Source organism: Lepus europaeus, chromosome 23 (genome assembly GCF_033115175.1).
Source record: "Lepus europaeus isolate LE1 chromosome 23, mLepTim1.pri, whole genome shotgun sequence".
Taxonomy (NCBI): domain Eukaryota; kingdom Metazoa; phylum Chordata; class Mammalia; order Lagomorpha; family Leporidae; genus Lepus; species Lepus europaeus.
In genome coordinates, this window is record NC_084849.1 from 23,664,603 (window position 1) to 23,781,653 (window position 117,051).

At 57.2% G+C, this 117,051-nt stretch overlaps 4 protein-coding genes across 10 annotated transcripts; 3 read left to right on the top strand and 1 right to left on the bottom strand.

Moving 5' to 3' along the window:
* The first annotated feature begins 4,625 nt into the window (after positions 1-4,625).
* Positions 4,626-24,040, top strand: TCN2 (transcobalamin 2). Of its 4 annotated transcripts, none has more exons than XM_062182440.1 (10): positions 4,626-4,723; positions 4,941-5,196; positions 10,251-10,443; positions 11,202-11,371; positions 11,830-11,991; positions 14,362-14,534; positions 14,666-14,852; positions 15,668-15,839; positions 17,730-17,845; positions 23,526-24,040. In XM_062182440.1, the coding sequence occupies exons 2-10, from the start codon at positions 5,133-5,135 to the stop codon at positions 23,585-23,587; spliced, it is 1,299 nt and encodes a 432-aa protein (XP_062038424.1). In that variant the 5' UTR covers positions 4,626-4,723; positions 4,941-5,132; the 3' UTR covers positions 23,588-24,040. The 4 variants fall into 4 exon arrangements, with proteins under 4 accessions (XP_062038424.1, XP_062038425.1, XP_062038426.1 ...); XM_062182441.1 differs by having other exon boundaries at positions 4,631-4,723; positions 4,969-5,196; XM_062182442.1 differs by having other exon boundaries at positions 4,642-4,723; positions 4,972-5,196.
* Positions 24,041-26,331: 2,291 nt separating this feature from the next.
* On the top strand, positions 26,332-45,388 carry SLC35E4 (solute carrier family 35 member E4). 3 transcript variants are annotated; one of them, XM_062182103.1, is made up of 3 exons: positions 26,332-27,468; positions 36,484-36,608; positions 44,532-45,388. In XM_062182103.1, exons 1-3 carry the CDS (start codon positions 26,850-26,852, stop codon positions 44,688-44,690), a joined length of 903 nt encoding a protein of 300 aa, XP_062038087.1. In that variant the 5' UTR covers positions 26,332-26,849; the 3' UTR covers positions 44,691-45,388. The 3 variants fall into 3 exon arrangements, with proteins under 3 accessions (XP_062038087.1, XP_062038088.1, XP_062038086.1); XM_062182104.1 differs by lacking the exon at positions 36,484-36,608 and having other exon boundaries at positions 44,532-44,694; XM_062182102.1 differs by lacking the exons at positions 36,484-36,608; positions 44,532-45,388 and adding an exon at positions 32,787-34,091.
* A 2,161-nt stretch (positions 45,389-47,549) lies between these two features.
* Positions 47,550-49,324, bottom strand: DUSP18 (dual specificity phosphatase 18). Its single transcript, XM_062182296.1, has 2 exons — positions 49,233-49,324; positions 47,550-48,270 (listed from the first exon to the last, which is right to left on the bottom strand). The coding sequence occupies exon 2, from the start codon at positions 48,210-48,212 to the stop codon at positions 47,646-47,648; it is 567 nt and encodes a 188-aa protein (XP_062038280.1). The 5' UTR covers positions 48,213-48,270; positions 49,233-49,324; the 3' UTR covers positions 47,550-47,645.
* Positions 49,325-49,676: 352 nt separating this feature from the next.
* LOC133752012 (uncharacterized protein C5orf52-like) lies at positions 49,677-95,663 on the top strand. 2 transcript variants are annotated; one of them, XR_009864882.1, is made up of 4 exons: positions 49,677-50,002; positions 50,682-50,790; positions 57,798-58,243; positions 95,400-95,663. XR_009864882.1 is itself a non-coding variant. In XM_062182297.1 (3 exons), exons 1-3 carry the CDS (start codon positions 49,743-49,745, stop codon positions 57,984-57,986), a joined length of 558 nt encoding a protein of 185 aa, XP_062038281.1. In that variant the 5' UTR covers positions 49,677-49,742; the 3' UTR covers positions 57,987-58,637. The 2 variants fall into 2 exon arrangements, 1 of the variants encoding a protein (XP_062038281.1); XM_062182297.1 differs by lacking the exon at positions 95,400-95,663 and having other exon boundaries at positions 57,798-58,637.
* Positions 95,664-117,051: the final 21,388 nt, after the last annotated feature.

Below are 117,051 nucleotides of genomic sequence, written 5' to 3' on the forward strand. Positions count from 1 at the left end.
CCCCGATGGGGACTAAAACCGGGTGTGCCGGCGCCGCAGGCAGAGGATTAGCCTAGTGAGCCACAGTGCTGGCCTGTAGATACCATTCTAAGAACATAATATTCCCTTCCTCCCTCCCTCCCTCCTTTATAGCAAGTTTTGAAATCAGGTATTGTAAGTTTTCTAATTTTGTTCTTCAGTATTATTTTTAAAGATTTATTTTGGGCCGGCACCGCGGCTCACTAGGCTAATCCTCTGCCTGCGGCGCTGGCCACCAGGTTCTAGTCCTGAGTCCTGGTTGGGGCGCCAGATTCTATCCCGGTTGCCCCTCTTCCAGGCCAGCTCTCTGCTGTGGCCAGGGAGCAGTGGGGGATGGCCCAAGTCCTTGGGCCCTGCATCCCATGGGAGACCAGGAGAAGCACTTGGCTCCTGGCTTCGGATCAGTGTGGTGCGCTGGTTGCAGCACGCCGGCCACAGCAGCCATTGGGGGGTGAACCAATGGCAAAGGAAGACCTTTCTCTCTCTCTGTCCACTCTGCCTGTCCAAAAAAAAAAGGATTTATTTTGTTTGTTTTAAAGGCAGAGTGACAGAGAGAGAGAGGGAGAGACAGAGACAAAGACATTTCCATCCACTGGTTCTCTCAGAGTTCATGGGCGATAGTTTTCAAGACCTCCTGGGATCCTGAATCCGCGATGCTCAAGTTCCTCTATATAAGATGGTGTAGTCTTTGGGTGCACACGATGCACTTCCTCCCGTATACTTTAAATCCTCTCTGGATTATTTATAATATCTAATACAATGGAAATGCTAATACAGGTAAAGGCCTTACATTTGTTACAAATGCAATTTTTCCCCCAAATGTTTTCAATCCAAAATGTTGGTTAAATCCATGGATGTGGAACCCATGGATTTCGGGAGTTGTCTGTAATTTTGAACTCATAAATCCCAAAAAGGATCCTAGAAGCTGCCAGGCATCCAGGAAGAACATTTTGGAAAACCACAGCCCCAGTCGATGGGACTATTAATGATTTTCTTTTTTTAAAGTTTATTTATTTTTATTTTTCAAAAGATTTATTCATTGATTTGAAAGGCAGAGTTTTACAGAGAAAGAGAGAGGGAAAGACAGAGATCTTCCATCCACTGGTTCACTCCCTAAATGGCCACAACAGCTGGGGCTGGGCCAGGCTGAAGCCAGGAGCCAGGAGCTTCTTCTGGGTCTCCTACATGGGCCCAAGCTCATGGGCCATCCTCCACTATGTTTCCCGGGCACGTTAGCAGGGAGCCGGGTCAGAAGTGGAGCATCCAGGACCCGAACTGGCCCCCGCATGGGATGTCAGCATTCATCACGGTGCCAGCCCCTAATTTCATTTTTATGTGAAAGACAGAAATAGAGACTGTCAGAGATCTTCCCTGTGCTGGTTCACTCTTCAAACACCTGTAACAGCTAGGGCTGGGCCAGGCCGAAGCCAGCAGCACAGAGCTCAGTCCAGGTCTCCCACGTGGGTGGCAAGGATGCAGCTACTTGAGCCATCGCCTGCTGCCTCCCAGGGTGTGCATTGGTGGGAAGCTGGAACCGGAAGCAGAGCTAAGACTTGAACCCAGGCATTCTGATGGGGGATGATGCTGCCCCCCCCCTTTTAAGATTTATTTATTTATTTATTTGAAAGCCAGAGTTACGCAGAGAGAGAGAGAGGTCTTCCATCCGCTGGTTCACTCCCCGATTGGCCTCAATGGTCAGAACTGCGCCTATCCAAAGCCAGGAGCCAGGAGCTCCTCTGGGTCTCCCATGTGGGTGCAGGGGCCCAAGGACTTGGGCCATCTTCTACTGCTTCCCCAGGCCATAGCAGAGAGCTGGATCGAAAGAGGAGCAGCTGGGGCTAGAACTGGCACCCATGTGGGATGCCGGCACTGCAGGTGGAGGCTTTACCCGCTACGCCAAAGCACTGTGCTCTACACCCACGCCTGGTGAGTTTCTTTTTCTTTACTTTCCCCTCTTTTTCCTCCTCTTTCCTCCCTATCACATCTGTATTTTCTAGTTTTCTGTGCAAACAACATATGTTCCATGTATTTTAAGCTTAAGATTCATTATCAACATCATTCCTTATAAGAGGTTTCCAAAGTAAGATTTTAATAGTGTACTTTGAATTTTAATTTTCTTCCCCTCAAGATTTTAATTATAGAAATCCAAACATACAGCCAAGTTGAAAGAATTTAGAGTGAACACTGTGTACCTAGCTTCTGTTAAACATGCATTTTTTTTTTAAAAAAAAGATTCATTTATTTTATTTGAAAGGCCTAGGGGCTGGCGCTGTGGCACAGCAGGCTAACACCATGGCCTGAAGCGCCAGCATCCCATATGGGTGCCAGTTCGTGTCCTGGCTGCTCCACTTCTGATCCAGCTCTCTGCTGTGGCCTGGGAAAGCAGTAGAAGATGGCCCAAGTCCTTGGGTCTCTACACCCACGTGGGAGACCCAGAGGAAGCTCCTGGCTCCTGGCTTCAGATAGGCGCAATTCCAGCCGTTGTGGCCAATTGGGGAGTGAACCAGCGGATGGAAGACCCCTTTCACTCTCTGCTTCTCCTCTCTCTGTGTAACTCTGACTTTCAAGTAAAATGAATAAATCTTAAAAAAAAGAGAGAGAGAGAGAAAGAAAGGCCGAGTTACAGAGAGAGAGAGAGAGAGAGACTTAGTCCACTGGTTCACTCCCCAAATGCCCTCTACAGCCAGAATTGGGCTTAGTCCAAAGCTAGGAGCTTAGGACTCAATCTGGGTCTCCCACATGTTGAACTGTCATCTGCTTCAGGGTGTGCGTCAGCAGGAAGCCGGAGCAGCACCTGGAGCAGCCAAGGCTCAGAGCCGACACTGCAGTACGGGATGCGGTGTCCACGAGGCCCACCCCTAGTCTTCCCTTTTGGATTAGTTCTTAGGCTGTGTCCCAGCCTACTCAGCCTGAGACCACCAGCAACAAACCAAGCCATGTTTGTTGGCCCATTGCAACGAGAGGGACAGCCCGGCAGGAGAACTGTGGGGTCTGAGAAGGGAAGGTTACTGCAGGGTCTGGGGGAGGCGGGAGTCAGGTGCAGCGTCAGCCGGGCAATGCTGGTACAGTCTCATCTGAGGCAGCTTTTTGCATCATATCTGACTTTGCCTCTCCAGGCAGGAGTGGAAGTTTCATTCTGTTTTTTTTTTTTAATGATTTATTTATTTATTTGAAAGGCAGATTTAGAGGGAGAGAGAGAGAGAGAGAGAGAGAGAGAGAGAGAGAATCTTCCATCTGCTGGTTCACTCCCCAAATGGCTGCAACAGCCAGAACTGGGCCCATCTGAGGCCAGGAGCCAGAAGCTTCTTCCAGGTCTTCCCATGCAGGTGCAGGAGCCCAAGGACTTGGGCCATCTTCTACTGCTGTCTCAGGCCACAGCGGAGAGCTGGATCAGAAGTGGAGCATCTGGGACTTGAATCCGCGCCCATATGGGATGCCGGCCCTGCAGGCAGAGGCTTTACCCGCTGCACCACAGCGTCGCCCGGAAGTTTCACTCTAACTGGTAAGAAAATGCCAGCCCCAGTCACTCTGTTTCTAACAGCTGTGGGAAACTCATTCCTCCTCTGGGGGCTGAGTTCAGGCAGCGGGGTGGGTGGGGGGAGTGGGGTGCCGGTAGGTGTTTGTCTCCTTCGCAGAGATACCCTGGCATCCTTGGGGCTCAGGGGTGACCCTCCTGAAAAAAGCTGCTTGTCACTAGAGGCAGGTGTCAGGGAGACTCTCAGCCAAGGCCACCTCCTCCAGTCTGCCCTCCTGCACATGGCAGGAACCAGAATCGTGGCCATCTAGGGCTACCCAGTGCAGGCAGAGGGGTGTGTGTGTGGGGGGTGTGGGTGTGGGTGTTGGGGGAGGCGGTGCTAGGGCAGTGGCTCCATTGCACACCCCACTGTGGTGTCCTGCAGATCCACAGCCACACTTCTGCAGAAGCTGGGCCCCCAGGTGGCCACGGGAAACCTGCCTGCCCTGGACAGCCTATCTCCTGTTAGCATCCAGGTATTACGTAAACAGATGGCCATCTCTGTAGTTATCTGTGGGAAGCCTTCGCTCGTGATAAGGCAGACACAAAAATAGGTTGTGCTGGAAGAACGACCCTTGGCCCTTTGTCCTAAAACAATGCCGTAAAAAGCCAGTTTGGAAATGAGTAGAGACGGTCTAAAGCTGTGACAGCCTTGCAGGTGGCACTGGAAGGGAGCTGTCCGAATGATCCTGCCCAACCCCTTCTCTTCTCACGCAGCAGGAAACCAACTCAACTCAGAGAGGGCAAGCAGTGTGGCCCAGGTCACACAGCTCAGACACATTGATTCTCCTGGGGGGCTGGGCAGGCGAGGAGAGGGGTCCGTTATGGTTATTGTCTCTGCTCTTTGTTATTGTCTCTGTTCTTTGAGGGACTTTTTTTTTTTAGGTTGCTTTCCTCACCGTGGCACGCAGGCCAGCTTCCCGTGGTGACTCAAACAATCCAATCTCATTCTTCAACTTGTTGTTTTGTCTCCTGGAGGCTCCCTCCCTTGGCTTTTTGAGGGCTGGCTGAGAAAACTGGCCTGCCTGGTCTGGACCCAGTGGCTCCACCCCCAGCGCTGGGCTGGCCGGGGCCAGGACAGCTGACTCCGGCACTCCTGCTCATGTGATCACGGCTGTTCCCTGTGGCGCTCAAGAAGTGTCCCGGGCCAGGGTGGGCGCTTCCCAGGGCTCCTGCTGGGAGGGGAACCAGGTAGGCACCCCCGGCCTGCTGGTCTACATGTGAACAGCTCAGGGGACGCCAGGCAGGCGCAGCCGGGCAGCCTGGGGGCAGATCAGCCGTTCCCAGCTCTTTAAGCAGTGGGGCCCAGAACGTGACTGGTGTCAAGTTGATGCCTCCCTGCCTCCCCCTGTCCCCGGCTCTGCCCTGCCTTCCTGTGCTCTTAGGCCCTCTTCCTCCCCACCCACAGATGTTCCTTCCCCTGCTTGCTGACTTAGCAGTGCACTGCCGGCTGCGGGTGTGGACGGATTAATCAGTGACCGGACGCGGCCCGTGTTGGAGCAGTGACCGGCTGTGGTCGAGAGCACCTGCGAGGCCAGCCCCGGGAGGAGTGCGCCCATTTCCCGTCTAGTCCCCTGCTACTCACCCCCCTGCTCCTGCCATGGGGTGCCTGGGGGCTCTGCTCTTCCTGCTGGGGGCCCTGGGGGCTCGTGCTGAGATCTGTGGTGAGTAACCACCCCCCCCCCCCGACCCCACGCCTCTTTCTGCTGGGTTCTTAAGTGGGAGGAGTGTCCTGTGGTCATTGTGTATCTGGGGAAACTGAGGCTCGGGGCGGAAGGAGGGCACTTATCCGTCCCCCCGGACTGCCGCCGACCCGGGCCCATCAGGCAAGCCAGTATGGTGAGGTTGAGCCCACGCCTTGCTCCCCGACAGGCAGGATCTCCCCCACAGAGCCACGCGTCTGTTCTCTTGTTCCGCCCATCACTAAAGGAGCCGCCTCGTGCTTAGGCTTTAGGCCCAGAAAGAGCAAGCAGTACAGGTCCCATCCCTGCCCTCCTCAAAGCTGGGCTCCGGGAAGGGGTCAGACAGGAGAAATCAAGGGACAGCAGGGCTACGTGAGTGCCACAGGGGCCGCCAGCCAAGGGGGTACGGGGGAGAGCCACAGGGGTCATGGCGGGGGAAGGGAGGCTGGGGATGGACCTCCAAGGACCAGCAGGCACCAAGGGAGCGGAGGCCTGCAGGACGAAAAGGAGCAGGTGAGGAAGGCAGCAGGGACAAGCATCGCAGGCAGAGGGAAGGGAGTGGTCGGAGGCCTTGTCTGCTCTGGTTCTGCACCCCAGGGGACTTCTGGGGCTTCCCCGGGGCCTCTCGGGACCCGGCTGTGAGTCTCAGTGCGCAGACAAGGGCCTCACACGCACGCACTGGGGCCAGTGGGAAGCAGAGGCGCCACTGCCCCACCTGTCTTCTTCCCCCCTGTGCTCTGCGGTGGTCACTGCTGGCCCTGGAGAAACCCGAGAGGCCGGCATAGTCATGTCCCCATGGGTAAAGAAGGCAGAGGTTGAAAGGGCCCTCAGCCTGCTCAGAGGAGGAACCTTGCCAGACTTGGTTCTGGAACCCCAGGCCAGGTCCTCCCCGGGGCGCCAGGAGCCTCAGCCCCGAGCTCCACAAGAGCAATGAGACCCCGGGGCCCTGGGCCCTTGGTTCTCGTCCAGTCGGTCTCCTGCAGAGACCTGGGTTCAGCCAGCCAGAGCTTCCCTTCCTGTTGACCTGGCTGCCCGGTACTCAACTTTGGACAGTGATCCTGTAAGCCCAACCTCTCAAGATTCCTCTTCCCTGGGATGCAGAACCTTGGATGTGACTTTGTGGGGTGCAGCCCACTGCTGCCAAGTCACGTAGTCTCTCCCACCCCCACTTCCTCCCCTGCCAAATAGACTAAGGATGCTCCCACGCTGGGGCCCACAGCACCTGGTTCGCCAGCTTAAAGTTCTGCATGCCTGTGACACGGACAGGGAGAGCTGCCCCCGCGCACCTGCGAGGTGGGCTCCTGGGCTCCTGAACGTCAAGGCCAGTCCCTCCCCAGCGGGAGGGCCGGGCGCCCCTGTGAGCAGGAGGCCCCCGTGCTGAGGAGAGTTTGCCCAAGGTCTTTCTTATTACCCTGGGTGAATCTGCCCAGCTTCTTCCTTCTATAGAGATTGGATTGCGGTCATCAACCTCCCTTTACAGCCAGCTCCTCCCCTTATCACTTCTCACCCAGGCTGACTCATCACGCCGCAAGTCAGAGCCCACGGGAAGCTTCAGTAAGGAAGAGAGGGAAGGACAGGTGCGGAGGGACAGGTGGCAGGAAAGACAGAGGCTGGGACAGACCGGGGCAGACAGACCCAGAGACCTTGAGAGAGAGACAGACAGACAGACACAGGGAGAGACCTACAGAGATGGAGACAGAGGGGCCAGTGGTGTGGTGTAGCAGGTTAAGCTGCCACTCATGACACCTGTATCCCGTATCAGAATGCCTGTTCAGGTCCTGGCTACTCTGTTTTGATTCAGCTCCCGGCCAATACACCTGGGAAGGGAGTGGAAGAAGGCCTAGGTACTTGGGCTCCTGCCATCCACATGGGAGTCCTGGGTGGAGTTCCCCACCCCTGGCTTTAACCTGGGCCAGCCCTGGACGTTGTGGGCATCTGGGGAATGGACCAGTGAATGGAAGATCTCTCTCTCGCTCGCTCGCTCTCTCTCTCTTTCCCTCTGCTCTCTCCGTCTCTGTCTTTCAAGTATATGAAAATAAATAAAAATTTTCAAAAGATTCATTTTATTTATTTGAAAGGCAGAGTTACAGAGAAAGAGGGAGAGATACAGAAAGAGAGAGCGAGAGACAGAGAGAAATATCTTGGGTCTGGCACTGTGGTGTAGCGGGTAAAGCTTTCGCCTGCAGTGACGGTATCCCATATGGGCGCCGGTTTGAGTCCCGGCTGCTCCACTTCTGATCCAGCTCTCTGCTATGGCCTGGGAAAGCAGTAGAAAATGGCCCAACCGGCGCCATGGCTTAACAGGCTAATCCTCTGCCTAGCGGTGCCGGCACACAGGGTTCTAGTCCTGGTCGGGGCACCGGATTCTATCCCGGTTGCCCCTCTTCCAGGCCAGCTCTCTGCTATGGCCTGGGAAGGCAGTGGAGGATGGCCCAAGTCCTTGGGCCCTGCACCCGCATGGGAGACCAGGAGAAGCACCTGGCTCCTGACTTCGGATCAGCACGATGCGCTGGCCGCAGCGGCCATTGGAGGGTGAACCAATGGCAAAAAGGAAGACTTTCTCTCTGTCTCTCTCTCTCTCACTATCCACTCTGCCTGTCAATAAAAAAGGAAATGCAAAAAAAAAAAAAAAATGGCCCAAGTCCTTAGGCCCCTACACAAACATGGGAGACCTAGAAGAAGCTCCTGGCTCCTGGCTTCGAATCGGCACAGCTCCAGCTGTTGCAGCCATTTGAGGAGTGAACCAGAAGATGGAAGACATATCTCTCTCTCTCTCTCTCTCTCTCTGCCTCGCGTTCTTTCTCTGTGTAACCTGACTTTCAAATAAACAAATAAATCTTAAGAAAGAGAGAGGGCCGGCGCCGCGGCTCACTAGGCTAATCCTCCGCCTTGCGGCGCCGGCACACCGGGTTCTAGTCCCGGTCGGGGCACCGATCCTGTCCCGGTTGCCCCTCTTCCAGGCCAGCTCTCTGCTGTGGCCAGGGAGTGCAGTGGAGGATGGCCCAAGTCCTTGGGCCCTGCACCCCATGGGAGACCAGGATAAGCACCTGGCTCCTGCCATCGGATCAGCGCGGTGCGCCGGCCGCAGCGCGCCTACCGCGGCAGCCATTGGAGGGTGAACCAACGGCAAAGGAAGACCTTTCTCTCTGTCTCTCTCTCACTGTCCACTCTGCCTGTCAAAAAAAAAAAAAAAAAAAAGAAAGAGAGAGGCCAGTGCCGCGGCTCAATAGGCTAATCCTCCGCCTGTGGTGCCGGCACACCGGGTTCTAGTCCCGGTCGGGGCGCCGGTTCTGCCCCGGTTGCTCCTCTTCCTGTCCATCTTTCTGCTATGGCCCGGGAGTGCAGTGGAGGATGGCCCAAGTGCTTGGGCCCTGCACCTGCATGGGAGACCAGGAGAAGCACCTGGCTCCTGGCTTCAGATCAGTGCAGTGCGCTGGTCACAGTGTGCCAGCCGCAGCAGCCATTGTGGGGTAAACCAACGGGAAAAAAAAAAAGACCTTTCCCTCTATCTCTCTCTCTCTCTCACTGTCCACTCTGCCTGTCAAAAAAAAAAAAAAAAAAAAAAAGGAGAGAGAGAGAGAGAGATCTTCCATCTGCTGGTTCATTCCCTAAATGGCCACAATGACCAGTAGTAGACCAAGCTGAAGCCAGGAGCCTGGAACTCCACCTGGGATCTCCCACTTGGGTGGCAAGGGCCCAAGTACGTGGGCCACCTTCCGCTGCCTTCCCAGGTGCATTAGCAGGGATCTGGAGCAGAAGTGGAGCAGCCAGGACTGGAACGGGCACTCACATGGGATGCTGGCGTCACAGGTGGAGGCTTAACCCACTTCACCATAATGCCAGTCCCAATAAATAAGCATTAAAAAAAAAAAGAGAGACACAGAAAGGCTCCGAGCAAGAGAAAGAACAGAAAAGCAACCCTGTGTCCAGATTCTCTTAGTGAACATTTGGTGAGAAACCAGCCACGTGTTCTGGCTGGGCCCACACAGCAAGGAGTTATTTAGGGTTTTGCCTAGTGAGTGGTCACCTCATAGCAACAGTTACCTGTAACTTGTGGGGAAATAGGCATGACCCGGGTCCTGGTTCCGGGAGGCCCAGGAACCACTTTGTTTTCATCCTCTGGCTGGAGTGTCCCCCAGTATCCTAGGCTGTGGCACAGTGGAGGCCACTGTCAGGCAGTGGAGCCCACAGGGGACAAAGTGCTTTAGGGCCACCCTGTGTTGACTCTGACCAAACTCAGGTCCCCTTCACTCACGCAGAGATGAGAAGAAAAGTGTGATTTTGAGATCTGCACAGTGGAAGCTCCCCAGGCAGCTGCAGTGTGTCAGGAGGTCTGTGGGGTTTGCAAAGTACATGTAACTTTGAACTTCTGTCCCCTCTTTTGTGCAAAGTGTTGATGACAGTATCTGCATCACAAGGCTGGTGCGAGAGCAGCAGGGCCTCCAGGTCTTGCTGTCACTGCTGATGGATGGATAAGTTGCCTGGCAACAGCATCCTCTGATCTCCACCATGGACCACCTCCTCTCCCCATCTCACTACAGCTGTGTGTGTGTGTGTGTGTGTAAGAGAGAGAGAGATCTTCCATCCACTGGTTTACTTCCCCAGAGATCTGTAGTGACCAGAGCTGGGCCAGGCTAAAGCCAGGAGCCAGGAGCTTCTTCTGGGTCTCCCATGTGGGTACTGAGCCCCAAGGACTTGAGCCATCTTTCACTGCTTTTCCCAGGCCATTAGCAGGGAGCTGGATTGGTAGTGGAGCAGCCAGGACTTGAACTGGGACCCAAATAGGATGCTGGTGTTGCAGGTGGTGGCTTTACCTACTATGCCACAATGCCAGCCCCTCTAACTGTTTTTTGGGGGGATACTTGCTTCCCTTTTTTGTCCCCTGTCTTCCAGGGTGGCTGTATCTCCCCATGCAAGTGGGCTATGTGCTGGGTGGAGGTGGGAATGGATGGAGGTGGACGCAGGCCCCGGTAAAGTCAAAGCGGTTCTTTGCTGGCAGCCTGGCTCTGCCATCTTGTGCCATTTTCTTTCCTAAGGTGTGCCAAAAGTGGACAGCCAGCTGGTGGAGAAGCTGGGCCAACGCCTCTTACCTTGGATGGACTGGCTCTCCCTGGAGCATCTGAACCCCAGCATCTACGTGGGCCTGCGTCTGTCCAGTCTACAGGCTGGGACCAAGGAGGACCTCTACCTGCACAGCCTGAAGCTGAACTACCAGCAATGCCTCCTTGGGTATTTCCACACTCTCTCTTCTTGGTCCATTTCCCAAGAGGCAAGGTGCTTAGGTTCTGCTTTGGGCCTGACGCTGCTTGGTTGGCAGACCTCATGCAAGTTCTGTCTTCTCTGGGTGTCTCTCCACCTGTAGAATGAAGGAGTTGGTGGCGCTAGATCACAGATGCTAACACAGGGCCCTTGGGCTGCTATTACACCATTCTGTGCCCATGGCAGACATCACTAATCCATGACTGCACTCTCATACTGAGCACAGAAACAACACCTGATTCTTCCCATGCTTCCCTCCTGTGCCTGAGGCAGACATCACTAATGTATGACCGCACTCTTTCACACTGAGTGCAGCAGCAGCACCCGATTCTGTGCTCCTCTCCCATGCCCGAGATAGACATTACTAATCCATAACAGCATGTTTTTGATACTGAGTCCAGAAGCAGCCTTTTCCTGAGCTCACTTCCCAGGGGGACTTTAAGGAGAGGCCCATTCGGGTGAGGAGTCAGGAGCAGCCGGGGAGCACCTCCAACTGGGACTGTGTCTCAAGGAGATGCAGGCTGGGGAGAAGGAAAGGAGAGAGTGCGTGGGCGAAGCCTGGGCCAGAAGCGTGGGGCAGGCCCAGGAGCCCTGGGGGTTTATCCTTGGCCCTCATCTTCCATCTTTAACCAGTACTCGTGTTGGGGTTTTTCTGCACTTTGTGACTTTGGTGGGGGTGCCCCCGGCCAGCCTTACCACAGACGTGTTGTTCCCCGGCCTTTTCCCAGCTCAGCCTCCGGTGACGACACCAGCGAGTGCCAGGCCAAGCCTTCCATGGGTCAGTTGGCCCTCTACCTGCTCGCCCTCAGAGCCAACTGCGAGTTCGTCGGGGGCCGCAAGGGGGACAGGCTGGTCTCACAGCTCAAGTGGTTCCTGGAAGAAGAGAAGAGGGCCATTGGTAAGGGTTCGCCGGCTGCCGGGGCGGGGAGCTGGGAGTCTGGTGAGGACCAGAGCTTGGGGGAGGGCACTCTTCCCCCCCTCCGTTCCGCCCCTCCCCCTCTCCACCGAGAGGCTGTGTTTGCTCCAATGGCTGTGCCCGGGCCAGCCTTTCCTGCAGCCCACCGCGGGTGATGCTCGGCCACGGTGACGGCCCTGACCTCCCTAACTTACTCTTCCACCTCTGGCTGCGAACTCCCCTGCCCCCTGATGCGACCCAGCACGCGACAGCCCTATCAAGCCTCTTTAGCAGGCACGAGTACGGGTGGAGGCCGTGAAGGGTCCCAGGCCCAGAGGCGGCTGCTGGGAGGTGCAGGCCGTGGGGTCCCGTGTGCTGACGGGGTTGGTTGCTGGGATGGGGCAGGGAGGCTGCCCCTCAGGTGCAGCGCGATGCCCACGCCCCGCTTTTCTCCCTGCCAGGACACGATCACAAGGGCCACCCCCACACCAGCTACTACCAGTACGGCCTCAGCATCCTGGCCCTGTGTGTCCACCAGAAGCGGGTCCCTGACAACGTGGTGGGCAAGCTCCTGTACGCCGTGGAACACGACCAGCACCTCCACCGGGGCCACTTCTCTGTGGGTGAGTGAGCCAGAGCCTGCTGAGGCCCGACTGGCACGCGCTCAGCCCCCAGCCCCAGCCGAGGGTCTCCGTGTCCTGGCTGCGTGTTCCCCTTTCTTTGGGATCCCTCCTTACCACGCCGCCATGCAGTGAAGGGATGAGGGCTCCGTGGGGGGCCGTGGGGCTGGGCTGAGGTCCTGACCACGGCTCCATCACCCGCTCACTGTGGGAGTGACCTCCCAGCAGCGTCTCCATAAAGGATGACTGACAGGCAAAGGGCCCTCCCCTGCGCCCAGCACGGAGAAGGCTCTGCGCGCTGTGACCTTGTTGTCACACGAGCTGGGAGGCCTGAGACCTGCAGTCTGATCTGCTTCTGTGCTGTGTGACCAGGGCCTCCACTTCCATTTCTGTCTTTCTTTCAGATTTATTTATTTATTTATTTATTTGAAAGCCACAGTTAGAGAGAGAGAGAGAGGTCAGTCTTCCATCATCTGGTTCACTACTCAGATGACCACAACAGCCAGGGCTGGGCCAAGCCAAAGCCAGGAGCCAGGAGCTTCCTCTGGGTCTCCCATGTGGATGGCAGGGGCCCAAGCTCTTGGGCCATCTTCTGCTGCTTTCCCAGGCCATTCGCTTGGAGCTGGATTGGAAGTGGCCATGAACCAGTGCCCGCAGGCTGTGGCCTTACCCACTATGCCACAACGCTGGTCCCCTCTGTCCCCATTTCTGATCGTTGTGATTCAAGGTCTCTCCCGGGCCTGATGTTCATGCGCCATGTGTATGGGCCTCACCTAGGCTTGGGGTAGGATGGAGCACGTGAGGGGAGGGCAGGTGCCCAGAGGAAAACAGGCAACAGGGCCCCAGCCAGCAGGGAGCTTCTTCGCCCCCAGAGGCTTCTAGAAAACCCGCTGTGGGTGCACTGAAGCCACCTGGAGGGGCTGGCGTCGTGGCTCAGTGCATTAAGCCATTGCCTGCAATGCTGGCATCACGGTATCCCATGTGAGCACCAGTTCAAGTCCCAGCTGCTCCACTTCTGATCCAGCTCCCTGCTAATGCACCTGGGAAAGCAGCAGAGGATGGCCCAAGTGCTTGGGCCCCTTCACCCTCGTGGGAAACTCAGAAGAAGCTCCTGGCTCCTGTTTTGTTTTTGTTTTTGTTTTGTGTGTGTGTGTGTGTGTGTGTGGCCAGCAGATGGAAGATCTCACTATGTCCCTCTCTCTCTCACTGTCATTCTGCCTTTCAAGGAAATAAATAAATAAATAGCTCTTAAAAAGAAAAACCATCTGAAGGAGAGGGAAAGGCTTAAATATCCCCAGGGCCCCGACATCTCCCTGTGCCAATCAAATCAGATTAGCTAGGGACAAACCCAGGCATGCATCTCTTGGTTTAAAACTCCCTGGGAGAGGCCGGGGTTATATTGTAGCAGGTTAAGCTGCCACCTGTGGTGCTTACATCCCATGTGGGTGCTGGTTCAAGTCCTGGCTGTTCCACTTCCAATCCAGCTCCCTGCTCATATGCCTGGAAAAGCTGTGGAAGAGGGCCCAAATGCTTGGGCTCCTGCCACCCACATGGAAACTCCTGGCCCCTGACTTCAGCCTGGCCCTGCCCTGGCCATTGGGGCCATCTGAGGGAACAAACCAGCAGATGGAAGACCTCACTGTTTCTGTCTATCCCTCTCTCTCTGTAACTCTGACTTTCAAATTAAAAAAAAAAAAAAAATGAATGTTTAAAAAAAAATTCCCAGGGCCGGTGCTGTGGTGTAGCAAGTAAAACCGCCACCTACAGTGCCGGCATCCCATATGGGCACTGGTTCAAGTCCCGGATGCTCCATTTCTGATCCAGCTCTCTGCTATGGCCTGGGGAAGCAGTGGAGGATGGCCCAAGTGCTTGGGCCCCTGCACCTGCATAGGAGACCTAGAAGAGGCCCCTGGTTCCCTGGCTTTGGATCAGCACAGCTCCAGCTGTTATGGCCATCTGGAGAGTAAACCAGCATATGGAAGATCTCTCTCTCTCTCTCTCTCTCTCTCTGTCTCTCTAATAAATAAATAAATCTTTAAAAATATTTCCTGGGAGAATCCAGTGTGCAGCCAGGTTTGGGAACAAGCAGTAGAGGATCCAGTCCTCTCGGGCCTTCCTCCCCTAGTCCTCACCAGCCTCTAGCCCCCAGGGAGTAGAGTGACCAACCAAATCAGTCCTCTGATGACCAAGGGGTTCCCTGGACGTAGGAGTGGCCACACCAGCAAGACCCTGGACAAACCGGGCTGAGTTGGTGCCCCAAGCTGATCTGACCAGCGGTCTCCCTTCTTCAATCCTTCCGTGGCTAACCTCCAAGGCCCTGCTCGGCCTGGCCTTCTTGGCTGTCCAGCTCGTCACAGGCCCTGTCCCCTCTAGATACGGTGGCCATGGCAGGCTTGGCTTTCACCTGTCTGGAACGCCTCAACTTCAACCCGGATCAGAGACAACGGATCAGCACGGCCATCGGCACAGCACGGGAGAAGATCCTGGGGGCCCAGACCTCCGAGGGCCACTTCGGGAATGTCTACAGCACCCCTCTGGCTCTGCAGGTAGGAGGAGGCCCTTGGAGTCCTCGGGGTCAGTGGGGAGTGGACTTAGCAGGAGCTGGAAGGCCTGGCTGTAAGACCCAGTGCACGCCGGCTGACCTGCCTCCTCCCCGTCTTCCTCACTCTGTCCCCAGTTGCTGATGGCCTCCCCCAAGTCCGGGGTGCAGCTGGGCGCGGCGTGCCTCAAGGCCAGGGCTGCTCTGTTGGCCAGCCTGCAGGACGGGGCCTTCCAGAACGTGGTCACGATCTCCCAGCTGCTGCCTGTCCTGAACCATAAGACCTACGTGGACCTCATCTTCCCAGACTGCCAGGCACCAAGAGGTAGCCGCGCCTTTGTTGGAAACACAGCTGTCTCTCATCTGCCGAGCGCGCGTGGACACCTGCAGGGGCCCAGTGAGGGGAGGTGGCTTGTTCTGATTTGCTGAGTCAGCACGAGGTTGTGGGTGTGCGTGGGACACAGCAGCTGGGCTTCTAGAAGCTCACAGTGTGGGAAGGAAAAGACCACAAATGGAGAGATCTGGGTGGGCCCCTTATGTGACACCCAGGGCAGAAATGTCTCAGTGGATGGGTGGATGGATGGATGGATGGATGGAGAGAGAGAGGCACATCTTGGTTAACTCTGAGAAACTGTGATCAGGATTTGAATCAGCTGCATCTGAGAGAGGGGAGGTGAGTGGGAGGTGCCAGTAGACAGGAAGGCAGGGTGGGTGGAGAGGAACAGAAGGCAACAGAACACTGGCATGAGGGTGGCAAGAATTGGGGGGAGTGGTCTTGCCAAAGACTAGGGTTTGGGAGAATGAGTAGGCAAGGGGGTGGGAAACAGACCCTCAGCGGTGACAGGGGAGTGGGGAGCAAGTGCACATTCTAGAATGAGCCTTTGCAGTGCTGTGTGGCAGACGGGGGACACTGGTGTCAGAGAAGTCAGTGGAGAGCCTGGCATTGGGTGGCACGGGGGACACAGGGGTGAGGGACAGGGAACCGGGGTGGCCCCAGGCTTCAGCTGAGCGGATGGTGGTGGTGCTGGCTTTCACTGAGCTGAGAAGCCATGGAAGGACGGGGCCCAGAGGGGAAGAAGGGGACCCCCAGCTGGGCTGTGTGTCCTCACGCCAGCTGCCTGCCCTGTCTCCCCGCCACAGCCACGTTGGTCCCAGCTAGCGAGGTGCCCTCACTGAGCGAAGTCCCAGAGATCATCACCGTCTCGCTGAGGGTCCCCAGCGTGCTGCCGCCCTACGAGCGATCCCTCTTTGCCCTCGCCGGGTCCTCCTTGGAAGACGTCCTGAAGCTGGCCCGTGAGACTGGAGGATTCACGTGAGACTCCTCTCCCCACCTCCCAGCCTCCACGCCGCCAGACCCCGTGTGCCTAAAACAGAGGAAGGAAGCCGGCGCCGCGGCTCACTTGGCTAATCCTCCGCCTTGCGGCGCCGGCACACCGGGTTCTAGTCCCGGTCAGGGCACCGGATTCTGTCCCAGTTGCCCCTCTTCCAGGCCAGCTCTCTGCTGTGGCCCAGGAGTGCAGTGGAGGATGGCTCAAGTGCTTGTGCCCTGCACCCCATGGGAGACCAGGAGAAGCACCTGGCTCCTGCCATCGGATCAGCGTGGTGCGCTGGCTGTAGCGCGCCAGCCGCGGCGGCCATTGGAGGGTGAACCAATGGCAAAGGAAGACCTTTCTCTCTGTCTCTCTCTCTCTCTCACTGTCCACTCTGCCTGTAAAAAAAAAAAAAAAGAGGAAGGAACATGGGACAGAGACAACGGCCCAACTCCTCTCTCGCCCGTGCTGTCATGGCAACAGAGCTGTGGGCCAGTTGTCACCAAGTGAGCAGGCTCGGGAGACAGAGTCCCTGCATTGGAATCCCAGCTCTGCCGCTGGCCAGCCAGGGAGTAGAGCCACGTACGGACACGCAGCTCAGTGAGGGCATCCAACGTGCTTGTCTCTTCCTGGGGCCTGTGTGAGGGGCCCAGGGGTCCAGGCCTTGTGCAGACGGTGGCACCGGCTTTTTGTGGGTGCAGGAGCTAGCTAGCACATACAGAGTGGAGTGCTCCACCCAGGCTGGCTTTCCTAAGGATCAGAATTTTTAGCGTTGATATCTTGGTGCAGAGGAGGCTGGGCAGTGACCTTAAACTTGCTTCTCGGGCCGAGGCCTGCCCTGAGGATGAGGCCCTGTCCACACCCACCTAAGATGGATGTGATGCTCCTGGGGAATAGGGCACAGAGAAGCTGAGTGCCTGCCGTCAGGTCATGCGTGCCCCGGCCTTCGTCCCGGGAAAGCTGTGCCACGGTGGGAAAGGGACTCAGTGTCCTTCCTCAACTGCAGTTCTCAGGGACCAGCATCCTGCAGCTGGGGGGTGGGGGGGTGGGGCTCACAGCTGTCACCCTGGGGTCATCCGGGCCAGCAGGTCTTAGATATTGGGAAAGACCCCTTTAAAAGACAAAAATGCTCCCAGACTTCAGGTTAAGTTGCTCCATTTATAATATGACTTCTATGTTTATTACGTGCAAAGGCCTTTCTGTAAAGAATAGACCATCTGCCGAGGGGCAGGTGCAGCTGCCAGGTGCAGGGCGAGCCATGTGCCCTCAGCACCCCGTCAGATTTGAGGCACCCTTGGACCTGAGTCTGTGCAGGCTGCTGTGACTTCCCGGCCCCTCCCCTGGCCTGAGCACTCCCTTCACTGTTCAGCGCGTCTCGGTTCTCGGCGGGGTTGGCTGTAGGGCCGCAGCAGTCAGAGGAGGCCACGGCCGCCCCGGGGGCCCCCGGCAGAGCACACCCCAGCAGAGGCGGAGATCACCTGGCACCTGCTGGCATCCGTTGTTGCGGCCCCTGCCCTTGCGTTTTGGCGTCCTGTGTCATCCCACGACCGCTCCCTCTTGCAAACACACCACCATGCTGTCACCTACTACTGCTTATTACCTCTGAGGGCAGCACCCCAGGGACCCCCCTCCCTGGGCTCCACCACCTCAACACCCCCACATGGAGGACCAGGCCTCCAGATTCACCCCTGGGGACAAACCACATCCAAACTGAGACAGAGTCCCTGGCCGCGGTCAGCGCAGGCTGTATCAGTGGGGCTGCAGAGGAGGTGGGCGGAGCTGAGGCCCGAGGCCCCTGGGGAGGTGGCTCAGGAAGGGCAGAACTTGTCTGCGGGGTCCATGAGCTCCTCTTCCTCCCCGGAGCAGCAGTCGGCTCCCCTTTCTCTCTGCAGGTATGAGACACAGGCCTCCCTGTCAGGCCCTTACCTGACCTCCGTGATGGGAAAAGTGGCTGGGGACCGTGAGTTCTGGCAGCTCCTCCGAGCCCCCGACACCCCGCTGCTGCAAGGTGAGCCTGGGACACCCCGATCTGCCCCCTACCCCAGCCTCACCCCCGGCCAGTCTGCACCCCCCACCCCAGCTTTCCCCAGTGCAGGCCTGGGCCACCCCCAGACCTGTCCCTACCCCAGCCTCACCCCCAGCAGTCTGCACCCCTCACCCCAGCTTTCCCCAGTGCAGGCCTGGGCCATCCCTGACCTGTCCCTACCCCAGCCTCACCCCCAGCAGTCTGCACCCCCCACCCCGGCTCTCCCCAGCGCAGGCCTGGGCCACCCCTGACCTGTCCCTACCCCAGCCTCACCACCAGCCAGTCTGCACCCCTCACCCCAGCTTTCCGCTGTGCCGGCCTGGGCCATCCCTGACCTGTCCCTACCCCAGCCTCACCCCCGGCCAGTCTGCACCCCTCACCCCGGCTCTCCCCAGCGCCGGCCTGGGCCATCCCTGACCTGTCCCTACCCCAGCCTCACCCCCGGCCAGTCTGCACCCCTCACCCCGGCTCTCCCCAGCGCCGGCCTGGGCCATCCCTGACCTGTCCCTACCCCAGCCTCACCCCCGGCAGTCTGCACCCCTCACCCCGGCTCTCCCCAGCGCCGGCCTGGGCCATCCCTGACCTGTCCCTACCCCAGCCTCACCCCCGGCCAGTCTGCACCCCTCACCCCGGCTCTCCCCAGCGCAGGCCTGGGCCATCCCCAGACCTGTCCCCTACCCCAGCCTCACCCCCAGCCAGTCTGCACCCCTCACCCCAGCTTTCCCCAGTGCAGGCCTGGGCCATCCCTGGACCTGTGCCTACCCCAGCTTCACCCCCAGCCAGTCTGCACCCCCCACCCCAGCTTTCCCCAGCGCAGGCCTGGGCCACCCCCAGACCTGTCCCTACCCCAGCCTCACCCCCAGCCAGTCTGCACCCCTCACCCCAGCTTTCCCCAGTGCAGGCCTGGGCCATCCCTGGACCTGTGCCTACCCCAGCCTCACCCCCAGCAAGTCTGCACCCCCCACTCCAGCTTTCCCCAGCGCAGGCCTGGGCCACCCCTGACCTATCCCCTACCCCAGCCTCACCCCCAGCAAGTCTGCATCCCCCACTCCAGCTTTCCCCAGCGCAGGCCTGGGCCACCCCTGACCTGTCCCTACCCCAGCCTCACCCCCAGCCAGTCTGCACCCCCCACCCCAGCTTTCCCCAGCGCAGGCCTGGGCCACCCCTGACCTGTCCCTACCCCAGCCTCACCCCCAGCCAGTCTGCACCCCCCACCCCAGCTTTCCCCAGCGCAGGCCTGGGCCACCCCTGACCTGTCCCTACCCCAGCCTCACCCCCAGCCAGTCTGCACCCCCCACCCCGGCTCTCCCCAGCGCAGGCCTGGGCCACCCCCGGACCTGTCCCTACCCCAGCCTCACCCCCGGCCAGTCTGCACCCCTCACCCCAGCTCTCCCCAGCGCCGGCCTGGGCCATCCCCAGACCTGTCCCCTACCCCAGCCTCACCCCCAGCCAGTCTGCACCCCTCACCCCGGCTCTCCCCAGCGCAGGCCTGGGCCATCCCTGGACCTGTGCCTACCCCAGCTTCACCCCCAGCCAGTCTGCACCCCCCACCCCAGCTTTCCCCAGCGCAGGCCTGGGCCACCCCTGACCTGTCCCTACCCCAGCCTCACCACCAGCCAGTCTGCACCCCTCACCCCAGCTTTCCGCTGTGCCGGCCTGGGCCACGCCCGACCTATCCCCTACCTCAGCCTCACCCCCAGCAGTCTGCACCCCTCACCCCGGCTCTCCCCAGCGCAGGCCTGGGCCACCCCCAGACCTGTCCCTACCCCAGCCTCACCCCCGGCAGTCTGCACCCCTCACCCCAGCTTTCCCCTGTGCCGGCCTGGGCCACCCCTGGACCTGTCCCTACCCCAGCTTCACCCCCAGCAGTCTGCACCCCCCACCCCAGCTTTCCCCTGTGCCGGCCTGGGCCACGCCCAGACCTGTCCCTACCCCAGCCTCACCCCTAGCAGTCTGCACCCCTCACCCCAGCTTTCCCCAGCGCCGGCCTGGGCCACCCCTGGACCTGTCCCTACCCCAGCTTCACCCCCAGCAGTCTGCACCCCCCACCCCAGCTTTCCCCCAGCACCGGCCTGGGCCACCCCCGACCTATGCCCTACCTCAGCCTCACCCCCGGCAAGTTTGCACCCCTCACCCCGGCTTTCCCCTGTGCTGGCCTGGGCCACCCCTGACCTGTCCCTACCCCAGCCTCACCCCCAGCAGTCTGCACCCCTCACCCCGGCTCTCCCCAGCGCAGGCCTGGGCCATCCCTGGACCTGTCCCTACCCCAGCCTCACCCCCGGCCAGTCTGCACCCCTCACCCCAGCTTTCTTCAGCACTGGCCTGGGCCAAAGCCTCATACAAACCTTTGACGCTCAGGGGTGCATTTAATCGATTTAACAGAATGCATAGCCCTTTCCTTGGAAGCAATTGTGGGAACTCTAGGAAATCAGCTAGATTAAAAAAGGAAGGAAGAGGGCCGGCGCCATGGCTCACTAGGCTAATCCTCCGCCTTGCGGCGCCGGCACACCGGGTTCTAGTCCCGGTCGGGGCACCGGATTCTGTCCCAGTTGCCCCTCTTCCAGGCCAGCTCTCTGCTGTGGCCTGGGAGGCCAGTGGAGGATGGCCCAAGTGCTTGGGCCCTGCACCCCATGAGAGACCAGGAGAAGCACCTGGCTCCTGGCTTCGGATCAGCACGGTGCGCCGGCCACAGCGCGCCAGCCGCGGCGGCCATTGGAGGGTGAACCAACGGCAAAGGAAGACCTTTCTCTCTGTCTCTCTCTCTCACTGTCCACTCTGCCTGTCAAAAAATAAAAAAAAAGAAGGAAGTGAGAATCAGCTGTAATTCAGGACCTAGAAATAACTTCTTTTAATTTTTGGTATATTTTCTTCTGGAAATATTTTCTTCCAGAAACACTTTACAATACCTTAAAAAAAAAATTAAGGGAGCCATAGTTTCTCTATCAATAGGAAGGAAGTATCAGTCACATGCGTAATTTAAAATCTAGTTAGTGAAACCAATCTTAATAATATCTCTTTTAACTGAATGTCTGAAATATCACTCAGATTGAGTGATTGTAGAACTATTAATGACATATTTTACATGCTTTTTTTAAAAATGGAATTTTCATATTCTTTTTTTAAAAAAAGATTTATTTTATTTATTTGAAACAGAGTTACAGAGAAAGCGAGAGAGAGAGAGAGAGAGAGAGGTCTCCCATCTGCTGGTTCACTCCCCAAATGGCCACATCAGCCAGAGCTGAGCCCATCTGGAGCCAGGAGCCTCTTCCAGGTCTCCCACGTGGGTGCAGGGGCCCAGGGACCTGGGCCATCCTCCACTGCTTTCCCAGGCCATAGCAGAGAGCTGGATGGGAAGAGGAGCAACCGGGACTTGAACTGGCGCCCCTATGGGATGTGGGATGCCGGCGCTGCAGGCCAGGACTTTAACCTGCTGCACTGCAGTGCCAGCCCTGGAATTTTGATTTTCTTGATTCGTTTGATACTGAAAGACAGATAGGTAGAGAGAGAGAGAGAGAGAGGGAGAGAGAGAGTGAGAGCAAGAGCGAGAGCGAGCGAGAGCACTCCCATCTGCTGGTTCACTCCCCTTCTACCCTAATGGGGTCAGGATCGAAGCTGGGAGACAGGAGCTCAGTCTGTGCCCCCAACCTGAGGGGCAGGAAGCTAAGCCCTTGAACCCCCCACGGACTGCATCTGTGGGAAGCCGGCGTCAGGAGTCTGAGCCAGGCATTGAACCCGGGTCCTCAGTGCGGGATGTGGGCATCTTATCTGGCAACTCAACTGCTAAGTCCAGCGCCTGCCCCACGTGCTTCTTCTGTGATTGTATGAGGATTTCCAGTGCTAGCTCGCACACTTACTGTTTTGCAGCCGTTTTCAATCTTACTATGTTTGTGGCCATCTCTCCACATCGGCCGGTGTAGATCCTGTTTCTTTGTGATCACCGCGTGGACTGCTAGATACAGTAGGGTGCTCTGGGCCGCCAAGAATAGAACTCACACCGCAAAGTTCTTCCCACCATGCGACATCCGTTGGCTCCTGGGACCGGACTCACAGGTGGCGAGGGTTCCAGGACCGTTGCAGCCAGGGCTCCGGTCCTGTTTCCTTGTCACTCACGTGGCTCCGTTCTCCTTTTCTTGTGGCTTCTTCCTCTTCCCGTGTCTTCCTGGGGCTGCTTCCTTCCATGACGGGGGAACCTGGTCTCCGAATCCCTCAGCCAACTGCTGGCTTCTCACGTGCATGCTGGGACCCATGCCTGTTGCTAGGGTTCTGACGGCGTCAGTGACTGGGGGAAGAGGCGACCATGAGTGGAGCAGGCCCCAGGGCTCAATCTTGGGGCTGGGCTGCTGCATCTGGGGCGTCAGGGGTGGGGGTGGGAGGATGGATGGACCACCGTGTGTCCAGTGCTGTCAGACCTGTAGAAGTCCTTATGCTTCAAGCTGTGAGAGCTTTCTTGTGCGTCGGCCCTGACACTGGGTGGCCTCCGACAGGCCCTTCCCATTGCTGCTTGTACACCCTCTGCACACCCTGGAACTTCCACGGGGCACTTGGTGGGCATCAGGCTTCCTGCCAAGTGCTTTGCAGAAGGCGGGACTTCCTGTCTGAGGGAGCCCAGTGGGAAGCATTCTTGTTTCCTGCCTGTGTTCTGAACAAATAGAGGTGTCAGACAAAGGGGTGGCGATGGAGACCCCGAATCTGCTCTCCATCATGGATGATGACCCGGGCCAAAGGTTGTGGCTTAGGATGAGAGCCAGATGGATGGAGCCGTGAGGCACACCTGGGCAGTTCTACCCCTATTACCACATCTCCGCCCCCAGGTCCAGCAGGCACCCACTCCTGTGAGGTGCAGGGAAGTCCTGGGCCACCCTTGCCTGGCTCAGTGGTCCCAAAGCAGCCGACCGTGGGAGTCACTCCTCTGCCTTCCTGGGGGTGGACGGTGGCTGGGAGTTGAGGTCAGTCTCCCTCCTGCCTTTCTACGTTTGGGCGGCACTGGAAACCATGTTTCTCACGGTTCTGTAGGCTGGGAAGTCCAAGTTCAGAACACTAAGGTGCGCAGTCCTGGTTCACAGAGCCCCTTCTCGCTGTGTGTCCACCCGGTGAACGGCACAAGGGGACTCTCTGGGTCCTTTTTCTACAAAGGCACCGACCCCAATCCACGAGGGCTCCACCCTCCACCTCCCAAAGGCCCACCCTGAGCCTAACACCCCCCACTCCCGGGGGCTCGATTTCCACCTGAGTGGGGGAGACATTCGGACCACAGCACCTCCAGAGAAAAAGAAACTCCCCACCCCCTGGGGGCAGTATTTGACACTGGCCAAGCTGCCACTCGGGACGTCCACAGCCTGTTTCAAGTCCCAGCTTCACTCCCGATTCCAGTGTCCTTCTAACGCACCCGTGGGAGGCAGCAGGGATGGCTCACGTGTCTGGGTCCCTGCCACCCACCCTGGGAGACCTGGATTGAGCTCCCGACTCCTGGCTTCAGCCTGGCCCAGCCCCAGCTGTTGTGGGCATTTGAACCAGCAGATAGAAGATCGATCTCTCTTGCTCTCTCTTTCCCAAATAAATTAAGACAACAAACCACGCCTCCCAGGCTTCAGGGTGGGGGTGGGGAAGATGAGGTCCAGGGCTGGGATCCACCATGTTAAGCATCCTTGCTCTGTTTCCACAGGGATCGCTGACTACAGACCCAAGGACGGGGAGACCCTCGAGATGAGGCTGGTCAGCTGGTAGCCCCGAGGCCACCTCACACACCCCCCGGGCTCTCCGGGCCTCCCTCCCCATGTCCTCGGCGTGGGGCCCCGACCTCACCACCACCTCCCGTGCACTTGGAGAAATGTCACTGGATCACCCTGGCCACCACGCCAGCCAAGGCCTATGCCAAGGCTCACCCTGGAGCAGGGAGCCAAGCACGTTCCCCAGGATGCCTGTCGGCCCAGGTCTGGCCCAGCGTGGCCTTGCGCGCCTCCTGGGAAGACCATGCCAGCGTCTGAAGGGCACGAAAGCATCTCGGGCTCCTTGGCAGGAGGAGGACAAGCATGGTGACTGCTGGTGTCGTGAGTACCGCCGCTCTGAGTTGGGGAACCCCAGCTCTGCACTCCGCTGTCGGAAATGGCAGCCCCAGAGCTGGCCGTGTGGCACCCGATGCCCGCCTTGGAAGCGATTAAAGCATTGATTGTCTGTGCACCTGCCGTGGCGTCCTGCTACCTCCAGTGCAGAAACCGGGAGCAGAGAAGGGCGAGGTGCCCCGGGCGGGAGGGGAGGAAGGTGCCAGAGCTTTCTCCGGGGCATGGAGGGAGCAGGTTCTGGCTTAGGAGCCAAACAGACCTGGCCTGGGGTGCCGTGGTGCTCCTCCACCAGAACACTGGAACTTGGGGTTCCGCGATTCAGAGCCCCAATTCAACCCGAGGCCCAGGGCCCTAGGGTCGGGTCTCGCTGCTGTGAGGGTCCCCGTCAGGCTTCAGGAGCCAGGATGTGGGGACCCTGTGTCTCAGTGCGGGAGCCTGGGGCTCTGTGCTGTCCCCTCGGAAGTGGGGCTGGGCCCAAGGAGGCAGCCCCAGTGAGGTCAGGAAGGGGGCCTGGTGGATGACACCAGGGGCCTGGGGCCCCTCTGCCTGGGAAGTGGGGCAGACAGACCCGTGCGTCTTCCTGGAGTGCCAGCCCCAGATACTTAGGCCTGGGCAGCCAGGGGGAAGGGGAGGGGAAAATATTCTTTTGTACCAAGGAATACCTGGAAGTTCCTGGAAGCCAAATACAAGGGGACTTCAAACCGGTCACAGAAACATGGAATTAAAAGAGAAGTTAATTTTGGTGTAAAGAATTTGGAAATCCAGGCATGGTTTTCCTCATGAGATGCATTTTCCACAGGCATTTCCAAGACCCCTTGGTACAAAATCAACATCTGGTTTCTAAAATTTCTATCTATTCACTTATCTGCGTGGCAGGGAGCTCCAGTCTGCTGGGTTCACTCCCCAAATGCCTGCAGTGGTTCAGGGCGCGGCCAGGGCCAAAGCTGGGAGCCAGGAACTCAATTCCTCCTGACCCCCCGGGCCCCCCGCAGGGCAGGTGGGGGCCACCCCCTGGGTGGACCTGGAAAACTGACAAAATCCGCCCTCCCCTTTTCCATTGTCACCCATACGGAGAGGTTGAATTTCTCCTCTACAAGAAATGGGGGAGTGGGCTACCCTCTTGGCTGGCTCAGTTTCCCCCCTACAACCTTGCCTCTAAATACCCCCATTAAAAAAGAAAATCCCCATAGTTTAGTCCTTAGCCTGCAAATCCTTCTGTCTGCACCCCCTCCCCTGCATTTTGGGGTCGTCAACAATGCTTTGCGGCCTTCAGCAGGGTGACAGTCACCAGAGGCAAAGGTGGCAATGCAGATTCCTGGGCCCACCCCCGGTTTCCAACGTCTGACTCAGCAGGGAGGCTAGGGGGCTCTTGAGGCTATTCTACCGCATGAGCACCAGAGGGCGCCGCAGGGCCGGCTAAGCGGTCCCCCTTTGCGGCTTGGTCCTCCAGCCTGCAGACCAGGAGGGGCGAGCCAGGTCCCAGTGGGCAGAATCTTCCGCAGGGGAATCTCGATGACAGGAAAAGGGCACGTGGCCAGTTCTGGGCCTAGATCTTTATGCACCTGGACTCCAGAGCTCAGAGAGGCCAGGGAGCCTGGAATCTGGGCCGACCTGTCCTGCTCCAGGAGAGCCCGACCCCCAGCCCTGAGAGCGTGCGCTCTTCAGAGGGGAGAACCAAGGCCCAGACAAGGCACGAGGGCTCAGTGGCAGCTGCTCCGACCCCCAGCCCAGGGCTCGTGTCTTGCCAGGGCTGAGGGCAGAGGGGGGACCCCAGGAAGGCCAGCTATGAGTCAGCTCCCAGTGCCCAGAGGATGGGACAGGGGCCGCCGCAGGCTGTGGGCGATCCTGGTGATTCAGCTTTGCTCTGTGGGCTGGGGGGTGGGGTGAGGGTGGGGTCGCCTCCCAGCCCAGGGCGAAGGGAAGATTGCTGGGGCTAGGAAGGGGCGACGGTGGGGGCTTCGGGGTGCAGGGGTCCGGTTCTGCTGGATTCTGAGGTCCCAGCAGATAATGGTGGCCAGAGCCCAGGGGGATCTGAAAGAGGTCCTGGGCTGGGGGCTTGGGGACCCGTCTCCGATGCCTTGCTCCTTGAAGATAGTCATCTTCAGCACTATACGTTGTCCTTGGTCCTGGCCGCTGGGTGGGGAGGGGCCTGGTCCCCACGGACGGCGGCGGGGGGTCTCCTGATGGACAGACGCGCGGGCCGAGGGCGGAGGAGGAGCCTGCGGGAAATGCCAGGCGGCCGGGGCGGGGCCGGCCGGGGGCGGGGCCTGGGGCTCCGCCCAGTTTTCCGGGTGGGGCGCGGGAGGCGGGGGCCGCGGGGCCGCGCCCGCGCGGGGCCGGGCCGGGGTAGAGCCGGGCGGGAGCTGCAGCCGAAGCCACAGCCGCAGCCGCAGCAGCCGGGACCCGACGCCGGAGCGCAGGCTGTGCTGGAGCCGCGCCGAGCTCGCCGCCTGGTACCGGCCGGAGCGCAGGCCGGCCCATTAGCCGCACCGGCCGAACGCTGCGCGGAGCCGGGACCGGCCGGATCAGGAGGCCTCCGCACGGCCTGAGCACGCAGCAGGTCCGGAGGTCCGGATTCGCCCCTCTCCGGCCGCCTGGGAACAGAAGAGCAGACAGGAGAGCGGCTTCCATCCAAGCGCCCGGCGTGGGCCTGGGCGCACAGGGCAGTGGAGACTTCGCCCGCGAGGAGGTGCCCGGCCCTGACTAGGCCAGGCTTGGCCACCGGCGAGCCCGGCATCCCGGCAGCCACGACCGCGAACCGGCTTCTCAGGTCTCCGCTGGCCCCGGCCTGGCGCAGGGAGCTGTGCCCTCGCCTGTCCGAGTCGGGCCCGGGGGCCAGGGCAGCGGGATCTGGCCTGGCCCAAAGCTCTGGTGTCCCGGAGCTGGTCGCAGGGGAGCCGCCTCCTGCCCCAGCCCCGCTGGCGCGGATGTGCCGCTGTCCGCTGGAGCATCATGAAGGCAGGATGACCTCCGCCGGGGCTGCGGCCGCCACTGGCGCTTCTCGGGCGGCTGGACCTCCTGAGGGGTCGGCCGGAAGCCCCCAGGCCCTCGGGCGGCCTGGCGGGGCCCGGGTGGCCGTGGCGGCCCTGGTGTGGCTGCTGGCAGGAGCCACCATGTCCAGCCTCAACAAGTGGATCTTCACCGTGCACGGCTTCGGGAGGCCCCTGCTGCTGTCGGCTCTGCACATGCTGGCCGCGGCGCTGGTGTGCCACTGGCGGGCCCGGCGCCCCGTGCCCGGGAGCACCCGCCGCCGCGTATTGCTGCTCAGCCTCACCTTCGGCACCTCGATGGCCTGTGGCAACGTGGGCCTGAGCGCGGTGCCCCTGGACCTGGCGCAGCTGGCCACCACCACCACCCCGCTGTTCACCATGGCCCTGTCGGCGGCGCTGCTTGGCCGCCGCCACCACCCGCTGCAGTTTGCCGCCATGGGCCCGCTCTGCCTGGGGGCCGCGTGCAGCTTGGCCGGGGAGTTCCAGGCACCTCCCGCCGGCTGCGGCTTCCTGCTGGCTGCCACCTGCCTTCGAGGGCTCAAGTCCGTGCAGCAGAGTGAGTACCAGGGTTGAGGGTCGTTGGCTACAGGAGGTGGGAGGCCGGGGCGTGGTGGGAGGGATGTGGCTGTTACCCCGTTTTACACGCGAGGCCACTTAGGCTCAGCGTCGGCCGACAGCTTGGGAGTTCCAGGTCCCCAGAATTTCGGCCCTGGGCACCCACGCTACAGTGATCTGGTCCCATTATTGTCCAGTCTTTGTCTCGTTGGTTCCCTGGACGGCCCCAGGTCGTCCCCATTTGATGGAGACAGGGAGAGGCTTGCCCTGGGCCACGTGTCCAGTGACGAATGTCGGCACTCACTGTACGAATGATGTGGTGTCTGGTTGTGGACCTACAGTGGGACTGGAAAGTGTGGCTTGGGGTGGGGGAAGAGGGCAAGGCCTGGAGCTGGCTTTGGAAGGCACAGGGTTTGACTCAGAGCGGGAGGGGCTGGTGTTTACTCTGGCGAGACGGACGCAGCTGGGTTGTCATGGCAACAGGCACCTTCATCCCATCCCAGAGATGAAGGGACTGAGGCTCAGTGATTGGCCCAAGGTCACACGGTTCCTAAAAAGCCTGGAAGGCTGGTCTGTGTGACCTCTGACTGCCCTGCGGGGCTGGGGGGGGGGGGGGGGTTAGAGCGAGGCCCCAGGCCCAGCCCCTGTGGGATCCCTCCCTCTGCCTGAGGGTGGGTGGAGGCTGGCTTCCCCCCTGTTACTGCTGAGGGGCGTGAGTCACGGCCCCCACCCTCTGGCTGTCTCAACCCCAGGGAGACCTGGGGGAGGCCGGGGTGCCCACTCTGCGGGGTCAGGTGAGGCCTGGGCTCCGGCCATGCTTTGTCACGTTCACTGTGTGACCTTGGGCAGATCCTGGCCCTATCTGGACCCGGGGAGGGAGGTCCAAGGAGGCCTCTTGGTCTCCCCCCTCCCAGCTCTGAGATCCTAGGAGAAGGAAGGCCAGGGCGGTGAGAGGGGCCTGAGGTCGGCCCTGCCCTGGCCTCTGTGCGTTGGGACCCAGAAGCCTTGTCCCTGGCCTCCTGGGTTCTATTTATGCCCTCAGGCTATATGAGATCTGGGGAGTGAGCTCCACGGAGGGCGAGGGCAGGGCGTGAGTCAGCCCCAGGAAACTTGAGCTTATGGCTTGTGGCACCCTCATGGGCGGGGCCACAAGGCGGGGCAGGTCCCAGCTCCCGAAGCCTGCAAGAGAGTACAGTGCCTTCTTCACTTCTGCCAGCCCCCTCCCAAGATGGAACTCCCTGGCCCCCTGGGCAGGTTGGGTGCTGGCTCTGGGCTCCCACAGCACCCTCAGCTCCCTGCCGTCGTAGCTCTGAGTGCCCTGTATTTGAGCCACTTGGTTCCTGGTCTGTTTCCCACGAGACAGGCTTTGGGGCACTTCTCTGGCCCGAGCACCTTATGTGGTGCAGTGGTGGGCTGCCCAGCTCAGGAGGGAGCCTGGGAGCCTGGAGGCCCCAACTAGCAGAGATCAGGGGAGGAACAGGCTGGAGCCAGAGGTTGAGATGGGATTTGAGCAAGAGATTCTACTGTCAAAGTTCCGGAAGAGGCCCTGGGGCCAGATTCAGACTAGAGTGTAAATGGCTGCCACCGGCTCCTTTGCTAAGAGCAGACTCTGTGGGTGTTGCGGACAAGAGTTCAGGCAGAGGAGAGCCAGGGGGTGCTCCACAGGGAGAGGGGTGATGCCACCTTCCTGCCCCCAGGGTGCCAGCCCGCAGAGCCAGTTCTCAGCTGTACCCGCCGAGTCAGAGCAGCCGGCCTCCAGCCCTGTCCACACACTCAGGGGTGCAGGGAATCATGACAGCAAACACTTGGCGAGGCCTCACGAGGTGGCCACAGCATGCCCAGCTCTCCCTGCGGGCAGAGCAAGAGAGGGAATTCGGGGGACCGGAGGTCAGCGATGGTACCAGGCAGCGGGAGCAGAGTGGGCGGGATTGTGCCAGCCACCGTGGTCTACGCACTCAGGCCATCTCCCGCTGCTTTCCCAGCTACCTTAGCAGTGGGAGTGGAGCAGCTGGGACTCGAACTGGTGCTCCGATATGGGATGCCAGCTGCGGGCCCCGTGTTCAGCACCACACAAGGACAGGGTGACTTGGCCTAAGGTCTCCCAGCCGGTGAAGGACAAAGCCAGGACAGCCCCGAGCGAGGGTTTAGTGAGCGGCCGGCTGTTGTCCGCGTGTGGCTGAGGCTTGGGCTGGTGAAGAGGCTGCGCAGACGTGGTTGAAGTCGAGGGCTTGGGGGTGCTGGCAGGGGAGGAGCCAGGCCAAGCTGGCATCTGGGGGCCCTAGCGGGAGGGGACTCACCTCTGACAGGGGCTCGCTGTCCTGTCCCTGGGCTGCAGGGGACGGAGGTGGGGGTGGGGCAGAGCAGGTGCAAGGGGATGGATAGGGCGGACGTTTGAGCCTTGCTGCCCGCTGTCTCGCTGAGGGCGAAACGTGCCCAAAGAGCCGCTTACCTGGAGACCCAGACACCGTCCTGTGGAGGCACCTTGCACGCCCAGGCCACAGGCAGCTCACGGGGGGCCCCGACTGGGAGCTGGGGAGCAGGCGGTGTTGCACAGATCTGCTCAGTTCTAGAAAGGCTTGGGCGGGAGGCATTGTTGCCTAGAGAACAACGCCAAAACATTGGAAAGACAGCGAGCGAGAAAGACAATTTCCTCTTCTCCAACACAGCCTATGGGCAAGCATCCCCGGGGCTCTCGGGAAAGTCTGTGTCAGTAGAAGCATGGTGGTTTAGCGCGGGCGGGGGGGACCTCTCGCGATTACTCATCTCTCTCCACTGACGCTGACACTGGCTGCCCTCCTGCCAACACGGTCATCTCCCCCGGAGGTCTGGCTGACACGCTGCCTCCTCCGGGAGTTGGCTGGACAGAGCACCGGCACGCACAGGTGCACACAGCACCTGGGTAAAGGTGGCAGGAGCCCCGCTTTCCTCTTGGCCCTGGGTTCGTCTCCACAGGCCCCGGTATTGCTGGCAAACAGCGATTGATTCCCAAGATAAACAGTGGGCGACCGCCCGGCCCGGAGCCAATACTAATTGTGTCTGGCTCTTCCCCAGTGATCACAGAGGAGAATTTGTTTGTTTGTTGGTTTGAAAAGCAGAAATCGAGAGAGAAAAGCAGAGACAGACAGAGATCTTCCATCTGCTGGTTCACACCCCAAGTGCCCACAATAGCTAGGGCTGGGCCAGGCCAAAGCCAGGAGCCCGGAGCTCAGCAGGGCCCCCCACGTGAATGGGAGGGACCTAGGAAGGGAGCCACCACCTGCCGTGTCCAGGCTGTGCACAGGCAGGAAGCTGCATCAGAAGCAGAGGAGGTTGGTTGCTTTCAGACAGTTAAGATTAATTAATTACTTGATTGTATTAGTTTGAAAGGCAGAGAGGTAGAAGGAGCTGGGCACCTGCTGGATCACTCCCTAAATGTCCGCAACGGCCAGAAGCCAGGAGCTGGGAACTCTGGGCCTCCCCTGTGGGTGGCAGGGTCCCAGCTGCGTGAGCCATCGCCGCTGCCTCCCAGGATGCACATTGGCAGGAAGCTGGAAACGGGAACGGGGCTGGGACGTGCGCTCCATTAAGGGATGCAAGTGTCCCAATGGGGTCCTAACCGTGTGCCAAATGCCTGCCCACCTCTCTCTCTCTCTCTCTCTCTCTCTCTCTCTCTCTCTCTTTAATGTAAAGGCCACATAGTTATTAAGTGATGGAGTTGGGGCCCTTTGCTGGTCTGGCCCTACTGTGCAGGCTGGAGCTGTGTTGTGGTAGGGGTGGGGTCCTGGGGGGGGGGAATAAAGGGGCATTGGGGTAGTTGGTGCAGGATCTTCCAAGCTGGGTTAAGAACCCAAGGAGACCTCAAGAGTTTTTGGGGGAGGTGGCAATTTCCACGTTATTTGGGCAGCGTAAGCAGATCGGCTTGAAGTGAGTAACAGTGGGCTGCTTTATTTGTGTCAAGGTTGGTGGGGGGAAGAGAGAGAAAGATTGATTTTTTTAAAGATTTATTTATTTATTTGAAAGTCAGAGTTACACAGAGAGAGGAGATGCAGAGAGAGAGAGAGAGAGAGAGAGAGAGAGAGGTTCTTTCATCTGCTGGTTCACTCCCCAATTGTCTGCAACAGCCGCAGCTGGGCTGATCCGAAGCCAGGAGCCAGGAGCTTCTTCCAGGTCTCCCACGTGGGTGCAGGGGCCCAAACATTGGGGCCATCTTCTACTGCTTTCCCAGGCCATAGCAAAGAGCTGGATTGGAAGTGGAGTAGCCAGGACTCGAACTGGCACCCTTATGGGATGCTGGCACTGCAGGCTACGCCTTTACCCGCTACGCCACAGCGCCGGTCCTAAGAAATCTTGCATCCTCTGGCTCACTCTCCAAATGCCCACAGCAACCAGGACTGGGTTCAGAACTCCATCCCGGTCTCCCCACGTGGGTGGCAGGAACCTAACTCCGTGAGCCCTCACCTGCTGCCTCTCAGCTACAGGTGAGCAGGCAGCTGGGTGAGAAGCGGAGCCAGGACTTGAACCCAGGCGCTTTGTCTTGGGATGTGGGCGTGGAAACTGACGGCTTCCCTGCCGTAAGCTGTCACCTTTTCAAGGGCTTCCTGTAAGCCACGTTAAAAAATTATTTATTTATTCGAAGGGCAGAGTTACAGAGAGGCAGAGGCAGAGAGAGGTCTTCCACCTTGCAACTACCTGTTTTTAGGGTTTCCTGTTTCCCAGCCTTCCAGGTGAGGAAACCCAGGCTTAGGGAGGTGATGCGCTGGTAGTCGGGGGTGGACGAAGCGCAGGTCTGGGCAGCCTGAGCCTGGTGTGTGACCCGCTCGAGGACCACGCTGGGCTGGCGGAGTCGGGGGCTGTGAGCGCCCCGGAGCTGACGGCCTCTGTGCTGGTGCGCCCCGGGGCTGACGGCCTCTGTGCTGGTGCAGGTGCCCCGGGGCTGGCGACCTCTGTCCTGGTGCGCCCCGGGGCTGGCGGCCTCTGTGCTGGTGCAGGCGCCCCGGGGCTGACGGCCTCTGTCCTGGTGCAGGCGCCCCGGAGCTGACGGCCTCTGTGCTGGTGCGCCCCGGGGCTGGCGGCCTCTGTGCTGGTGCGCCCTGAGGCTGACGGCCTCTGTGCTGGTGCACCCCGGGGCTGACGGCCTCTGTGCTGGTGCGCCCTGAGGCTGACGGCCTCTGTCCTGGTGCGCCCCGGGGCTGACGGCCTCTGTGCTGGTGCGCCCCGGGGCTGACGGCCTCTGTGCTGGTGCGCCCTGAGGCTGACGGCCTCTGTCCTGGTGCAGGTGCCCCGGGGCTGGCGACCTCTGTCCTGGTGCGCCCCGGGGCTGACGGCCTTGTCCTGTTGCAGGTGCCCTGCTGCAGGAGGAGAGGCTCGATGCGGTGACCCTGCTCTACGCCACCTCCCTGCCCAGCTTCTGCCTGCTGGCCGGCGCCGCCCTGGTGCTGGAGGCGGGGGTGGCCCCGCCGCCCGCTGCCTCCGACTCCCGCCTCTGGGCCTGCATCCTGCTCAGCTGCTTCCTGTCTGTGGTCTACAACCTGGCCAGCTTCTCGCTGCTGGCCCTCACCTCCGCCCTCACCGTCCACGTCCTGGGCAACCTCACCGTCGTGGGCAACCTCGTCCTGTCCCGGCTCCTGTTTGGCAGCCGTCTCAGCGCTCTCAGCTACGTGGGCATCGCGCTCACCCTTTCTGGAATGTTCCTTTACCACAACTGCGAGCTCGTGGCCTCCTGGGCATCCCGCTGGAGACTGTGGCGGAGAGACAAGCCCGGCAAGGGTCTTTGAGACCTGGGGCGGACCCACCCTGAACTCAACCTTGGCCAGCGGCCGAGGGAAAGGCAGGGGGCCGGCAGCCCCCGCCACCAGGGCCGTGGAAGGGGGCGGCACCTGCCTTGGAGGCCGCAATGGAGGGCTCCCAGAGAGACGTGCGTCCCGTCCAGCCTGCCTCACTCCTTTCACAGACGCCCCCACCACTGGATGGTGGGCCCCAGCCTGGCCCCATCGCTGTGCTTGTCAGATTGATTCTGGTGATGGATGTCAACCACTACGCTGAAAACTGGGCACACTTTGTAAACCTCCATGTGTTATATGACGATGATGATGGCGACAACTCTGGGAGATTTCACAGTCCTTCCCCGAGTCGGGGAGGCAGCAAGGGGGCCCAGGAAGGACTTCCTGGCGGCTGCCCACCCCCGCCGGGAATTGGGGTAATTGGTGCCAACCCCAGGCAGCTGCTGCCGTGGTGCCTGCCAGTTTTGAGTCTTCCGTCCTCAAATACACTATTTTTGCTTGGACACCTGTGTGAATCCCTGGGGGGAGAGGGAGCAGCCATGAGAATGTAGGACGTACCAAATGTCACCGTCGCTGGAACCAGGCCATTCTCCCTGGGCCACCGCAGGCCGTGCTGGCCCCTAGCCCAGCCCCGCGCCAGCCAGGCCACAGACCCTGGAAACATACTCTGGAAGAGGGACAGAGTCAGAACTTCCTACCCCAGACCACAAGGCCTCAGGCTCTGGCCCCTGTGGGCCTCCCCCGGGCTCCTGTCTCACTTTTCTTCCCCTTGGCTCCACCCCCAGCCTCATCAACTTCCTTCAGATCCCCATGGGTGCCTCCCTTGTCATGGTCCAAACCCAAACCCATGATTCCTCCAGAGAGAAGGGCGGGGCGGGGCAGGGGTGGAATGCCCAGGGCTGGGGGTGCAGAGGAGGAGGGATGGGGGTTCAGGGGAGAGGGAGGGCTGGCCCCGGGGCCTTGCAGGGAGCAGGGCTGCCTTCCAGCGGACAACCTCTGGCGGGTGCCCCCACACCTGGAGCTAGCCCAGAGCCTCCCTGGCCGGCTGGCCCCACTCGGCTTACTTACCTGGCCTCTTGGCCTCCCCCGGCCCAGCTACCTCACCTAGGGGTCACCTGGTAAAAGTCCCGGATGGGATGGGCTTTTGGTGCAGCAGGTCAGACGCTGCCTGGGATGCCTGCAGCCCATAGCAGAGGGCCTGAGGCTCAGGCCCGGCTCTACCTTCCATTCCAGCTTCCTGCCAATGTGCACCCTGGGAGGCAGCAGGCGATGGCTTAAGTACTTGGGTCCCTGCCACCAACCTGGGAGACTTGGGTGGAGTTCCTGGCATTTGGGGAGTGAACCAGTGAATGGAAGATCGATTTCTCTGTCTTTAAAATAAATAAAAAATGAAATTTAAAAAATGATAAGGAGACTGGGACCTGATCCAGTGCCTCATGTGTGCCTTGGGTAGCTGCCCTCCCTTCTCTGGGCCTCAGTTTCTGCATCTGCGAAATGGGACTGATGCTCCCTTTGGGAAGATTTCAGATCAGGAGCCTGGTGAGCAGGGCCAGGAATGAGGAAAGTGGTGACGGCGGTGACCCTGCTGTCCCTCTCTGTCCACCCACCTTCCCTGAGGTTCCAGATTCATCGGGGAAACATCCCCTTTGTGTGTGAGGCTGGGGAGCAGGACCAGGCTGAGGTAGGGGTGCAGGGAGCTGGGATTCGGAAAGGAACCATTCCCTGGGAATCCACCAGGGACCACAGTGCTAGGCAGGGCACGGTGGAGAGGGACCGGCGGGGAGGGCCTACAAGGTCACACACAGCTCATCCCAGCCTTGCAGGAGGGGAAGTGAGCCCGGGGCTGAGTCACCCGCCACCCCCCTTCCCTGTGACTCAGAGATGCCACAGCCACAGCCCAGCCCAGCCCAGCCCGTGCAGCTCCGCCACTGCTGGACTGCCGTGTTGTTCGGGCCCAGCAGGCTGGAGGGACAGGTGGCCTGGCACAGGGCCCTTTCCCCATTCCAGGGAGCCCTGCCACGGCAGGAGCCCCACTGCTCCACCTTCACCTGGGCTCCTGACCCTCGTGGGACGCTTGGCTAATGAGGGAGCCTCCCGTCAGATCTAAGCCTGCTCTTGGTTGTGGTGGGGGACAGGGCAGGGGGGTATTGGAGATGCACTTGACCTAGGGCTGGCTTCTCACCAGATTCAGGGCCCTCCGACATGGAGGCGATTCCCCAAGTTCACAGCCAGAGCCCTCCTCGGCACTCCTCCCAGCAGTGGGAGAGCCGGGCTTGGAGTCCTGGTCCCTCCTACTCCCTGTGTGACCTCAGGCTGGTTCTTCTTGCTCAGGATCACAGCAGTAATTAGAGAGGTCTCAGCGTGTCCTGGGCCGGGGAGTGTCCCACTGAGACGTCAGCGCCCCTGCTGGCTCTGCCTCTCACTAGCTGTGCAGCCTCGGACAAGTGGCTTCACCTCTCTGAGCCTGGGCCTTTGATCCGGCCCTCCTGGGAAGCCTTCTCAGAGTGACAGATGCCAGCTTCCTGGGGATGCTCTCCCCTCTCCCACGCACGCCAGGCTGAGAAGCTGCAGCTAAAGGTCACCCAAGTCCCTGTGCGTCTCTATCTGAAAGGTAGTTAGAGAGGGGGGGGGACATAGAATCTTCCACCCGCTGGTTCACTTCCCAAATGGCCGCGATGGCTGGGGCTGGGCCAGGAGCCTGGAACTGTATCCCGGTCTCCCACGAGGGTGCAGGGACCCAAGCACTTGAGCCATCCTCTGCTGTTTTCCTAGGTGCATTAGCAGGGAGCTGGATCAGAAGGGGAGCAGACGGGCTTGAACAGGTGCTCCGATAGGAGCTTGCAAGCAACACAGCTTAACCCTGTGCGCCACAGCGCCACCCCGGCGCCTCTGATGAAGTGGGGGCAGCTGTTGGACCTAACCCCGGGTGGCCACGGCTGCGGGAATGGGCTAAAGCGTGGGAAGAGCTCAGCCACATGGGGGTCTCAAAGACTCCTTTGTGACCTGCAGCGCCCCTCAGCCTTCCGCTGCCCGCAGGGGCGCCCCGGGCACGCTCCTGCTGGAGCTGGGGCGGGGGGAGCTGAGCTGAGCTGAGCTGGCATCCTGCCATCGTGGACGGCAGAACAGAGCCGGTGCCAGCGCCAGCCGCTGGGGTGTCCTCTGCCCTCCACTGGTGGCCCTCGGATTACCCCAGGGGGCCACGGGGAAATGAGGATTCCTCTTGTCCCCCCTCCCCTGACTTTTACCCCCCAAATCAGCCCAGGCACGCCAGAACCTCCACCCCGGCTGGGTGCCTGCTCAGCCACAAACACTTCCTGAGAAGACACAAAATAACCCCTCCGAGGGCCCCTCCACGTCTAGAGTCCCGGAAAGCTTGGAACAGGTAAGAGCCGCGGTCCTTTTGCTGTTTAAATTTTGACTACCGCGGCGGCCATTGGAGGGTGAACCAACGGCAAAAGGAAGACCTTTCTCTCTGTCTCTCTCTCACTGTCCACTCTGCCTGTCAAAAAAAATTAAAAAAAATAAAAAATAAAAAAAAATTTTGACTGTGGATTTCATTTATCTGAGACACAGAGAGAGACAGACAGACGGAAGTCTCCCATGCACTGGTTCACTCCCCAAATGCCTGCCACAGCCAAGCCCAGGCTGGAACTCCCTCTGGGTCTCCCGTGTGGGTGGAAGGGACCCGAGTACTTGGGCCATCACCTGTTGCCTGCATTAGCAGGGAGCCGGAATCAGGAGCTGGAGCCAGGGGTGGAACCCAGACTCTGACACGGGATTTGGAGTCCAACCCGAGTGGTAGTTGCTGTGCCAAAAGCCCGCCCCTGATTTCTTTATTTTTCCGGACTTTTTTTTTTTTTTTCCATTCTTAGATATTTTTTTTTTTCTTTAAAGACTAAATCGTTTATTATTTACACATAGAAGACGGGAACCAAGTGGGCAGGGGCCAGGGCAGCAGACGGCTCGGCTCATCGGTGACGCTGAGCTCGTCGACCCCCCAGTCCTCGTAGCTCCCGTCGGGCAGGTAGCGGTGGGTGATGATGGGGATCTTCCGGGCCTTGAGTTCCTTCATGGCAATGAGCAAAGGACCTGCCTCTCCCTCCAGCTCCACCGTCACAGGGGCACACAGCGCGGTCTGGAGGGCGCGGGCGCTCATACTTGGTCATGTACGGGGTGTGATTGGCTTCTGGTTGGCTGTGGTCGCTCCCCAGAGGGCAGGGTCTCAACATTCCCCTGGCCCTGCCCCTCACATTCTCCAGTCGTCGGAGGCATCCCCGTCAAAATTGTCCTCGTTGTCTGGCACGGCGCCCTCGGCTCAACCACCGGCTCCGAAACCCAGGCCCACAAGAACACAGCCAACTCCGCGCCTCCGCCTCACACCGTGCCTCCGCGTGTTCCGTGCCCGCACCGTGACCCATTCTTAGATGATTTTTCAAAAATAAAATGTGTTCAGGGCCGGTGCTGTGGCGCAGCGGGTTAACGCTCTGGCCTGAAGCACCAGCATCCTATATGGCCGCCGGTTCTAGTCCTGGCTGCTCCTCTTCTGATCCAGCTCTCTGCTATGGCCTGGGAAAGCAGTAGAAGATGGCTCAAGTGCTTGGGCCCTGCACCCGCATGGGAGACCCGGAAGAAGCTCCTGGCTCCTGGCTTCGGATCGGCGAAGCTCCGGCCCTTGCGGCCAATTGGGGAGTGAACCAGTGGATGGAAGAGCTCTCTCTCTCTCTCTCTCTACCTCTCCCCTCTCTGTGTAACTCTTTCAAATAAGTAAACAAATGAATCTTTAAAAAATAAAATAAAATAAATAAAAAGTGTTCACAGTTTACTCTCAAACTCTTCTGTGATTATCCCTCTTTTTCTTTCTTTTTTTTTTTTTTTTTTAAAGATGTACTTTATCTATTTGAAAGGCAGCATTACAGAGGCAGAGTGGGAGAGAGGCCTTCCATCCATTAGTTCCCCTCCTAAATGGCTGGGGCTGAACCAGGCAGAAGCCAGGAGCCAAGAACTCCGTCCGGGTCTGCCACGTGGGTGCAGGGGCCCGAGCACTTGGGTCATCTTCAGCTGCCTCCCCAGGCGCATTAGCAGGGAGCTGGATCCGAAGCGGAGCAGCCGGGACTCCAGTTGGCGCTCACGTGGGATGCGATTTCACCTCCTGTGCCCCACGCCGGCCCCTCGGTACTCCTCTTCTGCTTGGTTTCTGTTCTGCTGATTTTCACTTCCTTTAAATAGTTCTGAAATTGGTCGAGTGGTTAAGACTCTGGTGAGGACACTTGTCTCCCGGATCCAGAGTCTCTGGTTCCGGATTCCAGCTTCCTGTCAGAGCAGCTCCTGGAAGCCGTAAGGATGGCTTGAGTAGTTGGGTCCCTGCCGCCCACACAGGAGAGGACTGGGGAGACCTCCTCCTGGGTCTCCCACATGGGTGCCGGGACCCACGTACCTGAGTCTTCACCTGCTGCTGTCTCCCAGGTCCGCGCTAGCGGGGCCCGAGCTCAAACCCAGGCCCTGTGGTATGGGAAGTGGCACCCCAAAGCGGTGTCTTAGCTGCCGCACCAAACATCACCTCTTCTCTGATCCAGTCCCAGAGGTCCCGCTGTGTCATCTCTCTGTCCTGTCGGTCACGTGGCCCCATTCCACGTGGCCTGGCACACTGACCATGCCCGGGCTACCTAGGGTGGGATCGATGGGGCCACGTGGGAGGCTGGCTGCACATCAGTGGCTGTTTCTTGGGTGAGTGACTGACAGCCTGGGGCCCTGTGGAGTTAGGGAGAGTTACTGCCCTGCGTGGGTTCCTGTCTGCCACACCTGGGTGTTCTCCCTGGCAACACAGCATGCTCTTGGCCAGTGTTGGCTCAGCGAAGGCTGGAGCCTACCCTTCCTGGTGCCCCCTGCACACAGTCTCTGAAGCCCTGAGATGCTCAGCTATTTCCCGGCCCACCCCGCTGCCCTGGAAACCCAGCCCGCATTCCTGATGCTTCCGAGGCCAACGTGATCGGGCCCACAGCTCCCTCCCCTGGCTTGTAGCTCCTCTGTCTTCAGCGGCCGAGCTGTCAAGACAGACTCACTGGACATAGGGAGCAGCCCGGGGTCAGCCCAGACTCTTTATTTTGAGATGCTTACCAGGAACTTCACGCCCTCATCAAGTCTAATAGCCAATCATTTTTCAGCACATCTCGGCCTTCCATGGCTTGACCAATCCAAGGCCATGAGCTCCATGGACCAAGCGGATATCTGCACAAGGAGCTGACCCCACTCCAGCTGTCATCTGTGAGATCCACGGCCTTAGGCCCTCAGGGGCTAAGACTCCTTGCTCTGGGTCTGTAGGGGACAGGGAACCTAGTTTTCTGCCCAGGGCCATTTGGCTATTGACAGCATCCTTCAGGGGCCACACAAAACCCTCACCTGCTATACGTGCACTGAATGTTTGAGTCCCTCCTGCGGCTGCCATGGCCAAACCAGACTCAGTGGTCCCATGGACCTTGTCAGGCCCGCGGGCTGGGCGTTCCCTGTCCCTCCCCTACACCCTATCCCAGGTATTGCAAAGTGAACTCCCACTTTCTTCCTGGTGCCAGTGGTGGGCTTGCTGTGCGTCAGGGCGGTGAGCTCGGGTTTGGGGTTCCTCCAGCCAGGTCCAGGGGGGGTTCTGTCACACCCTGCCCACTCCCCAAGCCTGATGGAACCCTCCAGGATCCAGGCCTCCTCTCACCCTGCTCTGGCTGTCACAACCCTCAGGGACCCCTCCTCCCTCTCTAAGCTCAGCCAGCATTCCCGCTGAGCACAGCAGATTCGGCCAGTGCGGCAATGCCCACGTCCCATCTTGGATACTGGTTCATGGCCCGGTTCCTCGGCTTCCAATCCAGCTTCCTGCTGAGGTACCTGGGAGGCAGCACGCGCTGGCTCAAGCCGTTGGGTTCCTGCTGGGAGGACTTAGGTGGCTAACAGACAATGAGAGAAGGGGCGGGGTCGCTTTAAGGGTGGGCAAAGTGCCCCCCTCCCAGAGGCTGCCTGCAGCAACACTTAGTGTTTTTTTTTTTTTTTTAATCATGAGAACAGGCTAGACAGGATTACTAATCCCAGCCCTCGATGGGTTTTATGCCTGCCTCTGATTGGTTGTTATCCCAACTTCCTGATTGGTTGTTATTGTAGCCCTCTGATTGGTTGTTAGCTGTTGTTCTGCTCTCTCCTGATTGGTTAAATCTAGGTAGCCACTGTTGCATGGAGAAAGAGCTAGCGCCCCCACAGGCTTTCCCCGTAACTCCTCCCTCTGGAGCTCCGCCTCCTGCTACTGTGATAAATACTTGCTTTGCAGGGTCCCTGTGGAAGTTCTTTGCGATGAGGACTCAGCCACTTTCATCCTCCCAGGGCACTGCCCACCACGTGGGAGACTTGGGCGGAGTTTCTGCCTCCTCCCGGCTTCATCCAGGCCCAGCCCCGCTGTTGTGGGCATCTGGGGAGTGAACCAGCAGATGGAGGTCTCTCTCTCTCTCTCTCTCTCTCTCTCTCTCTCTCTCTCTCTCTCTCCTCTCTGTGTGACTCTGCCTTTCAGATAACAAGCAAATCTTTAAATTTAGTCAACCTGACTTGAGAGAGAAATTGCCATAGAAGAATGCATTCAAAAGGCAGAGAGAAGGAGAGACAGAGAATCTCCTATCTGCTGGTTCACACTCCGGATGCCTGCAACAGGGCTGGGCCAGGCCAAAAGCAGGAGCCTAGAATCCAATGTGCGTCTCCCACCCTAGTGACTGAGACATGAGTGCTTGAACCATCACCTGCTGCCTCCCAGGGTGCACAGCGGCAGGAAGCTGGAATTGGAAGCAGAGCCGGGACTCGAACCCAGGCACCCCAGTAAGGGATGCAGGCACCCCAAGAGTAGACTTCTGACTCAGCAGGAGCTGCGGGCGGCATCTCTCTGTGCACTTGCTTTGCTTGGTGTCGGGAACCCTTGTCCGTGCCGCTTTAAGCTGGAGCCCAGGGTCCACCGGGCCGAAGCTGGGTGGCTGTGGATGAGCCAGGGCAGGACACTGGGCCCCTTCACCCGCCATTTGCAAGCCACAGACCTAGTTCAATCCCTGTCTTGCCCACGGGGAAAAGGAAGCCCCATGGACAAACCAAGGTGACTTCGTTCAAAGAGGAGGAAGCAGGGTGTCAGAGGACCAGGACCAGGCCGTAGCAATGTGCGGATCTTCTAAATTGGATTCTGGATTTTGCAGTCGGGCAGCGCTTTGTCCCATAAACGTGTTCTGACTGGCTGAGCAGGACAGGAACGAGGGGAGGAAGAGCGGACTGGCTACCTCGCCGTTAGGCCCCGTGTAAGGCTGGCACAGGGAGACAGGATCATGGGAAAAGGACTCCTTGGTTAACAGGGTACTTCCAGTTACCTTTTTTGTAAAGATGAGGGCAGAGTGAACTTGTTATCATGCCAAGGCAAACTGGCCTGCCGGCAAAATGTGACTGACATCTCGCTAATCCTCATTTCTTGCAGGTCAGATAAACAGCGTGGTTTCAGCTTTAGTGTGAGTGACTCCATTTTGATTTGAGCCTGGTCGGTGTGGAAGTTTAGTTTTTAAAGATTTATTTATTTCTTTGAAAGGCACAGTTACAGAGATGTAGAGAGAGGTAGAGAAACAGAGGTCTTCCATCTGATGGTTCACTCCCCAAATGGCCAGAGTGGCCAGAGCTGGGCTAGTCCAAAGCCAGGAGCCAGGAGCTTCTTCCAGGTCTCCCATGTGCGTGCAGGGCCCAAGGACTTGGGCCATCTTCTAGTGCTTTCCCAGGCCATAGCAGAGAGCTGGGTGGGAGGTAGAGCAGCTGGGACTTGAGTTAGCACCCATATGGGATGCCGGCACTGCAGGCGGTGGCTTTACTGGCTACCGTTAGCCAGTTTTTCTATTTTCCTGTCTCCCTGTCCCCACCTGACATGGAAAGTGACTTCTAAATGATCAGTCTGGTTTTTAAAATCTTTAAATTTATTTTCATTCTATTTGAAAGGCAGAGAGACAAATGGAGAGAGACCTCCAACTGCTGATTCAGTCCCCAAGTACTTGCAAAGGCCGGGGCTGGGCCAGGCCTAAGACAGGAGCCAGGAATGCCACGTGGTCTCCCGTGTGGGTGGCAGAAACCCAAGTACCTCACCACATTAGCAGGACGCTGGATCGGAAGCAGAGCCGGGACGCTACCTGGGCTCCCAGTGCGGGACGCAGGTGTCCTGAGGCATCTTAGCCTCTGCGCCCAGGGCTGCGCCGCAAGCTGCTTTTTGTTCTTTGCTTTTCTTTCTTCACCCCTTTTCTGTGTGTGCAGCAATGTCTTCTGCTCTTTGGAATACTTCTATTTAAAAAAAAAAGATTTATTTATTTAATTCAGAGCAGAGTCACAGAGAGAGGAAGAGACAGACAGAAAGGTCTTCCATCTGCGGGTTCACTCTCCAAATGGCTGCAATAGCTGGAGATGCGCTGATCCAAAGCCAGGTGCCAGGTGCTTCCTCCTGGTCTCACATGTGGGTGCAGAGCCCAAGCACTTGGGCCATCCTCCACTGCTTTTCCAGGCCACAGCAGAGGGCTGGACTGGAAGAGGAGCAGCAGGGACACGAACTGGTGCCCGTATGGGATGCTGGTGCTGCAGGTGGAGGCTTAGCCTACTGCGCCACAGCCCCAGGCCCTGGAATACTTCTGTTTGATGGGACGGGGTGTTTAGATTCTAGAATCTAAACTTGAGTCGATGAAGGTGTTTCAGTTGTTTTGCGCTTGTCCTGCGACAGTTCCGTGGCTGTCACAGGTGTTTGTGATTTCACTTTATGGAGCAGGTAGAATCCCTCCCAGGGAAATTCCAGGGTCGCCAGACGTTCAAAGTCCAGGGGCGGAAGAGCGGGGATGAGAATCCACACCTCCAGACTCCCTCCTAGGCCCCTTCCCAGGCGGTACGGATCCTGCGTGCAGGGGTGCGGGGTGGTGGTGGTCTCGGAGGGCACAAGGATTTTCCATCCCAGAGCAGATAAGCAGGGCTGTGTGCTGTGCTTCAAGGTCAAGAGCATCCGGCCCCAGGCTTTGAAAGGAGACCACAGACCCCACACAAGCCTGTGGGAGACATCCTCAGCCCTGTGGCGGAGTGGGTGAAGCCACTGCCTGCAGTGCCTGCATCCCACGTGGGCGCCAGTTTGAGTCCCGGCTGCTCCACTTCCAATCCAGCTCTCTGCTATGGCCTGGGAAAGCAGTAGAAGATGGCCCAAGTCCTTGGGTCCCTGTACCCACGTGGGAGCCCTGCAAGAAGCTCCTGGCTCTTGGCTTTGGATCAGCGCAGCTCTGGCCATTGCAGCCAATTGGGGAGTGAACAAGTGGATGGAAGATCTCTCTTTCTCTATCTCTGCCTCTCCTCTCTCTGTGTAACTCTGACTTTCAAATGCATAAATAAATCCTTAAAAAAAAAAAAGGAAAAGAAAGCATACTTAATAAAAAATATTTCTTTGAAAAAAAAAAAAGAAAGAAAAACCACTTGGAAGGAAGGCGATCCACTCCAACACCAAAATGCCAACTTGCTCCTGAGGACAGGGACACGGTGCACGACCCATATTAGCTTTCCCTTCTCTGAAAAGGAGTGTGTACTTCTTTCAAGAAATCTTATTTATTCATTTATCTAATTTATTTGAAAGGGGGTGGAGAGAGAGACAGAAAGAGAGAGGGGGGGAAGGAGAGAGAAAGATGCCATCCATCTGCTAATGTACTCTCCAAATGCCCACAGCAGCTGGGCCCAGTCCAGGGCAGCCAGGAGCCTGGAACCACCTCTAGGCCTTCCACGTGGGTGGCAGGGACCCCCGTACCTGACTCATCGTCTGCGGCCTCCCAGGCTGTGCACCCACAGGCAGCTGCAATCAGGAGTGGGGTCCGACCTTGAACCCACAGACGCTGATACAGGGTGCGGGCGTCCCACACAGCATCTGAACCACTGCACCAAACACCTGTCCCAGGCACGTGTACTTTTAAAAGCAGATTTCTTGGGGTTCCATTTCTAAGTAAGCTGCCCCCCGGCTGCCCCTCCAGGGGCATTCCCTTCAGGTATTCCCCGGGGTGCATTCTAAGACCCCAGTGGATGCCCGGAGCAGCAGACAGCACCAAACCCTGTATGAACTATGGTTTTTCCTATATGAACACACAGTCCTATGATACAGCTTAATTTGCAAATCAGATTCACTAAGTGAGTAACCCAGTAACTAAGATAAAATAGAACAATTGTAACAGACTAGAACACGAGGGATTTAAATCAAAATTGTTCAAAACTTATAAATAGCTCATTTCTGGAATTTTCCATTTCATCTTTTCAGACCACGGTTGGCTGTGGGAAATTGAGATTGTGGGAAGAGGAGGAGCCGCTGTCGGAGCCCTGGAGGGAATGCGTGAACAGCCGGGGACTCTGGGATAGCAACGCTGGCGGGTGTGCTGGGGAAGCGAGCCAGCAGCGGGCGGAAGCATTCGTGACGTGACGGGCAGGTGGGTTCCCTGTTGCTTGCTCTGTGTCTCCTGGCCTGCATTCAAAAGTCAGCGTGAATCCGGGAGCCATTCACTGGCACGGGAAGAAAGAGCTCCAGGAGCTGCCCTGTCTTTCTGTGCGAGGGATACAAAGGGGGCCCCAGTGAGTACAGAGGGAAGGAAACCTTGTGTTTGTTTTTTCCCTCCACCTGGCCCCGCCCTCAGGTAAGCCCCAGCAGCAGTGGCCGCCAGGAAGGCGCCTGGGGCGCAGTCCGTTTCCCTGACCAAAGGAACTGAGGTTTGAAGAGCAGAGGGACCCTCGCTGTCCTCTCCAGCCGTCACTTGGCCCAAAGCAGACCCAGGCTCAGCAGGCCTGTGGCAGAGCAGGGAGAAGAAAGGAACGGGAACGGGAAGAGGGGCTAATGGAGCTTGGAGACAGGAGAGGAGGGACCTCGAGAAATGGATCCTGTGAATTGCATACGAACTCCTAGCCTCACAGGCGTGCACCTGCCCCGTGTACACAGATGCTCCTGTTGGGGTTCCGTCCCGGTACACACACGGTACACATACAAGGTGAAAACCCATTCAGCACAGATGGGATGGGCAGCTGGCTCACTTCCCAGATGCCCACGATGGCAGAGGCTGGGCTGGGCCAAAACTGCGAGCGGGAACTCAACCCAGGTCCTCCACGTGGGTGCCAGGGGCCCGAGTGCTTGAGCCACCACTGCTGCCTCCCAGGGGCAGTGCATCAGCAGGAAGCTGGGGCCTGGTGTCAGACGTGGGCCTGGCCCAGACCCGGCTGTTGCAGTAATTTGGAGAGTGAACCAGCAGATGAAGATCTCTCTTTGTCTCTCCCCCCCCCCCCCCGTGTCACTCTGCCTTTCAAATAAGAAAGTTGATAGTTCTTTTAAATGATGTTTTAAAATAGATAAACCACTAGCTGCACTAACAAGAAATCAAGACAAGAGACAAAGTAAGAGGCATGGAAAGGTGCTATCACCACAGACCCTACAGATGACAAAGGTAACAAGGGAACCATGCAGACAAGCCTGCAGAAACAGATGAGCTTGGAAGCAGAATCTTTTCCAGAGCTTCTATTAAAAAAAAAAAAAAATGCTGGCTGGCGCCGCGGCTCACTAGGCTAATCCTCCGCCTGTGGCACTGGCACACGGGGTTCTAGTCCCGGTTGCCCCTCTTCCAGGCCAGCTCTCTGCTGTGACCCGGGAGTGCAGTGGAGGATGGCCCAAGTGCTTGGGCCCTGCACCCCATGGGAGACCAGAAGCACCTGGCTCCTGGCTTCGGATTAGCACGGTGCGCCGGCCGTAGTGGCCGTCTGGGGGGTGAAGCAACAGAAAAGGAAGACCTTTCTGTCTCTCTCTCTCTCACTGTCTAACTCTGCCTGTAAAAAAAAAAAAAAAAAAAAGCAACTTCGTTCGCGCTTGTTAAGAAACCAGAAGCAACTGAAGTCCATTCTTTCAGTGCTGAGCGTGAAACAAACTGTGCTGCATCCGTCCGGTGAGGCAGTCCGCTCACAGCCGGAAAGCAATGGCCTGAGTGTCAAGGCCACCTCCAGGTCCCGCTGGTGTGATGCTGTGACCTCCCAGAAAAGGCGGCTGGAGAGGCAGAGAGCAGATGCCCTGTCGGATAGTTTGACCAGGAAGGGAAAATAGGAGGGGACCTGGGGGACGAGGTCCTGGGTCCCGACGGCGGTGCACACACGGATCCATACGACCCACAGAACTGTCCATCCCACAGAGTTAACTTGATGCCATTAAAATTAGAATTTTTGGCCTCCACTGGGCCCTATGTCCAGTGGAGCAATTGTGCTGTTTACCCGAAAACCTCTGGAGTAGAATCGCTGTTCTTGAGCCAGGGCCTCGGGCGTGGAGGGGCTTTGGACCATCCTGGACGCCAGGGCACACATCCCTGCCCGGGGGATCCCTGGGAGCTGGCTCTGACAGGGACTCTAAACAAGGCATTTGGGGGTGTGGAGGGGGGCTGGGGCTCAAGGTCACACAGTGGGGACTCTGAGAAGGCTCCTGAGTCGAGGCTTCCTCTGAGGGAAGGCCCAAAAGGACTGAAACCATTTTTTTTCCCACCTAGGTGACTCGTTTTTTTGGGGAGGAGCACTTTGTAAACAATGAGGCCCCCCATCCCACACAGACCACAGGTAGGAAATGCCCTTAGGAGGGCTCTGCTGACCTGGGACCAGCCAAGCAGTGGGGGGAAAAAATAAAAAAGTAGAGCACCCATGCTGGGATCCGCCATTGATGCTAAGTGAGCACGCGCCACGTGCTGGGCGCCGTGCCATGGAAACTGCCAGGTCTCCCGACTCTGAGGAACGGGCGCGGGCTGTCACCGCGTGGATGCTGACATGTGATGGGGCCGGGCTGTCACCGCGTGGATGCTGACATGTGATGGGGCCGGGTTCCCAGGCCGCAGCTCAACGTCTCCCAGGCCAAGGGCTGGAGGCAGGCCCGCCCTCCTTGTGAGCCCTGGACCAACACTGCCTCTCAGCAGAGGGGCACCAAGGGCTCCCCGGCACTTTTCCCACGCACAAAAGCACTCAAAAGGAATCTTGGGCGTTTTTGGTTGAAATTTTATTCAGTGGGACGCTTTCTCTGAAAGCTACCTTATGCGTGTGATCTAGAAAACCAGAGTGAGGCCACGGTGGCAGGGATGGAAGGTGGGGGCCAAGGCTCCTGAGCACGCCCGAAGCTCGCTTTCCCGGCAGGTTGGCAGGTGCAGCCGGTGCCGCGACGCTTAAGGCTCTGGCTGTGCGTTGGCAACAAACCAGGTGCGACTGTGGCAGACTCGGTCCCGGCCAGTCGCCCTGGGCACTGGGTCTCTCTGCCAGGGCACCGGCTGCCTCCCGCCACCCTGGGGCCGGCAGTCGCGGCCTGCCACCCTTCGCCGTTGCATCTCTGGCCTCGGGGTTACAGGGTTAGAAGCTACAGTCCTCTCTTGGGTCACAGCGGGATCATGAAGCGCACCTCCTTCTCGTAGATGTCGGGGATCGGGCCCACCGGGGAGCTGAGCATGCGCACACTGTTCTTCCCGAACAGCTGGAACTCGTAGTGGATGAGCTGCTCCCAGAAGCCCACGTTGGGCCGGATGATGGGCCGGCAGGCCTTGGTCCAGGCGTGGGCGTCCAGCAGGGACATGGCGTGGTACTTCATGAGGTAGGCGAGGCACAGGGCGGCCGAGCGGCTCACGCCCGCGGCGCAGTGCAGCAGCGTGCGGCCCTGCTTCAGCTCCACGCCGTGGATGTGGTCGGCGATGGGGTCGAAGAAGCCGTAGAGCGGCGAGCTGGGGGCGTCGGCCACGGGCACGTGCATGTACTCGATGTGCTCGAAGACGGTGTTGGCGACCTCCACCGACACGTTGACCACCGAGGTGATCTGGTTGCTGGCCAGCAGCAGCTTGTTGTTGGCGGCCGAGCCGTTGCTGAGGTACAGGCTCCGGGTGATCTGCGAGAGGCCGCTGACCGACGGCTGCCGGAGCTGCACCGGGAAGGCACACGAGGCTGCGCTCATCAAGGCGGGGGCTCAGAAGGCGCGGAGGCGGGAGGCCTGCATCTGGCTGCTCGGGAAACTGCGGGCCGGAGCGGGCGCTGAGCGAGCGCGGAGGCCGGCGGCCCAGCCCGCGGGGTCCGGGGAGGGGTCTGCGCGCCCCTTAGGCGGCCTTCTGAGCATCACAGCTCAATCACCCCCAGGCGGGGGGACTCAGGAGAAACACAGACACCCAGGCCTCCCCGAGCCCACGGGCTCCGCATTTCCAGCACCCCCAGCGGGTGGTCCAATGGGCACAAAGCCCCCGCCCCATCCCTGCTGGAACAGGCCCGAGTCTCCGCCCTTCAAAACTCTCTCGCCTCCAGTCCCTCCAAGCGGAAACCACTTCGCATGGGCTCCCGTCCCGGGTCCTCTGACTTCCTGCCCCATATCAGACCCTGAGCCGGGGCGTGGGCCCAGAGACCCCCGTCCTGGGAGTGGCTGGAGGGCCGGGAAGAGCAGGGCGGGGCGCAGCCTCTCGCTTCCGGAAGCCGGCCGTGTGGACCTGCTGTCAAACAACACGGTCCTCCGTGCCGGCTCACGTTTCTGCGCCTGGGGAAGGGAGTGGCCGCAAGCCTCCGGGCAGGCCGGAGTCCCGGGCGCCACAGCAACCCCAGGATCCAGGGCAGAGAGGCAGCGGGGCCTCAGCGCCCCGCCATCTGCCGCCATGCACCCCCATCTGGGCCGCGCGTTCGCTTTAAATCACAGCTCTCGGGGCCAGCGAGGCCGTGGGCAGAAATGAAAAGTCCAGGCTGGGGGCCGGGGGTGGCGTGAGAAAGGACCCGGCGTCTGAAGATTCCCAAGGGGCAGGGAGTTTGGGGGAAAAAAAAAAAAGCAACTTGCGAGCAGCCGGGCTTCACCGTTTGTAAGTCTGGGAAGCCGCAGGCGCCCGTCGGCCGCGGTTCGAGGCCCGAAGCGACCCGAAGCTGCCCAGGTGGGTGTACCTCGGGGGAAGGTGGGGGGCGCCCTCGCCGGCTCAGCGTCAGGGCCCCGCGACCCTCTTACCTCTCGCCCGCAGGAGGGCTGGCGGGTTCGCTGGGGAAGCGGCCGCGGCGCCGAGTCTCGGCCGAGGGTCTCTGGGGGGAGGCCGCAGAGCAGTCACGGTCCCGGGGCCACAGTCCCCGCCGGCACAGCGCTCCGGTCTCCATGGCGATGGCCCCACGTTATGCTGGGCCTTTGGCGAAGTCCAGGCCTCGGTCCCACGGCTCACCAGGGTTACCCGCCCCGCGACCGCGCCGGCTGCAGTCCCGGGGGCGAGGCCGCCTCGAATCAGCCCCCCGCAGCCCACTCCATCCCGCCCCGTCTGTCTCCACGGCAACGCGCCGGGTCGCACCACGGCGGCCGCCGAGGGACAATCCTGCCGCGGCGGCGGCTTCCGGGGGCGGGGCTCCGCGCTCTGGCCCCGCCCCTCCGCGCGCGTCGCCCTGGGTAACGCGCGGCGCTCGGCTCGCGGCGCGGGCCCGGGTTGAGGGAGGCGGGTCTCCCTCACACCGGGTCCGCCCGCGCTCTCGGACCATGAGTTCCAGCTTGACTCCCATCGCCGAGTCGCCCTCCGTCGCGAAAGACCCCGCGACACAGCCGGTTCGGGTCACATGGGACCTGGCCCGGTCCGAGGACCGAGAGGCCGCCGCGCAGGCGACCCCCGGCCCCAGCGCCCCCCGGGGCCCCGAGTTGCGACGCGACAGGGTCGGCAGCCGCGCGGAGCGGGTCCTCGGGGTCCACCCGCAGCTGTGCTTCCTGCCGCCGCGGGCCTCGCAGCCTCTGGTGCTCGTCAGGTGCGGCCCTGGGCCAGGCGCGGCTCCAGACCCCCTCACGGCGCGGTCGCTTTAGACCCCGAGGGAGGGCGCCGCTCCCGCCCAGCCCCCCACCCCCACACCCCCTCAAGACCTCTTCCCTGCCCCGGATCAGAGAGCGGTTCTTGGAGAACAATGACACGCATTGTGGGACTAGCGAGCACCACGGGACTACGCATGCGCTGTCCGTTCTTGGGCGCGTCCTGGGGAGAAGAGGGTGACGTCAGGGGGTTTGAAACCTTGACCTTGGGCCCTGTTAGCCCTAGGCTGGACAGACAGGTGCTGTAAAAGGCGGTGAGGGTTGACGCAACCAACTCTGGATTCTGGCAATGTATGTCCCTTTGGCTGGCGTCACCTTTCTTCTGAACTGGCCCTGACCCTTCAGTCCCCTTGGATTTGACCTCGTGTGGCACGGGCACCTCTGGGATGGGCCCTCAACCCCTTAAGAGCCGCGTTTTTCGTTCTTGGCATCTAAGAAACACCCCCACCCCCCAAGTAGCCCCTCTGTCTGAATGGAGACAGCTAATGAGCAACTGTGAAAACTGACCGAACCGTGCTGGGTACCCCCGCTAGGGCACCGTCCCTCCAGGCGCTGGGCCTGCCCTGGGCCCAGCCGTGGTCACCTCTAACCTGAACCATCTCCCCTCGCCCCTCCCAACAGCGGCATGAATTCCAGTGAGGCAGCCGTGAGACGTTTCTTACCCAAGAACCACTTGTCCCGAGTGATCATCCGTGACAACCTGAGTGCCCAGCGCATCTGTGAGATGGAGGTAAAGCGGCCGCACGCTTTACGGATGTTCGACCCACATTCATCGCGCTTTCCCCGTATCCTGGAGCTGGGAAGATCATAGATCTCAGAGATGATGGGGACCCATCCAAGCACCGTAGGCAGGCCCCGTTTTGTAGAGGGGACCCGTTGGTACCCGAGGTTGCTGACTTGGCCTGGGGTGTCGCCCTTATTCCTGGACTGAAGGAGCCAGGGAGAACGACTCCATGTCTCTTAGGTCCTGTAGTATCTCCCCACCCCCAACAAAGCACAGTATCTCTCTGGGGAACCCCTGAATAGGTTGTTACTGTCTGCTGTACAGGGTCTTGGGTCTTACAGCTTGGATTGGCATCAGCACTGTCTGCTCCGGTGGTTTTTCCTTTCTGGATTATCCCCACTTTCCAAACGAGATGAGAACAAAGGCGCGTCTGCCTCTCTGTGCTTCTGGACAAGTAGGATTGGAGCTGCTTCCTTAAGCCCAAGTGCTCTGGCTCCAGTGGGGCCCATAGACCCTGATGGCTGGCCACATGAAATGAGTCACGAGGGCCTGCGTGGGGCAGGTGCGACAGGTGAGCAGGATGCACTCCAGGAACGGACTCGCGCCTGCACGCAGGGAAGCAGCCTGGAGCTGATCCTCCTCCTCCTCCCCTTATGTTTTTTGTTAATTTATTAGAAAGAGAGAGACAGAGACAGGGAGAGAGATCTTCCATCTGTTGATTCACTCCCTGAATGGTTGCAACGCCCAGGGCTGGGCCAGGCCAAAGCCAGGAGCTTCATCTGTGTCTTGGATGGCATGGGTGGCAGGATCCCAAGCACTTGAGCCATTTTTCTTTCTTTCTTTCTTTTTTTTTTTTTTTTAAGATTTATTTATTTGAAAAGTCAGAGTTACAGACAGAGAGAGGGAGAGACAGAGATCTTTCATCTGCTGGTTCAGTCCCCAAATGGCTGCAATGGCTGGAGCTGGGCAGGTACAGAGCTAGGAGCCAAGGCCTTTATCCAGGTCTCCTACATGGGTGCAGGGGCCCAAGCACTTGGGGCATCTTCTGCCACTTTCCCAGGCACGCTAGCAAGGAGCTGGATTGGAAGTGGAGCTGAGACTCCAAACTGGTGACTTGGGCCATCTTCCATTGCTTTCCCAGGCTCACTGGATTGGAAGTAGAGAAGCTGAGAGACAAACCCATGCCCATCTGGGATAACGGCATTGCAGGCGGCAGCTTAACCCTCTGTGCCACTATGCTGGCCCATGCTGCCCTCTTCCTGCCTGTGTCCCAGTGTCAAGTCTGGGTGGGCCCATGGGATTCCGGCATGGAGCAGGGTGGAGAACCTTAGCAGCGGCGACATATCCAATTGAGGGCTCAGCGTTCCCCGCCAAGAGTCCAGAGATGTGGTGCAGTAGAAACAGGGTGAACTTGGAGATGGGGAGGTCAGCCTTGTGTGACCTCGGGCAAGTTACACTTCCCCCAGAACACTGCTTTCTCATCTGTGAAGTATATTCTATTTTTTCCCCCCCCAAAAAAAGATTCATGTATTTGAAAGGCAGAGTGACAGACAGATTTTCCATCCCACAGTTCACTCCCCAAATGGCTGCAGAGCTGGGTTGGGGCCAGGCAGAATCCAAGAGCCAGGGATTCCATCTGGGTCTCCCAGGTGGATGGCAGGGGCCCAAGCCTTCTACTTCTACTGCTTTCCCGGGTGCATTAGCAGGCAGCTGGATTGGAAGCCGAGCAGCCAGGACTCCGGTATGGGGTGCCGCATGGCGTAGAATCTATTGGGATGCTTTTGCAGGTGATATAAACTGACCCTGAACTAGTTCAAGCAAAATAAAGAACATTAGGCTTACATAGTCAAGGTTGCATGGGGCACGGTCACCGGGTTTGGGGACGAGCGAAGCCAGGGCCCCTGATTGCACTGGTGTGTGTTCACCCTCCCTCTCATCTCCCTGGTCTGCTGCTTTCTGACCATTGCCGCCGCCATCGGGCTGGTTGTCTCTGGGGAGTGAGGTCACAGGAACCCCTGGCCTGAAGACCAGAAAAGAGAGAGTACTTCTGCTGTTGCTCAAGTGAGACAAACCCTAGAGGGGGATTCCACGTGGTCCCAGCTGGGTCACGGGCCCATCGCCTGCTCCAGGACTGCAGCCAAGCAGTGTGGGAGCTCTGCTCTCTGGCCCAGGGCGGATCAGGGACCAAACCTGTAAGCAGTGGGCGGGGACTACACCTCTGGCAGTGGGACGAGGATCCCTAAAATCCTGTAACTGCAAACCCCTGAGTTGTACGAGACAGCTGTGCTGTCCAGAGGCTTCCTTTTAAACTGTGTTGCGCCTGTGTGTGTCTTGGCACTTGATGTCCTCGGTATCATTACCCTTCATTTAATTATTCAGGAAACAGACTCAGACTGACCATTGGGGTGGCCTCTTGAGCACTGCGGAGTTATGCACAGGGGTCTGACTGGCCATTATGTAAGACGTTCTCCCTTAAGAATGGGCTGGGGCTGGCGTGGTGGCACAGCAGGGTAAGCCACCACCTGTGATGCCAGGCATCCCACATGGGCTCCAGCTCCTGTCCCCGCTGCTCCACCTCCATCCCAGCGCCCTGCTGATGCAGCTGGGAAAGCAGCACTTGGGCCCCTGCCATCCATGTGGGAGACCCAGAAGAAGCTCCCGGCTCCTGGCTTTGGTCTGGCCCAGCCCTAGCTTTTGTGGCCATTTGGGGAGTGTCCCAAAGGATAGAAGAGCCCTTTCTCTGTAACTGCCTTTCAAATAAACAAATAAATCTTAAAAAGAAAGAAAAAGAGCATGGGCTGCCTTCTCCGATTGTGGACCCCGTGACTAGTGAGAGACCGGCATGCAGGACTGCACGGGTTTAGGGCTTGGGTGGGAGCGTGGCAGTGTTTCTGTCTCCCTGGAAAGCATTCATAGTGGTTTTGGCCACTGGATCCAACCGGCACAGCTGAGATCTGGTGCCGTGGGACGCCCCTGGCTCTGACAGTGACGGCTGATTTCATTCATCTACGCCACGCTTCCCAAGCCAGGGTGCTCTTGGCCCTTAGGGGCCATCGGCAATGCCTGGAGAATATTTGTTTAGCACAGGCACCAGAGGGATGGTGTTACTAGCCTGTGGTAGGTAGAGGCCAGGGAGGTGGCTAAACCTCCTACAGTGTGCAGGGCAGCCCTGCCCCCCACCCAGAGAACTGTCCAGCTCTAAATCTCACTCACGTCCAGGCTGAGAAACCCTGCCCAGGAGTCCCACTCACGGTGGACCCAGTGGCCGAGAGAGGCCAGGAGCCCTGCGGTCATGGGTGGACTGGAAAGCGATGGTAAAAGCAGCACTGGCGTCTCGGTGGCTGGCTGCGTCAGTCGTCTCAGGTGCATGACAAATTCTGAGAGGACTTCCAATTTCTGTGAGAAAACGGAATTAAAGAGTAAGGTTATTTTGGTACAGATAATTTTTGGCAATCCATTCATAGTTTTCTTTCTAAACAAGGCTTACTGGGACCGGTGCTGTGACGTAATAGGTTAAGCCTTAGCCTGGGGTGCTGGCATCCCATCCCATAATGGGCACCAGTTCATGTCCCAGCTGCTCCACTTCCGGTCTAGCTCTCTGCTGTGGCCTAGGAAAGCAGTGGAAGATGGCCCAAGTTCTTGGGCCCCTGCACCCACGTGGGAGACTTGGAAGAAGCTCCTGGCTCCTAGCTCCAGCCGTTGTGGCTATCTGGGGAGTGAACCAGCGGATGGAAGACCTCTCTCTCTCTTACTCCCTCTGGCTGTAACTCTGCCTCTCAAATAAATATAGAAATCTTAAAAAAAAAAAAAAGAAAAAGAAAAAAAAAAGAAAAAAAAAAACCCACAAGATTTATTTATTTGAAAGGCAAAGTCTCTCTCTCCCTCTCTCCCTCCCTCACTGCCTCCCTCCCTCTCTCTCTCTCTCTCTCTCTCTCTCTCTCTCTCTCTCTCTCACGCACACACACACACACAGATCTTCCATTTGCTCCTTCACGCCTCAAATGTCTACAATAGCTGGGGCTGTTCCAGGCTGAATCCAGGACCAGGAACTCCATCTGGTTGTCCCGTGAGGGTGGCAGGAACTGGACCCACTATCTGCTGCCGCCCAGGTGCATTCACGGGGAGCAGGGTTGGAAGCAGAGTTGCCAGGCCTTGAGCTGGCACCTCGATATGGGACACGGGCACCTCAGGCCGTGGCCACTTCTGCGTAATGTGCATTTTCCATGACCGTTGAAGAGCGGCCTCCCAAACACATGGATTTCAAAATAATTTGCCCCAAATAGCTTATCTTTGAGTTCTCTTGTCCCATGAGCTTTTGGAAGTACTGCCATATAGATTCCTGGCCCCTCTCCAAATCCTTCTAAGCTGGAACCTGAGGGCTGGTTTTTTTGTTTTTTTTTTTTTTAATCAAGCAACTTAAATGTTTCCTGTGCTCAGCCAGAGTTAGCGAGGACTGATTGGAACAATGTGTCTTTTTCAATGCCATGTCTCCCAGGCCTCCTCTTCAACCCATGGATGATGAATCCCATCAAGGTGGACTGGCCTTTAGGGAGAGCTGCTTTGCTCTGGGTTGGTCTTATCAGAATACTCTGTAGATTTCATCGTCTCCTATCAAATGGTGTCTGTTAAACAATGATTCATTTTATTTCCTTGAAAGACAAGAGAGACAGACGGACAGAGGTCTCTCCCAGCTTCTCATTCACTCCCTCAATGCCCAGAGCAGGTGGGGCTAGCCCAGTTGGCAGCTGGGAGCCTGGAACAGGAGTAGCAGGGACCCAACCATGAGAGCCGCCGCCTGCTGCCTTCCAGGGTGTGGGTTAGCAGGAACTGGGACTGGGGAGCAGGATGGCCTGTTAACTATTGCAACAAACACCCTGCCTCCCACCAGATTCTGTTTCTCTGTGCCCTAAACCTTCCCATCCTTCAAAATCCACCTCCCCCAGTTTACGTATCAGCTCTTCCATTCAGCTCTTCTTAGTGTTTCCTTTCTTTGAATTCTGTGCTTCCTTTTAGGGGTGTATCTCTTTTATTTTTATTTATTTGAAAGAGAGTTATAGAAAGAGAGGGAGAGAGACCTTCCATCTGCTGGTTCACTCCCTGGGTGGCCACAAAGGCCAGGGCTGGGCCAGGCTCTCTGCCTCCCCTGGCACATTAGCAGGGAGCTAGATCGGAAGTGGAGCTGCTGGGACTCGAAATGGTGCTCATGTTGAATGCTGGTGTTGCAGGTGGCAGCTTCACCTGCACCATCACACACCCCAGGGAGGTATCACTTTCTGCCTGGCCTGGAGATATCTGGACATGTGTCTCACCTCCTGACCACACTGCAGCTACTGTGAGCGCCTATCCTTGATAGATTTTTTTTCTAAAAAATTTATTTATTTATTTATTTGAAAGAGAGAGAGAGAGAATCTTCCACCCACTGACTCACCCCTCAGATGGCTGCAAGGGCTAGGGCAGAGCCAGGCTGAAGTCACGATCCAGGGGCTTTTTCCAGGTCTCCCATGTGAGTATCAGGGGCCCAAGTACTTGGCCATCTTCCACTGCTTTCCTCAGACCATTAGCAGGGAGCTGGATTGGAAGCGGAGCAGCCAGGACACAAACGGGTGTCCATATGGGATGCGTGCTTTACCCACTGTGACACAGTGCTGGCCCCATCCTTGATATTTGTATCCCCTCCTGCAGCCAGCTCACTGGAATAAATAAATGACTTGGGGGGGGGGGTATCACTACGTTCCTAAATCTCTGGTTATGAAATACATGAAACTTGTATAACTTCCAGGCCTGAAACCAAAATATTCTACTAAAAAAACAAAACAAAACAAAACAAAACAAAGAAAGAGTAAGATAAGCTGTGCCTTCCCGGACCTTCCAGTCTTGTTGTCAGCAGGACAGAGGATACGTGACAGGACGGCACTTCGAGACAGTTCGTGGAAAGTGAACACTATGAAAAAACTGCATGCATGTCAACGTTGTTTTGCCCCAAAATAAGCATATTTTTAACTCCATTTTTCATGAACTTTTTTTTTTAAAGATTTATTTTTTATTTGAAAGAGTTACACAGAGAGAGAGAGAGAGAGGTCTTCTATCCGCTGGTTCACTCCCCAATTAGCCGCAACAGCTGGAGCTGCGCCCATCCAAAGCCAGGAGCCAGGAGCTTCTTCCAGGTCTCCCACATGGGTTCAGGGGCCCAAGGACTTGGACCATCTTCTACTGCTTTCCCAGGCCACAACAGAGAGCTGGATCGGAAGTGGAGCAGCCAGGACTCGAACCAGAGCCCATATGGGATGCCAGCACTGCAGGCAGCAGCTGTACCCGCTACATCACAGTGTCGGCACTGAACTTTTTTTTTTTTAAAGTCATTTATTTATTCGAAAGCAGAGTGACACACAGAGAGAGACTCCAAATGTCCACAACAGCCAGGGCTGCACTAGACCAAAGCCAGGAACTCCATCCTGGCCTCCCACATGGTGGCAGTGGTCAAGTACTGGTCCAAGTCCAGGCTGGCAGCAGGGAGCTGGCGTGGAAGTGGAGCAGCCAGGGCCTGAACCAGCGCTCCAGTATGGGATGCTGGCGTCCTAAGCAGCCGCTTAGCCCATGGTGGTGCCACAGTGTTGGCATCTCCCTGACCTTTGTGACGCCCCCTTGTGGGAGATGTAAGTAGAATTCGGTGTGACACCGGGATGCCACGGTGTGTGGGAAGCAGCACCTGATGCGTTGTGGGAGGAGACTCCCCTGTGTCTTTCTGATCGGTCTTCAGTACAGAGGTTGTCAAGGCCAAAGTCAGGTTCCTAGACTGCAGTTTGCCGGAAGGTGAAGGTTCTCCAGCCTGATGCCTCTTCTTTACCAATGGAGACGCCGAAGCCCCTGTGTGTGAAGGTAATTGTTGGAAGAATTTGCGTCCACCCTACACATCGTCCACCCCCATGCCGGCAGCCCCAGAGGCCTCGAAGTGGCTCCTTGCTCCTGACCTCACCTCTGATTGTTTTTCTTTTTTTTTTTTTATTGTCGTTAAGATGAGAGCATCAGAGAAGACCAAGAGAAAGAGGAGCCACCTGCATGACCACCTGAAGAAGAAGTTCATGCTGGAACAGCTCCGGAAGCTGGAGCGCTGGAGGCGGGAGTCCATGAGCATCCGGCGGTACCTGTACAGCCTGCCGCCCGTGTACAAGTTCCAGTCCCACAAGAGAAGCCAGCCGCCCTAGCCAGGGCAGAGCCATGTGCCCAGGGTCACCGTGATGCCCGTCTGACGGGAGGAGACTGGGAAGAAGCCAGCCCATGCCAGCGTGGAACAATAAACTGAGACCAGCAGACAGCAGAGCACAAAAAAAAAAAAAAAAAAAAAAAACCACAAAACTGAGCAGCGCTACTGTTCCTTGCCCCAGCCGTCGCCCGTGTCCTGGAGAAGGTGATGCTGACGGGCCAGTCCTTGGCCGAGGAAGAAATTCAGCCTTCAGCACCCGTATGTGTGTGTGCGCTGGCAGGCCAGGACAGGGACATGGGGCTGGTGATAGCTAAGATGGGAGGGGCCTCAAATACCGGGCATTCCAGTGGTAAGGAGGTCAGGGTTGGGGCCGGCGTGTGGCTCACTTGGTTAATCCTCCGCCTGCGGCGCCAGCACCCAGGGTTCTAGTCCCGGTTGCTCCTCTTCCAGTCCAGCTCTCTGCTGTGGCCCTGGCGGGCAGTGGAGGATGGCCCAAGTGCTTGGGCCCTGCACCCGCATAGGAGACCAGGAGGAAGCACCTGGCTCCTGGCTTCAGATTGGCGTGGTGCCGACTATAGCAGCCATTTGGGGGGTGAACCAACAGAAGGAAGACCTTTCTCTCTGTCTCTCACTGTTTAACTCTGCCTGTCAAAAAAAAAAAAAAAAAAAAAAGGGAGGTCAGGGTCGGGCATCAGACCTGGCTTAAGTGGCTCTTTCTTGAAGCTCCTCCAGCCTCCATTAGAGTGACAGGAAGAGAGAGAGAGAGGAAGAGAGAGAGAGAGAGATATCTCCCTTTTGCTGATCACTCCCCAAACGGCCACAACAGCCAGGGTTGGAGCATGCCAAGGTCAGGAGCCAGGAGCTCCATCCTGATCTCCCATGTGGGTGGCAGAGACCAGAGACTTGGGCCGTCATCTGCTGCCTTCCCAGGAGCGTTAGCGGGGAGCTAGGTCCGAGGCAGAGAAGCTGGATCTTGGTAAGCGAGGCCGGGGTTGCAAGCAGCAGCTTAACCTCTCCCCACCCCCACCCCCAGTGCCACAAGGCCAAGGCCAGGCCCCCGTTATCCTACTCTGAAAGGGTGGGGGCAGCAGCAGGTGCAGCTGCCATGAAGTACTGACGGGGGCCGTCCCGGGCTTGGCCCTGGGCCTGGCACTCCCCGAGGCTGTCATGAGGACTCTGGCCTGGCTGGTCCCCACTCTGAGCTCTGTGCGCTGTGCCCGCCACACATTGAGAGTCTCCATGCTGTGCCTTCACTGTGAAGAACCCTCTAGAATGTCTCAGCTCCCACGGTTATCTCAGCGGTGCTTCCCGCGAGGCGGTTCCTGTCTGCCCTTCCCCTGGGTCCCGTGGGTTTCCTCTCCCGTCTGAACTGGGATGACTTAGGGCGGCTTCATTTCTGCCTCACCGTCTGGTGTCGGTCCTATTCCTCGGATGAGAGGGACTTGGACAAGCTCATGGGAAATGAAATGGAAAGGTAAATTTACTTTGCTGCGAAGCGCGTGGCAATCCGTACTTCCAGATTTCCTGCCCGAGAGTTCACAGTTCCCACGATCTTTGTGGAAACCCCTGGTCCGTCCCCTGGGGGCCAGGGGCAGGCAGAGGCTGCGCAAGATTTTGGGTTCCATTCAGGTTTCCCTTCTTTGGTACGCCCCCAGCTGGCCCCAGCAGAGAAGGCCCCTCCCTCTGAGCCCTGTGCACCACGCCCCGGTCTGCACACCACGTGTCCTGGGTCCCGAGGTGGCTGTGTGACTCCCTCATCTCTGTAGGCACAGTGCCTAATAAAGGAGCAGTCGCCGGGTGTTCTGGATAAATGCTCCTTTACTCCTGTTTGTGTCACTCACAGCATCGGGACAGTGCACAGAGTAAGGGCCGGGCCCATGTTTTTAATTGTCATTGTATTTGAAAGAGAGAGAAATCCCATCTGTTGGTTCACTCCCCAGATGCCCACGGCACGGACCAACCAAGACTGGGCCAGGTGAAAGGCAGAGCCAGGAGCTCCACCCTGGTCTCCCACGTGGGTGGCAGGGACCCAAGTACTTGAGCCGTCACTGCTGCCTCTGGGGGTGCACACTGGTGGGAAGCTGGATCGGAAGCCCAGAGCAGTTGGGGCACCAACCCGGCACTCGGGTATGGGTGCTGCTGTCCCTAATGTATGCACAATTTTGTTTTTAAAGTTAACCAGGTGTCCTCCGTTTCCTGAGCCAGGCACAAAGCTCCGTTCTTTGCCAACGTGATTGCATTGCATCATCCCAACCACAAAATAGGTCATTTTAGGGAGAAATGGGGGCTCAGAGAATAAGACTCCTGCCCAGGTCAAATGCAACCCTGGCTTCCCCTGAAGATTATCTTCTAGCCCCATGGTCAAAGTTCTCTCTCTCTCTCTCTCTCTCTCTCTCTCTCTCTCTCTCTCTCTCTCTCTCAGATTTATTTATTTGAAAGGCATAGTTGAAGGGGAGGGGGAGAGAGATGCTGTGAGAGACCCAGATGGAGTTCTAGGTTCCTGGCTTTAGCATGGCCTAATCTTTACTGTTTTAGCCATTTGACAAGTGAACCAGCAGACAGAAGATCTCTCTGTCCCTCTCGCTCTCTCTGTCTCTGTCTCTGTCTCTCTCTCTCTCTCTTTAAAATACTTATTTATTTGAAAGGTAGAATTACAGTGAGAGGAAGAGACAGAAAGATCTTCTATCCGCTGGTTCACCCCCCAATTGGCTGCAATGGCTGGAGCTGCGCTGATCTGAAGCCAGGAGCCAGGAGCTCCTTCCGGGTCTCCCACGCAGGTGCAGGGGCCAAGGACTTGAGCCATCTTCTACTGCTTTCCCAGGCCACAGCAGAGAGCTGGATTGGAAGAAGAGCAGCTAGGACTAGAACTGGTGCCACAGGCGGACGATTAACCTACGCACCACAACACCAGCCCCTCTTTCTCTCTTGCTGTCACTCTGAGTTTGAAGTCAATCAATCAACCAATCTCAATCTAAAAAAAAGAGGGCCGGGAGGAAGTATTAAGAGGACCACGCCCCTCTCGCAGGCCTGGCTGCAGGCTGTCAGGAGGGGCAGTGACTTGAGAATCCCAGCTCAGTGGCATCACAGCGGCCTGTGAAAGCACAGGATGGCTGGACTCAGAGGGACAGCTTGGCAGGGAGGAGGGGAGGCAGCCAGCTCTGCCCGCTGGCGCTGAGAGCCATCTCCACGTTCTCGCGCGTCTGCCCGCTCCTCCCTGTGGGCTCTTCAGCAGCAACTGAAGGCAAAGGTGGAGGAACCGGTTTTCCTGTTTGCTGGGACACCTCTGGCTTTTCCTGGCCGGCATGGGCAAGTGGGGTGACCTGGGGATGCGAGTGCCTGGGCCCTGAGCCGCTCTGATGCTGGATGAGTCACCCTCTCCGCTGACAGTTTGGGGAGCAGCTGTCTGGAGCAGATGGCCCCGCCCTGTTTTACCTTGAACCTGGGAAATTGATTTGCCCCTGGGGGTGGATGTGGGACGGGATCCCAGGATGCTCCCGCTCGTTTGGAAAGTGGGAATGGGAACCCCAGATCCCCTCATCCAGGATTTCAAGAGGCCCTCACAAGGTACAAGGTGAGAAACTGCTTTGAGAAATGAGGTCACCAGGCCAGAGTGTCCCAGGGGAGTGCCTAAGGCCCAGGTGGTGGAACCCAGGCAGATCCCATAGTGACCACAAGGGGTCAGCAGACACTTGTGCTCAGGTACTCATCACGCTGCCCGCCTGTGTGTGTGCTGAGGACACCCTGGGGACCCCTAGCAGGAGCAAGAGACGGACCCACATCCCCACCCATGCCCTGGTAGAGTCAGGAGGTATCGTCTGCTATTGCAATTCAGATCTGGGTCCTGCTGTTGACCCTGAGAGTCTGCAGGGCCGGGGTGCGGGGAGGGGGTGGCGCTGAGGGGACAGAGCAAGGGCAAGTGTTGGACTGAGCCCTTCTGCCTCCCCCGGGGGAGCCTCTCTCCATCTGCAGCCCTCGCATCTGCACCTCGTGGGTGGGGGAGCTGGGGGCGGTCTCTGCCCTTGGCTGCCTCAGATCCTGAGATGTGGCACAGAGCTCTGCACACACAGTGCTTCAAAAATAGCTGCTGCTCTGAGCGATGCCAGAAAACCCCGGGCGTATACAGCAGGGTACTTTCAGGGTGAGCTCTGCTTTCCGTCCACCCATCCACCGATTCACTCAAATGCCCACAACAGCCAGGGCTGGGCCAGACCAAAGCCAGGAGTCAGGAGTTTTATCCAGGTCTCCCACGTGGGTGGCAGGGGCCCCAACACTTGATCCATCCTCCTCTGCCTTTCTCTGGCCATTAGCAGGGAGCTGGATGGGAAGCGGAGCAGCCAGGACACGAACCGGTGCCCATATGGGATGCAGGCGACACAGATGGCGGCTTTACCCACTGTGCTACAACACTGCCCCCAAATGGCATCTTTACCACTGTGCCAAATGCCTGCTCCTCACACTGGCCCTTTGGCTATCACATTTCCTTTCACTCCTCACGTCGTTTAATCTGTGTTCCTGTTGCCTGCGCTTTTATAATGACCGAGCTGGAAGCCTGGTTAGCCTCAGCTGCAGCTTGTCCTGGGATGTGGGCTGTGCTGTGTGTTTCCTACCGGGCCGCAGCAGGAGGCACACGGCGTCGCCTGTCCTTGTGCTTCTGGTGAGGCTAAGATTGATCGGCACGTTCGGCTGATGTCACCTGTTCTTTCCTGAAGTTCTCCATCAGCCTCACCAACTTAGCAGCTGGTGATGATCTTGACCTTGATCCACTTTCTCACTGGGAGTCCCGAAAGGGTGGTGCTTTGTTCCGATTCTGTCATTTCTTCTGCATGTATTAGCTTTCTTCTATAAAGAGTTTCCCCTCATAAACTCTGGTTGCTATGGGATTCAGGTAGCACAGGAAAGGCAGGATAAGGCTAACTTCTTTCCCTGGATTGTTTTCTGAATAATGACTTGGTGCCCTACTGACCTTCAAGGAGACCGAAAACGATGTGTATTTTTGTTTTGTCTCATAACTTTAGGAAGTTGAGGCTTTAACTTTTGGATTTTTATGTAGTTGATTTGTGAGCCCATTGCAATCATTATCGTTTTTAAAAATAATCAGAGACGGCCAGCGCCGCGGCTCACTAGGCTAATCCTCCGCCTTGTGGCGCCGGCACACCGGGTTCTAGTCCCGGTCAGGGCACCGATCCTATCCGGTTGCCCCTCTTCCAGGCCAGCTCTCTGCTGTGGCCAGGGAGTGCAGTGGAGGATGGCCCAAGTTCTTGGGCCCTGCACCCCATGGGAGACCAGAAGAAGCACCTGGCTCCTGCCATCGGATCAGCGCGGTGCGCCGGCTGCAGCACGCCTACCGCGGCGGCCATTGGAGGGTGAACCAACGGCAAAAGGAAGACCTTTCTCTCTGTCTCTCTCTCACTGTCCACTCTGCCTGTCAACAATTAAAAAAAATAATAATCAGAGAGAGAGAGAGAGAGAGATCTTCAACCTGCTGGTTCACTCCCTGAATGTAACAGCCAGGGCTGGGCCAGGCCAAAGCCAAGAGCCCAGAACTTAATCTGGGTCTCTCATGTGGGTGGCATGGATCTCAGTACCTGAGCCATCACTGGCTACTCCCAGGGTGTGCGTTAGCAGGAAGCTGACCGGAGCCTGAGCCCACAGCCGGGACTGAGGCCCAGGCACTTTAACAGGAGTGCCAGTGTCCCAGGTAGCACCTTAACCAAAACACCTGCCGTGCCCTTTACCTTCAGCTTTGCTGAGCTACTTATCATTTCCAAGACAAACTGTTCTCTCCTGCTGTGGGGCTTTGTGCACACTGGTGTCTTTGCTTCTTTGCTTTTGTCAACCTAAAAAAAATCAGAGAGTCTCCAAGGAATATTTGGAAATAGCAGAGAACTGCAGTGGGAATACACATGCCATAGAAACCTTGCGCAAGCTCCAGAGGTGAGGCAGGGAGAAGATGTTAACAGGGAAGACCGGGGGCTGGCACCCAACGTTCTGACATGGCCTCCGTGGCCACAGGGACTCCGGCTGAGGCAGGTGCACCTGTGGGCGCACGGTTTGTGTAAGGTCGTGGCGGCTTCCGGATCCTGCTGGCTCCGGCACGGTCTTCTGCCGTGCCTGCTGTCCAGCAATCACGCGTAAGAAGCTTCACAAGCGAGCCCAGTGTGGTTCTGACCCACGCTCACAGCCCACGAGACCTCGAGCGTCTGGCCACGCCCTGTCCTCTGGGCGAAAACCTGGCGCCTTCTGTGCGTCGTTTTCACCTACCATGGCCGAACTAATGACTTAAGGCCCTGACGTCTGAGGGGGCGGGGCCACGTCTTGTGGGATCAAAACATAGCGTGAGGTATTTGATGGGAACATAGCATGCCCAGACTTCTCCCGTTGCTCTGCTTCCCGGGCTTGTCCACCTTGGTCTCATCGCTCTCTGCTCTGGCCTCGGTTTAACACATTTCCCCCAATATTTCTTTATTATTATTATTATTATGTACTTGAAAGGCAGAGTTACAGAGAGTCAGAGGCAGAGAAGGAGAGGAAGAGAGAGACAGAGAGAGGTCTTCCACTCGCTGGTTCACTCCCCAATTGGCCCCAACGGTCAGAGCTGCACCAATCTGAAGCTAAGAACCAGGAGCTTCTTCTGGGTCTCCCATGCAGGTGCAGTGGCCCAAGGCCTTAGGCCATCTTCTACTGCTTTCCCAGGCCATAGCAGAGAGCTGGATTGGAAGTGGAGCAGCCAGGACTCAAACCAGCGCCCATATGGGATGCCGGCACTGCCGGCAGTGGCTTTACCCGAGACACCACGGTGCTGGCCTCTCCTCCCCCCCAGCATTTCACAGAGCACTTTCTAGTAAAATAACAAGACTATTTACTGAGCATCTACTATGACCAGGTGCCTTTGTTACAATTTGGGAATGAGGTATTAGCATCTTCCTCCTCAGACAAGCTCACCTGGGATTTCCTTAGTGGGTCTGGCTCCTGGAGTCCAAGATGTCCCCCCCCCCACTGTCCATCAAGACATGGTCCATGGACCTGGGTTGTGGCATAGTGGTTTGAGCTGCCATCTGCAGCGCCAACACCCCCATATGAGTACTGGTTCAAGTCCCAGCTGCTCCTCTTCCAATCCAGCTCTCTGCCAGTGTGCCTGGGAAGGGCAGTGGAAGATGGCCCTAGTGCTTGGGCCCCTGCACCCACGTGGGAGACCCAGAAGGAGTGCCAGGCGCCTGGCTGCAGGCATGTGGGGAGTGAACCAGCAGACAGTAGGTCTCTCTCTCGGTAACTCTGCCTTTCAAACAACTAATCATAATAAAGGTACAGTGAACAGCAAGCAGTGTACCCCATTTCCCTGCTCCCCAGGGGCAGCCACCTTTCCTTGGGGGTACCTCTGCACCCCAATGTTGGAGGCCCCCTGTTGGACTCACGGGACAGACCAAGATGGACAGATGTCAGTGCTATGGGCTCCCAGCAGCGGTGCGGTAAGACCACCATTCTGGGACAAGGCTCCAAGCAGGGGTCCCAGAGCCCCCCGCAGAGACGGCAGGGACCCCCGCTCAGCATGTGTGTCCGTGTCTGCTCGCCTGCTTTCTGGGACTGGCCCGTCCGCTGCCCGTGGAGGGGGCAGTTCTGCACAGGCCGTGCTGTCACAAGCCAAGGCTGGGCTGCTGGGTAACAGAAGGCTCGGGCAGGTGAGTGTGCGGGAGAGGAGCCTGCACAGAAGGGAGAGGGAGGGGTCAGGGCAGGAGCAGCCCGGACGTGACCTCCCAAACTGGTCATTTGGAACGACCCCCGAAGCTCCCCCTTCGGAGAGTTTCTTTAGCATCAGTGACGTTCAGTCTCTTTGGTGTCAGATCCCTTTGGGAACGAGGCACGCTGTCTCGAGAAAACAGTGTCTCTTGATGCTGCAAGCATCAAGGGAGTTGCGAGGACCTGTGACATGTGTTCCTTGTGGCTAGAACGCCTGGCTTACTAAAAACACAAACACAAACAGAACCCAACCTTCTGTCTTTTAGCGCCCCCTGGCTGGCCCCAGGTGCTTTAGGTACATTTAGTGGGTTCTGAGCGCCGCACCTGCTGCCGCCTCCTCCTAGGCTGCAGCCAGCCGCGGGGTGGGGTTGGGAGCGGGGAGGCGTCGGCGCTGGGAAGAGCGGCGCTGGCAGCCGGCGGGCTGGGCGTTCAGTATTGTTTTCCCCCAGCGCCTGACACGGGCTGGGACGCGGGCAGGGGTGGCGGCCCGCGGCGCGCCCTCCCCGCCGCTCGCGCCGCCCGCCCAGCGCAGGTGCACAGGTGCACAGGTGCTTCCCAGGGCGCGCTCCCAGGGCCCGGCCCGGGGGTCCAGCTCGGGTCCCCGACTCGCCCGCAGGACAACAGCCGGCGGGCGCGGGGCAGGCCTCGCGCACGCCACGGCGCCCCCGGCCCGCCCCACCCCCACGGCCGGCTCGGCCGCGCTCGGGTCGCCGGGCTCTATGGGGAAAGCGGCCGCTCCGAGCCGAAGCGGGGGCTGCGGCGGCCGCTCCCGCCGGCTCTCGTCGCTCCTCACCGTTGTCCCCTGCCTGTCCTGCCACACGGCGGCGCCGGGCATGAGCGCGCCCACCCCCGGCTCCGAGCCGGAGCCCCAGCCCCAGCCGGTGCCGGCACCGGAGCCGGCGTCGCTGGCGGAGCAGGCGTGGGAGCCGGTTTCTGAGAGCGCTCTCAAGATGTCTGAGCGATCCGAGAGGATGTCGGAGCCAGGGCCGGCGACCGGGCAGGGACTGGAGCTGTCACTGAAGGTGCGGCCGAGGTCGGAGTCGAGCCCGTGCGGGGCGGCGCCTGCGACCCCCTCCAGGGCTTCCTCGGAGCAGCTGGCCCCGGCCGTGGGGAGCGCCCCGGGGCCCAAGACCGAGTCGGGGCTGGTGCCGGCCATAAAGCCGCTGCCGCTCCTGCGACCCGGACAGGCCAAGGCACCGCTCGGGGTTCCGGCGACAGGGACTGGCCCGAGCGCCAGCATCCCCATGGGCTCCCTGACTCTGGACAGCTTCAAGGGCTGGCTTCTCAAGTGGACCAACTACCTGAAGGGCTACCAGCGCCGCTGGTTCGTGCTGGGCAATGGCTTGCTGTCTTACTACAGGTACGGAAGTGCCCAGGTGTGGGGCGGCCGAGGCGACTGGGGGGGGGACCCCCAAGGCCAGGTACCCAGGGCAAGGTACTTGGCAGCTTGTGCTCCAGCAGAAGGAGCAATGCCTTTGGCCAAGGGCTGGGAACCCTGACCTGGGTCCCCCAAGCGTGGGGACACCTGTGGACAGGATCACTGGTGGGCAGGGAGAAGAGGAGGCGATCAGAGGGCTCCTGTCCCGCTCGGGTGCTGGCAGCTGTGGGACCTGCCGTGGCTGCTTGGAGTCAGCGACCGACAGAGGGTCCTTGCCCTTTCTGGCTGGGGAGATGCGGTCACCCTGTTAGGGACCGGGGTGGGGGGGGGCGCCAGTCAGGTGCTTGTGCGTGGCACCGCTCATGGGAAGGGCTGCTCACTTACCTGCACATCGCCCGCCGTTCCGATGCCTGCCTTGGGCCGGGCACAGCCGGCTCACAGATGTAGCAGATACAGCAGGTGGTCTTCTGGGTTGGAACCCAGTTTGGCCCTTTGTGGGGGATTATCCCAGGAGCCGTGTGGGATTGCAGAGATAACTGACCCTGTTCCCTCCTGGAAGGTTGGGTTTAAGCCTTGAGAGTTCAGATCGCTCCAGAGCAGTGTTCAGACCCGAACGGGCATCAGCATTCCCTGCAGGGCTTGGTAAAACACAGGTGCCAGGCCTGCTCTCTGAGACCCTGAGGCACTGGGCACAGGCAGGGGGCTCTGAGTGGGCCTTGGAACCTGAGGCCCATGGTGCGGGCCAGACCCAGCTTTATCTATTTGCTGAACGAAATTCACATCACTGCTCACCTCCCCTGGCCAGGGGTAGCCCTCCTGCACCCTGCAGCGTTCCTACGGTCCTTCCTAGTCATTTAGCCTTTTTAAAAACTTTTATTTATTTAGTTGAAAGGCAGAGTAAGGGAGAGAGTAAGGGAGAGAGAGAGACAGAGAGAGACAGAGAGGGAAGAGGGGTTTTCCATCTGCTCATTCATTCCCCAGATGGCTGCAATGGCTGGAGCTGCACCGATCCGAAGCCAGGAGCCAGGAGCTTCATCCATGTCTTCCATGTGGGTGCAGGAGCCCAAGGACTTGGGCCATCTTCTACTGCTTTCCTAGGCCATAGCAGAGAGCTGGATTGGAAGTGGAGCAGCCGGGACTCGAACGGGCTGCCCACCCGGGATGCCAGCACTGCAGGTGGCGGCTTTTCCCACTACGTCACAGCGCCGGCCCCTCCAGGATGACTCTTATCCCAAATCCTGACCACCTTCCCCTTTCGCTCCTTTCTCCTTAGTTTTATCTACATGCAATTTTTAAAAGCCTCTATGTTTTATTCAATTATTTGTAGCTTTATGGAAAAATGTATGTATATGTAGATGATACTTCAATAAGTTTGTGGAAAAAATGGAATTAAAAGATAAGTGTATTGTGGTGCAAAAAACCTGAAATTCATGCATATACCGAGCCTTCAGAAAGTTCATGGAAGAGTAATGTTTATTATTTTTTAAAAAGTGCCTGGATTTCGATTTTTTTTGCACCAAAATAATGTATCTTTAATTTTTCAACATTTAATTTTATTTGATCTCTCTCTCTCTCACACACACACAGATGTGCTGGTTCACTCCCCAAATGCTAGCAACATTTGGGCCTGGCCAAAGCCTGGCATAGAACTCCATCCAGGTCTCCCACTTGGGTTCCAGGGACCCGGGTATTTGAGCGCCACCTACGGCCTCCCAGGGTGTTAGCAGCTGGATCTGAGACTTAGAACAGAGCTGGGACTTGGACCCAGAAACCCTGATGTGGTGTGTGCGTGTCCCAGGAGGTATCTTAACCCCTATGACAAATGTCCACCCCAAACTTACCTTTTTATTCAGATTTTCTGCATATATTTTAAAGGATCCTTATATCCATATGTCATATTTATCTGTATTTTACATTTTTAGCTTTATGAAAACGTATACAGAGGCCGGTATTGTGGTGCAAGGGTTCACCTACTCCCTGTTACGCCAGCATCCCATGTGAGCACTGACTCAAACCCTGGCTGCTCCACTTCCAACCCAGCTCCCTGCTAATGCACCTAGGAAAGCAGCAGAGGATGGCCCAGCGCTTGGGTCCCTGCACCCACGTGGGAGACCAGGATGAAGCTCCTGGCTTCAGGCCAGCCCAGCCCTGGCTGTTGCAGCCATTTGGAGAATGAACCAGCAGGTGGAAAAATCTTTTTCTATCTGTCTCTTTCTCTCTGTAACTCTGCCTGTCAAATAAGTAAATTTTGGGGGGAAAAGTCTACATTTGTGTGATAAGGTCAACATATGATTATTATCCTGACTGCTGTGGAAACGCCGGGATGTGACAGTAGCACTTCTTAGTTGTGAGTTTTCTGTTGCTGGGCCGCTCTGAAGGTTCTGGTACATACTCAGGAGTTTATTTTGAATGACATTGCTGGGTTATAGAGAATGCGAGCGTTCCCCATTCACAACACCCACCTGTTTCCCAAGGCATGTGTACCGATTTGTCGCACTACTGGCAACGAGCAAGGGAACTCTGTGGGCCTCGAGGAGCAGTTCAGGAGACCCATGGAAATACAGAATTACGATAAAGCGTAAAAACGTTTTCGAAACCCATGCGTGGATTTTTTTTCAAAATACACATTTTTCATGAGCTTCCGAAGACCTCTCATATGGGGTTAGTAGCATTTATATTATCAGGAATAAAAAGACGCTTTGTAAATACTGTCTCACATAGGAAGTATTTCTGGGGGATTTGGGTAATTCTTGGCAGAGTTTGCTTCTTCCCAACAATGTGCTAATGATATAAATAAGGCAGAAGACGACAGGGTTCTGATTGTATTGTGTGGTGCTGTTCATTGTCTTGTTTTTGGATACCAGTGAGGAGGATACGATTTTGCATTCTAGTTTTTTTTTTTCACTTGGTGGATCCCATTTTTAAAAAGTTGATCCCCTGTTCTCATCTCGTAGGGAACCTGCAGTTCCTCCAAACCAGGGAAGAATTCATAAGTGGTACAGGATTTTAAAAGACACAGACGTTTGCCTCAGCCCATCGCTATGGAGACGAGTGTTCAAACGCAGTGTTACCCAGGTTCATGATGGACACTGATTAGGCGGAGCGAAGGTCTGCAGCTTCGCCGGCTGCCCAGCGCCGTCACAAATGACGCTCGTTTCCAGGGAAATGATCTCGACAGAAGCGTCCGTTTTCCTGGTTGCGGTGCTGTTCAGACTGATGTAAGCCAGGGAAGCCCTTGCCAAAGTGAGCCGGGATGGAGGCTGCAGTTCCGGGACGGTGACCTTTGAACGTGGCCGGGCGGGAGCGCTGAGTATGTGGTGGACTGGGCATGTTTCGGAGTGCTTGGCACACCGCGCCGTCTCTGTCTTTAGGGCCGGTGGTCCAGTCTTTCCTCCAGTGGGCTCAGCTCTCAAAAGCCAACTGTTTTGGAGACTCCAGGAAACTCAGGAATGTTTTCCGTGTCCATTTGGCCGATACTCCAAGGATGGGAGGTAGAGATGGACAACACCATCCAATTGCAAAAAATACCCCTGAAAATGGCGAGGGTGTGATCTGTGGGGGAAGCCGTCGAGGTCCCACAGACAGACTGGACACCCGAGGGGGTGGCCTTCTTAGATTGGATTCAGCTTCCTTTGAACCATCCATCATTCAGTATTTCCTACCGTGAAACCAACACATTTTGTTCATGGTTAGCACAGGGGTGTCGCAAAGCAGTGACCAAAGGACTAGGCGGCATCTCTAGGAGGATGACCGTGCACGCCTACATCCTCGGCAAAGGTGTAAACCCCCCCCCCCCCCCGCTCCTCCTCCCTGTGCCGGGGACCCCCGGGTCCTGCCTGATGTCCCCTGCTCCCCTTGTCCCACAGCAGGAGGGATTTCCAACCCCTGCCTGTCTGTCCTTGAGCTCCCCCGATCCGTCCTCGCTGCTACATCATGACTTAGGTCTGCTTCTGCTTGACCAGTGCCCCGGCTTCCAGCTGCTGTCCTGGTCAGTTCTCCACCCCACCAGCCCCGGAGGTGCCTCCCTGCCACGATTCTCTTTCAAGTTCCAGCTCCCATGCAAGCCAATGCTTGCGTTGAATTCCTCCTCTCTGAAATACCTCCGGAGGCTCCTGGCTGACCCGAGGACCAGATCGTCCTTCTCTGGGAGTTTGCAGACTGTGTCTGTGGACATCTCTGTAGACTAACTCGTGCCGCAGGGACCCCAGGGCCAAGCCCAGCGTCTCTGTATTCCAGCGCTTTGCCACCGCCATGCCCAGTAGCTTGGTTAGTTTGTGAATGGAGGCGTGAACAGGTGATCGAGGACTGCCTGTGAGTTTATGGGAGTTCAGAAGGCCGAGTATCGTGCTGCCAGACACTTCTCTGAGCTCATCTTCGGCTCTAAAAAGCCATTTGCTGAAATAAAATTAGAAGGATAAACTGGAGGTGACAGGCTTGAGCCGGGAGTGCAAGGAAATGACAGGATATGTGGACCCAACAGCCCTGGCAGGTTGGCAGGTGCCGCCGTAGGCTACTTGACAAAGCAGTAACAGATGCCTGTGGCCCCCACTGTGTATTTCCACAGGGTTCTGGGTGTCCGTGGGGCCTATGGATACCTACAGTGGTTTGTCACTGTGTAGACTTGCCAGTGGCTGCGAGACTGGGGAGCAGGGACAAAGCCTTTAGAAATTTCTTCACTTATTTTTCATTTGTTTGAAAGGGAGAGAGAAAGAGAGAGGGCAGAGAAGAGAGAGAAGCAGAGAGAAGAGAGAGAGAGGGAGCTTCCATCTGCTGGTTCACTCCCCAGATGGCTGCAAAGCTGGGGCTGGGCCAGGCCAAAGCCCGGAGCTTGGAACTTCCTCTGAGTTCCCCATGTGAGCATCAGGGACCCAGGTACCTGGTCCATCACCTGCTGCCTCCCGGGGTGTGCATCTGCAGGAAGTTGGGCTCAGAAGCAGAGCCGGGACTTGAGCCCAGTCCCTCCAGCATGGGATGTGGGCGTCGCCAGCCACATCGCCACTGCTGCACCACACCCCCACCCCAAGATAAAGGGTTTAGAAGGACTCTCCACCGTCGTGTGGCTCTTTAAACCAGGGTCCTGCGCCCCTGAGAGCTTTTTCCTTGCGTGCGTTACTTGTGCAAGTCGCGGATCGAAGACGAGCCTCCCTCCCTTAGGGGTTCATGCACACGTGCGGTCTGCGGGTGTCCCAGCAGTTCTCAGCGTGCGCATGGTTGCAGTGAGCGGGCGCAGCCCTGCCGTATGCAGGAGGAAGTGGAAGCTGCCCGGCAGCCCCAGGACTCTCCTGACTCAGGCCACGCAAAGGTGTCCGGCTGCTTTGCTGCGGTCTTGGGCCGGGAGTCTCCCCAGCTCACCCAGCTTTGATGAATCACCAGGAAGACGCACAGGACTGCCCACAGCTGTGCTCACAATTACAGCGAAGGATGCAAGCAAAGGCAATCAGCAAAAAAAAAAAAAAAAAAAAAAAAAAAAAAGGCAGTGGGAGGGACATGGAGCAAAATCCAGGGAAAACCAGATGCAAGCTCCCAAGGTCTCTCTTAGGGAGACACCAAAGACACACTTCCTCCAGCAGCATGTTGTGGTACCATGCAGGCAACACTGCCAGTCAGGGAAGCTCAGATCAGAGGCCCAGAGCCCAGGGTTTTTACTGGGCACCTCTTCCTGGCACATACCCTGACCCCAGGGTCCCAGGAGGCAAGCAGATAGCCGGCAAGCATCACGCTCTGTGTTCAGCCGAGGCACATGGTCCACCCTCCTCACCAGGGAGTGGCAGCAGCCTTCTCGAAATCCAGAGCTCCCAGCCGCCAGCCAAGTGCCAACTTTGGAAGCAGGCATCTCAGAGGGTGAGGAGGGGCCGGCACTGCGGCTCACAAGGGTGACACTCGCGGCATTGTCGTCCCCTATCCGAGTGTTGGTTAGAGCCCCGGCATCTCCACTTCTGATCCAGCTTCCTGCTAATGCTCCTGGGAAGATAGCAGGAGGTGGGTCAAGCGCTCGGGCCCCTGCAACACCCACGCAGGAGACCCAGATGGAGTTCTGGGCTCTGGACTTCAGCCTGGACCAGGCTTGGCCGTTGTGGCCATTTGGGGAGTGAACTGGCAGATGGAAGACCCGTTTTCTCTCTCTCCCCTTCTGTTTCTCAGTCACCCTGCCAACAAGCAAACAAAGGATGAGCCATCTCGGGCCTGCTGTCCGAGTTCTTTCCCACCCAAGCCTATACTCCCTCCTCCATGCACACTTCAGTGGTATCAGCCGAGGTCAAGGCTAACACCCACTCTGGTTCACGGAGGGCAAGTGCTTACCCTTGGCTTTGAGGGGTGGGCAGCAGCCTTGCAGTGTGTCCAGTACACAGGCTGGTGTGCCCAGGACCCCTCTCCTTCTTCCTCCCTGGTCTGTGTGTGCCTTGGATGGAGTGTTAAAGGTTTATTTTATTTATTTGAAAGGCAGAGTTACAGAGAGGCAGAGGCAGAGAGAGAGGTCTTCCACCCACCGGTTCATTCCCCCAAATGGCCTCAGTGGCTGGAGCTGGGCTGATCTGAAGCCAGGAGCCAAGAGTTTCTTCTGGGTCTCCCACATGGGCACAGGGGCCCAAAGACTTGGGCATCCTCTGCTGCTTTCCCAGACCACAGCAGAGAGCTGGCTCACAAGTAGAACAGCCAGGACTCGAACTTGCACCCACTTGGGATGCCAGGCGGCAGCTTTACCTGGAATGCCACAGCGCCCACCCCTGGTATGAGCTCTTGAGCTGCCACTGAACCTGGGACCTTCCTCGAGGAGGATTTGTTCATCCAAGATGAGGGTCTGCTGGGAAGCTGGGAGCGTTTGAGACAGGGAGCACCCATCAGCCTCCCCCACACTGCCAACCGCAGGCAAAGCAGCATGGGTCACAGCCCTGTGTCCCACGGTCCAACCCACAGAATGGTGGGGGGGGTAGGTCTGCACACATCACACATCTGGGCCTTTGGTAGATGGCCAGAAGTTGCAAGAAAGTGCCCCGGTGAGCTCCTGGGGGAAGCTCAGGCAGGTGTCTCTTCTCGCTCCCTCTGGGACACAGTTGGCCCCGTGTCACTCCAGTAAGGCAAGACTGGGAATAGGATGTGAGGTTGCTTAGAACGAGCTCCTGATCTGTTGAGACAGAGGAAGCGAGCCTGTTTCCTGGCCGGCTTGTGCCGTGTGCCCACACATGGAGAGGAGGAGACGGCGAGAAACATCCTTGAACGAGCCCGAGGCTGGCAGCTTGGCGCGTGCTGAGTCCTACCCGGCAGGTGTCCCCGGGCCCCGTGGAGATGTGGCGCCACCCATGGTCACGCCGTGAGCTGCCAGCGGGTTTTGGAGTCAGGCTCTGGGTGCTGAGTGCTTAGTGTTTTAGGGGCAACACTCGCCCGCCTCTGTTTCTGCTTTTAAGAGTTGTGGATGTTCTCTGATGAGCCACAGAGGCTCCGCCCCGTGGCGGGTCACGCCACTCTCAGTCGAAGCTCCGTGCCTGAACGCCGCCCTCACACTCCTGACTCCCACACAGCCTTTGAGCCGCGCCGCTGGGCCGGGTGCCCGCAGCCAGGGAGGCGGCAGATGGCTCTGCCGAGCATGTGGAGGGAACTGCCAGATTGTGTTGTCCTTTTTTTTTTTTTTTTTTTAAATTTTCAGATTTATTTTACTTATTTGAAAGGCAGAGTTACAGAGAGAGGGAGAGGGAGAGGGAGAGAGAGTTATCTTCCATCCGCTGTTTCACTTCACAAATGACTGCAAAGCCAGGGCTGGGCCAGGCTGAAACCAGGAGCCAGGAGCTTCTTCCAGGTCTCCCACACGGGTGCAGGAGCCCAAGGGCCTGGGCCATCCTCTACTGCTTTCCCAGGCTGTGGCAGAGAGCTGGATCAAAAGTAGAGCAGCTGGGACTGCAACCAGATCCCATATGGGATGCTGGCTCAGCAGGGAGCTGAATCAGAAGTGGAGCAGCCGGGACTAGAACCAGTGCCCATATGGGATGCCGGTGCTGCAGGCCAGGGCTTTAACCCGCTGCGCCACAGCGCCGGCCTCTTGAGTTCATTTTCTATGTGGTGTACAACTGAGCCCAGCCTCAATCCCCTGCACGTGGATCTGCAGTTTCCTCAACCCCCTTCCCCACCGTGTAGCCAAGGCATCCATGTCAAAGGTCGTTTGACATCATCCCCAAGGCCGAGCCCCAAGCTCTTCCGTAAAACCGCCCTCGCTAATTGGATACAGCAGTGTGCAGCTGCCGCTCTGCCACCTGGGACTGGGGGAAGTGACATCCAAGAAGACAGCCCTCCAAGGTCCCTTGTCACCTCCCCACGCTTCGCTAACGAGCTGTCAAACCCTCTGCCAGCAAAAAGAATGCTGGTGATGGCTTAGGGCAGCGTGGGCAGGGACCAGAGGCTGACGGGGTGTGCATCTGGACGTGGACGCCTCCTCCTCAACTTCCTCCCGTGGCGCACCCTCCGGGCCACACGTGTCCTGGCCTCTGGCTGATCTCTTCCTCCACGGTCACTCCGATGCCAGATGGGCTCTGTGCGCGTCCCGGCAGGGGCGGGGCTGAGCTGGGTCCTCTGCTTGCTTGTCTCTCCGGATCAGGCTGCTCCAACGCAAGCCACCCGGCGGTGACTTGAACTTGGAGGCTTGAGCGGTCTAGACACCCGTGTCTCCTGTCAGAGTGCCTGGTCCCTGGCTTCAGCTCCTGCCTCCAGCTTCCTAGAAGCCAATGCACACCCTGGGAGGCAGCAGATGCTGTCACTCAGGTACTTGGGTCCCTGCCGCCCCGATGGAGGACCTGGGTTGAGTTCTGGCTTCCAGCTCTGGCCTTGACCCTGGCCCTGGCCCAGCCCGGAGCACTGCAGGCATTTGAGAAATGAACCTGTAGATGAGGGCGCCCTCTCCCTCTCCTCTCTCCTGCTCAAACACAACAGTATTTTAAAATCAGAGGTTTAAAACAGCTGCTTTGTTCTTGGCTGGGTGTCTGCATGTGGCTGTGCACGTGTGCGCCTTTGGGGCGCAGGTTAGTGGGGGGTGTGCCTTCCACGGGTGACAGCAGAACGCAGGTGGACGAGCAGGAGCCACAGCAGCCCGGCTCGAGTCTGCACACCCTTCCCCCTGCTCACGTTCCAGCGGCCCCGTCCCACATCAGCGGGCTGGGAAGACACCTGGTCCCCGCCGCTGGCACTGGGGCAACCTGCAAGGTTCCGTGGCAAAGGGTGTGGACGTGCAGCTGTCGTCCAGGGAAGGTGTTGGGAACTGGGGGAACTGCTGCAGCACTCCAGCCATTGCCTCTTCTCCCACAGCACGAGAGAGCGGAGCAGGTGATGTCCAGGCTTCCCTCTGGCCTCCCCTGGCTGCAAGTTTGGGAGAAGGAGGAGGAGGAAGAGAGAGAGAAAGAGAGAGCAAAGATGGCCTGTGCCAGGTCTCGGTGTGGCGCCGCGAGGGACTCAGGAATTGTCTGTGGAGTTAACAGCCTGCCCGTCTGGGTCCTCCGGGGTGGAGCTGGCTCAGAAGCCCATTAGGGTCATGGTGACAGCATCTGGGAGCTCCTCTCTCTCTCCCCCAGCCGTCACTAACGGGTTCCATCCAGGGACAGTGCAGACCCTTGCTCCCGAGCCCTGGGACACGGCGGGAACTGGGCTGAGTGGAGATGCCCCCCGCCTGCTGCTGAGTGGTTCACACACGGTGACAAGAAAGATTCTGGAGTTTTCCATCTTTAGAAGGTCGGAATGAGTTTGCGAGGCACAGAGCAGTCTCTCTGCTCTGAACCCCATGGTTCCGCTAAGTTGAGTTTAATCTGTCAGCTCTCACTGAGTCTTTGCCTTCTAGAAATGGGGTTGGGGCCCTCCCACCCGCTGTTCTGATTCCTGTCTCGTGCCTGGGGCTGACCCCACACCTGCCCGCGCAACAACCCCTCCTCTTTCAGCCCTGGTTTGTCCTTGGGGGAGACGTGTCATCGCAAGCGAGAAGGCAGGACCAGTCGCTGCTGTCTCGTCTGTTTCCTTCCAGAACGCCCTACCTGGTGTTGGGTAGCTGTCGGCCGGCCACTCGCTGCAGATGTGCGTGGTGCCTGGGGAGCTGCCAGGATTCTCCTGAGCCTTGGTCGAGTTGCAGGGTGTGGCGGCCAAAGGCTCTCGATAGAAAGGCCCCGAGGAGTCTAAGCTGGGGGCAGGCATCTGGCCTGGCAGTTAATAACAAGGGCAGTGAGGACGCCACAGCCCGCACCTGAGCGCCCATGTTTGATGACCGCCCCCAGCTCCTGCCTCCAGCTTCCTGCTAGCGGAGACCCTGGGAGGCAGCAGGTGATGGCTCAAGGCCCTCGCCCATGCGTTCAGTTCCTAACTCCCAGCCCCAGCCGTATCAGACGTCTGGGAAGTGAACCAGCCAATGGGGACTCTCCTGTCTGCCTCTCTCAAATAAATACAACAAATAAAAAGAAAGAAGGCAGTTGGGTGACTTTAGACCTATGGTCTTCATTTCCTTAAAATTTATTTATTTATTTGAAAGGCAGAGTTAGAGAAAGAGAGAGTGAGAGAGAGAGATCCTTCATCCACTGGTTCACTCCCCAAATGGCTGCAACAGCCAGGGCTGGACCAGGCCAAAGCCAGGGTCTTGGAGCTTCCTCCAGGTCTCCCACATGGGTGCAGGGACCCAGGTGCCTGGGCCACCTTCTACTACTTTCCCCAGGCAAATTAGCAGGGAGCTGGATTGGAAGTGGAGCAGCCGGGACTTGAACTGGCGCCCATGTGGGATGCCGGAATCGCAGGCGGCGGCTTTACCCACTATGCCACAGCGCCGACCCCGTGCTTTTAAAAATCAAAGTCATCAAGCCAAACACGTGCCTGCTCCTCTGGTGTCTCGGCTCCCTGCCCGGCAGCCTCGGAGCACCCTTCAGGTCACAGCCGGCCTGTCTCCCAGGGCACGCTTGTTGGCCGTCAGCACCGGATGTCAGGAAAAACTTCCCCGGTTGGATTGTGCTAGGTTTCCAGGCACCATGTGTTGCTGCCTCTGGGGGGCTGGCTGAGGTGGGGACCTTCCTCCTATAGGCAGGTCACACGCTACTGTCGGGTGCCGTGGGGGCGCAGGAGAGTGGCCGCCCTGATGGAGACCTGACCCCGGCCATCATCGGGGTCTTTACTCAGGACCAGAGTCTGCTCTGGCTGGCGGCAGGCCCTCCGCAGAAGCCAAATCGAGTGAATGAAAGCGCCAGGCAGGGGTGAGGCTGGCTACCTACAAACACAGGCCTCGGCTTTGGGGTCTCCAGCTGCCCGGGGGCCCCTGGGGTCTTTGGTTTTGCAGGCTGCTGTCGTCACGTGACTGTTTACTGGCGTTTTCCGCTTCCATGGAAGCTGGGCGAGAGTCACTTCCGTATTTGATTTGTTGATACAAGGCTAATGTCATGGCTTACCATCCTGGAAGGGACCCAGCGGAACCCCTGAGTGAATGATAATCCCTCCATCACACCTGTGGCCTCCGTGGGTTACGCCTGGAGTCGTCTCCTCACCTGATCTCCGTTGAGTTCCTGGCATCGCCGGCCTGGAACGGATCGTCTTTTGTGGAACGTGGGTCTGGTGTCTGGTTTGTGCCGCTGGTCTTGGTCGTGCACGCCAGGTCGCCCGTGGCAGGAAGGACGTGGCCTGTGGGACGAACCTGAGGATGGCAGCTGCAGCTGCGGAGACTGCGATGACGGCTCACACAGCCAGAGCCACTCCAGGGCCCGGATTGTTCCGTGTGGGAGACGCTGATCTGACCAGCTCACGACTGCGCTCAAAATAGGTGCGGCCCCAAGCCCTGGGGACCCCGCCATCTCCTTCATTCTCATCAAGAGACGCTCAGCACGGCACGGCCCCCCGCCTGTGCCAGGCCCCCTTTTGTTCACTGTGGCTAAGCGCAAGGAAGGGGTTTTTTTGTTGTTGTTTTTTATTTTTTTGTTTGTTTTTCCTAATTAAAAAAACAGTTTAAAAATTTACTTGCGAGGCAAAGAGACAGAGATACTAAAATATGTAGAAGTGGCAGTTTAAAATGTCCAGGATTGGCCTCAGCTTAAATGGGCATGGGGAGGCCGTAGACAGCATGGAGGGACCCTCTGTGACTTGTTGACACCAGGTGCTAGGAACAAGAGGTCCCTATGTGACAACTCCGTTTCTGTATATTTCATGCGTCTCCATAATAAAGAACCCAGCCCCTATGTCTCATGTCCTAAAGCTTCCCTTTGAGACAAGTGTCTGGCCTAGGAGTGAAGACACTTGTGTCCCGGGGTCTGGGTTCCGTTCCCAGCTCCAGCCCCTGGCTCCAGCTTCCTGCTAATGCAGACCCTGGGAGGCAGTGGTGATGGCTCCGATAGCTGAGCTCCTGCCTCCCACGTGGGAGACCCGGCCTGAGGTTCCAGCTCCAGGCTTCAGCCTGGCCCAGTCCCAGCTGTTGTGGCCTCTTGAGGAATGAACCAGCAGATGGAAGCTCTCTCTCCTCTCCTTGTCTCTCCTCGGTACTTCTGCCTTTCCAATAAAAAAAATCTTAAAAAAAAAAAAATTGAACCAAACAAGGACATTCTTCTACATATTCCTGGCAGGACTATGGATAGAATAAATGCCTCTAATCTGTGGAACCCCCTTCCTTTTCTGTCCACGGTCCTGGTAATGTCCCTTAGAAGCACAGAGCCACTCCAGGCTCACCCGTGGCGTCTGGTTGTCATGTCTCTCCCTTTAGCTTCAGTCTAGAGCAGTACTTCCGTGTTGTCCCTGCCCTTCAAGCCTTGGACGTTTTTGTGAACACAAACCAGTTGCTTTGCAGGATGGTCCTTACTTTGAGATTATCCAACAATTTCCCATGTTCAGGTTTAGGGCCTGCACGTTGTGCGTGGGGGCGCCAGGGGCACGGCCGACTTGCTGTGTCCTCCGTGGTACACCGTATCCGGAGGCACATCGTGTGGCTCTGTCTCCTTGCTGGAGATGTAATTGGGAGCATTGGGCTTACTCGGTGCTGGCCAGATCCCTCAACTGTAGACTCCATGGATTTCAGAATTGCTGATCCATGTGTGATTAGTAAGTATTTTTATGGGGAGAGACACTGAGGCTCTGTAAAATCCTGTTCTTCAGCGAACCTCCACCCACTGTTCTTAGCATCTTGTAGTGGTTCCTGCCTAAATAAGCTATTATTTAGATGGTTGCTGGTTGGCGATTTTCTAACAGCACTAGCCTTTCTACGTTTATTAGTGGGCACTGTACTGGGCCCATAGCCACCATTTATTTATTCTGCTTACTGTCAGTATGAGTCCCTGAATTTCTGTCTGATCCAGTGGGTTATAATCTAGATCTATCAGATTGTCCCAGCTTTGGTTAGGAGGAATCTTTTGTTTTTAAGATTTATTTCTTTATGTGACAGGCAGAGTGACAGAGAGAGAAAGAGGGAGACAGAAACAGAAAGGAGAGACAGAGAGAGAAAGAGATCTTCTATCTGAAGGGTCACTCCCCAAATGGCTGCAGTGGCCAGGCATGGTCCAGGCCGATGCCAGGAGCCTGGAACTCCATCCAGGTCTCCCATGTGGATGGCAAGAGCACAAGCACCTGGGCCATCTCTCACTGCCTTCCCAGGTGCATTAGCTGGGAGCTGGATTGGAAGTGGAGCAGCCAGGACTTGAACTCGTGCTCTCCAGCAGAGGATGCGTCATTAGCAGTGGTTAACCCACTACACTGCAGTGCTGGCCCTAGGAGAAGCTGGCTCCTGGGCCCTTTGCCATTTCCTGTCACTCGGAAAACTTAGCTTTTTAAAAAATCATTATTTTATTTTTAAATATTATTTGAAAGGCAGAGTGACAGAGATCTTATACCCACTGGTTCACCCCCAAATGCCTACAATGGTCAGGGCGAGCCAGGCAAAGAAGTCCAAACTCCATCTGCGTCTCCCATGTGGGTGGCAGGGACCCAAGTACTTGAGCATCACCTGCTGCCTCCCAGGGGCTACTGTAACCTGGGAAAGTTACTATGGGAAAGGAAGAAGGCTCCATGCTTTCCTTAACTCGCCAGTTATCACACAAGTGAGCTGGGTCCTTAGCAGAAGCCAGTGATGGTGGTGTAGACCAGAGCAGGCAGCTTTTCATTTTTTCAACCTAAAACAGAGAACCTAAGAGCAGGAAAGCCGATTGTCTTGATTCATATCATTGCTTCCCATGTTCTTTCTTCCTCACTGACGCTACAGGATTCCTTTCATCATTTCTGTCTTTCTAGGGGACTTCCTTGGCATTCTAGGGTGGGTCGGCTGGTGGTAAAGTCTCCAGCTTCCTCTCTCTCTCTTTCTCTCTTTTATGATTTATTTTTTTATTTTATTTGAAAGGCAGAGTTACAGAGAAGCAGAGAGAGAGAGAGAGAGAGAGAGAGAGAGAGATCTTCCATCTGCTGGTTCACTCTTTAACGGTCACAACAGTCAGAGCTGTGCCGATCTGAAGCCAGGAGCCACTTCTGGGTCCCCCACACAGGTGCAGGGGCCCCAGGCTTTGGACCATCTTCCACAGCTTTCCCAGGCTGCAGCAGAGAGCTGGATCGGAAGTGGAGCAGCCGGGACTTGAACCGGCACCCATATGGGATGCCAGCACTGCAGTGGTGGCTCTGGCCCCTGCTAGCTTTCTCTTATCTGAGAATGTCTTCCCCTCTCCCTCATTCCTGAAGAATATTTTCAAGCGCTAAAGGATGCCAGGTTAATAATTCTTTTCTTTCAGCACTTAAAAAATATGCCACTTCCTTTTGGCCTCCACAGTTTCTGATGACATTTAAAAAATTATTCATTTACTTGAAAGACAACATGGATGTGGATATGAGACAGGGGAAGAGAAACCGAGAGCTTCTATCCTCTTATTCACTCTCCAAATGGCCACATTAGCTGGGGCTGGGGCAGACTGAAGCCGGGAGCCTAGAACTCCATCTGGGTCTCCCAGATGGGTGGCAGGGACCCAAGCACTTGGGCCGCCTTCCACTGCTTTCCCAGGTGCAGACGCAGGGAGCTGCATTGGGTGTGCAGCAGCTCAGGCTCCAGCCGGTGCTCATATGGGATGCCGGCGTCACAGGCAGGGGCTTTACCCGCTGTGCCACACGCCAGCCGCAGATCTTTAGTTGTAGTTCTGCAGGTCCCTGAGAGTCTGCCCATTTTCCCCCACTGTTTTCTCTCTGTCATTTAGCTTGGATAATATCTATTGTCCTATATTCAAGTAAACTGGTATTTTTCTCTGTCTCGTCATTGCGTGGTTATGAGTTATTTTTTGGTTGTGTTGTTCAGTGCTAGAATTTCCATTTCATGCTTCCTGATATCTTTTATTTCTTTGCTGGCTCTCACTGTTACACTTGTTACGGAAACAGCTGGTGGTTCTGGAATGAGTAATCGTACAAAAACTGCAGCTTTGTAGAGGTAGAAAAATCCAATTCTGATCATTGCTTAGTGATTGGCTATTTTTCAAATGGGTTGATGTTACTGTTAATACTCATTTCCTTGATGTTTTACCCTTACTCTTCCTAAATGGGTTTTTTTAAAATGTACTTATTTATTTTAATTTTATTTGAAAGGTAGAAAGAAGGAGAAAACAGAGAGAGCTCTTCCATCCATTGGTTCACTCCCCAATGCCTGCAACATCCGGGACTGGGCCAGGCCAAAGCCAGCAGCCTAGAATACAATTTGGGTCTCCCATGCATATGCGGCAAGGACCTACATTGAGACCTCATCTGCTGCCTCCCTGGGGTGTGCGATAGCCGGAAGCTGGCTAGGGCAGATCATGTGACAATGAGAATTCAGTGGGGGGGGGGGAGAGTGGGAGCTTAGCAGAGCAAGTCAGGAAGGCTTCTCGGAAGAAGTGGCATTTCAGCCGGCAGGCAGGAGGAGGTACACAAGTGGGCACTGGGAAGGGGACCAGCAGGTGCACAAAGCAAGCTCAGCCAGGAAACTGGCAGGCTGGGAGCTTGGGAGCAGCAGGCACGGAGGAGCCAGCGGTTACTTCATCCTAAAGAAAGGAAGGGCGGGAGGGGGCGTTGGACCCAGTGGTTAACATGTCCACTAACAGACTCCCCTCTCCTATTCGCGTCCCTGAGTTTGAATACTGGTTCTCAAGCCTCCTACTGATGCAGGTCCTGGGGAGGCAGCAGCTGATGGCTCACGTATTTGGGTCCCTGCCGCCCACGCGGGAGACCTGCACTGAGTTCCCAGTTTCGGCCTGGCCCAAGTCCAAGCCACTGCAGACAGACAATCTGGGGAGTGAACCAGCAGAGGAAGGCACTGTCTGTCTGCCTGTCCTTTTTTTTTTTTTTTTTGACAGGCAGAGTTAGTGAGAGAGAGAGACGGAGAGAAAGGTCTTCTTTCTGTTGGTTCACCCCCCAAATGGCCGCTATGGCCAGCGGGCTGTGCCAATCCGAAGCCAGGAGCCAGGAGCTTCTTCCGGGTCTCCCACACAGGTGCAGGGCCCAAGCACTTGGGCCATCCTCCACTGCCCTCCCGGGCCACAGCAGAGAGCTGGCCTGGAAGAGGAGCAACCGGGACAGAATCTGGCACCCCAACCGGGACTAGAACCCGTGGTGCTGGCGCCACAGAAAGAGGATTAGCCTAGTGAGCCGTGGCACTGGCTGTCTGTCCCTTAAATAAGAAAGAAAACAGAGGGCCCGATAAAGGGTTGAAAGCAGAATGTTGGGTTTAAGCGGAGCGAGGTTTTTGAAAAATGCAGCGCAGGCGTGGACTGGCAGGGGGCGCTGTAGGGGCCGCTCTGTGGGCCAGCGCCGGCCTGATGGGGCTGCAGGAAAGGCGTGAATCCGGGAGAATGGAGGAGGAGGAGGAGGAGGCGTGTCGGAGAGGGCCGGGAATTCTGCGTGGGGCTGTCCAGACTGGAGCCTGACCAGTCTCCTAATTCCAGACAGACAGTGACCTGCTGTGCCCCCACAGAGGAAGTGCGGTCTCTACCGGTTTTCTCCTGAGAGGCCATTTTTGTCTGATTTTTCTGGTCCAGAGCATTGGCTCAGTCCTCTGTGGCCTTCCTACCGACAGACCGCTGGGACTGGCTCGGACGCTGCTGGGTCCTGCATGATGCTCTGACGTTTTGGTGGGGCCAGATGCAGGGTCTGATCAGGGCTGGCGTTGTGGCACAGTGGGTTAAGCCACCACCTGTGACGCCAGCATCCCATGGGAGTGCCCGTTGCAGTCCTGGCTGCTCCACTTCTCATCCAGGCCCCTGCTGGTGCACCTGCGAGAGCAGAGGAAGACGGCCCAAGTGCTCAGGCCCCTGTCACACACGGGGGAGACCTGGGTGGAGCTCCAGACTCCTGGCTTCAACCTGGCCCAGCCTTCGCCATCAAGGCCATTTGGGAGTGAACCAGCAGATGGAAGATCCCCTCCCACCACCAACTGCTCTCTCTGTAACTCTGCCTTTCAAATAAATAAGTAAATCTGTTTTATAAGATTCATTTATTTTATTTGAAAGGCGGAGTTATATAGAGAGAGGTAGAGAGAGAAAGAATCTCCCATCCACTGGTTCACTCCTCAAATGGCTGCAATGGTTGGAGCTGGGCTGATCCAAAGCCAGGAGCCAGGAGCTTCTTCTAGGTCTCCCACATGGATACAGGGGCCCAAGCACTTGGGCCATCTTCCACTGCTTTCCCAGGCCATTAGCAGGGAGCTGGATCGGAAGTGGAGCAGCCAGGACTCGAGCCCGTGCCCGTGTGGGACGCCGGCACTGCAGGCCGGGGTTTTAACCCACTGCACCACAGCGCCGGCCCCCTGATGGGCTTTCAGTGAGTGACGCTGATGGAATGTGACCTTGTCCCCATTACCTTCAGCATATGAGGTGGGGGACTCTGGGTGGGGGCGCAGACTGGCGTCGCCATGCTCTTGGCTGGGACGGATCGTCTCCTGGGGTTTATCCACTGCTTGTGCAACCTCAGGCTGGAGGAGGCCCGTGCAGTTCACTCAGCCAGCACACGGGCTCGGAGCTCCCACCCTGTGAGCCCCGGCCTGGGCGGGAACATCCCACCCTGTAGCCCCGGCCTGGGCGGGACATCCCACCCTGTAGCCCCGGCCTGGGCGGGAACATCCCACCCTGTAGCCCCGGCCTGGGCAGGAACATCCCACCCTGTGAGCCCCGGCCTGGGCAGGAACAAACAGGCCAGGTCCGTATCTTGCAGACCTCACATCTTAGCTTTCCAGAACACTGACCAAGTAAACCAAGGCACGATTTCTGGACAGGTCCCCGGTGTTCTCCGTGGAAAGCGCTCTGTGTTGGTGGTGGCCAAGACACCCCCTTCCAGCTCTGGCTTTTGGTGGCACTGAGCCATTCGGGGGAGCCAGGGTGGGAGGTCTTTCATTTCCTCACCTCCGCTCCTTTGCTGGCGTTAATTTCTGCCCTACAGGTGCCTACAGAGCAGGCTCTGCGCGATTGACGTTTGCTAACCAGATCGGTGCCAGCTTGGCCCACTTCGTAGCCCCTGGGAGGGTCACAAGTCCCACACATGCGCCCGTGTGCCCTGGGAAGTCCGCTCTGATCTGAGTCGCTGTCCTCTGTCCGTCACCGTCCATCAGCTGCCTTTGTAAAACCAAAGGCATGATTGAGTCTCGGGAGAATGCTCCCGGACCTCTTTTTTTTTTTTTTTTTTCTTTTTTAATTTCCATTTTCCAAACGACATCAGAAATGTCCTCGGAGCATCGTTTCGTGGACATTTCTCAAGGGAGACCGCCAACAGCCGGGAATGAGGCCAGAGGCGAAAAGAAACCGGGTCAGGCGGATAGCGATGGTGCTGCCTCCTCCGGGAGCACCAGTGGCACCGCAGGTGCGTCTGTCTGTGGCACCGCGTGGCCAGCGTGGGTGGCTTTGGGCAGTACAGGTGATGCCTGGGGACAAGGCTGTGCAGCCCAGTGGGTAGCACACAGGGTGGGGGCAGGGCTGGCTCTGCATCTCCCCGCTTCCGGTTCTGCGGCTGGAACTGGGATCTAATCTTATCACACCCTAAGCTATCAATGCGGTGGTGGACGTTTGACGTTGTGGCTAAGACGCTGCTTGGGATGCCTGCATCGCGGGTTCGAGTCCCGGCTCCGCTCCTGGTTCCAGCTTCCTGCTGATGTGCACCCTGGGAGGCAGCAGGGGATGGCCCAGGTACCTGGGTCCCTGCCACCACCTGGGAGACCTGGATGGAGTTCCCACTCCCAGTTTCAGCCTGGCCCCGCCATGGCTGTGGCAGGCATCTGGGGAATGAGCCAGCAGATGAAAGATCTCTGCCCATCTCTACCTTTCAAATAAATGTTAAAAAATATATTTTTTTGAAACTGCACAAATGCTTGGGATTGGCCTGTGTGCCCTGGTGGCTGGGGACGTGGAGCAGCAAGCACCAGGCCTGTTCAGCCACCGTGCTGGGAGCGGCCTCCCATCAGTACCCACCAGGTCCCTGGGGATGCTGTGCTCAGAGCCCAGGGCTCCCTCAGCCGCAGGTCCTCTCCGCCCTCCTCCTCCAGGCAGTCTTCCACGCACGCAGCAGGTGTGCAGGGAAGGCCCGTTTGTGACGAGTCCCCGGGCTGCACACTGACACCCTGGCGCTGCTGTGTCATGACTGCGTAGCACACCTGTCTTCAGAGGCCTGGTTTCCCACAGAGCGTCCACTCCACCCCCCCACACCAACACAGACAACAGCAGCAGTGCTTTCCCAGGGGGCTCAGAGAACCCCTGTGCACGTGTCCCTGCCCTGATGTCACTGCCACCTTGCCGGAAGCTTCCAGAAGGCTCCAACCAAACCAGCCAGAAACGCTCTGCAAGCTCCCCATGCGCTCGAACCCCATTTCTCCGTCCACCTTGTGCTCAGAGCCGTCACCTGGTCTGCGCTGGCTTTGCCCTGGTGTAAAATCGGCTCAGAGCCTGGCTTGCGTCACCCTGATGTCTGCAGCAGTTAGGAAACGCAAAGGCAAAAGCAGCGATTTTTGATAGCTGACTGCAGGGAATTCCTAAGATTTTCTTTTTTTTAGGGGCCGGTGCCATGGCTCACTTGGTTAATCATCTGCCTGTGGCACCGGCATCCCATATGGGCGCCAGGTTCTGGTCCTGGCTGCTCCTCTTCCAGTCCAGCCCTCTGCTGTGGCCCGGGAGGGCAGTGGAGGATGGCCCAAGTGCTTGGGCCCCTGCACCCGTATGGGAGACCAGGAGGAAGCACCTGGCTACTGGCTTCGGATCAGCACAGTGCCGGCCGTGGCGGCCATTTGGGGAGTGATCCAACGGAAGGAGGACCTTTCTCTCTCTCTCTCTTTCTCCCTCTGTCTATAACTCTACCTATCAAATAAATAATAAAAAAAATTTTTTTAAAAGATTTATTTATTTATTTGAAAGTCAGAGTTATATATAGAGAGAAGGAGAGATAGAGAGAGAGCTTCCATTGGCTGGTTCACTCCCCAATTGGCTACCATGGCCGGAGCTGCACCAATCCGAAGCCAGGAGCCAGGAGCTTCTTCCAGGTCTCCCATGCGGGTGCAAGGGCCCAAGCACTTGGGCCATCTTCTACTGCTTTCCCAGGCCATAGCAGAGAGCTGGATCAGAAGTGGAGCAGCCAGGACTTGAACTGGTGCCCATAAGGGATGCCAGCACTGCAGGCAACAGCTTTGCCCACTATGCCAACAGTGCCAGCCTCCCAAAAATTATTTTCATGTATTTGAAAGAGAGAGAGAGAGATCCTCCATCTACTGGTTCCCTCCCCAAAAGGCTCACAATAGCTGGGACTCGCCAGGCCAATTATAGGAGCCAGGAACTCAATCCAGGTCTCCCATGTGGGTGGCAGGGACCCAAGCACCTGAGCCGTCACCTGCCGCCTCCCAGGGGACGCAGTAGCAGGGAGCTTGAATTGGAAGCAGAGCTGTTGCTCCAACTCAGATCTTCCAATACAGGCTGCTGGCGTGCCAAGCAGCGTCGTAACTGCTTTGCCAGACACCTGCCCCCCTGACTTCAGTTTCTGCTTTGTGGGCGAATGGGCATTTGAGAGCGTGGTGTTTGTGGTGCAGGATGATCAGGTTTTTGCAAGCACGTTCTGTCACTTGGTTGCTGGGGGCCTGAGTGCTCCATGGCTTGGGATTTGACTCAGCCCTTCGCACCACAAGGAAGCCAGCGTCAGCAGCTGCAGGTGACCCCTGGGAGATGCTGGTGCCTCTGGGAGTGCCTCCCAGGGACTCAGCGGCAGGAGCCAGCTGGAGTTGGCAAAAGGGGCTGTGCTGGCAGCAGGAGCCTGTGTGTCTTGGAGCTTGTGGGTCTTGGAGCTCCTTGTGGTAGGAAGCCGCAAGGAGGGGCTGCCTGTGACTGCCAAGGCACGTCCTCTGTCACAGTTCCTGCCAGCACATGGCTGCCCCTGTCCACACTGTCTTGAGTCAGCAGGTGCCGCTGGCCAGAGCCCGAGTCTCTGCTGACTGCTTTGAGCTCTCTGGGCTCTGGCGCTGGAAGAGGGAGAAGCTCTGAGCTGTGATGCCCAGGTCTCGGGCAGGGCTGCTCTGGGAAGTGAGGGGAGCTGAGCAGGTGCCACGGAGGCTGAGTGTGCTGTGTGGAGAGGTCACGTGTGGCTATGGTCTCAGGGTGCACGTAGGCAGGGGTCGGGAGCCAGAGCTGGGAATTGAACCCAAGCACTCGGGGCAGGAGGTGGGAGTCTTAACCACTAGGCTCCACACCTGCTATGGCCATTACTTAGGCTCCACACCTGCTATGGCCAATACTTAGGCTCCACACCTGCTATGTCCAGTACTTAGGCTCCACACCTGTTATGGCCAATACTTAGGCTCCACACCTGCTATGTCCAGTACTTAGGCTCCACACCGGCTATGGCCAATACTTAGGCTCGACACCTGCTGTGGCCAATACTTAAATCACCTCTAAATTACTCACCATACCTGATACAATGTAAGTGCCCTATAAATAACTGTTACCCTCTGCTGTTCAGGGAATAATGACAAGAGAAAACCTCTGTATGTATTTAGTATAGGTGTGTGTGTATTTTTTTTCCCCAAATGGTTTCCATCTGCAAGTTGGTTGAATCCACTCGTATGGAGGGTGTTACAAAGGGGGTGACTTAAGAAAATAGCAGCATTACCGTGTCACAGTTTTGGAGGCTGAAGTGCGAGATCCAGGTGCTGAAGTCCAGAGTCAAGGCCACGTCCCCCTGAAGACTGCAGGGAGACCCTGTGGCAGCCTCCCCAGCGCCGGCGTCTGCAGCACCAGCTCCTGCCTCTCTGCCCTGCGAAGCTTCGCTCCAGTCTCCCTCTGTCTCTCCCCACCCCACTCTCTTTCTCTCTTTTTAATATTTCATTTATTTATTTGAGAAGTAGAGCTAGAGACAGAGAGAGAGAGAGAGAGGTCTTCTTCTATCTGCGGGTTCACTCCCCAAATGGCCACAATGGCCAGAGCTGGGGGACCAGGAGCTTCTTCCAGGTCTCCCACGCGGGTGCAGGGGCCCAAGCACTTGGGTCATCTTCCACTGCTTTCCCAGGCCACAGCAGAGAGCTGGATGGGAAGTGGAGCAGCTGGGACTTGAACAGCGCCCCTGTGGGATGCCGGCACTGCAGGTGGCGGCTTTCCCCGCTACGCCACAGCGCGGCCCCTCAGACGACTTTTTGTGGGAGTTCAACATAGAGGCAACAAAGTGGGCCAATGCCAGCTCGCTGAGCTCTCACCCCGTGCACACCCTGTTCTCTCAAATTAAGAAACAGCAGCTTGCAACGTACCTGCCTGTCCGGTCACCAGCTAGCACGTTCTCCACGGCCAGCACACCGCATCTGGTTTTCTCTGGGTGACCTCGACCCCTAGCGCAGGTCCTGTCGATGGCAGCTCCCAGGAAGCGCCGGCTGGGTTAGCATTTGGAAGTTCCCGTGGGAACTGACCAAGTGGCTCAAGGTCAGCTTGAGGTCACGTCGAACCAAAGGTACATGGAGGCTGATCGGGGCCTGTGCTTTGCTCCACTGTGGCAGATGGTCCCCCTCTGTGTCCGAATTCTGTCCATTTGAGGTTTTTTTTTTTTTTTTTTTCCCTTGCCCTTAGACAGTTTCTGGCGAGTCCTCTGGCAAACAGGCTCGAGGCCAGGATGAAAGCGCTGAGGCTTTGTTTGGGAGACAAGGTCCAGGGGCAGGGAGGCAGGGGGTGGAGGAAGGGGACCGTGGGGTGTGTCGCCTGGCTGGTGTCACCTCCCAGTGGGTCACTCAGCAAGCACGAGTGCCTGGTGTTGGGAGTGGCTGGGCCGCTGGGGACGGAAATTGGAGATCGTTAACTTCACACCTCCAGGTCCCAGTGAGGAGTGAGCCCTGAGGTGGTCACGGTGGAGTTTTACGGCCCGAGATTCTGCCGGCTCTGACCCTCCGGGCTGCCTGTATAAGACCCCTGCTAAAAGTAAATATTAAAATAATTTTAGCAAGGGTTAAAAAGTTTGGCTGCTGACAGTAGCCATTCCTTAAGATAACTGTGTCTCCACCTGCCTGCAGAATAACCTTGGGAAACTGCCTTGTGAAACTGCTCTGTGTAACTGTCTCACGCGATAACACTTGCAGGAGTCCGAAAAAGAGTTAAGAAAAACAGCACAGCACGGACAGCCCACACCACCCCCGCCCTGCTCGCCTTAGCTGATAAGAAGAAACTGCCCGCGACCCCCATCCCAAGCCCCTTACCTAGTAACCATTAACATATCCAATAAAATTGTAACACAACTTTTATCTTGCCCAATAGGATTGTAACATAACTAAATATGCTAATGCTGTGGTTTTAAGCTTTAAATACTCTGTAAACCTTTTGTCTGGGCCTCTCTCTCTCTCTGCACCTCACCAGAGGCGGAGATGGCCCATTTGCAAATGGAATAAACTTCCCTCTTGCTTGTTGCATCGATTGGAGTGGAGTCTGTGTTTCTGGGGGTCGCTCTGTAGGACACCTGGTGACAGGGGTCTTACACCTGCCTGCCTGTCCCCGGCAGACGGCAGACGTACACCTTAAATCAGTAATTTCGATAAACACCCATCAGGGGAGCCTCCTGCCCGGTCAGGCCCACCTTATGGCTCATGCACACGACCCTCTCCCAGGCCAGGGGTGTAGAAAGACAACTGCCCATCCCCGGGCGCCGAGCTCTCTCCCCGTCCCCTGCTCGCTGTCTGGACCCACTTCTTACCGCCCACCCTCCCTCTCCCCTGCTATCCTGTTTCCAATAAAATTTCTTCTGCCCCGAGCAGTTGCTTCTCTGCCTTCTTGGGGCAGAAAGCCCCCGAGAACCCAACAGCTGGCACATGGAATTTTCTAGAAGATTCCCAAAGAGAAAACGGGAGTCTGTGGAAGGGCCGCTCCGTGTCTCACGGTGGTGAGTCCACGCGTGGAGGGACAATGCGACACGCTGAGGTGCTGGCCAGGAGGTGGTGGAGGGAATCTGAGAAGGCCCCCGGGGGCTGCATCCCGTGAGGGTCCTCGCCTGTGCCCGCAGGCCCGAGCGCTCTCCCACGATCCTGGCCGACACCCTCCTCCCTCCACTCTGCTCAGGGACAGAGGCCACTCCTTGGTGGTGGCCATTTGGGGGAGTCTCAGGACATGAGCTCAGGGTGGGGATCCCTCAGCTTCCTCCTCCGTGACCCGCTCCTGCCCCCCCCCTTCCTCCTCCGTGACCCGCTCCTGCCCCCCCCCCTTCCTCCTCCGTGACCCACTCCTGCCCCCCCCCCCCGAGGCCTCTGCCAGTGCTTTGGCTGGGCTGTGACGCTGGTCCTCATGGGTCCAAGTCCATAGTTGTCTTGTCCAGTGACGGCCTTGACCAGGCATGGAAGTAGTAGGGGGGGTGGCCCAGCAAATCCTCTGGGTTGTCTTGGGGACGTTCTCTGCCCATGGCCTCTGGGCTGTTAAACTGTCATGGGAGTCAGGACCAGCAGCCCCTGCGGTGCAGTCACCCCCCCTTTGTGGGCCACTGGCAGGAGGAGCCGGGGGCGGCCAGGTGCTAGGGCAGCTCCCGTTTCAGTGAGCGCCTGACTGTGCTGCGTTCCCCTCTCCCCCTACAACTAGAACTTCTTTTATTTATTTATTTTTTTATTTTTGGACAGGCAGAGTGGACAGTAAGAGAGAGAGACAGAGAAAGGTCTTCTTTGCCATTGGTTCTCCCTCCAATGGCCGCCGCGGTAGGCGCTATAGCCAGTGCACCGCGCTGATCCAAAACCAGGAGCCAGGTGCTTCTCCTGGTCTCCCATGGGGTGCAGGGCCCAAGCACTTGGGCCATCCTCCACTGCACTCCCGGGCCATAGCAGAGAGCTGGACTGGAAGAGGGGCAACCGGGACAGAATCCGGCACCCCAACCGGGACTAGAACCCGGTGTGCCGGTGCCGCAGGCAGAGGATTAGCCTATTGAGCTATGGCGGCGCCAGCACAACTAGAACTTCTAACCCAGCTGAGTTCAAGTGCACGGGAGCTGAGTTCAAGTGCACGGGGAAGGCATAGCCCAGCTTCTCGAAGGGGTTCCTCTGTGTGCCAGCGAGGCACGCCTGCACCTGCCAGCATCCTGCCTCCTGGAAGACAGAGGCTGGAGCCGGGCAATGGCTTCCCGTCGGTGCCTCAGCTGACCCGCTGTTCTGTTGGGCTGACGGTCCCTGAGTGACAGAGGGTTCATGCGACGCCAGTGAAGTCACGGTCACGGGCATGGTTGCGCCTCCTTGGCTGGAATGGGCCATCTGGTCTGAGGCTTTGCCATGTGGGAATCTAGGCCAGCCGATGAGGCGCTGGCAATGTGGACGCTGTGAGCAGATGCTGTGCACCTGTCCCACTAAGGACAAACCGTTCATGGCTCCGGGGCGGGAGGGGTCTGACGCGGCTGGTGGCTGCCTGGGTCTCCCCAGGGAACGGACTGCTCACTACCACAGGTGGGTGGGCCTCTCCCGTGGAACAGCAAGATGAGCGTGGTGTGACGTGGTGCTTTGCGGGGCTGGCCACCGCCTCACCTGCCTTCCCTGGGCTCATGGATTTCTCCAGGAGGCTTGCAAGGGCACCTGGGAGAAGTAGATCCACAGAGGACACGAGTGCCCGGTTCTCACCTCCTGCTGGTCATTGCTTGACCTGGAAGGCCCTAAGTAGTGCACGCTGTAGGGTCGCAGAAATATAGCCTCTTGGTGGCCACTGTGGAAGCCAGAACCTGCACTTGGAGATGACACTTGGACCCCAGTGGGGGCACCAAGAGAGGGAACAGAAGAGGGCTTGTGTGCACGACGGATGGGTTAACCGTTAGCCACAGGTGGCCTCCGTGGCTCAGGAAGTGCCACGTCAGCTATGGTGGGCTGCCGAGTTCTGGTGCCCAGTGTCCTTGCCAGCAATGGGAGTGTGCCCAGGGTCGCTGCTGGGTCGCCGTAGCTCGCTTCATAGGATGTTGGTCGTGGTGCCTTCTTGTGCGGGGAGGTTACACCGTGGGTGTTTTGTATGTTGTTTCCCTGTGTTCTAAATAGTTCCAGTATCCTCCAGACACCCAGGTGATACCTCAAAACATGTCTCCTTAAGAAACGGCAGAAGACAGCGTGAGCGTGCGAGCTCTGCTGGGACTGGGATGCCGGGGGCTGTGGCCCGGTCTGCCTTGAGGTCGTGAGCTGTACCGGTCAGCTTCTCATCACCACAGCAAATGCCTCAGAGCTGCTGTGGGGAAGAAAGGGAGTTTACCCTGGCTCACAGTTAGGGAGGTTCACAGGTGCAAGATTGGGTGGGACAAAGGTCACTGGTGAGGTCAGAGGGCAGCGAAGGCAGATGCCCTGGGCTATGAAGCAGAGAAACAGGGTGCACAGGTGTTGGCTGTGCCCAGGGAGGGGGGTCTCTCCTTATGAAGCCACCAGGATTGGATCAGGGGGCTCTGCCCTACCAGCCCAGACCAATGTCTTCACTTCCCAAAGGCCCCCTAAATCCTAGTATTAGCAAATGCGTCAGACCACGGCAATTTTAAAGGTTTTTAGCCCCCATGTTTGCATGTTCTGCTACAGAATTCCTCCCCAAGAATACAGAAAGGTAACACTGAAAGGTTGTAACTCCAGGGAAGTGGGCGTTCGGCCTCGTGGTTAGGATGCCAGTGTGGTCGCCCCACCCCACGCTGGAGTGACCCCTGACCCCGGGTCCTGATTCCAGCTTCCTCAGTCACATCATGGGGGGCGGTGCCAATGGCTCAAGTAGTTGTGTTCCTGCCACTCACATGGAAACCTGGACCGAATTCCCTGTTTTTCTGCAGAAACTTCTAGAACTCTTGACTCTCTCTGCTTCTTTCTTGAGCCCAAAAAGGCTCGCTGCTTGATTTTTTAGGATAAGAGTCCAAATCTTTAATGTAGCCTACAAGGTACTGAATTTGGTCCTGGCTTGATTTCTGGCTCCTCCGTCTGTCTGTCTGTCCATCTATCTATCTATATATGTGGTCCCCCGAGAGGCAGGTGATACGCGCACAGGGAGTCAGAGAGGGCAGTGGCCGCTCGCTTAAGAGATGGATGTCGTGTGACGTTAGAACCCGCAGAAGCAGCGAGGAACAGCCGGGGACAACGGAGGACAAGCAGAAGCCGGCAGCACATCGCCCCCAGGAGCGCCTGCCTCGGGCAGGAGGAAGTGCTGCCAATCACTCTTCCTTTTCCAAGTCCCTCTGAGGGTGTCACGGGGCAGGGCTGGGCCCTCCGTTTGCTCTGAGGGTCTACGGGAGTGAGTTCCGTAGTACGGCCATGTGTTGGCTCTCGGTTTTCAGGCGCTGGGTCCCGGTGGCAAACAGCACATGCATTAGTCCCGTCCGCTTCCCCTGACCCTGCCACCCGTAACACCACCATTTGGTAACTAGCAGAGGGACCAGCGCGGTGTCCGCCCAGCCAGTGCCTTCTGAGCCGTCACAGGAGAACAAGGGGCATCCTCGTGAGTCTCGCGGGGTGACACAAAGCCAGCGGCAGGGGCCACGTGTCCCAGGGCTGATCCCTCGAGTCCACCCCCTTGGGCTCCGGGTCCCCAGTCTCAGTCTTAGGGGATGGGATCCCAACCTGCTCCTACTCCACGATTCTGAGTCCTCATGGGAAGAGTCTGGCGTGGACTCTGGGGTGCACCTGCTCCGCCTTGTAGGGGCTGTGGGTAGATGCTCCCCCCACCTCCTCTCTCTCTCTCTTGGGCCTGCATGGGCTCAGCCCACAGCACGCATGCCCAGCACGTGGCTCCCACAGCCTCGTGGCCTCAGAAACTCCCTCCACCAAGCTGTGACCAGTCGACCCCAATAGGAATTGTCTCCCAGCTTTGACACAGGGGCCTCCCCGGCTCTGAGGGCGTGGGATTCTACAGATGCCCTCAAAGGTTATCTTCAGTCCAGGAGCCTCAGCCCCTGCCCTCTCTTTCGTGCCTACAGGAACCAGGGGGAGATGGCGCACACCTGCCGTGGAACCATCAACCTGGCCACCGCCCACGTCGACACGGAGAACTCTTGTGGGATCTTGCTGATCAGCGGGGCGAGGAGCTACCACCTCAAGGCCAGCTCAGAGGTGGACCGGCAGCAGTGGATCACCGCCCTGGAGCTGGCCAAGGCCAAGGCGATCCGGGTGATGAAAATCCATTCAGGTAGCGAGCGTTCGGCGTGGTGGTGTGGACTGTGGCGCCTTGGATCTGCAGCGAGTGGGGGCTGGAAGTGTTTGGGGCAGGCGGCGATGACCAGGAGACTCGCGCTGGTCTGGTGTGTACTTGCTGTTCCCCGCCGAGCTCAGTGCAGCGTCGTTATCCGTGTGACCCTCAGCCGCTCCGCCAAGGCCACCAGGGCTGGCCGGCAGCTCTCGGTCGGTGCGGGCTCTGTGCGTGCCTTTCTTTGGATGAGTCTGGTTGCCTGGCTTTCAGGGAGGCCCCAGAGCCAGGCCCAGAGGCGCAGTCTCAGGTGGGATTCAGGGTTGTGGACGTGTGCCTCGGGCCGGACTCCCGCCGCGGCCTCTGTTCTGGGGACTTAAGGCTGCTTAGACACAGCTGCTGCCTTTGCCGGGTGAGAGGCTGGCTCGGAGGTGCTGAGCAAGAGGCTTGCTTTAGACTTTAACGCGTTTTTACTGTTATTCGTCTTATTTGAGCACCGGGGGCGGGGGAGCTCTCTCCAATCCACTGGTTCACTCCCAAATGTCTGCAATGGCTGGGGGCCAGCCAGGGCTGAACCTGGGATCTGGAACTCAGTCCAGGCCTCCCCCACGGGTGGCAGGAGCCCAGTGGCTTCAGCTACCGCTGAGTGCGTGCCAGGGTCCACATTAGCGGGTGCCGGAGTCAGGAGTCGGAACTGGGTGTTGTACCCAGGCGCCGTGACGTGCAGTGCCTGCATCTTGCCTGCTAGGCTAAGCAGCCACCCCCAGCAGTTTCCATGTTTTGAAGATGAAATGTTGTACCCCACCCCTAAGGCAGCAGCTCCCCTGCCCGTGCAGTGAAGTCTGGGATTCCGTGCCCAGCCGCCACCTCACTCTGCTTCCCAGAGGCGGATATACAAGGGCCCTGAAAAAGCTGACCGAGAGTGGAATTTAAAGGTATTTTCGTGAAAAAAAAATTTAAATCCCTAAGTAGTTTTCCATAATACACATTTCACGCAAACTTCCTGAAGACCCCTTGTGTATTCAAATCGGTACTTATTTCAAAACAAATGCAATTCTCCAGCTTGCTTTTTTCCACTTAGCGAGATATCTTGGAATGTTTTCCCTGTCAGTACATAGAAGTGTGCTCCTTTTTCTTCTTTTCTTTTCTTTTTTTTTTTTTTTTTTTTGACAGGCAGAGTGGACAGTGAGAGAGAGACAGAGAGAAAGGTCTTCCTTTTCCCATTGGTTCACCCTCCAATGGCCGCCAGGGCCGGCACACTGCACTGATCTGAAGCCAGGAGCCAGGTGCTTCTCCTGGTCTCCCATGTGGGTGCAGGGCACAAGCACTTGGGCCATCCTCCACTGCCCTCCCGGGCCACAGCAGAGAGCTGGCCTGGAAGAGGGGCAACCGGGACAGAATCTGGCGCCCCAACCAGGACTAGAACCCGGGGTGCCGGCGCCGCAGGTGGAGGATTAGCCAAGTGAGCCACAGCGCCGGCCCTCCTTTTTCTTACACAAGTGTGGGATGCCTTGTGTGGATGCATCGTAGTTTATCCAGCCCGTAGCCCTGTTTAGCTCCGACACACTGCTGCAGCGGGAGACCCTGCAAGACTTCATTTCACATGTGTACAGGTATGTACGAAGCATGGGCCGGGCCTCGGCCTAGCGGTTAAGACACTGTAGGGCTCCCGTGTCTCCTAGCAGAGGGCCTGGGTCTGAATCCCAGCTCTGCTCCGTTCCTGCTGCCTGCTGGTGCAGGCCCTGGGGGGCGGCAGCTGATGGCTCAGGTGTCGTGATTGGCTCCCTGCCACCTGTGTGGGGATCTGGATGGAGTCCCAGGATCTGGGGAGCGGACCAGTGGATGGCAACTTCTTTCGTCTCTTTTTCCTTCTCTCCCATCTTCCTTCCCTCACCCTACCTCTCAAATCAATCCATCAGTCATCAACAAATAAAAATGGAGTATGCCGCCCCCAAGCTGGGGGCCGGGTTAATGGGAGAGTGCATTTATACAGCTGTGAGGCACTGTCAGACTCCTTCCCTCGGGCTGTCTTGTGAGACGCCAGTGGCGGGATGTGACAGCTGTCTCCCCACAGCCCAGCCTCCCCAGAGCCATAGCAAGCGTTTCTGATGGGTGAGGATCGTGTCTGCACAGCCCAGGAGCGGGGATCGGGCAGCTGTGGGCCTTAGGATGTTGTGAGCAAACGGCACGGCTGTCATGGCCCTGTGCGTGTTTCCGGGGAGGCAGGGCTGCAGGCGTGAGCAGGCCCAGCCGCGGCTCTCTGGCATTGTCTCCCAGGCTGGGTGGGGGGTCAGTGGGTCCTGGTGAGGAGTTCTAGCTCAGGGCAGGAAGAAGGGGCTGGCTGGAGCCATTGGTCACTATGCCCCACTTTGCATTGAGGTCTCTCCCAGCATGCATTGCCATCTTTCCCAGTGTGCATTGTGATCTCTCCCAAAGTGCATTGTGGTCTCTCCCAGCATGCATTGTGGTCTCTACTGGTGTGCATTGCCATGTCTCTCGTAAGCTGGGGAACTCTCAACGTTAGGCTGGCCTTCCTCTTTTTTTTTTTTTAAGATTTATTTATTTATTTGAAATGCAGAATTACACAGAGAGAGAAGGAGAGGAAGAGAGAGAGAGAGAGAGAGAGAGAGAGAGAGGTCTTTCATCGGCTGGTTCACTCCCCAATTGCCTGCAACTGCCAGAGCTGAGCCGATCCAAAGCCAGGAGCCAGGAGCTTCTTCCAAGTCTCCCACACAGGTGCAGGGGCTCAAGGACTTGGGCCATCTTCCACTGCTTTCCAGGCCATAGCAGAGAGTTGGATCAGAAGAGGAGCAGCCCATTTCTCGAACTGGCGCCCATATGGGATGCCAGCGCTTCAGGACAGGGTGTTAACCCACTGCACCACAGTGCTGGCCTCTGGCCTTCATTTTAAAAGGCAACACATAGCATATAAAGACCTATACTAGACAAAGAAGCCATAATGTGGGTACCTGATTGATGTGTCTAAAATGATATGTACACAGTACAAGCTTAGTGTTAGTGGTGTGACCAGTGCGTTTTCATGTATGATTTCCTTCAGGGCTCACTTTCCCCAGAGACTGAATTCTGAGCGACTTCTTCTCAAATTTCTACAATCAGGTTGTCCTGGGACACCAAATTGTATTTCATCACCAATTTAGTAAACCAATGACAGAGAAATGTTTCATTTCTTTTTTTAAAATATTTATTTCATTTTTTTTTTTTTTTGAAAAGTAGAATTGGAGAGGGAGAGACAGAGAGGTCTTCCATCTGCTGGTTCATTCCTCAAATGGCCACAACGGCCAGAGTGGGCTGATCTAAAGCCAGGAACCAGGAGCTTCTTCTGGGTCTCCCATGTGGGTGCAGGGGCCCAGACACTTGGGCCATCTTCCGCTGCTTTCCCAGGTCATTAGCAGGGAGCTGGATCAGAAGTGGAGCAGCCGGGTCTTGAACCGGCGTCCATATGGGATGCCAGCACTGCAAGTGGGTTTACCCGCTACACTACAACACTGGCCCCCTGAAATGTTTCATCTTCATATTTACCAACTATCTGCCGGTGATGAAAATAAGCCCGCGTGGAAACATTCTGTGAATCCCGCGGCACACCCATCCCAGTTTTGCTGTTGGCGTTCTGTTATGCTCACCGTGCGAGGAGCTATTCACCGCTATTCAGCAGACACACAGCGCCATCTGGTGGGCATCTGGTGTGATCGCAGCAGGACACTTGGAGTTGCACGAGCCGCACCAAGAAAAAGCCATTGTTCAGTTGCTGTTGTCTGGGGACAAGTGTCTGGGTGGCATTCACCCCGAAGTGTGAAGCTCAACACCAGGTGGCCTTAAATGTCCACACTCCCGTGCACCTGCATGTTGGCCTGTGGGCGGTTCCAGAATCGGGCGCCGTCTGCCCCTATCTTCTGATGTCCCGTCTGCCTCCTCACAGGAGGTGGCAGGCCTGTCGCGCCCGCAGCCCTGCCGTGCCCACCGCCACGACCATACTTATGGGCGGCTGGAGTTGGTACCCAGATGCAGCTGTTTCCTGGCCCTGAAACAAAATGCCCGAAGCCGAGCTATTTGCAAAGAACAGAGACTTCTTTAGCTCGCGGTTCAGGAGGAAGTCCACGAGCGTGGTGCAGGCACCTGCCCAGCTTTGCTCAGGGCCTTGTCTGCGCGCTGCGGGGAGGAGGGCACCACCCGATGAGCCAGGAGCAAGCCAGGCGGAGTTTGCGTTTATAACAAAGCTGGTTCCGAGCTCAGCTCAATCCGTGTGTGGATTAATCCAGCCCGTTTGGTCCGTTCCTGCAGGCCCTCTCATATGCCTTTGGGGGTTCCGTTTCTCACACGTGAGACTGAGGGGCCGCTTTCTTTTTAAAAGATATTTATGTATTGATTTATTTGAGAGGTAGAGAGAGAGAGAGAGAGAGAGAGAGAGAGAGGTCTTCCATCTGCTGGTTCACTCCCCAAATGACCACGATAGCAGGAGCTGACCTGAAGCCAGGAACCAGGAGCTCCTTCCAGGTCTCCCACGTGGTGCAGGGGCCCAAGCACTTGGGCCATCTTCTGCTGCTTTCTGAGGCCATAGCAGAGAGCCGGATTGGAAGTGGAGCAGCTGGGACTTGAACCAGTGTCCATATGGGATGCCGGTGCCACAGGTGGCGGCTTTACCTGCTACGCCCCAGCACTGGTCCCAGAGGGCGCTATAAACCATTGCAGCTCCCCTGCACAGTGACTGCTCTCCCTGGGTCAGCACTCACGTGGCTCTGTGTGTCGGCAGTGCTGTTGGGCTTGGCAGGGGGTGCCCAGGGTGCCACTCCATTTCCCGGGGTGGGGGGGGGGTTTTCATGGGCTCAGCCCAGATGCTGCGGCGTGAGGGGTGGCGGGCTCAGGTCAAGCACGCTGCCCGGAGACCTGGCCTGCTGTTTCTGCCATCCCCTTCCTACGATAATAATAGACCACTGGAGCTGGCGTCGTGCCACAGCGGGTTGAGCCACTGCCTGCCACTCTGGCGCCCCCTATCGGAGTGCTGGTTTGAATCCCGGCTTTTCTGCTTGCAATCCAGGCCCCTGCGGGGAATGCAACAGATGATGGCCCGAGTTGGGTCCCTGCCGCTCGTGGGAGACCCACATGGAGCTCCTGGCTCCCGGCTTCCGCCTGGCTCAGCCCTGGCTGTTGCAGGCACTGGGGGAGTGAACCAGTGGATGGAAGCTCCGTCTCCCTCCCCGCTCTCTGAACCACTCTGCATTTTTTTTTTTTTTCTAAAGTGAGTTGTTTCATCTTCTGGGAACTTTCTGAAAATATCCTAGCGGGTGGCGTTTATTGGATTAGTCACCCTGGGACCGTTTTCCTGGGCCAGACAGGGAGAGGGAAGTTCTTCTGTGGCCAAGGAGCAAGTGTGTGCTCGCTTGGCTGTCAGCGCTGGGGATGCCGGCCCAGACGTCCTGCGGGAAAGGTGGGGACCCCAGGCCCCAGACTCCGCGGTTTCCTGAGCAGCTCGTGCCAAACATGGCTGTGTCCCCGTGGAGGTGGCCTTCTGGGTAAGGACATGGGACAGAGACAAACGTTCAGGTTTAAGTTCATGGTTGTGGAAAAGAGCCCTGTGGTGGCCCCTCTGGGCCAAAGCAGCCGCCCCCCCGCGCTCAGGCCGGTGTCACACAGGGGCGGGTTCTAACCTCTGAGGGTCTGCCTCGGGGTCAGCCTGGCGTAGTCCTGGGTGAGAGAAGACCGCCTGGTGTGGTTCTCCCAGGCCTTGGCTGATGGCAGCCGGTGGGAACAGGGGCACAGACAGGGCAGCCCCCGTGGGTCACGCTGGAGCCTGATATGGTAGTTAAGGTGCCCAGGTCCCACGTCAGCGGTGCCGGAGTCAGATACCCAGCTCCACTTCTGATCCAGCTCTCTGCTGTGGCCTGGGGAAGCAGTGGAGGATGGCCCAAATGCTTGGGCCCCTGCACCCGTGTGGGAGACCCGGAGGAAGCTCCTGGCTCCTGGCTTCAGTCTGGCCCAGCCCTGGCCATTGTGGCCATTCAGGGAGTGAACCAGCGGACGGAGGACCTCTCTGTGTCTCTTACTCTCTCCCACATGGGAGGCCCAGCATGGGGTCCCGGCTTTCGGCTTCGGCTTAGCCCAACCCTGACTGTCGCAGGCAAACCAGCAGATGGGGATCTTTGTCTCGTTCTCTCTCTCTGGCTCTCTGCCTTCCAAATAAATCAATAAAATGATGAACTCTATGAATATGTCACGAGGCTCTCTCCAAGTCACCTTAGGTGGCTTTCCCGGCGCTTTTTGGGTAAAACCTGAGCCCTCCCCACATTGGCTGTGCAGCCCTGAGAGATGGGGGCCTGGGCTGGCAGTCTCGTCTCCATCTCGCTCAGGCACTCCGCTCCTGCCCCAGGGCCTTTGCATCTGCTGTCTGGAGTCTAGAACCTTCCTGCCTCTACTCTTCCCCTGCCTGGGTCCCCTCCTTCAGATCTCAGGTGGATGCCACCCCAGGGGCTTTAACCCCCCCCCCAAGACACCCTCATTATTGCGTCCTGTTTTTGGTAAAGATTTATTTTTCATTTATTTGAAAGGCAGAGTTATAGAGAGAGGAGGAGGAGAGAGGTCTTCCATCTGCTGGTTCACTCCCCAAATGGCCACAATGGCCAGGGCTGGGCCGATCCGAAGCCAGGAGCCAGGAGCTTCTTCCAGGTCTCCCACGTGGGTGCAGGGGCCCAAGCACTTGGACCATCTTCTGTTGCTTTCCCAGACTCATTAGCAGGGAGCTGGATTGGAAGTGGAACAGCCGAGGCTCGAACTGGCGCCCATATGGGATGCCAGGGTCACAGGTAGAGACTTAACCCTCTACGTCCCAGCACCAGCCCCCGGTTATTTTCCTCACGGCCACGCACAGTTATTCGCCGACTGACTTGCCGGTTCCGCCTGGCCCTGAGGTCAGCTGCTGCGGGGCCGGCACACCTGTCCCTGCCCCCACCCCCGCTTCTGCCTTCCACCTCCCCTTCCTGCAGGGCAGCCCCTTCTCAGCCCCTGCACCCTCCTGACCTCATGACCTTTAGCACACCCATCTGTGAAACCCCAAACCCTCCCGTGAGCCCCTGTCCGGCTGCTGGGGGACAGCATCAGTACTCACGCCTGTGACGGCCACGGTCACCCACCCACCGGCCCAGCACCCACCGCACCTGGCGTGCCGGGCCCGGGGCTTCTGGGAGCAGACAGCGGGCAGGGCTCTGGGCGTCTGGTGATGCTATCCCGCCATGGACCCCCAGACAGCCAAGCTGCCCGCGGGACTGCAACGGCTCTTTCTCATCCTCGGATTCTCAAACCTTTCACTGTGCTCAGTGAGAGAAAAAACGAAACCTTGTGGGGAAGGCAGCCCCTGCGACCCAGGACTGGATGAGTTGCTGTTTAAGTAACTTGCAAATCCTGGCTGTTCCCTGGAGAGCGCGCTCTGCTGCTCACTGCGCCACCTGGTGGCTGGACTGAGGCTCTTCGCACGCTGGGCTCAGGCTCTCCTGTGTCTTAAGGACCCCACAGGGTCATCACCGTGGGGCCTCCAGGGAGGAGAGGCCCGCAGGGGAAGGAGCTTCCTGGCCCCTGAGAGGCAAAGCGGGCCCAGGGGTGGGTCCAGCACGCCCAGTGGCCCCTCGCTGTGCCCTGGGGACTCCAGCTCAGGGGTGGGAGGTCAGAGTCTGGCCGAGGACAGGTGCCCTTTGGGCCTCTCCGACTCCTCCTCTGGCAGCCACCTGCCTTCATTTCCCTCCTTCCTTGGCCTGGGCCTGTGGTCAGCCCCCGATGGACGGGTTCCTCCTCCCCCACGCTGTTGTCCCCGTCTTGTCCTCTCCCTGAGGGTGGGGGCTGCCCCGACTTGAACCCCGTGTCGCTCCCTAGCTAGACTGCTGGGCCTCTGCTTCCTACCCAGGGGTGTGTCTGGGAGTGGGCCACTGGCCCAGTGGTTAAACTGCCTGCAGCCCCCTTAAGGGAGTGACCGCCGGGAGTCCATTCCCGGCTCTGGCCCCTAGGGGGCAGCAGTGCTGACCCAAGAGCTTGGGTTCCTGTGGGAGCCCTGGGCTGAGCTCCCGCCCCAGGAGCTGTTGCGGGCATTTGGGGCCCAGATGGGCAGATGGTCGATGTCTCTGCCTGTCTCTCTGCCTCTCACACAAATAAATAATCCAGCGGGTATGCACTGTGTCTGGGGGTGAAGACCTCCCGGGGTTGTCGAGAGGAATAAGCTAACCCGTGTCCCAAGCCGCCCCGCAGAGTGGCTGTGAGGTGACAGCGAGGTGCCTTGCCCGTGTTGGGGGTGACCTCTCAGTTCTGCATCTGGTGGGGTGGCGGGGCCCCTTCCCTGAGCCCACGTGCATGCGCCAGACAGCCACATCCTAGGGGAAGCCCTTCCCAGCCGTGTGGACCATCAACCCCCCCCCCCCAGACTCCGCCCAAACCCAGGGCATCTGCTGGGCTTCATCAGTGCTGATCCACCTCCTCCCCCCGGGAGGGTCCCCTGCCACCTTCCTCTTCCATCTCCCAGTGGCTCTTGAAGTCCCTGACCCTGGGCGTGTCCTTGTCACCGCCATCTGACTTCCTCCTCCGCAGCCCAGCCTGGGCCACCTGTGGCCGTCAGACTTGGCGGCCAAGAAGTCCATCTGGATCTCCCGCGTGGGTGCAGGGGTCCAAACACGTGGGCCGTCTTCTGCTGCCTTCCCAGGTGCCTTAGCAGGGAGCTGGGTTGGAAGAAGAGCGGCTGAGATTCAAACCGGCGCTTCAATGTGGCAAACTGCTGCGCACATCACAGCTTAACCCACTGCACCACACCGCCAGCTCCTGCACGAACAAGCCTTGACCCACACTTCCCACTTTTACAGAAATTAGCTCAAAACGTGAAACTCGAAACTGTAGCAGCTTAAGAAAATATAGGAAAAAACTTTTTGTGACTTGGATTAGGCAGAGCTCTTAACCATGAATTCTTTTTTTTTTTTTTTTTTGCCAGGCAGAGTTAGACAGTGAGAGAGAGAAAGAGAAAGGTCTTCCTTCCGCTGGTTCACACCCTTAATGGCCGCTACGGCCGGCACTGCGCCGATCTGAAGCCAGAAGCCAGGTGCTTCTTCCTGGTCTCCCATGTGGGTGCAGGGCCCAAGGACTTGGGCCATCCTCCGCTGCCCTCCTGGGCCACAGCAGAGAGCTGGCTTGGAAGAGGAGCAACCGGGACTAGAACCCGGGGTGCCGGCGCCGCAGGCGGAGGATTAGCCAAGTGAGCTGGCGCCGGCCAAGCATGAATTCTTAAGCACAACATCAAAAACAATAAAAGAAAAAGACAGATAAATTGAACTTCATCAGAAATGAAAAGTTTGGGGCTGGCACAGCAGGTGAAGCCACTGCCAACACTGGTGCCAGTTTGAGTCCCATCTGCTCCACTTCCAATCCAGCTCCCTGCTAATGCGCCTGGAAAGAACAGCAGAAGATGGCCCAGTGCTTGGCAGCACCCACATGGGAGACTAGGATGAAGCTCTTGGCTCCTGGCTTTGGCCTGGCCCAGCCCTGGCTGTTGTGGCCATTTAGGGAGTGAACCAGTGCATGGAAGATCTGTCTGTCTCTGTTTCTCCCTCTCTCTCTATAATTCTGCTTTTCAAATAAATAAATAAATCTTAAGAGAAACCAGTCTTAATCTGTTATACTAGCAAAGAACTTGTGGAAACCAAATTTAAAACACAATACTGCTCGTACCTGTTTCCTCCAAAGGAAGTGCTTGAGTATAAACCTAACAAAACACGTACAGGATCTGTGTGCTAAAGCATAAAAAATGCTGGTGAAGAAGAAATCAAAGAAAATCTGAGGATGTGGGAGACATACCATGTCCATGGACTGGGAGACTCCCCACAGCAAAGATGTCAGGTCTCCTCAGACTGACCTATGGGTCTAACAGAACATCCATCAGAGTCTCTTGTAGTTTACTCTAAAACCTACGTAGAAACACAAAGGACCTGGAATAGCTAAGACCATCTTGAAAAAGAAGAAATGGGGGCCAGCGCTGTGGCTTAGCGGGTTAAAGCCCTGGCCTGAAGTGCCGGCATCCCATATGGGCACTGGTTCTAGTCCTGGCTGCTCCTCTTCTGATCGAGCTCTCTGCTATGACCTGGGAAGGCACTGGAAGATGGCCCAAGTCCTTGGGCCCCTGCACACATGGGTTAAGTTTTAATTAATTTTATTTATTTATTTGGGAGATAGAGACAGAGAGAGAGAATTCCTACCTGCTGGTTCACACCCACAGTGCCCAGGCTGAAACCAGGAGTTGTGAATTTGATCCAGGTCTCCCATGTGGGTGGCAGGGACCCCACTCCTTGAGTCACCTCCTGCTGCCTCCTGGGGTGTACACTGGGATGCTGGAGTCAGGAGCGGAGCCGGGACTTGAACCCATACAGGCGCCCCACGCAGTGTCTTAACTGCTAGGTTAAGTGCCTGCCCCCGGTTTCTACAGAGGTACAGGAGCAGTTCAGTGGTGGAAGGGGAGCTTTCTCAGCATGTGCTCCTGGGGGAACTGAACATTCACAAGCAAAGAAAAAAGAAGTGAACTTTAACCTAAGCATCAAAGTTAATTCAGAAGCAACCATGGGGCGGGGGGCAAGGCTGGCACTGTGGCACCGCAGGCTAAGCCACCACTGGTGATGCTGGCAGAAGATGACTCATACCCTTGAGGCCCTGCCATGCATGTAGGGAGTGAACCTCTCCCTTCCCTCCCCCTCCCCTGCAGGTAGCAGGGGCCCAAGGACTTGGACCACCTTCCACTGCTTCCCCAGGAGCGTTATGAGGGAGCCGGCTCAGAAGCAGAGCAGCCAGGACCTGAGCCAGTGCCCTAACAGGGGATGCTGGCATCGCAAGCCACAGCTTAACCCACTGGGCTACAACGCTGCCCCCACAGAGTATATAAAGAACTCACAGCCAGCACCGCGGCTCACTAGGATAAACCTCCACCTGCAGTGCTGGCACCCCGGGTTCCAGTCCCGGTTGGGGCGCTGCATTCTGTCCTGGTTGCTCCTCTTCCAGTCCAGCTCTCTGCTGTAGCCCGGGAGTGCAGTGGAGGATGGCCCAGGTGCTTGGGCCCTGCACCCGCATGGGAGACCAGGAGAAGCACCTGGCTCCTAGCTTCAGATCAGCGCAGTGCAGCGGCCATGGCGGCCATTTGGGGGAGTGAACCAACGGAAAAAGGAAGACCTTTCTCTCTGTCTCTCTCTCTCACTGTACACTCTGCCTGTCAAAAAAAAAAAAAAAAACTCACAAAATGCAGTGACCAAAAGACCATCTAATCCAGCCGTAGAGACTGCCCATCTAACTAGAGACAAAGAAAACCGGGAGCAGCTGTTTCACGGGAGAAGGAACAGGTGCTCAGTGTGACTCAGGTCCCCGGGGACATCAGCACACCCTGGAGAGCGTCAAGGTGACGATGCTGATGGTACTCAGTGCCGGGGCGCCCGTCAGACCCTGCCAGTAGGAACACGCAGCAGCACGGCCACTCTGGAAATCAGTTTTCCGTTTCTTACAAAACGAAGCACGCAGTGACCCTGTGATCAGCCAAGGCTCCCAGAGAAATGCAAACTTATGTTGCCACACACTCACACAAGCTGCACACCAGTGTTCATAGCAGCACAATAATTTGGTTTTTCTTTTTCCAGAATTATTTATTTGAAGGTCAGAATCGCAGAGGGAGACAGAGAGATCTTCCACCCAGTGCTTCACTCCCCAAATGGCCTCAATGGCTGGAGCTGGGCTGGTGCAAAGCCAGGAGCCAGACACTTCTTCCAGGTCTCCCAAGCAGGTGCAGGGGCCCAAGCACTAGGGCCATCTTCCACTGCTTTCCTAGATGCATTATCAGGGAGCTGGATCAGAAGTGGGGCAGCTGGGACTTGAACCGGCGCCCATGTGGGATGCCAGCACTGCAGACAGTGGCTTAACCCCCTACAGCATGATCTGTAAAAACAAAGCACTGGAAACTATGCTCGTGTCCTTCAGTGAGTGAATGGGGACGTCCACACTCAACAGAGAAAAATGAGTGGCTGGGCTATGTTTTACAAGGGCTTATTATTTGAGAGATAGAGATACGGAGGTATCATTCATCCACGGGCTCACTCCCCCAGATGGCCACAACAGCCATGCCTGGGCCAGGCTTAAACCAGGAGCCTGGGTCTCCCATGTGGGTGCCAGGCATCGCAGGAGGCGGCTGAACCTGCTGAGCCACAGCGCCACCTCCTGGCCATCTTCTGCCTTACTCTGTCCTCAAAAATGGGCTAGAGGTACTGAGAAGATTCACTGAAGTAAAGCGTGGAAAAGCCAATAAAAGCGAGCGTACTTATTGAATAAAGTCGCGTTGGCAGCTTTAAAATAATACAGGTTTGCAGGTGCCCCTGCCCTGCTAAAGCTGCATAAGAGCGACTGGGGCGGGGAGGGGGGCGGGGGGCTCTGTTTATTTATTTAGTTTTTAAAATCTCCCTAGGTACAGATTCAGCACACAAAAAATGCAGACCACTCAGTGTTTAATTTGGACTTCAAATACACAACACATCAGGTTTTGGTGCAAGGTGATTCCATGCAACGTTTGGGACGTCCTCACACCAGCCTTTGTTTGCTGTGTACCTGGAATTCAAAGTTGCTTGGCGTCCTGCAAGTGAGCTAATCCTAGGGACTCTGCTCCCAGCTCCCTGGTCTGAAGACAAACCTCGCAGGCAGCAAGTAGAGGCTATCCCTCCACCCGACACCGGGGGGCGCTAGAAGACGGCTTGTTCGTTCTCTCTCCTCCCACTATTAAAGCGGTGTTTTGGGATGTGCGAGCAGCTTTGCAATTCACCTCGCGTCCCTGAGGATTATTTTTAGATTTTTGGGGTCCACCTCCTAGAGGGACTTGGGGAAGCTGCCAGAAGGGCTTACAGAGCCAGCCGTCTCTCTCTCCCTCTCCCCTCACTTTCCTACTGGGGACTACTCCAGCTCCTCGGGGGCTCCCCTCTCCTGCCCGGCTCCCCCAGGCGAGCCTGTTTCCACCTTGATGTCACAGCTCTATTCTGATATCACAGCCCAGCTTCTGGAATTATCCCAGGCAGCCCAGATTCCGCCCTTGCAGCTGAGCAGAGGGTGGGAGGGGGCTAGGGTGGCCGGCGGCCCTAGGGGCTGACCCGAAGGAACATCGCGGCACCTGCCATCCCATGGCTCCGAAATGACAAGCCCCTGAAAGGTAGGACTCGGAAGGCGTCCCTCCTGCTTCCCGCAGCCGCGCAGTCCCCCCTGGGTGGAAGTGAGGTCCCAGGGCGTGTGCTGTTTGGCCTTGTGGGCAGCTCCTGGCAAACCTGGGGAGCCAGGTGGCCCTGAGAAGCCACAGCGTCTCCTTGGTCCACTCAGCAGCTCCTCCCTCCTCAGGTGGAGTTTTCCTGGACCACAAGGCTGCTCAGCCTCAACGCCCGCCCCCCTCCGGCTGTCTTTGGTCCCATCCATCCCTTCTGGACACTGGGCTGGGGTGGGGTTTCCACGGTGTTTGGAAGACGCCTGCGGGTGCTGGTTCATGGCCGCCCCTTCTGTCTTCCTTCCTGGAGAAGCTGGGCGGGGACAGGGCTGTGGTCTTCTCGGGACCAGAGGCAAATGTGGCCAAGTTCCTGCTGTTCACCTGCGGGAACCGTTCTCCCTGGCCACCGGCATCGTGAGGTCTCTGTGAATCCATTAGGTCAGTAAGAAATCGCCCCGCATGGATTAAACAGCACAGTCTTGCAAAATCCCGAGTCACTTCTAACTGGCGGGCATAAAGTTCCCTTGGAGCAATTAAAACTACTGATTATATATATTTTTTAAATTTATTTTATTTACTTGAAAGGTAGAGAGAGAAGGAGGGAGAGAGCGTGAGCAAGTGAGCTTCCGTCTTGGCTGCAGCAGCCAGTGCTGGGCCGGGCCAAAACCAGGAGCCTGGGACTCCATCCTGGTCTCCTACGTGGGTGCAGGGCCCAAGCACTTGGGCCATCTTCCACTGCCTTCCCAGGCACGTTAGCAGGGAGCTGGATCAGAAGTGGAGCAGCCGGGACTCGAACCAGTTCACCAGGTGTGTTCACAGCCCCGTCCTCGGCCCGGTCTACCAGGTCCTGGGCAGCCTCTCTCTGTCCCCGAGAGCTCCATCAGAGACCGTCTCTCTGTGTGGCACCTGCCAGGCCCCAGAGGGTGGGCACCAAGGGCCTTGTCCAGCACGATTAGCCAGTCTTTCTACAGTGGCCTTGGGGTGACATTGAACGGTTCCTGGAGGGATGGGTCGGCGGCTCAACGTGTGGTGTCCCCGCCAGCTCGGGCTGTGAATCCAGGCTTTCCCAAGGCTGCCCCATGGCTTCTGAGCAAATCAGCACATCTGTGCACCCCTCAGAGGTTTCGGGGTGTCGCCGTGCCCCCTGTGTGCTCCTGAGGTTCCGGGCCCTTTGCACCTGCCGGTGTCCAGCATCCACGTGTCTAGGCCTGGCTCTTGTGTGTGGCGTGCTCTCCCCCCACACTCCTGGGCCCTTGGTTCTTGGTCTTTGGGGGGTGGGCCTCCCCACCCCCGCCCCCAGCTCCTCCACAGCACCCATGGGCCACCCTTGAACTTGTTCTGCCTGGATTCACAGCCAGGGAACAGAGGAGTTGCTGTCTCCCACCCCAGTGTGAGGACAGAGGACTGGGCTCATCCTGTTCTACTTGGCTGAAGAAAGGGAATCAGAGTTCACTTTGAGAACTGCTGGCTGGGGGGTTCAGGGATGCCTCTCCCGAGGGGTCACCGCAGGTGGGGCCCAGCGTTCTTTGCGGCTTCAGCAGTGCCTCGCATGCAGCTGTTGCTCAAACACGCGTTGGTTGAAAGAGGTTCAGGTAAAGGCCGCAGGTGGAATAGGTGGGGCTCCAGGATGCGCAAGACCCCTGGGATCGGATTTTATACACACACACACACACACACATATATATACATACACACATATATATACATACACACACACACATATATATACATACACACACACACATATATATACACACACACATATATACATACACACACATATATATATACATACACACATATATATATATACACATATATATACATACACACACATATATACATACACACACATATATATATACATACACACACATATATATACACACATATATATACATACACACACACATATATATACATACACACATATATATACATACACACACATATATACATACACACACATATATACATACACACACACATATATATATACATACATATACATACACACACATATATATATACACACATATATACATACATACACACATATATATATACATACACACACATATATACACACACACATATATATACACACACATATATACACACACACACATATATACATACACACACATATATATACACACACATATATACATACACACACATATATATACACACACATATATATACATACACACATATATATACACACACACATATATATACATACACACACACATATATATACATACACACATATACATATATATACATACACATATATATATACATATATATTTATTTAAACATTTATTTCTGTATTTTTAAAATTTATTAGACAGTGAGAGAGAGACAGAGAGAAAGGTCTTCCTTCCATTGGTTCACCCCCCAAAATGGCCACTACGGCCAGCGCTGCGCCGATCCGAAGCCAGGAGCCAGGTGCTTTTTCCTGGTCTCCCATGTGCGTGCAGGGCCCAAGCACTTGGGCCATCCTCCGCTGCCTTCCTGGGCCACAGCAGAGAGCTGGACTGGAAGAGGAGCAGCCAGGACCAGAACCTGGTGCCCAAAGTGGATGCCAGCACCACAGGGGGAGGATTAACCAAATGAGCCACGGCGCTGGCCCCGGATTATTTACATATTTAAAGATTTATTTACAGGGGCCAGTGCTGTGGCACAGCGGGTTAACGCCCTGGCCTGCAGCGCTGGCATCCCATATGGGCACCTGTTCAAGTCCCGGCTGCTCCACTTCCAATCCAGCTCTCTGCTATGGCCTGGGATAGCAGTAGAAGATGGCCCAAGTCCTTGGGCCCTTGCACCCACGTGGGAGACCCAGAAGAAGCTCCTGGCTCCTGGCTTCAGATTGGCGCAGCTCCAGCCAGTGCGGCCAACTGGGGAGTGAACCAGAGGATGGAAGACCTCTCTTTCTCTCTCTGTGTAACTCTGAATTCCAAATAAATAAAAAGAGAAAAAAGGAAAGATATATACAGAGACAGAGGCCTTCATCTGCTGGTTCACTCCCCAGATGGCTACAGTGGGCCAGAGCTGGGCCAGGTGGAAGCCAGCAGCTTCTTCCTGGTCTCCCATGCAGGTGCAAGGGCCCAAGCAGTTGGACCATCTTCTACTGCTTTCCCAGGTGCAATAGCAGGGAATTGTATTGGAAGTGGAGCAGCTGGGACTCGAACCAGCATCCATAGGGGATGCTGGTGTCTCAGGCAGTAGCTTTACCCACTATGCCACATGCCGGCCCCTGGGATTTTTTTTTCTTTAAACTGTAATTGATACTGTTGCTATGGAAATTTTGAGACAGAAGCAGAAAGGTCCCAGGGACCTGTGCGTGTCTGTCACTCACCTGCCAGTTACCAGGTCCCAGCCAGTCCCTCCTCTTCCGTCTCATCCTAAAGCCAGTTACAGTCATCGTGTCATTCCATTCATCAGGATTTCTGGTTGCTTCTTTAAATGATAAGAATTACTTCCTTGGGGCTGGTGCAGTGGCATAGGAGGCTAAGCCTCCACCTGCGGTGCCAGCAGCCCATAGGGGCACCAGTTTGAGTCCTGGGTGTTCCTCTTCCAATCCAGCTCCCTGCTAATGGCCTGGGAAAGCAGTAGAAGATGGCCCAAATGTTTGAGCCCCTGCACCCATGTGGGAGACCCAGAAGAAGCTCCTGGCTCTTGGCTTCAGATTGGCCCAGCTCTGGCCATTACAGACATTTGAAGAGTGAACCAGCGGATGGAAGACCTCTCTCTCTGTCTTTCCCTCTCTTGTCTGTAACTCTGCCTCGCAAATAAGTAAATAAGAATTACTTCCATGAAAAAAAAAAAATAACCAAAGTACCATGATCCTCCCTAACAAATCAACACTGGATTGAGGTGAGATTGTCTTAGCGGAGCTGGGACTCTCCCTGTGTCCTGGGGAGAGGGCAGTAGAGGGGGAGGGGCAGGGGCAGAGGGCAGAGGGCAGAGGGCGGGGGTCACACACACAGTGTCCAGCAGAAAGCTGGGCTCTGTGCAGAACCCCAGGTCACTGAAGAGGAAGTGAATGACCCGCCGCTGGCCCTCCCCTAAGCAAGCAGGACCCGTGGGCTTGGCCCTGCAGGGTGCAGGGGGAGGGTCCGAGTGGGGAGGGGTTTGCTGACAAGGGCGCTGCAGCTCCATCGTTAGCCAAGAACCACCGAGGGGTGACGGAGACGTGGCATCTGGATTTAGATGTGACCCCGTGCCCCGTGCAGATGGCTGCAGCTTCCTCCCCCTGCCCCGCCCTCCCATCCCCGAGGGGCCCGATATGAATCACCACCAAGCCAGAGAGGCTCAGGGGAAGTGGGTCACGGGCGATGCTGAGCACGCGTGCAGGACCACAGGAGACCCGTGTGCAGGGTGCGGGGACGCACGGCCGGGTGTCCTGGGGCCCTAGGGGCGCGCGGCCAGCCGAGCCAGGAGCCAGCCCAGTGGCGAACAGGCACTGTGGAATATGATCCTTAGCAGGGCAGGTGTGTGTGTGTGCGTGTGTGTGTGTGAGATTCTCTGAAGCGGTCAGAGCACGTGTTCACCGTCATCTGCACTTAGTGTCTTCTTCCCACGAAGGTGGATTAAGCCCGGTTTCCCTGCCAGGGCCGTGGCCTTGATGACTAATTGCTTCCTTTGCAACCGAGGGCACGGCAGCCTTTGCCTTTGCAAGTGACCAGATTGGAAGGTTCCGCGCTTTGCTGCCGGTTCCATGTTAACCTGTGGGCACCGACATCTGCCGTGCTGCAGGTGGATGGCACGGACCCCAGGGATCAGGCCAGCGCCCTTGAGCTGAGCCCTGGGCAAGCAGGACGGTGACACTTTCCTGGGTGCCCTGTGGCTCCACTCTGGGCTGTGGAACCTGAGGGCCGGGCTCTGCCAGGGGCTGGGGGCAACAGCCGAGTCTCAGCTGCCTGGGGCTGGGAACGGATGCGGCTCTGGGATCCTGGCCCTGCGAGACTGGATGAGGCCTGTCACCTCTCTCAGCTTTGCTTCCTTCGCTCATCAGAGGGAAGACAACGACACAGGATGAGATGGTTATGAGGATGCATAATCATAAAATAAGCCAAGGCAGCTCGGGGTGAGAGGCACCACGTGGGACAGCCCGCAGGAGCCAGCCATCGTCCCCACCGTCCCCAGCTCTGCAGCAGCGCCCTTAGCTGATGTCTGTGTGTGACGGTCTCACGCGTAGGACATCGAGCCCTTCTAACTATGCCGGAAACACTGGACAGAGAGCTGCTCATTAATATGTTTAGTTATTTATTATTTTATTCGAGAGGCAGGCAGACAGACAGATCGCCCATCTGCTGGTTCACTCCTCAAATGCCCACAGCAGTGGGGGCTGGGCCAGGCCAAAGCCGGGAGCTGGGAACTCCATCCACGTGAGCGGCAGGGACCCAAGCACTTGCGCCATCCCCTGCTGCCTCCAGGAAGCTGGAATTGGAGCAGAGCTCGGCACTGAACACAGATGCTGCGGTGTGAATGGCGTCTTAACCTCCCATCAGGCCCCTCCACCAACTCGGTTCTTTAAAAATGTTTTTTCCCCCAGTGGAAAGGAATAAAATCCCCCAGAAGGGGTGGGCGTTGTGGTGCAGCGGGTTAAGCCCCGACTTGTGATGCCAGCGTCTCATAGCAGATCTACTTCCGATCCAGCTTCCTGTTAATGTGCCCGGCCGGGACAGCAGATGATGGCCCACGTCCTGGAGTTGCTGCCATCCACGGGGGAGACCAGGATGGAGCTCCTGGCTCCTGGCGTCAGCCGGACCCAGCCTTGGCTGTTGTAGCCATTTGGGGAGTGAACCAGCTATGGAAGATCTGTCTCTGTCGCTGTCACTCTGCCTATCAAATAAATAACTAAATCTTAAAAACAAGCAAACAAACAAACAGCACCAAGTGGCTACCATGCAGGCGTAGGGGCCGTGGCTCGGGCTGCAGGAATGAGGGCGCCCTGGAGGGGCAGGTGTCAGCACCAGCTCTGGGGTGCTCCTATTTCTTCTTTTCTCCCACGGTCCCTCCTGTGCCCCCCACCCCGCTCACTGGCTTCTTTGTTCCTGCCTGGGGGCCTGCCCTGCCCTGCCTGTGCCCAGCCAGGTGACTGCTGTCTGTACGCCCCAGTTCCAGGTCGTGGGTGGGAGGCTTCAGCACAGCTTGGAGCAGGGTACCCAGCTCGACCAAGGTCAGGTCCCAGGGATGCATTTGGTGAGAGAGCATTAAGCCCTGCCCTTTCCTGGTCTTCCTGATGTGTGACCTCTTCCAAGGAGCCTTCCGTGAATACCTCCAGCCTCTGCCCTCCTTCCTGTTCCCCCCACCCACCCATGTCCGATGCTGGAACAGGAAAGAACAGGTGCTGGCAACAGCAGCTATGTGCCCAGCCCAGCCCAGCCCAGCCCAGGCAGCCATGATGAGCTCAGGCCATTTTGAAAAGAGGCCAGCCTGGCCAGCAGCAGGGCAGCCTCCCACCCCCACCCCGCCAGCCCTGGTAGCTTCCCTCGTTCCGTGTCTGCTGGTCTCTGGTCAAAGAAACTTGTGAAAGGTTTGAGGCCATCACTACTGAGTTTGTAGCGGAGAGCAGGGTCGGCTCTGGAAACCAAGGCTAAGCCCGAGGAGAGCCAGGTGCAGGTGTAGGTCTAGGTCACAGGCAGGCCTTGGCCACCATCATCATCACCCCCTTCGTCTTGTTCCATCTTCCACTGCCGGAACTGTGAGCACCATGGACCTGGCCGTTGGTCTTACAAAGCCTGGGAAGTTCAAGGTCGGGCAGCGGCATCTGTCGAGGTCTTACTCTCTGCAGGGACCAAGAAAAAATTCTTGGTCCAAGAATTCTATTCAGCATCAGGCTCAGCGGAGATCAAGGCAATGATACCATCCAGTTTACAGAAAGTGTTTGGATCTAGGCCGGCACCGTGGCTTAACAGGCTAATCCTCCGCCTTGCGGCGCCGGCACACCAGGGTTCTAGTCCTGGTTGGGGCACCAGATTCTGTCCCGGTTGCCCCTCTTCCAGGCCAGCTCTCTGCTATGGCCCGGGAAGGCAGTGGAGGATGGCCCAAGTCAGTCCTTGGGCCCTGCACCCCATGGGAGACCGGGAGAAGCACCTGGCTCCTGGCTTTGGATCAGCGCAGTGCGCTGGCCGCAGCGGCCATTGGAGAGTGAACCAACGGCAAAAGGAAGACCTTTCTCTCTGTCTGTCTCTCACTATCCACTCTGCCTGTCAAAAAAAAGAAAAGAAAAGGAAGTGTTTGGATCTAGCTGTTTGATGCTGGCATCATCTTTGGGCCAGCCTAAAGAGCAGGTGCACGTCCCGTAAGGATCCAAGAGCAAACACTACAAAGTGGTCTGCCAAAAAGAAGTGCTGCCTGTGCCTCGGTGGGCTCCTGGATAACACCACTTTAGCAAAAATGGAAGAACTAGAACGTCACCACCCCAACTGTTGGCTCTAGTGACACACTGCACGTTAGCTATAATGAGGACAAGAATGCCACATCTGCTATGGTAAGTACAAGCAAAATCGGTGCCTCCCTACATATTTATATCTTGGCTAAATGAATTTGAGTGAGTGGCCAAGGGCACACTAGCTACAAGCAAGTTTTGGAAATGTGACTTTTCTTGCCGAGGCCGTACAGGGAGGCACACGAGGGGAAGGGAGTGGCCCGTGTTGGGAAGGAATCTGTATTTGCCACACATTACTTAGCTCTATGCGGCCTTCCCCATACCCCTTCAGCACAGTCATTGTATCCTCGGGCAGAATGCAGCCTTTCCAATGTAGCTCACAGAGGAGACCCCAGACCCGGCTGGAAATCAGAGGGAAGGAACCCCTTCATGCTCAATCAAAACTGAAGAAAAAGACACATACACGTTTATCAATAAGAGAAATAAAACATGAAATGCAGAAAAATTAATAATGTGATGCAGCATGCAAAAAACATTTGTTTTAAAACCTGTTATGAAATGGGAGACAATCTAAAATCACCTTGAATACAACATCTGTAGAGAAAACACTAAGAATCGGAATTACTTTAACTAAAATTTCAAAAATGAGATGATAAAACAACAGTATGTGGTGAACATTAAGTCTGAAGAACAAAGAATACTAAAATTAAGTTTCAAAAGTACACAATGATATAACTAACACATAATTAAATCAAATATTCTGTGAAGGAAAACAGGCAAATGAAACTGAATTTAACG

What these genes read in the sequence shown, in the direction of transcription:
- SLC35E4 (XM_062182102.1), top strand. Translation starts at nt 26,850, where the DNA reads ATGTGCCGCTGTCCGCTGGAGCATCATGAAGGCAGGATGACCTCCGCC. An exon ending in GCTCAAGTCCGTGCAGCAGA is followed by an intron (nt 27,469 to 32,786) that starts GTGAGTACCAGG and finishes GTCCTGTTGCAG; the next exon opens with GTGCCCTGCTGCAGGAGGAG.
- TCN2 (XM_062182440.1), top strand. Translation starts at nt 5,133, where the DNA reads ATGGGGTGCCTGGGGGCTCTGCTCTTCCTGCTGGGGGCCCTGGGGGCT. An exon ending in CCGGGGCCACTTCTCTGTGG is followed by an intron (nt 11,992 to 14,361) that starts GTGAGTGAGCCA and finishes TGTCCCCTCTAG; the next exon opens with ATACGGTGGCCATGGCAGGC. An exon ending in CGTGAGACTGGAGGATTCAC is followed by an intron (nt 15,840 to 17,729) that starts GTGAGACTCCTC and finishes TTCTCTCTGCAG; the next exon opens with GTATGAGACACAGGCCTCCC.
- LOC133752012 (XM_062182297.1), top strand. Translation starts at nt 49,743, where the DNA reads ATGAGTTCCAGCTTGACTCCCATCGCCGAGTCGCCCTCCGTCGCGAAA. An exon ending in CAGCCTCTGGTGCTCGTCAG is followed by an intron (nt 50,003 to 50,681) that starts GTGCGGCCCTGG and finishes CCCTCCCAACAG; the next exon opens with CGGCATGAATTCCAGTGAGG. An exon ending in AGCGCATCTGTGAGATGGAG is followed by an intron (nt 50,791 to 57,797) that starts GTAAAGCGGCCG and finishes ATTGTCGTTAAG; the next exon opens with ATGAGAGCATCAGAGAAGAC.
- DUSP18 (XM_062182296.1), bottom strand. Translation starts at nt 48,212, where the DNA reads ATGAGCGCAGCCTCGTGTGCCTTCCCGGTGCAGCTCCGGCAGCCGTCG.